Source organism: Schistocerca piceifrons, chromosome 1 (assembly GCF_021461385.2).
Source record: "Schistocerca piceifrons isolate TAMUIC-IGC-003096 chromosome 1, iqSchPice1.1, whole genome shotgun sequence".
Lineage (NCBI taxonomy): Eukaryota > Metazoa > Arthropoda > Insecta > Orthoptera > Acrididae > Schistocerca > Schistocerca piceifrons.
Window position 1 is genome coordinate 716,209,301 of NC_060138.1, and position 144,179 is coordinate 716,353,479.

A 144,179-nucleotide genomic window follows, 5' to 3' on the forward strand; every position below is an offset into this window, starting at 1 on the left:
GCATCTCATTACAACAGTGCGCATTCCAACTGCAAAGCAGAGGGTGTCCAGTGCGTGTTTTGAAGACGAGAAGGATGTGTATATTAAGGAGTGAATGATGAGTTGCCAATAAGTAACGGTAGACTGCAACAACGGTAGAAGGGTACCATATTGCATTTTTCTTAACTTGTGTACGACATGTGGTAATATCCATCAAACTCATTACCTAATATGTTTTTTTTTTTAAATTTACATTGCAATTTTAGTTGTTAAAACAAGTTAGGCCCTAAATCTGCTGTGAATGAAGACATCAGGCACTATAGATCAATCCGGTACCAGAATCAACATTTCACGTGGAAAGGGGGAGGTATACTACACTGTAAACCATTCCACAACAGAGACAAGAGTACTCTGTGTCTTGTCCATATGAGAAGCTTTTCAAGTGATGAACTTGCCCTTTCGGCTGAAGGGAAGCGACTGCGGCAGTCCTTAATGGAGGAAAATGCCAGAGATGGTTATGGGGAATCAACGGAAAGTACGGTTGAGAGACCCCACTGTTTCGGAATTGTTCCATAGAATGGCAGACTGCATCCCAGACTAAAACTGGTAACCAGTCAATATCTGTCAAATGTGTGTTGCAATGGTACGTACACTGATCTAGAGCTGGCCATCAAAGGGAAAAAAACCTATTATTTATTCAGAGAGTCTGCACTGGTTCAGTATTCACAAACTGTTGAAGTGCTGATGATAGCACAAGTGAAACCCGAAACGTTCTTGACAGAAGTCGCAAAAAAATTAACGCCACGTGGTATTTTCTGATACGCCACATATTTAACACATCGCTATTTAAAATTCCATATACTTTTATTCTTAGGATCCATTAGATGAACGTTTTTACTTACCATTGCAACAACTGGGCCAGAAGACATGTATTTTACCAGTCCAGCGAAGAAAGGTCTCCCAATGTGTTCAGCATAATGTTTCTTTAGCAGGTCTTCCGACGGCTACGAATGGAAATTTGATCAATGTAACATACGTATACGAGGAAAATGTTTTTAGTAACTATCATAGTAACTTACCAATACAAACTTCATCGCTACTAGTTTAAAACCTTTAGCTTCAAATCGTTTTATTATTTCACCAACAAGATTTCGTTGAACACCATCTGGTTTCACCATAATAAATGTACGTTCCTTGTTTGCTGCCATTGCTTTGGAAAATAGGGAGAAGATATACAGAACAGTACAAATAACCATACGACGTCCACGAGGAACTCAGGAGACAGAGAAGGAAGCCGGTAAAATGTACTAGGTTTTATGAGGTTCCGGTGGGAACTACTGTGCGGTCACAGATATTAGAAAATTTGGACTCGGGTGAATGGAGACATATCCAGTGCAATTTAGAAAGAAGGTCTTGAGTTGGTCACAAATCTTAGCGTAAGAGTGACAACTGTGGTAAGTTTGCCTTTATTTTCCTTTTCATACATAATCTCAAAATATTTTTGAAGTTGATGTCACTTTTTCCAACATTGGTATTGCAGTTTTGATAGTACAATCATCTTTGGATTCGTGTACATTTTTTGATATCAACTCTGGTACGGAGGTTGTCAGAGTCGTCGGGTGAGTGTAAAATGTTTGTTGTGAATTTTCACTAGTTGCGTATGTTCTGATTTAAGAGTGTTTATTTACATAAGAACAAATTAATATAATAATCGCTGACCATTAAATATGAATAGTTTTCGCTTGGCAGGAATATGAGTACTATTGGAATTATTCAGACTAGTGTTCCTAAAATTCATGATAAAATATTCAGGTTTTGTACCGACTGTTTGTAGGCGTTTTGGATAAAGAGCGTTTAGGTGTGTAACACTACTCGACACCGCCACTTAAAGCAATATTTTGTGCATGTATCTTTTGAGTGGAAGTGATTTCTTATCTGCATGAGTAAAAGTGTCCAGCCACATATCCAGAACGTTAGTATTCGATCCCAGTTTGTACCACGAATTTTCTGGTAATGTGGCGAACTGACGGTTAGACTGTGCACATATTGGATGGAAGCAAAAGCAGTAGGGTATCGTGGTTTTCAAACCAAACTTTTGTTAGAGCGTTGTTTCATTACGATGAGAATGTAATATAAAAGTGAGTGTTTGGAACTAAAGCCTCTGTCAGGCGTGTCGTGTAGTAAGGAAGTGAAAAGTGGGCGATAAACAATTCAGACAAGAAAAAAATGGAAGCTGTTGAAATGTCGCATAATTGCAGAAACTGAATTGATTTATTTGCTTCCAAACAGTTGTGGTGTGCTGGCTAAGGCATCATTAGTACATACATAACTATACATTGCTAATCTTGTACTCATCCTGCACTATCACAGCCTTATCCTATCCAATTTTGTCAATGCTTTTGTCAATGTGTGTGCATGTGCTCTCTCATGTCCGATGCTGTTGTACCAAATGGTCTATGGGCAAATAAATAATAAATCACATAATACGTTTTGTTGCGCATATTACACAGACTGCAAATAGAGTTGTATGCCATAAGTTACAATTTTATCTGTTCAGTCACATTTGTAATAAAACATTTTTTTTTATTATATATAAATGCAGTTCTGTTTAGGATGCTTTTACCCTTACTATATCATGCAATATACTGTTGAAAAATACTGTGACAGCTTGTAATATGTATGGCAGTAAATCATATTGTCCACACAAACTAAGTTAACGCTTGACTCTGTGGCATATGGGACCAACTGTAGAGGCATTTGCCATTTGTGGTTGCCTCAGTCAGCCACCATTCCAAGTGTCAACTTTGTTTACATGGACCATCCAAGTTTCGGTTTCCCATGGTGTTTCTAAATGGCTTAAGATGTATTTTAGTGGTTTCTTAAAAAAAAAAAAAAGCTACAGCTGATGTCATACCTACACCTTTCTGCATCATCCTTGATAATCTTAATCTACCCACTGCCTCTTCTTTCATTATCTTGCAATTGGAAACAATGTTCAGTGAGTAGACTTGTTGGGCGCATTATTGTACCCACTGCTGTTTGTTATTTTTATACATGTAAATAAATTTTGTGTGGCTCAGTAATACGATGGATAAGTGTCAGACTACAAATCCATAGGTCCTGGGACATTTTCGGTCACTTATTGCTTTTTTTCACCTTTGATACTGAATTGCGTATGTGCCCAATGCTGAGTGGCACCTTGGTTCCAGAACTGTTACCTAGTGAAGCACTTTGGCATCCAAAATTAAGTTTTGTCATGAAGACAGGCTTATCTTTTTTAGATGTTCCACCGTATTTTGTGAAAACAATGACTTTGCAGTTTTAGTGCTTAGAGGAAAAATGTATTTAATATGGAAAAGTGTGTTAAATTTGGTGTGAATGTAAACATTAGGTTACTTCACAGGTCAGTCTATTACCACAACCTTCATTTGACATTTAAATTCATTGACTCTGACTCACAACCAATTATTGCCTTCTAACCTATCCTAGACCTCAGGCTACACAACAGATCAGTCGGATTCCAAAACCAAGTTTTCAGGGGGTGCAACATCACAATTGAGCCCAGATATATTTTTTATGCTTGTATAATAGTTCCATCTACTATATATAACCTTTAAATTGGGTGGTAAATTATATTTTGAGGGTGTAAAATAATTTTAATTTTGTGTATATTTATTCATGTTTTAAGAAATTCAGATTCAAACAAGACAATTCAAGGATAATTTTTTCTTTTATTAGCACCAAAGTTGCAATGTCAGTAGTCCGTAAACTCATACCAATAATTGTATTCATTAGTTAGTGTTTCTTGAAAAACACTGTGCATTAGTAGCCTTCCCTTAGATGATTTTATATTATAAAGAAACTGTTGATTATTTCAGGTGACGTCTTTGTTCACTGATTCTACATACGTACATACATACATAAATACTCGGTGTGTGGCAGAGGGTACCATGTACACCACAGTCACACATGTCATTAATGTTCCACTTCACATACAATGCTGATAAAAATGCATGCAAATGGAACAAAGGAAAGGACTGTCTGTATGCCTCCTTACAAGCCCTAATTTCTGTAATCTATTCTTTGCAGTTGTTATGTGAGATGTTAGTTGGAGCCAGTAGAATCATTCTGCAGTCAACTGCAAATCCCTGTTTAAACTTTCTCAACATTGTGTTGCAAAAAGAATGCAATCTTCCCTCCAGGGATTCTCGTTTGAGTTCACGAAACATCTCCATAACACATATGTGTTGATCAGACCTGTCAGTAACAAATATAGCAGCAAACTTCTGAATTGCTTCAGTGCCTTCCTTTAACTGACACCTGATGGGGATCCCAAACATTCAAGACTTGGTCATTCCCAAAACTTTCCTAGTAAGCCGAAGTTAACCATTCACCTTTCCTGCTACTGTCCTTATATTGTCATTACTTTTCATACAACTTTGCAATGTTAAGCATAGATATTTAATCGGCATGACTGTGCACCCCACTGACACTGTATTCAAACATAGTAGGATTGTTTATGCTGTCCGTCTGCACTACCTTAACTTTTTCTACATTTATAGCAAGCACCCATAAAAAATCTTGACCAACTCATCCTGTAACCTTCTACGATCTTTACCTGCATACTATGGTGTTATCAGCACACACACACACACCAAGTGCTGCTGCCTCTATCCATCAGTATCAAGTATCACTTTGAATTTCATGTAATGTAATGATCTGTGCATCTGTTCAGTTAATGAATAATCAAACTTAACTTTTCTGAATTATTGGAACAGGGAGAGGGACATCAGAAAACCTACATGATTGGGGCTACTCACACATTGATCACACAGCAAATAATATGACTATTTTGAAGTTTATATTCTAGGACAATTGGGAGATCTGTATTTACAATTTCACTGGACATTAAACAACCATTGTGATACCGACTACTAATTACATTTCTATATATACCTTAATGACGATCCACTCACTGTAGTGGAGTCATATCAGTTCCTAGGACTGGTTTTCGACGCTCGATTGACTTGACTCCCTCATCTTCGTCAGCTTAAGCAGAAGTGCTGGCAGCACCTCAATGCCCTCAGTTGCCTGAGCTACACCAATAGGGGTGCAGATAGCTGTACGCTGCTGTAGCTCTACAAAGCTCTTGTCCAATCCCGAATTGACTATGGGAGTGTGGTTTATGGTTCAGCAGCACCTTCAACATTGCATTTACTCGACCCTGTGCACCACTGTGGGGTTCGATTAGTGACAGGAGCTTTTAGGACGAGTCCGGTGACCAGTGTACTGGAGGAGGCTGGTGTCCCTCCACTGCAGATCAGACGTGCGCAACTGCTCACCAGTTACACAGCACGCGTTCGTAGTTCCCCTGAGCATCCGAATTACCGTCTCCTTTTCCCGCCCGCGGCAGTCCATCTCACACATCGGCAGCACAGATTTGGGCTAACGATTGCTGTTCGCATGCGGTCCCTTCTCTCTGAGCTGGAGTCCTTCCCTTTACCATCTCTACTTGTGGTCCATTCATGTATGCCTCCATGGTGTACGCCTCGGCCACAGCTTTATCTGGACCTTTTGCATGGCGCCAAGGACTCCATTAATGCCGCCACACTCTGAAGTGGTTTACACCAAGGGTTCAATGGCTGATGGTCTCGTAGGCTTCACATATGTTCATGGAAGACTTGAGCAGCACTCCTTGCCAGTTGACTGCAGAGTTTTCACTGCAGAGCTGGTGGCCATATCACGTGCTCCCACAGGGTTTTCCGGTTTTGGGAGACAGAATGACATAACAGCACGCACAACAAACTGCATGTCATTAAGGAGATTATGAATGTGTGGAAGTCTTCCATGCACACATCCTGCATTGGACATTCATGGCTAATTCATGGTTACCTACTTTGTCTCGAGGACTCACCTCAGTGTCACTGTGGCTCCCAAATGACAGTCATCCACCTTTTGCCGGACTGCCCACTTTTAGCCGCTCTTCCTTTCTTTCCGTTTTATGTTATATGTTTCGTCCGTTTTATTCTCACACTTGTGGCATTGTTTTATTATGTGTAGATAACCTTTTCATTGTTTTGGTTTATTTGACTTGTTAATGTGTGTAACATTTGTGAATAGCAAGTTAAAATTACCTGCTTTTGGGACACTGGGAGGTACGCTGATGCCAGATCAAATCAGTGTTGCAGACTAACAATGGGACCAGTTTGCCAGCCAACCTGGCCATCATATCTAAGTAGTTTTCCGCATTCACTTCACTAATGATGTCACTTTTGACCTTGTGATATGCGCTAGATGTTGGCAGGTAAGGTACACGGATTCCTCCCCAGTGGTGAGCTTGGCAGCAGCTTTAAAATGCCTATGAGGGTGGTAACTCCATCAACGCGGACTTGGAGAAGTACTATACCATTCCCAACCTAGAATTCGCTGGATAAAGAGCACCGTAATGGGTAGCTGGAGTTGCAGAGGTTCGTGTGTTTTGTTTATATGTATTGTTTATTTTCTTTGGGTCGTGTCTTGCTCTCCATATGTATTGTGAAGATGCTGAGTATATTGAAGATCACAATCTTGTACAGAGAGTTGTTTTTATGGGGCAGCCGAAACTATGCAGGTCCATTTTGAAAAATCAAGAAACTGCAGAACTGTTGCTTAATCTACAGGTTTTTCTTGTGTACAAGACCAGTTCTGGAACACTTAAGTTCCATCGTCTGGTGTAAAAAGATAGTCACTTAATCATCTAATGTTACCTCACTCCAATGTTGTAATGGAACCAAATGTTCCATGTCAAAAGGCTGAAAGGGACAAAAATTCCGTAACAATTATTGGCCCATGCTGTGTAATGGGGAACATAAACAGAAAAACTCATTTCCCTTTGCTGCACGACCTGGAACACAAACTGAAAACTATGTTTGTGTTCTTGGTCATGCAGAACAGGGAAACGGTTGTCATGGAAATTTTTGTGCCTTTTTCCCTTTTGACACGGAACCTTTGATTCCATGACAACATTGGGTTGGTGATAACTTCAGGTGATCAAGTGATTTTGTTTTATTTATTTGTTGTTGTTGTGGTCTTCAGTCCTGAGACTGGTTTGATGCAGCTCTCCATGCTACTCTATCCTGTGCAAGCTTCTTCATCTCCCAGTACGTACTGCAGCCTACATCCTTATGAATCTGCTTAGTGTATTCATCTCTTGGTCTCCCTCTACGATTTTTACCCTCCACTCTGCCCTCCAATACTAAATTGTTGATCCCTTGATGCCTCAGAACATGTCCTACCAACCGATCCCCTCTTCTAGTCAAGTTGTGCCACAAACTCCTCTTCTCCTCCATTCTATTCAATACCTCCTCATTAGTTATGTGATCTATCCATCTAATCTTCTTTATTTATTTATTTTACTATAAATAATGGAACTTCAAGTGTTCAAAAACCGGTCATGTACAAAATAAAAGATTGTGGATTAAGCAACTGTTATACAGTTCCTTCATTTTTCAAAATCACCATATTGTCATTCTGCTTTGGCCAGACACATCACTCTTGGCATTGTTTGCATTAAATGGAAGTTGTGACAGACTGGACTGTTTTGTAGGTTAGGTTGTATGTGAAAGTTTGGCTTTAAATTGTTGAAATCAAAGAAATGAAGTGACAGTCTTTGTTGTAGGAAAGTTATTGTAGAATGTAATGGTTTTGGATTCTCTCTCTCTCTCTCTCTCTCTCTCTCTCTCTCTCTCTCTCTCTCTCTCTCTGGTGTCCTTACATGGTGCCAACTGGACAACCAGCCAGCATCATGTAAGAGCACAGGCAAGTATGTTTTCTGTGTGTATTTTTTACTCTCTTGCTTGTCAAAGGGTTATAATTTTTTTTTTATATATTGTTTTTTTGTCCGACAACTCAGCACTTATACTTTACTGAGAGTGGTCCCTTTTTAATCAAACATAGTGACAATCTTTTTTTTTATTATTATGATATCGATAATATTACTTTAGAACTATCTAATCACAACTGAATAAAAAAATTTTCTTGTCATACATGTTTCACCTGTTATTATTTCTAAGGCATCCTTGGTGTTTAAATTACTGTGCTTTACATTTTGGACATTTTATATTGAGGTTATTTATGCTTCTGCCACTTTTTGCTGGTGTGTGCTGTAGTGATAGTATAATTTCTACTTACAAATTTCATAGACGCTGGTCTGCTTGTGTTGTTTTTCTTCTTCTGCTTTCGGCCGTAAGAGATTTCTTTTTCACAGCACCAGGGAATGACCGTTTGTTTACTTGATATGTTTTGGATGGTGTTGCTAACTGTTGAATGTGTCTTAGTGACACCAGTGATCTGCGTGCCCTTTTTTTTATATTGGTGATCTATCCCTATGTCTGTGTGTGTGTGTGTGTGTGTGTGTGTGTGTGTGTGTGTGTGTGTGTGTGTGTGTGTTTCCATTTATCACATGGGATTTTTGTGCTGTGGCTTTCTGGATGTGATACTTTTTATAACATCAATATACAATGTCCAAAAGTAAAGCAAAATTGTTTAAACACACATATGTTCTGTACATAGATATAAATGTAGATATATGTCAGGCCACTGAAGATACCTTGCAATTAATAAAGACAAAATGTGTATGGCAAGAGAAAAATGTTTTGTCCAGTTGTGATTAGATGGTTGTAAAACAGTAATTATCAACATAATATTACATGCATTTGTGAATGACAGGACAAGAAATAATTAACAATGTTTGTTTTATTATTATTGCTTATATTGGGCATTAGACCAATGGCCTTGTCGCAGTGGTAACACCAGCTCCCGTCAGATCACCCACCACTGTTCGGCTTGGCTAGTACTTGGACGGGTCACTGTCTGGGTCTGCCGAGTGCTGTTGGCCAGCGGGGTGCACTCAGCCCTTGTGAGGCCAATTGAAGGGCTACTTGATTGAGAAGTGGTGGCACCGGTCATGAAAACTGACAACGGTCAGGAGAGTGGTGTGTTGACCACGTGCCCATTCACATCTGGTGGTGCCTAAGGGCATAGAATGACTTGGCATCCAGTCAGTACTGTTGGGCCTTCAAGGCCTGTTCGGACAGTGTTTGTTTGTTTTTATATTGGACATTAGTTATGGTATATTCATCCCTTTTATGAAAACTCCTGTCATCCTACTGTGGTCTGGTATTTCAAGTTTTTAATATTTTTGAAGGTATTAATGAAAAGGACATCTATGCCCAGAACCCCGTACTCACATGAAGGTACCATTAGTTCGTTGATTTTGGTTTAGCTAACTTTTTGTGTTGTCCATTGTTCGTTTCTTGAGGCTTGAATGTAAAACATGTTAATGACATCATAAGATTAATGGTGCAGTACCAAATTTTTTCACTAATGCCACTTTTCTTGAGTCTTGCTTCCCTATCTATTCCACTTCCAACATGGCAAAAATCACATACCTCTAAAAATATCTCTTGTCTGTGTTTAAAGTTTAAACGCCTCTGCAGTCCTCACCATTATTAAATTTTGTTTTTGTTCGTGTTCATATTATCGTCATTAGCTATCATACTTTCCATTTGATTAAGCACCTGTCTCAATTTTTGTTCACTTTCGAAGACTAATCCTGTTGTCAGCAGAACATATTATACAGTTCTTCTTTACTCCCTTCTCAAATGCCCCTCCTTTTTGTAAAAGCAAACTGATCCTTCCTATTCTACTTCAATTTCCTCTTCCATTCTCTTGATAATGTACTCTTGAGTGTTTTTGGCACATGCAGTACAAGTCTTTGCCTGATGCCCATCAGAGTTTTGCTGTATTTCATAAATACTTGGGCATTTGTTCCCTTCAAATTTGTACCCAAACATTTTGAAACACAGAAATTTCTGTTGTATCTCCTTATTTTTGGTTAGCCTAATTTCTTCTGTGAGCAGCTGTAAAGTTTGTCCAAGTACTGTTTCCATCTTCCCACTTTATTTTTTTTCCTCTAATACCTAGTAATCTTTTTCATCTCTGAGCACTGTGTTCCTTGTTCTACACTCCCTCTTAGGGATTATTTTTTCGACTGCATGCAGCATGTATGATACCACGTTTCAATTTTTTTAAATCTACAACCCAGTCATTCTTTCTAGGTTTTTCTACGTCCATGGACAATTTTGTTCTGAGTGGATGATGATGTAGTGTTTCACTTCCAACATTTTTGCCTTTTCTTTATTGCCACCAAGCAAGGTGCTGCAGTGGTTAGCACACTGGACTCGCATACAGAACGACAATGGTTCAAACCCATGATCAGCCATCCTGACTTCGATTTTCCATGATCTCCCTAAATCACTTCAGGTAAATGTGAGGACGGTTCCTTTGAAAGGGCACAGCCGTCTCTTGACCTGGTTGACACAGGCATTTACTATAAAAATCTCAATAACACTGCTTTTCATTGCTATATCCCACAAAATGAATTGTGGTAACCTCACAATACTATTATGCACAGTTACAGAAGTGGAAAAATTTTATAATTTACAACAATCTTAAGAGAACATTTAATGAGCGGAGGAGGATTCAGATGATCGAGGCCAACAGGGAAGCTGCTTAAAATAGTGAGAAGAATAGTGACACTAAAACTGCCTAACTGGTTTCTCATGGAAAAGCTTACAATAGTATCAGCCTCTGACATGTGTACCAAGTTACAACACCATATGTAGGATGGGAAGTCTTTGAGCATGTTAGAAACAGTTTGAATTTCTCTCAGTATAAGTTAAAGAGCAATACTGAATCAATTGCAATAATTTATATGTGAACTGGTATAACAAATAATGAGTCTTGGAGTGATTAAGATGCCTTGAAAAACTAGTAGCAAGTGTGTAGATGGCAATCTGTGGAACAAATACTGATGCAGGCTAGCTGTGTGGTGAGGTGTTCATAGCCACCTTCCTGATCTACATCTTTGTTCAGATAATTGTAAATTCATCTTTGCTGATGACACTACACTACTTGTTGATAATTTAGTAGAAAAACTTGAGGTTTCAGCTAGTAAGGTTGTAGGGGTATTGTGAACTGGTTTAACATAAATGATCTTTCTATTAATTACAGTAATAGCAAAATATACCCATTTTCACATAACCTTGGAAGATAAAGAAATGCGAGAAAAACTAGGTGATCTGCAGGTAACTTGGATGGGTAGTTCAAAAAACCTGGGTATACGTACTGATAGCAAACTAAACTGATCAAACCACATCTTGGATTTGTGTAAAAGACTGAATCCTGCAACTTAAATACATTGTCTGCTGTTATAGGAATATGACGCCATTATGGCATATGGAATCATATTTTGAGAAAGTCAGCCACTTTTTTGGAAAGTGCTATGCACACAGGAAAAAGCCATGGGAATCATGAGTGGAATCCACCCGAGCCACATGCAAAAATCTTTTTAAGAAACTCAAAATCTTCATGTCCACTCAACAGTGTATGTTCTCTCTGATGTGTTTCATAAAGGGAGATGTTTAGCAAACTCAAGTGGCAGACTCTGCAAGAGAGGCAGTCTGCATCGCGATGTAGCTTGCTGTCCAGGTTACAAGATGGTGCATTTCTGGATGAGGTATCGAGTATATTGCTTCCCCCTACTCATATCTCCCGAAGAGATCACAAATGTAAAATTAGAGAGATTCGAGCACGCACGGAGGCTTTCCGGCAGTCGTTCTTCCCGTGAACCATACGTGACTGGAACAAGAAAGGGAGGTAATGACAGTGGCACGTAAAGTGCCCTCCGCCGCACACCGTTTGGTGGCTTGCGGAGTATAAATGTAGGTGTAGATGGCAATACAGAAACATAAGAAAGAAACAAACAAATCACTAATCTAAGAACCGTTAATAATTGCAAACAAACATCACTAATATAACAAAGTTTAAGGATTACAAACAAACATTAAGCCTATTAATATAATCTATCGACACTGGAGTTGCGAGCAGGAAGTTGTTGGGGCTCCCATTATAGGCTCTTCTGGAGCACTCCTCAACAATGTGGCTGATGGTCTGATTTTCTCTGCAGTCACACTGAGGGGATGGTATTTTACCCCATTTATACAAGGAGTAAGCACATCTGCCATGACGAGTTCGAATTCTATTTAGAGTGGACCACATTTTGCATGGTAGGTCAAAACCAGATGGCTTTTGTGTGATGTAAGGCATGTTATGATTTTGCCATGCGTTACATTTTTCAGACCATGCGTTTGTGATACTGAAACCTTCTTGTACACAGGTCCTTGCTGTTCTTGTTGGCAGGTTCCTAGATCGAAGCCTATTAGTGTTTGCAGCCTCAGTGTCTTGGTGGATTGTTAGGCTTCGATTTCCCATGATGTTTTTGTATTCACGTACAAGGGCGTCAATACGTCGCAGGTGTGGCGGCAGGATGTGGCTTAATATTGGGTGCCATTTCGTTGGAGTGGATTTGATTACTCCAGAAATCATCCTTAGAGTTTTATGCAACTGGACATCCACCTTTTTTACATGTGGGCTGTTTAGTCGAATTGGAGCACAGTATTCGGCAGCCGAGAATACAATTGCTAAAGCAGAGGTGCGGAGAGTGGAGTCCGTTGCTCCTCAGGTAGTACCACAGACCTTTTGAATAATGTTGTTTGTTGTCTAATTTTTCAGCAGTCTTTTTTAGGTGATCTTTAAAAGATAGTATTCTGTCCAGGTCATGCCCAAGTACTTCGGAGTTTTATTGTGCCTGAGAATGGTGTTTTCAAATGAAATGTTGAGTTCCTTTTCAGTGAATTTGTTGTTGAGATGGAAGCAACTAACCTCTGTTTTGGAAGCATTTGGTTGAAGTCTCCACTTACGGAAATATTCGGGCATTGTCTTCAGTTCTTTCGTTAGGCTGTCCTCAGATGCTTCAATTGTGCTACATCTTGTAGCGAGGGCCCAATCATCAGCATACCCGAACTTTCTTGGTTGTGTTTCCGGCAGGTCTGCAATATAGAGGCTGAATAGCAATGGTGCGAACACTGATCCTTGTGGTAAGCCATTCTTTAGTTTTTTGATGGAGCTGTGGTCAGTGCTCATACTTATTTGGAACACCCTATCATTGAGCGTGCTGTCTATTGATCATGCTATAGATTTGCAAGGAATTACTCGGAGAATTTTGTACATGATGCCTTCTCTCCACAGAGTGTCGTAAGCTGCTGAGAGGTCAATGAAGGCCACTGATGTTATCAATTTTCTCTGGAATCCCGCCTCATTGTAAGTAGTAAGTGACAACACCTGGTCAGTACAACTTCTTCTTGGCCGAAAGCCTGCCTGTTCAACTCGGATAACCCTGAGCAATTCTGGGCTAATTCTGTTATATATAAGCCTCTCTAGTAATTTGTAAATTACAGACAGCAGGGCAATTGGTCTGTAGCTTTTTGGGTTGTCAGCTGGCTTCCCAGGCTTTAGAATAGCTATTACCTTAGAGCGTTTGAGTTCTTGTTTGCATATTGTCAGTTGGCATGATGTTTGTGAAAAATCAAGCCAGTCATACTTTTGTATACTTGCCACAGTTTACTATGAATTCAGGGTGAACGTTGTCGAAACCTGGTGCCTTTGTTGGTTTGACAACTTTCAGAGCTTTTTCTATTGTCTTCGCTAGAGAAAGGGTGAGAATGTTCAGTTTCTGTGGCTTCATTTTTTAAGATTTTGAGTTCTCACTTCACTTGGATTGCATGTGTTTTATCCTTTCGTGTCCTAGACGTGTTAACTAGATGTGCAGCTATGGCATTTGGTCTTACAGCTGCTTTTTGTCATTGTGCTGGTGAGCTGCTCCCTAGTTTTCTCAGCAGTAACCATGCTTGCCTGCTAGATGTTTGGAAATTGAGGCTTTCTACTGTTTCCATCCATTTTTGTCTTCTGGCAACATCCAAGCTGTGAAGCAGTTCATCTGCTATTTCCTGATCTCTGGATTCAAGGGAACTCTGGTATAGTTCCTCGCTGGTTTGGGACCATTCAGGGCTGTATTCTTTGCGGTACCCTCATGGTATGTGCGTCTTGGCCATGCTTATCATGGCACCAACAAATCTTTGGTAATTTTTCCTAGTAGATGGTATCCATCCCAAACATTTGTCCAGACCTGTGGAGAACCCAGTCGAATTGGCTTTTTTAAAATTCCATCGTGGGTGAGGAATAGAGGTAATTAGGGGAATTTGAGTTCTTAGCTCTATTATGATTGTACGGTGTTGACTGTGCGGAAAGTCAGGCAGGACTCCACGCGAGGCCATGAGAGGTTGGTCTCTGTTGTTGGACGAGACGAAACACAGGTCAGGGTTGTATTCCTGTCTCCGGGCAGCTGATCTAAATGTAAATCGATCCTAGCATCGAATACATGGTATAAGTATTTGTCTTCTGTCCATATTGCTAATGCTTCTCTGTTTGCATCATTGTCTTTATACTTCCATTGTTCATGATTATTGAAATCCCAATGTATACAGCAGGATGTGATCGAGTTTGAAGAACGCGGCCTGGCCAAGATGTAGCAGGTGGCTTATAAATATTGGAGACAGTAATGATTCCGATTTTTGTGACAACATTATGAATGTCTTTGTTGGTGGATGTAGAAATTAGGAAAGCGTTTTCAATATCTTGTTTGACATATGTGGCTACTCCATATTGACATATGTAGCTACTCCATAAGACCTGTGATAGGTCGCTCCCAACAGCTCATAGCCGGGTATTTTTCCCCTTTTATTTAGTTTTTGCACTGTATCACAATGGGTTTCCTGTACAGCAACCAAGTCAATGTTGTCATTTTTTTAATAGTTTTGATAGAAACTGTCACTTAGCATAGCTTATGTCTTCCATGTGTATGTGACAAATTTGAACTGCAGGTCCGAGTTTCCTGGTCAGAAGGACCTGAGAAGGGCCATTTGGTCTGTCTGGTGACATAAATTTTTCTGAAAGTGTCTTATAGTCAGGATATCCTCAGATTATCTGACTGCCAGTATGTGCTAGTTCATTTAGCATTACCCAAGCTGCGTGTGTAGTGTTATACTACAGATGCGAACTAACTTTACACCCCTTCATAAAGTGAAAAAGCCTCTTTTCAAACCTAATAATATGTATCAGTGTCATGATACTAGAAGAAAAAAACAATATTCAGTATGAGCATGAAAATTTGCATATGATACGGAAGGGGGTCCACTTAGTGGTTGTAAAATTTTTAGTGCACTCCTTTCACAGATCAAGAGTTTAGTAGATAACAAATTTTTAAGAAACGTCTTATCAGAGTTCCTATTGCAAGCACCATTTTACGCTACAGAAGAGTTCTGATCCACCATGAGTAGTACCGATGTACCTGTAACTCCCAGATACATTCCCAGACCTTCATGTGTGATCGTGTCTATTTACTATTGTAAATGTATTTCTGTGTGATATATTTTCTGTAAAATTTATTTTTATGTAATAGAACCTAAGTTGGATTCTTAACTATGAAAATAGTACTACTTGCATAATACCGTAACAGATTTGTAGAACTGATATGTTCCATATCCTATGATATGTTCACAACAAGGATCACCAGGACATGAAACTAAGAAATAAAATAAATAAATGCGCAACAGTCGGAAATATGTTCTCTGTGACTTAGAGCGTATGATAATGTCTGTTAATTTGGTACTTGATGTTCTGCATTGCATAAGGGGTAGTGACTTAAGAAAGAAGGAAAGAAATCCCCGCTACTCATGCCACATTAATTTTATTCTGCCTGTTGCACATGAATAGTATTGTTAGTTTTTGCATCGCCTGTTGGTATGCTAAAACTGTGCCAGTAGTTCAAAACAGCTAGCAGATACATTTTATAAAAATGAAAACAGCTATTTATGAGACAGTTCTAATAATAACAAAGAAAATATCACTGCATAAAATGCAGAGCTCTTTATAGAATAGGAGTCCTATTAGTGAATCTATATAATGTATGCATTAGAGAATATTTGTGTTGTAAAATACATTAACGTTTCTTACTGCATGTTCAGGAGTGGAGACCTTCCTTTTTTTGCCTGCTTTCAAACTTTTAATCGTCAGATTTTATCTTTGTTGTCTACGTGACGGATGTGTGGGGGTTCTCAAGAATATTCATGAACAGAACAGTAGTTCTGCAATAGTTCTGTGGATATTCATTGTGTTACATCTTTTGAAGCTGAGTAAGACCTCTTACCTTTTCTAATCACTGGAAATTGATATCTTCTCAGATAACGTGGGAAATGCACTGTGCCAGACTGCTGGGCTTTTCAGTACTATGGCTTTTGATATCTGTTTTACCAATTTTTGTAGTGGTTCAGCAATTGAGTGGTGAGAATGTACCTCAGTTAAGCTCTGTGAAGGAACTTTCAAATACAAAAATAAAAATGTGACCATTTGTCTTGCTAGTGTCTACTTGGTACTTGGTCCATGTGATTCTGATTAAGATTTTTTATTAGTCATTCAGCATTGGTACACACAGACTTTGGCAATACACATATTAATTTTACAGAATTATATTTTTACATTGTTATGCTCAACTTGGGCATTCCTAAAAATTATTTTAATGAATACAGTGAATTAGCTAACAAGAACTGTGCAACTTTTTCTTAAATGATTTGATTGGCATATCGTGCTTAGGCAGTTTTTTACACTGTATATTTGATTGCCATGTACACATAGTTGTTATTAGTTTTTGCTAATCTGGTTAATGATAACTATTATAACTATCGAGAATATAAAAATTGATTACTGTCAAAATCTTATACTTTATGAACAGAGATTTCCAATGAGTTTTACGATTACTCTTGCCATTACTTTGATTGCCATCTTCTGAATCGCAAGAACCTTTTTTTTTTTTCCTTCCTACCATACTTGTCCATAGTCTTCCTTAAAATAGGTTGAGAAAAAAAAGCAAAATAAGCTGTCACCACATATGCAGAAGTGACACAGGACATCAACCTCTGTAGCAAATATATTTCTCTTTTCAACCATTTGCATTAAACCATGATGGTGCAGTTTCTTTCACCAAATTTATACTGTTGACAGCATCTTCAAATACATGGTTTACAGTCAGAAAAGTGTCATCTGCATAGACAAACATCTTTACATCGTTATTTAGCAGTATATCGTTTACTTGTGCAAGGAATAGAAGAGGTCTTAATTTAGATCTGCCTGGCACTCTGTGTTGAAACTCTAGTGTGTTTGATAGCTGACTTCCTGAACTCACCACCTGCTTTCTTTTATCGAGGTGTAATTTCATTGGTTTTAAATCTTTTCCAAAAATTCCATATTACTCAAGTTTAGAGTGCAAAACAGTGGTCATCACAGTCGAACACTTTACTCAGACCACAGAAGGTTACTGTATGTGAAAAATGGTCCTCGAATGTTAATGAAATGTCTCTCACTAAGAGTTCTATGGGATACATGATCTTTCCTTTCTGTAACCAAACTCTGATATGCTATTGAACTGAATTGGATTTATTTGCCTGCAGACAACTATTGTGTTGTATAAGGCATTGCCATTTGCTAGATAATTATACAGTTGATTAAACAAATTATACAAAAGATAGATACATATTTCTACAGATGGTTATACAAATGATTATACAAAAGGTTAACATAGATACTGTTATATAAACATTGCGTATCTTGTACTCATCCATAATTAGTTACACCGTTTACACACACAAATTTTGTTGTATGTCATACGTTATAATTTTGTTGGATCACACTCACAACTTTGTTAGTTCACAATAATGTTCATTTTTCATTATACAAAAGAACATAATATTTTTCATTATACAAAAGAGTATCATATTTTTCATTGTATGTAAGAGCATCAGATTTTGTTGTTATGTCTGAATTCACTTGAACTATAGAATGCTTTCTCTTTCAGCCGTGTGTCTGCCACCATTTTAAATTTATTTTCATGCAACTCCCTGGTGCCATGTGATATAATGTTAAAAAAATGTTTTGCCAGCATATACAAAATTATTTTGGGCTTTACTCAAATGCCTCCAAAGAATGTCATAATTTCCTGTTTCTGGTTTCATATGAGTGCACATCTGACCTGCTTTGATACATGTGGGCATTCTGTTTGCCTTGCATAAATGCTTTGAGTATGTATAAACCGGGGATTGTAAGTTTCTGTGCTCAATAAAGCACTGTCTGCAAGAAGTTAATTTGCTCAAACCAAACATACATCTAATGGCTTTCTTCTATCAGAGGAATACATCTTTTTACCCAGCAGAGTTTCCCCAAAGAATTCCATAATGCTTACCGACCAAGGTGGCATGGTAGTTGGCACACTGGACTTCCATACCGGAGGATTTAAGTTTTCTGCGAGTCCCCAAAACTGTTCCATGCAGAGGGCATTACGAGCTACCTTCCCCATCCTTTTGTAATGCAAGCTTGTGCTACAGTTCTAATTACCTCGACGTCAGAGGTTCATTAAACTGTAACCTTCCTTCATTTTTTGTGAGAAACTTAATGTCTTACTGAATAGTAGGTATTCATACATTTGATGATGCATGATGCTTTCAAAGACTTTGGCTAATGCTGGGACTAGTGAAATTGATCCATAGTTTACAGAGCCAGATTTGTTACCTTTCTTAAATATTGGTCTCACATCCAAGTGTTTGAGGGGATTATGGCAAACACTTTCTGTGAGACGTGAGTTTATAGAATATGTCTGCAAGATTCTAGCCAACTAATATTTAATCCATTGATAATATCAAAATTATGTTCTTAGGATTTTCAGAGAGGCTTTGTGAAACAAGGATTTTCAGAGGTGTTCTGCAATACAATTTTGCTACTGAAGGCTTCATACATTGAATGTTTTGAAAAAGTCTACTTATCTGTGGATTTGTACTTTTACTGATTTTGTAGGTGGTGTAATTCCTTAACTCCTTTGTATAGTCCCATCTTTGATTGTATTTTTTGGACCTTGCTTAACTATTCTGGTGAAATTAAGCCACATTTGCTTCTTTTTGTAGCATTTTGTACTGTGGTGGTCATTGTTGTTACAGTTACATGAATGTCACTGATCTCCGTGTGTGTATTGGCATCCTTGAAGAGCTTGGATATAGGTTTTGCTGACAAATATATATTTTTATCATGGGTAGTTTTCTGAATTATCGGTTGTAGGTAATTTTGAGAGAGCTTTTAGAACAGGTTGAGGTGGAGTTTCGTCTAATCCCAGATTTATAAAAATGAAATTATTCACTGTTTTAGGAGATGCGGAAAAGATTCTCCTACTATTATGGCTTTACTAAGGGTCATAAATACTAGTGAAATGCAGTGTCCTCTAAATTTTTCAGTTACTTCTGCAACTTATGCTAGTGGTGAGTAAGCAGATTAAGCTATAACTTTCTACCTATCCTTGATAATGACCTTGCCTAAACAATTTTTCATCAAAACTCAGTGTGTAGTACCATTTATGAAGGATTCTTCATTAGTACTATAAATATGCCTCCTTCTGGCCCCATGCAGCATGTCTTCTCAGTGAACACTGCGATTTTCCCCAAAAATCTCATCACTATCGATTTTTGTTTTGAATCAACATTTAGTACTAAGTATTGTGTGAACCCAGTTACACTGTGAAGAGCTTCAAACTTTTGTGAATGCTTCTACATTTGATAACTACTTCATTAACAGTTGCATACCAATGCTGTATGTTGTACTGGCCAACGCCAATGGGAGGGGTCAGTGACTGACCCCACAACCATCACACATTCTCTATCTAGGATAAATCACATTACTTATGTATTTCCATAATTTTGGCAGATTAGAAATGTTGATTATTATTACTGGGAAAGGGTTTCTGGGACATTTTTAGTAAAAAATAAATAGTTTTTTTACATTTATTTGTATTAATTTCACAATACTTTACAATATGAACTACTTCTTCTTTCTTGGTGTGTGCAGAGCAGATATACTTCCTGCAAGAAGTGCAAGCCTTCCTGTACTTATGGTCTTTGATTCTGGCGCACAAGTAACAGCGTCATTCTTTTGGCAGATTATGCACAGGTGCACGTGTTACTTTCTGTCGCGGCTCCGTAACGTTGTTTCCTCTGCTCACAGTACCTTGATTTTGATTACACTCATACCCAGAAGTTTATAATGTCGTAGTGTATTTTGAGTGTAGGCCTACAGCATTTTGAGCGCGTCTTTTCGTGTTGAGGTCACAAAGTTCATGAACAAAATCTTTCAAGTACTTCTTTCTTCCAGAACTCTTTGTCGAGTAATTCTTTGTCCATTCCTTGTGTGTATCTTGAAATACAACATATGAATTGTATGCTGCAATGTCGCAACATATGAATTGTATGCTGCAATGTCAATCAAGTTGAAAAACACCGCCATTGGCCATCAACCCGTTGCTTGACGGCAGCTGTACGTTCTTACACACTTATCGAATGTATCCGCTCCTGACTTTGTACAATTGTAGAATAGGATTATGTCTGGCTTCTCTTACATCACATTCATATCATGATGTTGGGTTGACAGTACTGTAACAACCTTTCCTTTCTTAGGCACGTAACTGACTAAAGTCCGCCCCCGGTAGCTGAGTGGTCAGCGCGACAGATTGTCAATCCAAAGGACCCGGGTTTGATTCCCGGCTGGGTCGGAGATTTTCTCCGCTCAGGAACTGGGTGTTGTGTTGTCCTAATCATCATCATTTCATTCCCATCGACGCGCAAGTCGCCGAAGTGGCGTCAAATCGAAAGACTTACACTAGGCGAGCAGTCTACCCGACGGGAGGCCCTCGTCACACGACATATCATTTCATTTCAACTGACTAAAGTGGCATCATCACTAAAGGCAAATCGGATTGTTCCCGGTGTAGCTTTTTTTAGAGAAACGTCACTTTGAATAGTACCAACTGTAGTTATTTTCTCTTTAAAAAGATCAGAAGCGAGTGGAACGGTAGTGAACTTTCTGTCCATGGTAACATTTCATCCAGATTGTTTCAAGTTAGACATTTCAGTCAATCTTCTAACTATTTTAGGGCCACTGTTGTGGTTCATCTTATTAGCGTGCTTTCCAGCGTAGGGATCCGCAACAAAGCAGTATTTCATATCTGAATCACATAACAGGTTCACGTCTATTCCATATTTTCCTGGTTTTGTTGGAATATATAGCCTGAATGGGCATCGCCCATGGAAGGCCACAATTTCTTCATCCACTGTGACTGACTCACTAGGATTATAAAACTCAGGAAATTTACTATCATGTTTCATATATCCCTGATAGGAGCAAATTTGTCGGTCTGTTTTCTAGCTACTCGAGTTAGAGCATCATCAAAACGCAAGCACTTCAGTAAGAGCCTCAGTCTATACTCCGAAAATGAAGCTTGGTGCATCAGAAAGTTTTGTTTACTAAATATACGAGGGCTATCCACAAAGTACATTACGTTTTCGTTTGTGTCCGTTAGGGCCGGGGCTAGCGCGGCCATCTTGGTGTCATGGTATTCCGCTGCTCAGTCGGCATCCTGCCGTGCTAGTGAGAGGTTCGTGCTGTACTCCGTTGAGTTACTGTGAAAGTTTGAAATGTCGGCATTAATTGAAAATGCCGCGAAGTGTGAAGTGCCTGCTGTAATAAGGTTTCTGACTGCAAAAAACTGTACACCGATAGAAATCTATCGGCAGCTTTGTGAAGTGTATGGTGACAACATAATCACTGAAGGTGGAGTGCGTCAATGGGTCATAAAATTTAAAAATGGCCGGACTAACGTTCACGACGAAGAGCGAAGCGTAGTGACTGCCGAACTTGTCGAAAAAGTTGATGCCGCGGTCCGTGAAAACCATAATTTCACAATAACGGAACTCTCTGTGTGTTTTCCACAAATTTCACGAAGTTTGTTGCACAAAATCATTACCGAAAAGCTTGGTTACCACAAGTTTTGTGCAAGATGGATACCAAAAATCTTGACAGAGATTCACAAAAATCAGCGAATGGCTGCAGCGTTAACGTTTTTGGACGCTTACAAGAAAGGTGGCGACTCATTACTCGATCGCATCGTTACTGGTGACGAAACGTGGGTTAAGCATGTGAACTGCGAGACAAAATTGCAGTCAATGCAGTGGGGGCACACAAATTCCCCCCAAAATCCAAGAAATGCATGCAGACAATGTCGGCAAGGAAGGTGATGGCGACTGTCTTTTGGGACAGAAAAGGTGTGATTTTTGTGGATTTCCTGGAAAGAGGCACTACAATAAACTCTCAAAAGTATTGTCAAACTCTGCACAACCTCAGAAGAGCAATACAAAACAAGTGCAGGGGAAAGTTGGGCTCAAAGATCTTGCTGATTCACGACAATCCCCGGGCCCACACAGCAAATGCCACTCGTGAAGTTCTCGAATCTTTTAAGTGGGAGTTGTTTCCTCACCTGCCGTACAGTCCCGACCTGGCACTGAGCGACTTCCACTTATTCCCAGCAATGAAGAAGTGGTTGGCTATGCAGCGTTTTGATGACGACGCACAGCTTCAAGAAGAGGTAACCACGTGGTTGAAGGCGCAGGCGGCCAAATTTTACGACGAAGGGATTTTCAAGCTCATCCATCACTATGATAAGTGCCTTAATTTAAATGGCAACTATGTAGAAAAGTAGTATTTTAAGTGTGGCTTTCATCTGTATATAATAAAAAAAAAAATCCAATACTTTATTTATTTTTAATTCCAAAACGTAATGTACTTTGTGGATAGCCCTCGTATCACGTAAACTGTCCTTGTTCTGCCTATGGACTCCACAGTTCAATAGAATTCCAATTGCTGACACCATTTCTTCCCTTTCAAATGCTTTCGAATTTTTTATGAAAATATCTTCAGATGATTCCCTAAGATTTCCAAGCTTTTGATTGGTACACATCAAAATGTTATCCAGGATGTTATCATCTAAGTACATGAGAAAAGCTTTACCTGGTGTATCAGCTTTTATCCCTGGCTTCGTTCCCTTTGGGGTTCTCATTACGTTAGCAATGGCATTACTGGCCACCAGGTTCCACCATGACAGTTCTAGAATCATTCAAAGGGAATTTACACTCTGTATCGCAGAAGTACCCGGATCATGCTATATTAGTCGGAGGCGACTTCAACGTACCTAGTATAGACTGGGATGTCTATGGATTCATTACAGGTGGTACAGACAAGCTGTCGTGTGAATTACTTTTGAACACATTATCCGAAAACTGTCTTGAGCAGCTAAATCGACAGTCAACACGGAATGGAAATATTTTAGATCTGGTAGCCTCGAACAGAACACACTTCATCGACAGTGTCAGTGCTGAGACAGGGATTAGTGATCATGATGTTGTCATTACTACTATGGTTACAAAAGTTAAAAAGTCGGGTCAAGAAGGCTAGGAGAGTATTCTTACTAGGAAGAGCAGATAAGCAGTTGTTAGCATCTCACTTAGTAAATGAACCGACTTCATTTGCTTCTGGTACGATGGACGTGGAAGAATTATGGGCAAATTTTAAACACATTGTAAATCACGCATTGGAGAAGTATGTGCCAAAAGGGGGGTTTACGGATGGAAAAGACCCAGCGTGGTTTAACAGCGCAATTCGGAGAATGCTCAGGAAGCAAAGACAATTGCACTTGTGGTACAAGAAAGATCGGGAGAATGAGGACAGGCAAAAGTTAGTAGAGATTCGTGCTGGTGTAAAAAGAGCAATGCGTGAAGCATACAACCACTACCACCGTCATACCTTAGCAAAAGATCTTGCTGAAAACCCAAGGAAACTTGGTCTCACGTAAAATCGGTAAGCGGGTCGAAGGCTTCCATCCAGTCACTCACTGATCAGTCTGGCCTGGCAACGGAATACAGCAAAACGAAAGCTGAAATTTTAAATTTAGCATTTGAGAAATCTTTCATGCAGGAGGATCATACAAACATACCGCCGTTTGAGTCTCGTACAGATTCCCGTATGGAGGCCATAGTGATAGACATCCCTGGGGTTGTGAAGCAGCTGAATGGGTTGAAAATAAATAAATCGCCAGGTCCTGATGGGATTCCAATTAGGTTTTACAGAGAGTACTCTACTGCATTGGCTCCTTACTTAGCTTACATTTATCGCGAATCTCTTGCCCAATGTAAAATCCCGAGCGAATGGAAAAAAGCGCAGGTGACGCCTGTATATAAGAGGGATAGGACGGACGGATCCTCAAAATTACAGACCAATATCCTTAACATCGGTTCGTTGCAGGATTCTCGAACATATTCTCAGTTCGAATATAATGAATTTCCTTGAGACAGAGAAGTCGCTGTCCATGAATCAGCACGGCTTTAGAAAGCATCGCTCCTGTGAAACGCAACTCGCTCTTTTTTCACATGATATCTTGCGAACCATGGATGAAGGGTATCAGACAGATGCTATATTCCTTGACTTCCGGAAAGCGTTTGACTCGGTGCCCCCCTGCAGACTCCTAACTAAGGTACGAGCATATGGGATTGGTTCCCAAATACGTGAGTGGCTCGAAGACTTCTTAAGTAATAGAACCCAGTACATTGTCCTCGATGGTAAGTGTTCATCGGAGGTGAGGGTATCATCTGGAGTGCCCCAGGGAAGTGTGGTAGGTTGGCTGTTGTTTTCTATCTACATAAATGATCTTTTGGATAGGGTGGATAGCAATGTGTGGCTGTTTGCTGATGATGCTGTGGTGTACGGAAAGGTGTCATCGTTGAGTGACTGTAGGAGGATACAAGATGACTTGGAAAGGATTTTTGGTTGGTGTAAAGAATGGCAGCTAACTCTAAATGTAGATAAATATAAATTAATGCAGATGAATGTTTGAATACTCCATTAGTAGTGTAGCGCTTGACACAGTCACGTCGATTAAATATTTGGGCATAACATTGCAGAGCGATATGAAGTGGGACAAGCATGTAATGGCAGTTATGAGGAAGGCGGATAGTCGTCTTTGGTTCATTGGTAGAATTTTGGGAAGATGTGGTTCATCTGTAAAGGAGACCGCTTATAAAACACTAATACGAGCTATTCTTGAGTACTGCTTGAGCGTTTGGGATCCCCTATCAGGTCGGATTGAGGGAGGACATAGAAGCAATTCAGAGGCAGGCTGCTAGATTTGTTACTTGTAGGTTTGATCATCACACGAGTGTTATGGAACTGCTTCAGGAACTCGGGTGGGAGTCTCTGGAGGGAAGGAGGCATTCTTTTCGTGAATCGCTACTGAGGAAATTTAGAGAACCAGCATTTGAGCCTGACTGCAGTACAATTTTACTGCTGCCAACTTATATTCATGGAAAGTCCACAAAGATAAGATAAGAGAGATTACGGCTCGTACAGAGGCATATAGGCAGTCATTTTTCCCTCGTTCTGTTTGGGAGTTGAACAGGGAGAGAAGATGCTAGTTGTAATACGAGGTACCCTCCGCCACGCACCATATTGTGGATTGCGGAGTATGTATGTAGATGTAGATGTAGACCTCCTTCTTTGATTTACGTAAGGGCTTCTCTTCCATATCATACTTGACGGAGCCACCATGTCTTCTTCAGGTTGATCAATTTGTGCTTTCGGCCCGGGTCGTCTTCTTGTTGGTTGAATATCTATAAAAATTTGAAAATAGACCCGAACACTAACAAATTAAGCACTCTACTGAGACACACATCCTAATACACTCCAAAATATCTGTAAAAAGTAATCAAAATCAATACTTACCCTTTTCACTTTCATCCAACTCGCTGCTGTCAGAAAATACTTGATCTGGAATTTCCATGACTACATCTTCAGTTTGACTGCTTGAGCTTTCGGATAGTTCACCACTAAATTCATTGTCTGAACTCTCAAGCAAATTTCTAGTTTTGTCATCTGTCAGTTTCATCTTCTTGTACATTCTGTCAAATGCCACAAAGATATTACCTTCCACTCACCACACTGTTTACCGGTTGACTACGAGTGGTGATTGTTGACCTGCTACACCTTCAGTTATAACAATCACTATAACTCAACAATGAGTGTAAACCAAAAGCTGTTCTTATTGTCTATTGTAGCAGTTATAATTACGATAAATGTCATGTATTTATTAAATAAACTGCTGAACACAACAAGAGTTTTAGCCTAAAAACTTTGTTGGGGTCAGTTACTGATTCCCCCCCCCCCCCCCCCCCCCCCCCGCCAATTGGTATGCAACTGTTAATATTATCATCTGAAAGGTGGAATTTTTGTATTTGATTACATTTGCAAAATTGATTTTTTAATAATTATATGTAAAAGAATTGTAAACAAATAAAATATATCAATAAGTGTGTCAGATGATCATGATCCTAAAAACTGGCTATTTGAATATAATTTGCCATCATTTGTTGTATACTCTGAAACTCATTCATCCTTTTTAATTCCTTCATTAACTCATGTGTAGACAATTTCCAATGTATAGATGTGGCCAGGACATACACAATTTCAATTATAATACCCAGTACCAATCCAAGATTTTCTTAACATAAGCTGGATAAATTAAAAACATGTTTATATATATTTGACATTGTGTCATCTGTTGGGGGCAGTATAAATTACATATTATTCTGGGAAACGAGGTTCACCAGGATAACTTGTAAATCTTACTATTGACCAATTATTACAGATCTGTGCTGTCATCATCAGATCTTGTAACGTCTTTTTATAAAAAGATTTACCGATGATCTTGGTGAACATGGTTTTTAAAAATAATTGAACAATTCAGATTGCCCCCAACAGTTGATGCAATGACCAACTTACACAACATTACACCTAGTCAGGCCATTGGTGATTTCCACATGCTGTTGTTAAAAATGTTACAAGATCAAGATTCAATGACAAATGCACTGATCTGCAAAATCTGGTCAGTAAAAAGATTTACAAGCAATCTTGCCAAACCTGGTCTTTAAGAATAATATTAAACCTTGCTTACTCACACATTGATATCTGCATGAATTCACAAACTCAACTTCACATTTTCACAATTATTCACTCTCACCATTTCACTTTCACAATGTTACCACATACTAATATTTGCTGTCTTACACTCTGACAGCCTTACTTTGTAGTATCATGCCTGTCAAAGGTATCAGGATAAACAAAAAAAGAACAAGCAGCAGCATCATCCTTGTATAATGATAAGGTACATACATTGTATATTTATGATTACTGGTTTATAGTTATGTAACTGTCTTATTAATTTCATTTTTGAAGGGGGTCCTCTCAACTGTTTAGCTTCTAGTTATTCTTTTAGGCTATATAGAGAGGAAGAGACTAAATACCCTCAGAATTTATTTATAAATACAGATGTGTTTTCAATGCATTTGATTCTGAGGGGCAATTTGTTGTATAAAATGTGCCTGACACGGGATCTTTAAGGGTTAATTTATGCCACTTCTTGTGTAGATAATAATTGTCTGTTTTGCACATTGTAATCCTGTATGTCACTAGTTTACTGAGCAGCTCTATTTGCTTTCAAATGCGTAATTGTTGCAAATATACATAGTAAGAGACAATCTTCAACAGGCTGATATATCTATTCAGAGGAAAAAGAATGTTCAAATATGCTTTATTATAATTTTAGATGGTAGGGTGGTCACAGTGTTGAGTACAGTACAATTGTGGTGTAAATCATAATGTTACAGATAGTTTGGGCCTTTGAGCAACTATTGAAGTGTTGTACTCAGTATCTCTCCCATCTTGTTCTTGGCTGGACATCAAGACAAATTGCTGCATTCTGTTGGATTAGTGAAAGGGGGCTTCTGCACAATAGTATCTATTCTGTGGTTTTAGTCCTGACACTATTCAGTAAATGAACGAAAATTTTGATCCAAGTGGGATAAAGAATCACCATATGAACAGTGTACTTTCTGTGGAATGTATGTAGTTAGAACCCTCAGTGATACTGCAATTTGTAATTGAAATGACATTGTAACTTCAGAAAGGAAACCTTCCACAGGTGATTTACTTATGTTTTGATAATATTTTTGAGTTTGAGGTATAGATGTAAGACACTGAACAAACCTTGACTTTTCACTGTTTGTTTTATGAGACAGGAAGGAAAACCAACACCTCCTGACACAATTTATGCTTGTCGTGTAGTGTAAATATGCATGTCTGTTTCATTGTACATAATTAAGACAGCACCATCTTTTGTTTTTAAGGGAATAACAATGTTGCGAAATTCTCCAAGAATTAGAACACATCCAAAAAAGCGGAAGCATGAGGATGATGGTGAGAACAGGCGTGAAAGGAAAGTGAGAAGAGAAAAGAAACATTCAGAAAATGTGATACCCTTACAGTCACTGAAAGAAGAAGAACGAAGGTTGGTTATTTCATCAAATTAAGTAAAAGTGAAATAATCATTGTTACTCTTTTTCCTGTGTAAAGTGCTTTCATTGTCTCCAGAAATGTAATTAAATATATTTATTTTTCACTTGAGTTTACTGGAGTTTCTTCTGTTGAGAGAAAATCATTTATTTTGAAAATGTGGAGGAGGGGGGGGGGGGGGGGGGTGCCATCTGACCTATAATCTAACAGTAAAATAATTTTGAATGCCAATATCTACATACAAAATAAGTTGGTTTTTGTGTTAACATAGTGTCTAGTAGGCTTGCAGCAATATCTGTTATGCATAGATGTACATTTCTTGGAACAGAGCGGGACTAACATTTAAACTCACGAGCATTTGAGTTAAAGGTATCTCTGTTGGACAGAAACCTTCTTGCTATTTGCATATTGTGATCAAGTTAGCATGGTGCCCAATATCGACACATTTCATTGTGGCCAAATCCCAGATGCCAAATGTGTGGGAAACTTCATCTCCGAAGTTGTGCAGGCACTTTTAGAATCCAGCATGTCAAGGCTTTGAATACATGCCACCGCCATAGTCACCTGCTTTGGGCTATTATTTGTTGGTAACAGGATCACAATCAACTTTTGTCTGTTGTATCAGTGATAGACCAGCCACATTGCAGCAAATCTTGTCCAATTCAGTATAGTAATAACCAATGAGGACCTATACCTTCCGAACCACCTCATAGATATTGAGTACAGAAACCACCATTTCCTGAAGTTGGTATTCTCCCAGTGTGTTTCAGGGCACGGAGATAGCACGGATGCAGAAATATTGCCCCACCTTTGGATCTTAAAAGTTATTGCCTAGACTGGTGAGACAAGCTGTGTGGTTGTACATACAGTCTGTGGCGTAAAGTGCCTGTCCTGTGGCCATAGAGACTAAGTCTGAATTGACATGTTGAATAATTGGGGCTTCTGCGCTGGTTGTTCGTGTCATTTTCGCACGATATTTCGATGCCATGACTTGCTGTCTTCTTCAGATGCCCATGAGTCAAGTCTGAATTGTTCACTTAAGGTACCAACAAAGCTGTCTTCCCCTCAGAATCCTGAGACCAGCCATCTGCATGAACTGGCAACACAGTAGGAAGCTAAAGTCTGTACAGAAACTGTTGACTTCTATTCGAGCTGTTTTGGTGCTGAATTTGCTTGTTGTCTAATGATTAACAGCACACTCTGTAAACAAGAGGCTGAGAGTTTGAACCCCTCTTTCCTTAATTTTTTAACCGCATTTCATCTTTTTGCTACAAGTATTAGTCAGATAGAAGCTCAGAGATAATTTACATCATTGTCTAACTTGCCAATTACTGCAAAACTTCCAGAAATATTTCCACAAAAGAGCTTATGGCTGTCTGTCCAGATGAGAACAATTTTTGTGCAAGAGTTTCCTCTGGAGGGAGCAGACGCTAGCTGGCAGCCACCAGCTACCTGACACTACTCAGCATCCATCCAGGCGATAAAGACATTTTACACCTTTTGCCTACAATCTACAGTGCAACGTTACTGTACCCAATTATTGGCAAATGCAATGACTATGACCATTTAACTTTCATGCAAAATTTGCATTCGGTGGACAAGGTTTGCAAGTTGAACGTAGAGGTATTCCATAACCTAATTCACAGCAACAGAAATGAAAAGTGTGGCCAGATCTACGTTTTTACTTGAAAATCACTAGCTAAATAACTATGTTCTGTGATACGAAAATCATTGTGCTGAAGGATGTGAATGGGAAATATGCCCACCTGACTGGTTGTGATGGGACAACCGACTGCTTTCGACAACCAACTATTAAGAGTACTGTTTTTTCCTTCAGTTGGCTTTTTTCCATTGAATGAAACAACTAAATGAAACTGGTCTCTGCAGCCGTGTCAGCTATATGAATGTTTTCACTCACTCACTGGGTTTAAGTGGCTTCACTCAATGTGAGACAACTGATTAAAACAACTTTCCTTCGGCTGTGGCTGTTATATGAAAGTTTTCACTCACCATGTTTGAGTGGTTTCATTCAATGCAAGACAACCGACTGAGACAATTATGTTTCGGTTATATAAATGTTTGCACTCAGTCTTTGGGTTTGAGTGATTTCACTTCCATACTTTTTTGACATTTTCCATGGTGGTCATTGGGGGCAGGCACAAGGTGGTGCTGCCACTTATAGCCTTCTCCTGATACTGGTAGGGCCAAGGGTGCAGCCAGCGGTGGCTGGTGCGAGTACAGGTCCAACGAGTGCAGCACTACTAGGACCTGCACTAGTGGTGGCTGGCCACCTCCTCGCTCCGGCTGCTACCCTGGCCCTGATAGCAGCAGGACAGTGACGTGGAGTCTGTGGGACACTCAGATGCAACTAAAAAGACTGGTTGGTTTCTGGTTGGTTTCACTTGAAAAGAAAGAAAGAAAGAGAGGAGGAATGAATAACTCAGTCAGAACACTAAATACCACAGGATTGTGTCAACTATTTTCATTCAGTTGCTCCCAGTTACTGGTTTGACTCAAAAGAAATGAATGTATAATAATACAACTGGTACACATAAAGCTACAACTGCCTGATTTGTTTGTTTCCATTTGGTTGCTCCTGTAGACTGATTTCACTGAAAAGAACGAATGAATAATTCAAGCAATATATAAAGTTACAACCAAATGAGTCGATTGTTATCCAACAACTGATTGAATTGATTGTTATCCGTCAACTGATTGAATCGATTGTTTTCATTTGATTATTCCCTGCACTATTACAGGAACACATATTGCTAAAATAACTAACAATGACAGAACAGAACATAGCCCTTTGAATTTGTTGTGTTAGCAGAATGTATCCATAATGCTATTTTTAGATGGAACTTCATACAGGTGTCACAAGCAGTCACAGACTGGAAGATCAGGGCACCAGATTTACAAAGCTGTTTTTAACTAGCACACATAACAAAAATCGCCCTGGGCAGTAGTTTACTGCTGCATATGTTACTGTCCTCTGATCACGAATGAGAAGAGACCCAATAGTCAATAGTCAGTGTAGATGTTCAGCTAAATAGTGATGCTTTTCTCGACTGCAAAAAGCTACTCGGACTTTCAAATGAAATATATGAACCATTAGTGATCGTAAGCATTGCAGGTGGTCAAGGGCAACTTTGAATTACTTGTCATTACAAGTTTACACAACTTGTCTCTAAAGGAATGGGTACAGGAACTATCGAACCAGTCCAAAAGAGACAGCTTAGTGCCATTGTCGTTGACTTGTTTTTTGTTACGTTAAAGGAAATGCATTGGAAAAAGTTACTATTGAACTGCCCATAGGATCTGGCCTGACTGAGGAACAACATCTATGAGCATTAGCTGTTCTGTGCTAATTTTTATTGCTTTCAAATTCAGAGTGGAGAGAAGACAGATCAAACAGCTCATGGTAAGACACCATATCAGCACTGGGGACCATCCACCAATCAACCAGCTCTCATATAGGGTGTTGCCAACTGGACTGCAGGTAATTGGAGAGGAAGTGGAGAAGATGCTGGAAGATAATATCATTGAACCTCCACAGAGTTCTTGGTCCTCTCCTGTGGTCCTTGTCAAGGAGGAGGATGACACGGGTATTCTAGGGACAAACTGATTTGAACTTTAAATGGACGGCGTATCTTTCCTATCCAGATGATGGCGTTGTTATTTTGAAGACAATTTCAGAACAATTAGACCTCCTGACAAATGTGTTTAAGGTTGTTCAAGGCTGAAAGTCTCTGCATGGATCCAAAATAGTGGGTCTTCGCCACTCAGGAAATATAAATCATGGGGATCTAGTGAATTTTGATGGAGATCTCTATCCAGAGGTAAAAAAGAAATCACAGATTTTCAACCCCTCAGCACAGTCATGATGTGAGAAGATTTTTCAGAATGTACTCATAATTTTGGTGATTCATTAAGTACTTCTGTGCCAGGGCACATCCCATACAAGAACTGCAGGGAGCTGCCAATTTCCTTGGAACAATGTGCAAGAAAGATCTTTTTTTGTCCTTAAGGAAGTACCAAAATCTCAGCTTCAAGCCTTGTATGATAAGAATGCTGAGAGAGAACTTCGCACCAATGTTATTGAATATGGGATATATGCAGTTCTAGTACAAATTCATGCAGGTGCTGAAAAAGTGATAGCTTAAGCTTTCAGAGTACTCTCCAAGTTAGCGATGAACTACACTACAACCAAGAATTTGTGCCTTGCAGTTGCTTGGACCATCCATAAGTTCTAAGTTCCAGCTGTATTTGTACAACCATACTCTATGCTAGGTGACAAGCCTGAAGGATCCATCAGGTTGACTGTTGAGCTGAGCACTGAGCCTTCATGAGTAGAATGTCACCGCGGTATACAAAAGTGAATGCAAACACAAGAACACAGACTACCTTTCAAGGACTAGTTTGGCAAAACACAGCATTGTGGATGAAATCTCAGCCCTTACTGCATTGACTGATATTGCTGCTGAACAGAGGGAAAATACAGCATTGCCGAAAACCATAGAAGCCTTGAAGGAGGAGGAATTGCCAAAAGAAGCATTTCAATTAATAAAGTAGACATTGTACGAGGTTTGTAAATAAAGTAATGAAGCTGATAGCATAATGTTTGTTCTGGCAATGCTGCTGAAGCTGGACTTGGAGGGGAGTCAGGTGGACATGTGAGATGCCATCAGTGTGTAGTGGCATACTGGTTGTCTGTAGCAAATTTTTGCTGAAGAAGGCTTTGCTTGTGTGTTCCGACAATGAGTGATGTGAATTTCAAGCAACAGTGTTCAATTATATTTTGCTTTGGATTTGAACGCAGTGCAACAAAAATGGTCACAAAATTTCAGTGGGCCTACAGAGATAGTGTTTTGTCAAGGACCTAGGTATTTCGGTGGTTTAAGGCATTTGCAGATGAAGATGAACCCCACAGTGGAAGGATTTCAGTCTCGGTAGTGATGCAAATATCAACCAAGTCCGGGATCATGTTCATGCAGATCTTCATTTGACAGTCGGAAGGCTGGTGCAGAGTTGAATTTGTGTCCTGCTTCTCTTCATTAGAAACCAATCGTCAAAAAGAAGTGGATGTAGTATCACTACGATGCTCCGTGTCACACAGTGATATCAGTAAACCATTTTTTGGCCAGTAAAAGCATTCCTATGGCTCCTCAGGCTTCGTATTCTGTCCTTGTGACATTTTTCTCTTTCTGAGATTGAACATGCACTTCTGAGATCTTGCTTTGGGGCTCTAGACAACATTCAAATGGCTGTAACTGACCAGCTCGAGGTTATTTCAGGATCGGAGTTCCAGAATTGTTATGAGTAGTGGAAGAAAAGTCTCCAGTGCCATGTGACTTCTCAAGCAAAGTACTTTGAAGGGGGAAATGTTGAATTATAATGTTATTGGTATCATACGGGTGGGGGAAAAAATCACTCTCATTACATTATTTACACATACCATATGAGGGGAACTATGATCAAGTGTGGTGGAAATGGAGCTAGACAGAATAACACAAAGGCATCATTGGCCAGATCTCTGTTGATCAGTTAGACAGTATGTGAGCCACTGTAAGGAATACCAGCATAGGAAGCATATGTCATAATTACCTATGTGGCATCTAGTACCATATCCACCTTGTGTCATTCCACCAAATTGCAATCGACCTCTTGGGAAGGTTCTCAAAGTTGACAAACTACTTTACTTGCTTTGGCGGCACCAAAGCTGTGCCAACTACCAAAGCTCTGGAAATTGCAAGGTTATTTGTAAAAGACATTTTTTTTAATCAAGAGCAGGCTGTGTAGTGATTTCAGATCTTGGAAGTCTTACCCTCTCAAAACTAGTATCTCATAAGACATTGGGAGATACGCCCCCTTCGGTGTGCGCTGATGTTGAACAAAGGGATTGAGACACAGTACTGCCCATCTGACATTTGCGTACAACAAAGCGAAGCAAAATACTGCAAGCTTCGCCCTGTTTTTTCTGCTCCATAGTGAAATGTTATTCGGAAGTCTTGACTAGAATCTGTAAGCGCAATCATGTTACGTAAATTTAGCATAATAAAATCCGTAACTGGTAGAAATGCCAGAAGTTTCAAGGACTGCTTTAATTGAGTTATGCCAATCTTCTCAATACTGAATCTGCGTTGTTGAGTGTCCGATGATCATTTTTATTTCCATTCCGTTCTGTATAATAGGACTAAGTCTATTTGAAATAAAACCTGTGGCGATATAGTTCATTTTATAAGCTCATTTAGTCCACTAGTCCCTTGAGATTACGTTAGTTAATGTGATGCATTTCACATCAGGCGCCATAATTGCACGATACTTGAGCATCAACGAGTACTTCAAAAGCATGTCTGCCCAATATAGTGTCATAAAACTGAGTGCAAGTTGGTGTCTTGGCTTCCAATATGGCTGGCTGACAGTACCAATTGATAATTACATTTTAGCCTATTTACGCAGATTATAAATAGAGAATAATATATGTGATAAAAACAGATCAGATATTGATTATTTTCATGAACAAATTCTGTACTTATGTAGTGAGCATTATTTACGGAAATAGCATTTCTTGGTATCTGCGTTTACTAGTATGGGTAATTGGAACCTGATATTTGTTTTGAAACTTGGTCGACAAATATACATTTTAAAGCTCTAGTTTTCCTCAGAACATGACTTTTTAATTATTGTGTATTGAATTAAGAGTAAAAATCTGAACAGAATTCTGATTATGATTACAGATCAGGTGTGCTCTGAATTTCTGAATTACATCACAATTTAAATATTTCATATTCTGATAACAACAAGCTTGGCAAGAAATAAAATGCATTCTGGATACTCCTCCTCCTCCTCAGTTTCTTGATGAGCTATAAATTCCTAAAAAAGTAGTTAGGCCACTCCAAACCAAGTGGTCTAATCTCGGACAAGTTCCCAGTGACCATCGCGGGTTTTGATGAAATTTTATGTGAATGTTGACACATGTTTGCAATGAACATTGATAAAGTTCTACTTTCATCAGTTTAATACTTGCAGAGATACAGTCATTTGTTTGGCCTCATAGTGCAGCTTTGGGACATAATATCTCTAGGAATATTTTCTTGAAAGAAACAGAACTAGGCCATTTTGTAGAACGTTTTGCTCTCTCTTCCATAAACAATGAAAAAGGTTTCATGAGCAATTTTCATACCAATAATTTGAAACAGTCAACCAAAAACTGGTATCGTAAAGAAAAAAAGTGAAATTAAGCTTTTTATATCTCCAGAAATAATTTTGGGGTAAACCTGAAACTTTAACTGCAATAACATACCAACATAAGCTCTTAGAATATAAAGTTTCATTCTCATACTGCTTTCCATAGTTTATGTTGAGAGCCTATTATTATTATTATTATTATTATTATTATTATTATTTCAGACTTTTTAAAACCCTTTTCGTTAGAAAGACCATGTTCTAAATCACCTAAAAACAAGATTTGATTTAGCAATGTGAGCATATAAGGCTATAAAAGAAAGACGAGGTTATGGTGTGGTGAAAATGTGGCCATATTGTGCTGGTATTCACATTAAATGTGAGATATTTTTATTGTGTTTTGCATTTGTTTTCTAGAGCATGGGGAAAGTAAAATCAGATGTTTCGATAAACAGAAAATGAGCTTGAATCAGAAAAACTCGAAAAACTGCAAAAAACTAGTCTTTTGTTTCTCTTTAATATCCCGTGAATTCCACATATCTTAAAAAATACTTTTCATAAAAAATTAAAGGGCAGTAATAAGGATAGTTTTTGTTCGTCTAATAATGTGAAGTAATCACTTAAGCTTCTCAGTGCGGCAGTTTGCAGTGTGAAATTTCAAGAATATGTGCCACATCACTGTGAAAAGTGTCCTAGCCCAGAAGCTATAGCATCACAACATGATCCAAAGGAAATTATTGATATAAGCAATGGATCCATACCATTTAGAACATTCTGGACACGAAACAAATGACAGTGGAGGTATTTTTTGAAGAAATAGGAACAAAAGTTGAGTTATATAATAAAATGGGACACCTACAGCCATCCTTATGTCATCATTTACTATGTGGCTACCAGTTTCAGTGCTTGTGTGCACCATCTTCAGGCCTTAGCTCAAACCGAGCGAGGTGGCGCAGTGGTTAGACACTGGACTCGCATTCGGAAGGACGACAGTTCAATCCCGCGTCCGGCCATCCTGATTTAGGTTTTCCGTGATTTCCCTAAATCGCTCCAGGCAAATGCCGGGATGGTTCCTTTAAAAGGGCACGGCCGACTTCCTTCCCCGTCCTTCCCTAATCCGATGAGACCGATGACCTCGCTGTCTGGTCTCCTTCACCAAAGCAACCAACCTTAGCTCAAGCTAAGTGGGTTAACACCATCCGTTTGCTCAGTGTATCAGCGGCCAACATCTATAACTGGTTTTCACAGATTATCTGTGACAATGATGTTGTCTCTCCAACCATCAGCTATCAACTACTGATAGTTGAGAGTTGATGGTTGGAGAGACATCGCTGTTACAGCTAGTCTCTGAAAACCGGTTATAGATGTTGGCCACTGATAGATTGTGCATATGGATCCTCTCAGCATCAATTAAGGCCTGAAGGTGGTGCACTGAAGCACCAAAAATGGTAGCCAATACAATAAATGACATAATAGGATGGCTGTAGGTGTTACATTGTATTGTATAAGTGAATGGCTGAAGTACCTCCAAACACAAGAATGGATGTACAAAAATTGAGTTGGTCAAGCCATCACTACATCACCAGACATCTAAGTTTGTATCTTAATGTTGTTAAATTAGATCCAGAGAAAGATGAGCTTACTATCCTAATGCATTTTACTGAGAATTATTCATTTATTATTCAGGGTGCAGTGCAAGGTTTCCTTTGGGAAAATGGTTAGCCAACAATCCATCCATTTGTCATCTACTTTACTCAAAAACAGAAGATGGAATCTCTTGAGTTCTTGCGTTAACTTCAGCAAGACACAATTTTCTGCTCAACATTTTCATCAAGGAACTGATCAAATCTGTAAAAAGGAAGTTTGCTCAGATTTCCATATCCATTTTTCAGAGATGGCTCTGATATCCAGTACAAAACTTTCAAAAACTGTCTCAATTTGTGTACGGCCAGTTAATAGACAGATTCTAATACCAGTAGATGTGTTTTGCTTCTGTACTGAGAACATTAACAATATTAAATTGTCTTTCAGCAGCTAAGAATAAATTGAAAAAAATAAAGGGCCACAAGAAGATGGGTTTCGATATGGGCATACTTTAGCAGGAGCTAGAGAAAACTCTCAACTTTTACCAGCCGATGAAACAGTTCAGGTCATCAGAATTTAGAATGATGCATCATCTTTTGTGACAAAATTAAGTTAGAGTAGTGAACGAGAGTAACAGTATTATGAAAAGGATAGTTGCTACTCACCATACAGCAGAGATGCTGAATCCAGATAGGTACAACAAAAACACTTTTTTGTTGTTGTTGTGACTTCCTGTGTGTCAGCATCTCCGCTTTATGGTGAGTAGCAACTATCCTTTTCATAACATTGTTACGTTCTATCCTGGATGTTCCATTGGTAGTGAAGGAGATATAAACATCAGATCTCCAATCAGGACAATATACTAAATGCATTTATGAAAAAGAGTGGTGGTTTGGAATCCTTTGTTAGACTTCCTCAGCTGCTTTATGCATCCACGTGGCCCAGCAAATTCATTGTATTCGCCATAAGGAAGTGGCATGTGCTGAGTTCTAAAACAACCCAATATTGAAGTTATTCCAGCTCCATCAGTGATATCATCTTGCTTTCAGTATAGTTTTCCTTGTGATATTCAACAGCAGATCAATTAAATCTTTAAAGGATTCAAGCAGCTCGTAGTAAATATAAGCTTAAGATCCGAAAAGAAATATTTTTTAGCTTTTGCCTGGGGCACTGAAAGAACTGGCTCATCGGATTTGGGACCCTGTGGAAACAGACCCAATCAGGCATCATATTTTTTGGTATTGAAACCCACCCAAGGTACCTGTTGCATAGCTTAGGGCATGGACTGTATGGAGATGGGGGTGCTGGTTTTCTCTCTTTAAAAGAATTCAGTAGTGGTTAAGCCATGATCGACTATATCAACACATATATACAAACAAGTTTACAACAGTGTACTTATGTTCCACATAAACAGCAAACACAAAATATGCTATTTTGTAGACTGGAATTAAATTTGCACATCAGTGGCATCCCAAAAGAAAAACTCCCATTGAAAATTTTCATTAACGTGAATCCTATTAACTGCTGTGAAGTTCTCCAAACTTTACACAATGCTACAAGGATGTAAAAATTGAGGGCAGTTTGTAGAATACGTGTTGCAGCTGTTCGGCAACAATTTTATTACTGTGATCCCTAGTGCCTCAGTGATGCATGGTTAAATTTTGAAGTTTATAACTACTTATGACAGCAGAAAAACTGGCTGAAATATGTCATTACGAATCTTGACAAGGTGCCCTTCTTTTTTGTCTTTTTTCAAGTTGTTCTGGCTCAAGCTCACTTTCTGTTCATCAGGATTTTTGATATTACATTCCCCTGAGAGTATTAAACAACCGTAAAACAAAATAAAAATGTTAGATTTAATTTAAGTATCAGCAGAATATGGGCACAAACCTACTTGTTTAGATGGTTTGGAACATGATTTTTTAAATGAAAATTGTTTAAAAGAGTTGGCAGAATTTTTTTGTTAAACTGGGTTGAAAATACCCATTTTTTGTAAGTCATAACATGCAAAGTTTCAGATTTATCATTCACTTACTTTCAGAGCTAAAGACAACTAAACTTAGCATATTTTTTCAAACAGCCATTTTTCTGACCAACTTTGCTTCGAATTATCCACATGAAAATCCCTTATGAAATCTTTTTTTGTTTCTTCGGAGACAATAATGCCTGAGATAGTGTCTCAAGGTTTCTGAAAGTTATTGAAAGCTGCTTTACAGTGTCAGTTAAACGACTGTATCTCCACAAGTATTTTACTGGTATTTGTGAAACTTGTCCAGTGTTTATTGGGAAAGTGTGTGTATTCACACAGAATTTTGTTAAAATACATAATGGTCATGACCACTTGGCATGGAATTACCCAAGTAGTTTTTGTAATAGGCAAATTTGCAAGTCATGTATTTCATTAACATTATGTCATTAATATCCTGTAATAATTCAGGTCGATTTTTTAGTCTCTTATAACCACAATAGTGGCCAGTCACACACAACTAAGTGCTGTTGTTATTTAAATTGTTTTGCAATTTATAGTTTTCGACATTTGTTTGTTTAAAATGTGGCTGTAATTATGGCTTGTCAACAAACTTTGTTCTACTTACTAAATGCAAGAATATGGGTTGATTATTATGGTATTGTATAGGTATCACAGATGTTAATCGTATTTACCTGATTATAAGACAAAATTTTTTCCAAAATTCACTATTCAGAAAATACAGTGTTATCTTATATTCCCAGATTAAACTATTGCCGATGTTAACATTTTTACGTTATTTATATAGATTATATAGGGGTTGTCTTACATTTACAGATGAATCTTTGGCTATTGAGGTCACATGCAGATTTATTTTGAAGAATATGGAAGGGCAGGGATGGTCATACAATAATTGCATTCGGACTGGCTCGAGATTTCCTGAAACACCGGAATGCTTGATACAGTATTGATGTTCAAACAATTGTGTGAAATTTGAATCATGCGGCACTAGTGCAAGGGATGTATGAAAAACGATGAACTAGCCACTAGAACAGTCTCTTTCTCTGCTTAAAATGTGACAGTTTTGTGAAACACAGCAGAAAATAGCACAAAATCCTATCATCTTACAAACACTTGTTGCATTTGAACAGGTTTGCAATGAAAGTTCCATACATGTATTGATACTGTGTGCAGACATTAATGCTGTTTCATTTTTTTAAGTAAAGGTAACATTTAAAAGCAGAAATGTTGACTTTCAAGAAACGTTATTAGTTTCTGAACCCAGATCAACACTTTACTTGATTATGAGGGGCCGGCCGGGATGGCCGAGCGGTTCTAGGCACTACAGTGTGGAGCCGCGCGACTGCTACGGTTGCAGGTTCGAATCCTGCCTCGGGCATGGATGTGTGTGATGTCCTTAGTTAGGTTTAAGTAGTTCTAAGTCTAGGGGACTGATGACCTCAGATGTTAAGTCCCACAGTGCTCAGACCCATTTGAACCATTTTGTTTGATTATGAGGGACTGTAATGATTTACTAAGTGGGTTGCAAAGGAGAATTTTGGTCACTGTTCACATATTAGAATACTGAGTAAAAGCGTTACCAGATTTTAATCAGCTCTAAAACATGGTGGTGACATTATGAAGATACAAGAAGGAAAATTAATTCATAATGAAATAAATCATATTAAACTGACTATCATCGTTGTCACAAGAATAAATTACAGTTGCAAGACCTGTCGTGCCGATAATATAAACAGACATCAGTAGATCATGGAACGCGTGAAAGTTTGAAAATGGTCTGAATCGTGATTGCGATCTTTAATTTATGTATTAGTTGCTGTTGTTATATGTGACTTGCACTCTAAAAGATATTGCAGTCCATGTTTCAGATTTGCTCAAATACAGAACTACAGAAGGGTTGAAGGGGAACATAGATACCAGCTTGACCAAGACCTAGATGAGTGCGGGGAGAGGGGTAGTGAGCCGAAAGCAAATTATGTCATGTTGCCAACCATGGGAATCCATCCCGTGTACTTTGGCTTTTTAGGAACAACTACCATGTTTAAACTGCACTTTGCCAGAATCAGTTTGTAGTCGAATTGAATTAACTTTAAAAATTGGACAAGTAATCAACAGCAGCATTAATTTCTGCAGGAGGTGGTAAAAATCTAGACAGGGGCCAGTGGCATGTATAAGTGTTTCATGCTGCAAAGTTGTCGACACTCACAGCGACATATGATGGTAACGAAAGGCTCCTGGGCCTGTGCGGCCAATGAGAAGAGTGGCAGGTTTGAAAACAAGGGACACACTAACATCCCCACGTCAGCACAGAAGGGAAATCCGATGTGTAATCAATAAGAACGGCTGTGTTCTCAGGTCCCTTGGTAACCACAACCTCAGAACTCGCAACATATTTGGAAGAACGGCCAAATATTTGCCAAAATAAATTTGACAGCTACGCTCTTAGCATCATGATGATTAAAAATAGTGATAAAACAGATGTCAGGGTAGGTAAGTGAAAAATGTAGAAAAGAAAATGGTCCTCAAATTAATGTTAATCACTTCTTTTCATTTGGTTTATTTCTCCTTGTTTTATCAAAATTTAGGCAATCAATAAATTGCAGAAATTTACACTCCTGGAAATTGAAATAAGAACACCGTGAATTCATTGTCCCAGGAAGGGGAAACTTTATTGACACATTCCTGGGGTCAGATACATCACATGATCACAGGCACATAGACACAGGCAACAGAGCATGCACAATGTCGGCACTAGTACAGTGTATGTCCACCTTTCACAGCAATGCAGGCTGCTATTCTCCCATGGAGACGATCGTAGAGATGCTGGATGTAGTCCTGTGGAACGGCTTGCCATGCCATTTCCACCTGGCGCCTCAGTTGGACCAGCGTTCGTGCTGGACGTGCAGACCGCGTGAGACGACGCTTAATCCAGTCCCAAACATGCTCAATGGGGGACAGATCCGGAGATGTTGCTGGCCAGGGTAGTTGACTTACACCTTCTAGAGCACGTTGGGTGGCACGGGATACATGCGGACGTGCATTGTCCTGTTGGAACAGCAAGTTCCCTTGCCGGTCTAGGAATGGTAGAACGATGGGTTCGATGACGGTTTGGATGTACCGTGCACTATTCAGTGTCCCCTCGACGATCACCAGTGGTGTACGGCCAGTGTAGGAGATCGCTCCCCACACCATGATGCCGGGTGTTGGCCCTGTGTGCCTCGGTCGTATGCAGTCCTGATTGTGGCGCTCACCTGCACGGCGCCAAACACGCATACGACCATCATTGGCACCAAGGCAGAAGCGACTCTCATCGCTGAAGACGACACGTCTCCATTCGTCCCTCCATTCATGCCTGTCGCGACACCACTGGAGGCGGGCTGCACAATGTTGGGGCGTGAGCGGAAGACGGCCTAACGGTGTGCGGGACCGTAGCCCAGCTTCATGGAGACGGTTGCGAATGGTCCTCGCCGATACCCCAGGAGCAACAGTGTCCCTAATTTGCTGGGAAGTGGCGGTGCGGTCCCCTACGGCACTGCGTAGGATCCTACGGTCTTGGCGTGCATCCGTGCGTCGCTGCGGTCTGGTCCCACGTCGACGGGCACGTGCACCTTCCGCTGACCACTGGCGACAACATCGATGTACTGTGGAGACCTCACGCCCCACGTGTTGAGCATTTCGGCGGTACGTCCACCCGGCCTCCCGCATGCCCACTATACGCCCTCGCTCAAAGTCCGTCAACTGCACATACGGTTCACGTCCACGCTGTCGCGGCATGCTACCAGTGTTAAAGACTGCGATGGAGCTCCGTATGCCACGGCAAACTGGCTGACACTGACGGCGGCGGTGCACAAATGCTGCACAACTAGCGCCATTCGACGGCCAACACCGCGGTTCCTGGTGTGTCCGCTGTGCCGTGCGTGTGATCATTGCTTGTACAGCCCTCTCGCAGTGTCCGGAGCAAGTATGGTGGGTCTGACACACCGGTGTCAATGTGTTCTTTTTTCCATTTCCAGGAGTGTATTAACTGTGCTTTTATTGTCAATTCTTCAAAAACTCTTCAATACTGTAAAAACTATTGCTCAATAACATGTTTTGTAATTCTCTTTTAAATATGTGCAGTTTTGGTATTATTTTTAGTTCTTTGGGGAGAGCACTGTAGAAGATTTTGGGTTGGTATAGTACACTTTTGTGATAAATAGCTGTTTTATGAATTTCTCTGTGGAAATCATTCCTATTCCTTGTTTCGTAGTTGTGAAATTCTCTGTTAAAATTAAATTATTAGTCTTCTTGTATTTGAAATGAATTAGGGATCCAGCATTCATTACCAATATCTAAGTATCATGGAATGAGAAAAAGAGCATAACAACACAATTATTAAATTTTCATGGGTACTGATATCAATTTAGAAAAGCTCCTGTTGGTATTTGATCTTAATTTGTATTTTGTGTATTGTACCAGTGGTTGCATTTGTGTATAATTGTTTTCAGTTCACTAATATTCATTTTGCTTTGCCTAATATCAGAATAATAACTAACTTACTGAATAAGGAAAGTGTATTCAATTCGATTCCAGTTCCCATGTAAATGGAGTTATCAATATTGTGAGAAAATTTGGTTAGATTGCAGGACTTCTAATTGCCAACATAGTGGTCGCGTGTTGTTGCCGCTGACGCGCGCACATGTAAATAGAGGGTTGACAACTTTAATACATCATTCCTAAACCTGATGCTGTAAACATTAGACAATCTGACACACAACAATTTGGTTAGTTTGAGTAGGCCTCTCTCTTTCTACATTTTAAGAGTCTTATTGCATGACAGTTGGCAGCACAGAAAAGTCCAAGCTTTCCTGATTCACAAGAACTGTCTCATTCTTGCTATAAAAGTAAGAATAGTTATTGGAGTGGGAGGGTGGGTTCAAGGCAAGCATGAACGAATTCTCTTTCCTCCCAGCTACATTTCGTTACACGAAACCGCGTCTGTCAATTTTAATACCACTAAGAAAATTGCTAAACCCCCGAACTGGCACGAATATAAATTAAACTCATATTTATTCCCCCTAAATAATGTGTAATATTACACAATGTTCATCCTCTCTCTCAGCTTTGATCGGCCTTTTCCAGTGGAATATTAGCCTTGATAAAAGCTTGAGTTGTTGATAAAATGAATTCTTATTCGTCAGTTTTCACTTCTTTTGCTGCTGCATGGATGTGTGTGAGAGTAAGTTGTGTTTCAACACATGCTGTCATTAGAACATTCTCCTTGTCCACTTAAGGGAAGAACTGTTTGTTAATATGTTTTAGGCATAAGTCCTTTCTCTGACATTAATTTTGCTGAAAGTTTTCTTCTTGAGCAAAAACTGTCACTTTTCAGTTAAAACTTCTGGGCCCCTCCGCCCCAAAGTTTTAACTGAAGAAGATGTTGGCCTTGAAAGCGTGCATGGTATGAAAAAGTTGTCACTACCATACTAATAAAATGTAGCACAAAAACAAATCACAAAATGTAAGATTGAATGCACTGTTGATCAGCAACTATTTTCAACACATAATACACCTCCTGATAAAAGAATCAGCTGGATATTGTTGAATGTTTCACTTCCCTGTGTAAGAAAAGAAATTAACAATTTTCTATGTGATATGTCAGCATACATCAGAGTGGTGTAGAATTGATTGTCATCAGTGTTCGGATTTCATTGCCATAACTGAAATCAAATTTCTGCTGTTAACTTCAAAAGATGTGATTCCATACAAGTTTGCTGAGCAAAATTTCATAAAAATTTCATGATTTCCACCACTCTACATCCAGGAGTTCAGTTCTGTGTGACCGTAAAGGCATTTCCCATTTGCTGTCGCTCCCATGAGCCACCATGCCAAGTGTCAACTTAGTTTGTGTGAATGTTAATTAACACTAGTATCGCCTGTGGTCGAAACTCGACCAGTTGTGGCAGTGAATCTGATCTGTGATAGTAAACGTCGTGTATCTTAAAATATCCTGAAATTTTAGCTGCAGAACTGATCCATGGCAAAGATTGCATTGTAGGTACGTGTATTCTGAAATAATTCTGTGATTTCTCATTAATTGTTTGATCATATCAAGGGCCTCTTCGAAACATTGTGTTGAAAAATAAATTTTGTTAATGACGGCAAATTAACTTTTCCCTTATGACAACACAATGTGAATGGCATTGCATCACATAAAGCCACCTCAGACGTGAAATAATTTGCATTACAAAATTTGCACTGTAAATTCATCAAACCACAGTTGCAGTTCTCAAAATTATTTGAAATTATGTTCAGTGCACATTTAAATGTATCTTTCAGAATGACAATAGAATTATCGTTATCAACATCTGCACTATTCCTATTACTTTCTCGACATAAACATTCTCTCTCTCTAACCTTTTCTCTTTCAGTCTGACGTGTTAATGTTTTTCTTTGAGGCATAGCATAAAACAAGTGTAGTTTCCTTGTAATGAGGCGCATTGTAGCTACTAAAAATGATAATACTGAAAATTAGGAGCACACTAAATTTTTTTGGTGGCGGCAGCAAACAATCACAGAGTTGGTTCTGTTTACTCTTAGGCCAAAGTAAGTGAAAAAACGACACTAACAAACTGTTTGTTGTCCACGACGGCCTCGTTACCATCTTTCATTTCCCATTGTTGACAACATTGACGACATAGCAATTGTGGCAATGTACTTGTCCGGTATGTGTCTGTTACTGAACTTCACAAAGTGTTAATTTCGTGTGTCCTTTTCTGCCACAGCATTTAATGGTTACATGTGATGGTAGAAATTTCAGAGACAAAGGAAAACATTTCTCGTGTGTGGGTGGGTGCGCGCGCCACACACACACACACACACACACACACACACACACACACACACACACGAAATGTTTTCCTTTGTCTCTGACATTGCTACCATCTTCCTTTTCTCTCTCGTTATGGCTATTTATACATATGATTCTTTCTTTTGTGCACATTTATGGCAATGTTCCTTTCACCATTGGCCCCCATATATAATTAATTTTAAAAATCAGTACTTCCATTTTTGATGCTCACATATTAATATTATGATAATTAAAAGAAACAGATGTATTATCGTTATGGATGTCAATATTGCTATTACTTTCTCTATGCAAAAATTGTGTCTGTCTAGCTGTGTGTCTTTCACTCCAACCTGTTAACATTTTCCTTCTAGGAGTATCCTAAAACAAATAGTTTCTGCTTAGTAAGGGAAGATAGAAGATGTAGTTATTCAAAATGAAAAAAATTAAAAATTAGCAACTTACTTCAAATTTATGGTAATAGCAGGAAGTGACCACACAGTTATTTTTACAGAAAAGTAAGCAAAATAACGACACCAATATATGCTGTTCACAGACTTTGTTACTGTGATATGTTGACTGTCACTTTTGACACTCTCATTGACTTAATGTTGTCACATTGTAGCTTCCCGGTATAAATATTTTAACTGCAAATGAATCATGTAAACATGAAAACCCCTAGAATGCAATTTCACAAAATGTTGTTACTTTTGTGTGTTGTTTCTACCGTAGCACCTGATTGGTGCACAAGGCAGAGGCTGGTAGCTCTTAAATGTTTGATGTTCTGGTATTGGAGACTTGTGTTCAGATATTAATATTATGAGCTTTCAGTGCTGAGTGTTGTACTTCATTCATGACCCTGCTTTTGGATTTGGACTTAATTATGATTGACAAGGACTTAATTATGATTGACAATATTTATATACTTGCTGTGGAAAATGGCTGTACCAGCAATCTTGAATATTTGTAGTTTTTCTTTGTGACAGTGGCCTGAGAACTTATAATAAGATGAAACCTCGTCACATTTCACCATTTATCAGCAGGACACAGTTTAGCGATGATAACAAGTGCAGTTAGTCTACATATTTTTCAAGTATGTTATCCAGTTTGTTTATTATCTATGTATGGTTGGGCATTTTTTGAAAAAATAAAAAAAGAAACATGAAGTATTCTGTTAAAATTATAACGAATATTTTCATTGAGCATACACTATGAGTATTATGCGTGGAACTCTTGTTTTACCTCCAGAAGATGATGCAACTCCCAGTCCAATTGTGGGAAATTTGTGAAGTATTTTAATTGTTGTTTCCAATTATATCTTGATGTACATTCTGTGATCTACCCTTGCAAAATATTTGTGACTCACTTAAAGCCAAGAGGAAAATAAAAGAAAAAGAAAAAAAAGAAATTAGGTTTCTTCTGGGATAGTTTTCTTCAGCATTCTTGCTCTACGCTGATAATAAATGAAAGCATATTGTTAAACAGTGCCATAAAGAATGCATTGTTGGGTGTATTTTTTAGTTGCCAACAGATCTTTGTATACTGCAGCTTCTGTGAATAAAACTTGACAGTAAGTGTTATCCTGTATCACATTTCTTGTTGTCACTGAACCTACAGACAGTATCCACATGCTAGGAAGATGACAAAGCTATAGAAATGTTAGAAAATGGTGAATCTTCAGTAAAACTTTTTTAAGTTTGTGAGATGGGCATACAGACAGGGATAGACTTAAAAAAAATAAAGAAGAAAATGTTAAATTTTGCAAGCAAGGTTGATAACCAAGCCAGCATCAGCTTGCACAAAACTAAATCAGTTACTCAATCCACTTGTGGTTCTGGCAGAAGAGAGAGAAGGGGCATTCCTGTTCCCCGTCAGATGTTAATAAAGAAACGACGAGAGTTCGGTGAAACTCATGAGATTGAAGGAAAATATGATAGTTCATCAGGATGGCTGAGGTGATTTAAATGTTGTTAAGGGATTCAAGAAAGTGCTGTTCAGGGTGAGAAACTTAATGTCAACAAAGACAACAGCTGGTGCTTTTTGTAATGAATTCTTCAGTAACATCAAACAGCCATTTTTACCCGGAACCTAAAGGACACGCCTACACTAATTTCAACATCTCAACCTGAAGTGCATACTATTATTGGAGCATCCACGTTTTTTTCAGTTATCCGTTTTGGGTCCACATTAACCCAGGTAGTTAGGGGCTTCATGTATCTCTAATGGAGACTTAGTGAAGAGACTATGCAGCATCTTTAAGACACAAATGTATCACCATTTTTGAAGGCACTTTTCAATCTTACAACATGTCTTAAGAATAGAATTTATTGTATCTATTTGACTCTATGTGATATTTGGCGTCATCTTTTCCTTTCATCCAGAAATTGGCAGAGTTAGTACATTTATGGTACTTCTCCACTTCCCCTGTCTGTTCACAATTCTTCATCTGTAACTATTTTGTTTCGATCCAGATTCCTTCTTCTTAAACTGGTCTTTATTCTGTCAATCAAAATTTGCTCCAGGTCTCCCTCATGGTGTCAAACTTGGTCTCCGGCATTCGTTTTGGAATTCTTCCAGCTTTAATTCTGTTGACATGTCATAACCATTTTGATGTGTTCTTCTCAATTCTCTCATTCAGCTTATTAGTCCAATTTTGTTCCTTGCATGTTCATTTCCCTAATATACTTGTTAGGAATTTCATTTCACTCTCTTGAATTGTACTCTCCTCTCTTTTTGTCATTGTCATGGTCTGCAATGCGTATGTCGTTGTTGTAGTCTTCAGTCCTGAGACTGGTTTTATACAGCTCTCCATGCTGCTCTATCCTGTGCAAGCTTCTTCATCTCCCAGTACTTACTGCAGCCTACAACCTTCTGAATCTGCTTAGTGTATTCATCTCTTGGTCTCCCTCTACGATTTTTACCCTCCACACTGCTCTCCAGTACTAAATTGGTGATCCCTTGATGCCTCAGAACATGTACTATTAACCAATCCCTTCTAGCCAATTTGCCACAAACTCCTCTTCTCCCCAATTCTATTCACTACCTCCTCATTGTCAGTTACTGTATTTATCATGCTTTCAGCATGCTGGATCCACCTAGCTTCAGATGGTAGCACTCTGTATGGGCCCCTTGCCAGGGTAACAATTGAAGACAGTCAACAATTTTAAAAGTGGAAGAGAATACAATAGGCGCAACAGTGGAAAAAGTGAAAGAACTGTCTTCATATTACATTACCAATAGTGCCTGTACTCCAGAGGAGTGGCAACAAAAGGCATATGTTCTCCACATTAGGAACAGCCTAAACCTATGCTGGCAGTGGATCAAAAACTGCCTTTGCTAGTGGCAGTGTCATTGTAATAATAGCGTATAAAATTAATGTACTTCAAAACAATCCTTGGAAAAGTTCAGGGTGTATGTACCTTACGTAATTGTGTGACTAATAACTGCAGGGAGGAATTCTAAGACAGCCATCCATATCCAACTTAAAATTGTTCTCTGGGACGTCTAAAGATAACTTAAAAAAGAATCTGTTTTAAACCTGTTCATGATTCTTTAAGTCTGTGATGTATGTTATAGTCAGTGGAACAAAATCATTAAACATCAAATCTTGCTATTTTGACATATCTGAAATGAAATCTTTCATACATGTAAAATTGCAAAGATGATTAATGGCTGAACGGTACTTGCCCTCTTGAGGTGACATTCCAGAACTGCCAGTTGAAACATTTAAAAGTGAGAAAGCTATTCCTACTTTCTTAAACGGCAGTTCCCTTAACCTGTTGGAGAGTGGTCCATCTCATCGTGGGTTCTGAGTGACCAGCCTTTCCCTTGAAGCCTTTCCCAACCAATCCCTCTTTCCTTTGTGAGGAAGGAACTAATAGCTCTAAAGGCTAGGAAGAGTTTCTTCACTTTCAGATGTGTTAAATGTGTACTGGTAGTGCTGGAACTTTGCCACTAGAAGATAACTGGCCCACTTCTTCTTCTTCTTCTGCCTTTACGGCCTCATTGGACCACTTCAGTCAATCATTTCTGGTCCTCTTCTTTGGTATTTTCCCCTTCCGAGTGGCCCAGTATCTCTTCATTCGTTCTGATGCTTTTCGTCGTTCCTTATCTGTAAATAACCTTTTCATTGTATGTCGTTTGTCAATTTTTGGTTTAAATCTTATTTCTGTGTCCCTCAACTTCTTTAAATTTGGCGTTTTGTTCTGCAGATCATCCAGAGTTATTTCCAGTTCTTCCATATCCTCCTTTATTTCCTTAAGCCATCCTCCTTGTTGTTTCAAATTCCAGAGTTTCTCAATAATTTTCCTTGATAAACTGGTTTCTGGTGTCCTCAGAATGTGACCACAAAAAGAGATCCTTTTCTTTCGTATAGTATCAGTGATGGGCTCCAGTTCTCTGTATACCACTTCATTTGGAACTATCCGCCATTGCCCAGCATTTTGATATTTCTTATTTATGCATGTTCTAGCAATTCTTCTCTCTGCTTTTAAAATTTTTTGTCAATTCTGTTTTTCTGGGTGACTTTAAAAAGAGTTTCACTTCCGTATGTAACCTCTGGTTGAACCACCGTCTTGTAATGTTTTAATTTTGTTTTAATTGATAGACATTTTTTATTGTACGTAGACCATACTGTCTCTTTGTACTTTTTTCCAAATGAATTTTCCTTTTGATACAGTTACTTTTTTTTTTCATGTATGTGAGCACCCTCTTGTCTCCCACCTTCCTCTTCTCCCCTCAACTTCCTCTCTTTCTGTACCCACCCCTTCTTCCTGGCTATCTTTATCTCTCAGCATTAAGCCAAATATGACTTTCATTTTCCTGTCTTTCTTGGGGAGTTGAACTGCACTTAATTTCACAACCTCTCTTTCAAACTTTCTTCCAGGCTGGAGAGACTTGTATTTGGAGACCCATCTGAAGTGATTGAGAATGTCAACCGATGGGAATCTGATGATGTATCTCGTGTATTAGAACAGGGTTCTGATCCTGAAGACTCTGGTGTTGATGAAGGGGATGATAGCCCAGACTCTGACAGCTCTCCAGCATCTGATACTCTCGCCTCACCTGAGAGACAACCTGCCTGGAATGATGATGAGGATAATGAGATATGGTAAGTACTACCATCAAATGACACAGAAATGTATTCTGCTAAACCAGTGACCATCAGTGCACTTTGTGCTGTTCAGTTCATGTTGTTGTTATGTAAGTGGATTGTTAGAGCATCTGTTTGGAATAATTTCATGTTTCTTGTAACAGAGAAATATTCTGAATCAAGTTAACTCTACACATTCAGTTTATTTATTGACCTTGAATCATTTCTGCTTACTTTGTATAAATTACACTGTCTTCTTACATATATTTTATTTGTTTCATTTCCATACACATTTGTATGGAAGTAGCTTTTAAGTCTTACTGAATGACGCAATGACCTTCTTTGTACATCATCGTGTGTCTTTTTCTTATAGTGTCAAAGAAGCATTGGCAAGCCAAGGACGAAGGTTGGCAATACCAAGCACATCCTCAGATGAGTACACCCATGCTCTCAAACGAAAATTTGAATCAGTTATGGGTGTTCCTAAGTGGGCAGAACTGGGGAGATCAAATAAAATAAATGATACAGATGATGAATCAGATAACGAATTACTGCAGGTATTAAAATTATTGAATCTTTTAAAAAATATTATCTTTCAGTCCATACATACAACCATCTGACCATCTGTCTCTTGTTATTTCTTATTCCTCCCATTCTCCCTTTATCCTTGTTTTTTTCTTGGACTTTGTGGAATTTTTCCTTTTTTAATGCAAATAAATTTACTTCATTTTCATTGCAGCATTGTGGGAACTTCCTTGCCAAAAAGTCATCTATATTACACCGGGGAACAATAGAACTGAAGCGACTGAAAGACCTAAATAGAGACACTTACAGTGAGGGGCCTGTAATTAAATCTGTACAGTTCCATCCGTCGGCAACTGTAGCTTTAGTTGCTGGTCTGTCTGGCGTTGCATCCCTTTTCCAGGTATGCCCATTTGTAGGTATGCTTGAAGAGTGGTTTTAAGAGATCAAGCACACAACTTCATTATTTAAGAGCATTAATAAGACAGTTTAATGTTTATTTCCAATTGATTTACTGCCAACATTGATATTTGCCGAGTGTCTGTTAATGCAACGTGGTAGCACTGAAAATGAAATAGATGCTAGTTGATTTGAACATTTCTCAAATATTCTGAATAAATACAAAACCTTACAAAAATGTCATCAGACATATGAGAATATAGTAAAATTACACTGACCTTTACATGTTAAGGAATAAACACGAATTGGAAAATAGAATGAAATAACTAATTATGGTACAACTATATGCACATATGTGAATCTGCATGGGTTATATGCTGTGGTACAATGAAACAAATTTCAGTGAAAGTATTGTTTTATTAATTTTAATTCCAAAACAAAAAAAATAAAAAAGGTTGTGAAGAACCTACCAGAAGAATTTGTCCACCAAATCTGTGAAATGGTAGAAATGATGTACATACATATCCTTCTTGTGATGTTTCATTATTTGCTGTGTGGGACTGCTAAATACAACCTGCAGGCTATTAGGTTGTGTAGTATCCCATTGTGGGTAATGCATGCACAAGCAGAGAGAAGTGCCAAGGCAGCCAAGAACAATAAAACTTTATTACTACACTACTGGTCATTAAAATTCTTCACCACAAAAATGACGTGCTACAAACATGAAATTTAACCGACTGGAAGAAGATGCTGTGATATGCAAATAATTAGCTTTTCAGAGCATTCACACAAGGTTGGCGCCGGTGGCGACACATACAACGTGCTGACATGAGGAAAGTTTCCAACCGATTTCTCATACACAAACAGCAGTTGACCGGCGTCGCCTGGTGAAACATTGTTGTGATTTCTTGTGTAAGTAGGAGAAACGCACACCATCACGTTTCTGACTTTGATAAAGGTCGGATTGTAGCCTATCGCGATTGCAGTTTATTGTATCGCGGCATTGCTGCTTGCGTTGGTCGAGATCCAATGACTGTTAGCAGAATATGGAATCGGTGGGTTCAGGAGGGTAATACGGAATGCCATGCTGGATCCCAATGGCCTCGTATCACTTGCAGTTGAGATGACAGGCATCTTATCCACTTGGCTGTAACAGATCGTACAGCCACGTCTCCATCCCTGAGTCAACAGATGGGGACGTTTGCAAGACAACAACCATCTGCACGAACAGTTAGATGACATTTGCAACAGCATGGACTATCAGCTCGAAGACCGTGGCTGCGGTTACCTTTGACGCTGCATCACAGACGAACCTGGGTGCATGAATGACAAAACGTCACTTTTTCAAATGCATCCAGGTTCTGTTTACAGCATCATGATGGTCGCATCCATGTTTGGGGACATCGCGGTGAACACACATTGGAAGTGTGTATTCGTCATCGCCATACTGCCGTATCACCCGACGTGATGATATGAGGTGCCATTGGTTACATGTCTCAGTCACCTCTTGTTCGCATTGACGGTACTTTAAAAAGTGGACATTACATTTCAGATGTGTTAAGACCCGTGGCTCTACCCTTCATTCGATCCCTGCGAAACCCTACATTTCAGCATGATAATGCATGTTGCAGGTCCTGTATGGGCCTTTCTGGATACAGAAAATGTTCGACTGCTGCCCTGGCCAGCACATCCTCCAGATCTCTCACCAATTGAAAACGTCTGGTCAATGGTGGCCGAGCAACTGGCTCATCACAATATGCCAGTCACTATTCTTGATGAACTGTTGAAGCTGCATGGGCAGCTGTACCTGTACACGCCATCCAAGCTCTGTTTGACTCAATGCCCAGGCGTATCAAGGCCGTTATTACGGCCAGAGGTGGGTGTTCTGGGTACTGATTTCTCAGGATCTGTGCACGCAAATTGCGTGAAAATGTTATCACGTCAGTTCTAGTGTAATATATTTGTCCAATGAATAGCTGTTTATCATCTGCATTTCTTCTTGGTTTAGCAATTTTATTGGCCAGTAGTGTATATAGAAAGCACACAATAATGGTAGCAACTGAAACACCTTCAGAGTCAAAGCAACGTACAGATTTTCCCGATCTGATGAAGATTTGTCACAAACACTGCAACAGTTTTTAAATTTACAGGGGACATTGTCAGTCTTTACTGAGAAATAGTGCCATAGGAAGGGTCTTTATACACGGCACTGGTGAAGTCCCTAGTTTTACTGATGAGCACTGTGCTCTGATGAATAGATTGGCTGCACTTCCGATGTTGAGTTGAGACATTGAGGTATGACAGTTGGGCTGTTGGGCAGCTTGCTATAAAGGGCCGCCCAGGCGGAGCAATATTGGGAAGTTGTCTGGTGTCGCGTAGCTCACAGACACAAGTTGGTGCTGGCTGTACCTAGTGGATTTGGTACGCTCATAGTGCAGCGGGTGTCTCAAGCAAGATGAGCTGCATCAACTTGCAGATATCTTGACTGGGTATCGATCCACAGCGCTCTGTTGTGTAGCATGTGACTGATCATAAGGCACCAGCTCGGTGCTACATTCCTCTTTTGGAGAAAATGGCAGAGACATCTTGCTGCGTAGACAGTGGCTGTGCCATAGTCTACAGCCGCGGATATGGGAGATTGTCCCCTATCCAGCAGTTAAAAATGTTCTCATTATTCCACATTTTAAGCAGAATAAAATACTGAAATGCGAGTAATTATTTTTATGACGAGTTGAAGAAGAAAAATATTTTCAACGGTGGAAAGTACTGTGATAGTTGGGGAACTATAATGATATGAAGCTTTTGATGAAACATTTTTAAATAGCTTTTTAAGTGAATAAGAATGTTTAATGTAATTTAGTTGTCTTGAAATTGCAGATACTTAACGATTTGTTACCATTGAAACTTGCTTTTAATTTTGGTTCAGGTTGATGGCCATAACAATACAAAACTACAGTCAGTTCAGTTTGAGCGGTTTCCAATCCGCTGTTCTCATTTTACAATGGATGGAGAAAAATTTATCGTTGGTTCTCAGCATCATAGTCATTATTACAAGTATGACATGATAGCTGGAAAGAGTATGTGTGTCAACTTGTCGCAAGGAGGTGATATTACAAATATGAAGGTAAATTTTTAATTTAACTTGAGCATAGTAATTATGATTGTAGTAAAGTTATCCAAAAGGTTATTAAATATGAAAAGAAATTAATTTAATACTTATATGAAACTCTGAATTAGCTATTGTGTTGGTATGATGTGGTAGAGCTTTCTGTAGTAAATGTTGCTTAAGAGATGAATTGGGATAAATTCTAGGATACAGGGAGACTGTAAAAAGGGTCTATGATAGTAGTACAACAATAACAGAATGTGGATCTGGGACATTTAATTTCATACAATGACTTGGGGCAATGTTTTTTTTATGCTGCAGTTGATAAGAAATACTGAGTGCTTCATGGGTCACTGTTATCTTTCAACCCTCTACTAATAATTTGTGGAGAATTTGTCAAATTATGAAATATTTGCCAACTTTCATGAAGCACTGTTTAATTTTCTGCTGATGTATTGTGAAATTTGATTCCTAAGAGACATCTGAAATAGGCTATATTTTGGCAGCTTTGCTGTCAGTATTCTGCTGTACTTCACAATGGTTTTACTGAATTGATGCAAAATCTATCATATCAAATTTTAGACAGTCAGTATCTTCCAAAAATTTGTCAAGTAAGTGAATTGGATTGGATGTGCTCAGTAGTGCATGAAGAGTTGTTAGGAAAATTTGTACAGTGTGTGCCTTTAACATTTTTAATCACACCAACTTTATAGCAATTTTAGTCAGGAAGATTGAGTCAAGTATGGGTGAAAGTGATGTGTATTAAATTTAAATTGTTTTCTTTTTCACAAATGTCTTGGTTGACTGATACTGATCTAGATTTTAGAAACAAAATTTTCTTGTTATCTTTACATTAGCGGAAATTAAAGCACCTGACTTGGATTTAATCATAAGCAACATTACAGCGTATAGTACTTCATGCTAACTACCTGACTATAGGAATGTTACAGTACTCCTACTGCAGCTGATTTAATAGTCAAGCTTTGCCCAGTAAAAATCACAAAATTATATAAAAATCACAAAATCTTATCTTATGTAACCAGCTCTATATACAAAGCTATATTTTTTATTGTTCAGCTTAAGCAACCAAATTGAATTGTCTGTGGGGTCTTTAGTGTAACAGTTAGTTGCTGGAGAAAGGTAGGATAGGTGCACAAATTCCTGCATGCTTGCCACAAATTTTCTGTGTGCAGCTCCACAATAGTGTGTTTCCAACCTATTGTTTATCTGTTGAGTTTTACGTGATTCAGTGTTGTCCAACCTGCAATGACATTGATACAAAGTTTCTTCTGCGCCATGTGTATCCAACAATCCCACATTGATGGCCTAAATCTGTGCTAAAGAAAAAGTGATTTACAATTGATAAGACGTGGGGTGCATTCATGTTGTGTAAAGTGGCCTAGAGGCAGACCGAATAAAAGACTACATGTCTGTCTGTTCATCAGGTTATATTTCAAGCATACCACCCATTAGCTTTCTGATTATTCATTGTCTCTTTGATTTGCAGTATAGGTTTAAAACAATAAAATAAAATTATTCAGTAGCTGTGAACTTGTTCCCTCTTTGCTTCACAACACATGAGCTGCGTAGTTCTATAACTATTGAAATAAATCTGTTTTTTATGACAGTCAGAAAGTTATTTTGTGCATGTGGGAAAGAAAAGGGTGGTCTTGGAATACGAAGCAGTGTGGAGTTTTACCAAAAACTGATGGAATGAAAATTTTATCACGTCGAAACCACAATCAAGTCTAAATCTGTAGGCAGTGAAATACAGTACTTAGTTCTGGAAGCACATACATTATTGGCACCAATGTACAACCAGAACAGAACAGAACTGAACTCTTGGACGGAGAGTACTGCTATTTTACAAACATAGGCTATTCCAGAATATTTGTATTTATACAGATCAAATATTTCAGAATACACAAAGAAAAGATGTACAAGAACCTTCCAGACATCATAAACTAAGTAACAAATAATCTCTGGTGGCCGGGTTTGAACTGGCAACCTGCAGCACACTAGACAGTGACTCTAATCACTATATTGCAGTGAATACATCACAGCTCACAGAAATACCAAACCACAAGAAGTGCTCCCAGTACATGTGAATATTGTTAGCAATCAACCTTAGACATATTCAGAGTTTGACACAATTGTTGAAAGCTGTGTGTCTAATTATACATGCTACCAGGAGCTGGATGAAACGAGGACCAGAAAGCATTGAAATCATCAGGTCTGGTCTTACTGTTTCCTCAAAAGACAGACTGATTGGGATTCACATTGTATTGGAAGTGGCAGACATGCATCTTTAATCGATTGAATTAGGAGTTGAATCAACATGTAAACAGTTTAGGCTAGTATAGTTACCATAGTCAGGATAAAAATTATTGTTGGGTTAGTCATAGTAGATTTATCTGGGGCCTCAGTTCATTTCTTGTAAAACTTATACTCATGACTGCCGCAGCCACCTGCCTGAACATTGCCCTAGTGACAGAAGGGATGGATTACCTTATGTACTTCCGATAATCTCATACGCTACAACACTTACGTAAAGTATGTGTGAGCCGTCAGAGTAGCTGAACTTCTCCCATGTATTGAATGCCAAACAATTATTTTCTTACATCCACTCTAATTTCTGTGCTCTGATATGCAGTGAGCTGATGTATTCCAGTGCAGTGGTTACTTTTGAATCTCATAGCAAGGTCATTGTACAGCATTGGACAAGTATTTGTTCTGTGTTAACTTTATATCCTCAAATAACACCAGATAGACTAGAGCAGTGGTCAAGCTGCAGCCAGTGGATCACATGCATCCCCAATCAAGTGTTCGTGTGGCTCACAGTTCTCGGCCCTATTTTATGGTACTGTCAAACCTCTATAAAACAATGTTCGTGGGACCATGAAAATGATATTGTTATAGCAGGGTTACTGTTACAACATGGTTTTTATTTTTTTATTTTAATAGTGACTACTACAGTACTGTACCTCAAAGGACAGTGTGTACAGTACTTTAGTGCTTTTTTTCGTGAGAAATAACTTTAAAAGACAAATAATGAACTTGTAAATATTGTCTTTATCACTTTCAGCACAATTGTTCCACTGGAATGTGGGGATTGAAGATGCTGTTTGCTGAATAGTTTCCAATTATCCTATTGGCCCCATCAGAGGAGAAGGGCGTGCACATATCACATGATTGTCATTCTTACAATCTTCAACACATAAATTACCCTTTAATTCTAAGACAGTAGATTTTTTGGTGTATTCTTCAAACACGAGTGCCTCATCTTCCACTGACACATATTCAACTACTATGGTTTCACCAGTTACTTCTGAATACATCCCAAGATCGCATTGATCATCATCCTGCATTTTTTCATCCACCACAACATCAACATCTACACTTTCAGAAATCTTTGCTTTTCACCGGCAGCTCGCAATCACATTTGACTCTGCTCTGTTCCAGGAGCTAGCAATCATGTCACAAGCCTGCTACACATAGAGACTGTAGAAATTGTGATTTTTTTTTTTTTTCGTCCCAAGTTTTCAGTCACATGTTGGATTAGTTGTGAACAGTACTTTGTTGGTAAGTTTTTAAGTATCCCTTTGTCATGTGGCTGAAAGATCAAAGTACAGTTTGGGGAGGAAGCAGCATAATTCTGCATCCTTCAGTGCTGGCATATTGTTATACTCACTGCAGTTATCCACCAGCAACACAATTTTATTTTTCCAGGCTTTGCTAATTGTATTGTAATTGGCTGCAATAAAAGAAATCATATTTAGAACAATGGAAAAAAATACAAAATTAAAGTACTGTACGGTATGTACTCTTCATGCATGCTCATAACCGTACAGCTGAAGATGCTGAATCAACTTATAAAGTAAAGGAAGGTAAAATAAAATGTCTGTAATCTTACCTGGTAAGCTTCTTACCTTTTTTAAACCTCGGGGATTTGTTGATCATCTGATCACCAGTGTTTAAACTGATGTGTTGCTGCAGAAAGGATCATTTTGTGTACCTCAGATTGTATCCTGCCTTTACATTTTTGTCTCTAAAGGCCGTCATCTTCTGATAAAACAGTCCCATGTAATCTGCATTGTACATGTTTTCAGGACTGTATTTTCCCACCATTTAACATGTGGGATTTTTCCGCCAACATTTTGAATCACCTTTAGATGTTTTAGAATTTAAAGAATGTAGCTAACATTGATTGTGCAAGTCCTCGGCGTGTTTATCTGTTTCGTTCCATTATCTATGTCTTTTAAAACCTCCATTTTTGTCTCTAATCTTATCCTTTCCTGAGTTCAAACTATTGTCCAAATATTGTTAACTATGTCCAAAGAGTATTTGCATCAACTTAAAACCACTGACAGATTGCAAAAATAATGTAAATAAACTGTGTATGAGCCCAACAAAACACTTCTGACTACAAGCTCAACAACGTACAGGTTAAAACTGCTAACTCTGGTTCAAATACAGGAGCTCTATGACATTTTTCTATTTTCTGCTCAGCACAGCTCACCTGCAGCTATAGGCTATTTGCTACTTGCTTACCATCAGCACAGAGTATGTAGCAAATCTTCTGAAAGTACAGTGTAGAACATCAAGAGTCTTAACAAACAATACGTACCATTATGATCAGATTCTTAGAAGCAAAAAAATAGTAATAGCCCCAAAACGTTACCTTCATTATAACGAGGTGATGAAGTAATTTTAGCATCATTGTAATGAGGGATAATTAACACAGTACATATAGGCAATCAGTCAGGATCATCTAAAATTACCTCTGTATCTGGGTTTACATTGTATGGAGGTTTTACTGTAATATGTATCTACCAACTAACAACTGAATCGAGAAATGTCATTCAGTGTTAAGAACATTTTAAGTTTGCAGTTTCACTGCTCAGAAACAAATAAAAATACTTACAGAAGCAGTAATATGTTAAGATATGTTTAATTTTAATTGATGTTGGAGAATGTGTCAATAAGCAAAGTAAAGTTGGCTGTACACATCAGGGGCAGAAGGATAAGTAATGTGGCCACTGTGGAATTAGAGGATGTGAGAGCAAGAGTGTTGTATTGTCTTCATGTACTGACAACTCACGAGCATGTGCGACTTGAACCAATCAGATGCTGTGGTATAAATTTGTACATGAAAGTTACCCGATTTCATGGATGACCATCACAGAGGCTGTCATCTGTAAATGTTGTAGTTATTTGTAGCAAAGGACATTAAATTAATAAAGGCTGTGAGTAGGAAAAACTGGCATTTAAATCATTTATCAATTTTTTTTTCGTGCCTTATATTCAGTAGTGCATTTAAAGTTAAGTACAAATACTATTACTAATCAAAGTCGTTCGCACTTGCAGTAAAACCAACAACATTTCACTGTGCAACTATAGTGCCAGAACTGTTAGATACTTGAGGAGGGGACCACAGTCAGCACACAGTGTTCCGAATGGTTCCTATCAGTATCAGGCGGCCAGTGGCCAATTTATTGCTCCCTTACTATTAACTAGACTATTGAGACCTCCCAACTCACTAATGTATGTAGGTTACTAATTAAGATAGTGGTCATAACATATACAACCTTAGGTGCCACTCCAAAATCTCAATATTGGATCTTGAGCAAAAAAGTGTGATGACCATTGATCTAGAGCAGCTGTTGGCAAGTGATCTCAGGTAGGGTGCGAAAACTTTCGAAATTTTTTATCAGTGTTAAACAAAAATAACACATTGATTTTAATTTTCACTTGCAAAATAATACAAAATACAATAGATAGGCATAATTATATTCAGTGGAAGAAATCACATTTGTAATCTTGAGCCAGTTTTTTTTATACTTATTTTCATGCGGGAAGCAGCTTTTATGAAGAATTCTTCAAGGTGAGCATCTGTTAATCTTGAGCGATATTGGTTCTTCAGTAAATTAATTTTTGAAAATGAAGTTTCACAAAAATATATGGAGCCAAATGTAGTAGCCAGATAAATGACAAATTTTTAGCAATTTCCATATTTGTCTGGGACATGTGTATCGTCCGCGCAGAGTGCCGTGGCCAGTAGATGAACAGACGACAGGGCACACATGGGGAGAATGGTAGTGGTGGGGGTTATGGGCAGGCATTGTAGGGGAAATGCAAAGCGCTGGAAGGGAAGTGCCATTCTAAACTGAAACCTATGCTCACATTTTCTGTAAATGTTAAGTGTAGTCCCTTCACGCCCACACGTGCATGGTGACCGTTCGAAAAGATCTACCGTCACCTCTGCTTTTGTTAGTATCTAAAAATAATTCCACGGAAAATGCAGCTATTTATTTTCGCCTGGCTTGTTAGCCATTTGTACCTTTCAGAGAAGCGTCAAATGACGAATTTTGAGTAAAACCTCACATTCCTCTGGATGACATGTCCAAATTTGCTTATGTTGCCAAAACACAGCAGAGTCTATACTGTCTCACCTCACTACCATGTTGTGTGGGCACAAATGCGAGAGAATTCTGAAAAGGTGATTTATTAATTTTATTAAGTGAGGAACTGAGGAAAAGGAAAGTCGGTAGCTTATGAAATAGCAATGTTGTCACATTTGTTGTTCCAAAACCCATAGCATTCCTCGTTTCACTGGCTATCGATGGCCATTAAAAATTATGCTCTTTCACCAAAAAAGTGAGTCCGCAGCTTGTAGTGTAGTGGCTAGCGTTGCTGCCTCTGGATCATGGCATCCCAGGTTCTATTCCCGGCTGGGTTGGGGATTTTCTCTGCCTGGGAACTGGGTGTTTCCGTTGTCCTCATCATTTCATCATCATCATTCGTGACAGTGGTTAGACTAGACAGCAAAAAAAAAAAAAAATAAATAAATAAATAAATAAAATTGGGCCGTATAAATATTGGGAATTTGTACGGGCACTGATGACAATGCAGTTGAGTGCCCTCCAAACCAATCATCATCATTGTCATCACCGAAAAAGTGTGTAATTACTCCAATAACATGGTAGGTAATGAAGTTCTACGTAGTAATAATATGGTAAAATACTCTCCTCTTTGCGTGCTATCATGAACCAAAATCTCATTTCGATATCTGAAACTGTTTATAAAATATGAGGAATATTGTTATATTTCACTATGGCTTTATTGCTGGTGCTGTGTGATCGCAAATGAGGGTGCTACATCAGATCAGTTTTCATGAGATTGGTGACAGATAGGTACACCTACCCAAGTGTAATGAAAAATTCAATATCTTAGCCAAATTTCGTATGCAACAACATATTATGTAATATGCACCAAACGCAGAGTCATAGCAACCTCTATTTTTCACTGCACACTTTTATGAATTTCTCACATTGTGTTACTTTCACAGAAATATCACAAAACTATAACCATTAATGAAATAATGGGCACATTATTATGAACCTGATATACAAAGCTGTAAGTAAAGCAAAATGAAATTCTTTTACCAAATAATTTCTGTAAAATCATTTGAGAAAGATTGCAGGGCGCACACCTCAATTCTGACATCTCTCACCGGCCGAAAGGTGGTAAACATTTATCGGCCGCCTCTTTTGAACAAACAAATGAACTCACCCAGTGCATTGGATGAAAACTGGTCACTGTGCATCGGCCACTGTATTCTGTATGAGCTATACACCATAATTCTGCAGTGGACACAGTTTTAAATGTTTGTGAGGGAAAGTGTTTCTTTTGAGTCCATTATCTCCATTTGGAGTAAAGGCTTTAAAATGCAAAACTCAGTACATTATGCCACTGGAGAAACTTCAAAAGGCGATATTAAAAATCACGCCATCTGCTCTCTGTATGTGAAGTCTTGGAATCTTGCTGAAAATCCTTTCCAAAGATCTGACATAAAATTTGAAAATACTACAATGTCCATTTCAAAATTATTTTTATATTAAAGAATTGTTGAAAAGTGAATAAATTCTTGACTTGCAATGTGTTTTTCAAAGATGTCCAGTTTTTTTTATTCCTTTTTTTCCTGAACTTTTTTAATTTTCTTCTTCCATCAAACAATTGACATATTTCTTCTGCTACTCAAAGTTGTTCACATTTACCTACTTCTTGCCTATATTTGTCTGTTCCACTGATGTGATTACCCTTTTTAGGGATGTTCATTCCTACTGAACTCCACTACCTACCATGGTTACCATTATCATAAAATCTGTAGCCTCAGAGAACTTAGAATGCAAACAATTATTCCGCAGTACTTTAAAAGCCCATTTCTTTGTACATTGACTCTTTCTGATTATTTTCTTAAACTTCAGCTTGTTTCTCATCATTGATAAATCATGATCTTAGTGTATACCTGCTCCTGGATGTGCCTTGCAAACCAGTATCTGATTGCAGAATTAGTGTCTCATGGCGATGTAACTGCAAAAAGTGATCTCTTCATTGGCACAAATTCCTTTTTAGTTCTCTGTTCAGATCCCTTAGAAGAGATTGACATGAAGGAGATGAACACTAGAACAGGATTGAAAAATCAATGCAAGTGTCAAAAGTGTGGGCTGTCATAAGTCTGATTGAGACAGAGAAGAAAGAAAATCTGAAAAGAGAGATGACATCATCCAATCTCAATAATGCTGAAAGGCTTATGTGATAAGCTTTCAGGTGGAATCCAGAATGAGTTACCACATGAAATGATACTTCATTTAAAGAAATGCATTATGGTAATGTCATCTACGACTCCATTATCTGCAAACAAGGTCTTACATTTACAATCATGATAAATAAGTGAGAAATCCTGTGGTGAAGAGAGAATGTTTTCCAGGTGCCACAGTGAAGGGAGTAGTTCAGTTTGTCATGAGACTGGAGTGTCATCAAACCTTGTACTGGCCTCATACTGGCCACTTTTATAAATGGTGTTAGTACCGCATACTTCAGGATCATGTTAAGATTTTGGGAACCCAACACTGGAGAAACTCCATCTAGATGGTTGTGCAAACACTGGATTTTCGCATGATGCAGTGACATGAGTGTAAGAGGACTGTTCAAAAAGTATTCAACTTCATTTTTTGTTGTCGAGAGCGACAGTGGTTTCAGAAGGCTTGTGTTCTTTATATTTGTAAGCATATGTAGTGCGCATGCCTGACTTTTCTCACGACTGCCATTTGATGGCATGCCGTTGACATGTGAACACGTGTAAGTGGTAATCATTGGATTTTGCTTAGTGTGCAAAATGACAGCAAAAATGGAACAACATTATTGCATCAAATATTATTTTAAGCTTGGCGAATCTCAAGTTGACACAGTCAACAAGTTTTGGCAAGTGTTTGGAGATGAAGCAATAGGTACAGCACAGATAAGAAAGAGGAACAACTACTTCAAATATGGCTGCTCATCAGTGAACAGTGAAGCATGTTCAGGAAGGCCTCAGCATCTGCAAATGTAGACCAATCACAATCAGAGAACTTGCAGATGAGGTTAGAATTAGTGTTTGATACATTCATTCCATTGTACAGAACATTTCGACCTCAGGAGGATCTCAGCACAATTTGTGCCAAAGCTGCTAGCAACTGAGCAGAAGCAGCTTCATTCAGAGATTGTAAAGTACATGCTGCATACTATGAACAGTAATCTCAACTTTAACATGGTGATCACTGGTGTGATGAATCCTGGGTTTATGGGTACGAACTAGAAACAAAGTTTGAGTCATTGCAATGAAAGCGTCCGTTGTCCTCGATCAGTGTGGCAGGCCCACAACAATTTGAAAGTCATGCTGACTGCCTATTTTGACTCCAGTGGTGTAGTTCATAACAAGTATGTTACTAATTTCAATAAGAAGTACTACCACCTTTGTGAAGCAGTAAGATGCAAATGGTCAGGCTTGTGGGCTGCAGGCAGTTGTGCCTTCACCACGATAACACACACACACTTGTCGTTCTCAACTAATGTAGAGTTTTTTGACCGAACACAACATGGCTGTGATTTGTCAGCCTCCCTATTCCCTTGACCTAGCACCAAGTGACTTCTGTCTTTTCCCTAAACTAAAAGAGATCTGAAAGGGACCAGATTTCAGAACAGGAAGGCATTATGCAGAATTCCACAGAGCAGCTGCACACCATACCAAAAGAGGCTTTCCAGCTATGCATCCAGCACCCACTGCAGTATTGGGAGAGGTGTTTAGAAGCTGATGGGGAGTTCTTTGAAGGTGACTAGCGTCAAACAACTGTGTGTGAATGAAGACTGATTTTACAAATAGAAGTCAGATACTTTTTGAACAGTTTCTTACGACAGGGGTCACTATCAACTGTCACAAAGTTAAGAACAGATAGTATGTCTGAAATCACTTGGACAGAAAGGAATCACACCATCATTCACAAAGGGGTACAAAAGCATCTACATGTGTGGCTATGCTAAATAATGAGAAAAGGTTGTGAACTTAGGAATTGCAGCACATGGCAAATGATACAGGAACCTACTGTCCCATCATGAGTATCTGCTTGCACTTGTATAGCAACATGTGGGTGACCTGTACCTCCAACCAGCCAATGCACTGGTTTGTTGTTTCTGTATAGTAATACTTGACACAAATGAGGGTGCTTCTGTGGCATCTCACATATCCTGGACACTACCAAACAAAAAGTGCATGATTTGGACCTGCTCTGACCATTTTCCATTGAGTTGTGGGCTGCAGTTGAGTGATCATAGATCAGGATAGGTCTCTGAAGCTCATGTCACAACGTTTTACAATCATCAGGAAACTTTTTACTTACAATCTCCTAGAGACAGGGTGTCTACGACCCGGGACATCCGGGAAAAACGTGGGATTTTTTTCATCCGGGAGAAAACCGGGAAAAACCCGGGATATTTTTAGAATTCCGGGAATTTTTCATTGTTTTAGTTTTCAGTTAAATTTTTATAATCTTGACTGGTAAGAACCGACACACTAACAAAGGATATTACTGTATCCTGCTACTGCAGAATAATACTTCAACAATAAAACATAAACGAGAGAAAAAAACGAAAATAACTTAAATTGCAAAGGAAATGCGCCATATACGACGACGACACAAGTGCTCATGCAAGCGTCTGCCAATTGAAAATGTGTCAAAGGCTTTAGGAAGACTATGCAGTGCTTCATAACAACAAATTGCCTCCAATGAGCGTGAAGTCGCAACTGTTTACATTAGCGCGCGGGCTCATGCGCATGCGCAGTAGAGTCACGTTTGAGTAGTAGATTCTCCCGCTTCTGTCAACAGGAATGTGGCTGTTGGCTGTGCAAGCAGTCGCAGCAAGCAGCTAGATACTACCGGGAAAAGGGGGCGCCAAATTCATATTCTTGAGGGGAAAAAAACTTGTTTCACAAAGCACCTAGCATCCAGCACAAATTTGCCTATCAATTAGTCATATGATTTTGAAACGCTTCCCTGTTGGTTTTTGAACATTTTTGAACACATTTTAAGTTGATTTCTGAATGAATCATAAGCTGACTTTTGAATGCATGCATAGTGTACGTGATGTCTGTGTCAGGAGAATCCTCGTCGCATCTAGAAATAAACTTTCCACAGACAAAAGGGGACGGGGCTATACGAGCTGAGTGGAGTAAAGCCGAATGGTTGAATGGCAATCGCTGTCTGATTATGTGGTTGATTGGGTGTGCGAATGATCAGCGTTGTTATGATTACTAGCGAAATCCATAGATTCATACTATCAGAATAGAAATAAACGACTGACAGGAATAACAGGTGAGAAATATTATGTATTATCTTCTCGGTGTGTCCAAGAAAATGAAGTTTTGACAGAAAATGTTTGGCCAGATCGCTACACTAGTAAGGACCAGTAGTACAGTCCCCAGCTACCAGCCGCTTAAGTTCTATTATGGAAGTAACGCAGAAAACGTGTTGTACGAACACGTAACAACGCCTAGCCGGAGAATAATTGCGGGAGAACTAAACCTGTGATTCTGGCAGGGTTAGTGAAGTTAATCGGCGAACAAATTTTGACAGTGGCAGCAATAGCTACAGAATTGGTGATGACAGGATTGTTTGTTAGAACGAGGACGGAGAAGAAACGGGGACATCACACAAATTATGGAAGAATAAGACGATTCCAAATTTATATAAAAATTTCGTAATACTAGTTTTCGATCTCATGCTAGAGAAGCTGGTGCATATGAATGAAACGTGAAACTATTTCCTAACATAAAGCTTTTTGCTTGTAGTAGGCCTAATAGGCATTTGATATTGATACTTATTGGATTATATTCTGTCGTGTTATAAAAATGACCATTTGTGCCAAAAAAGTCTCGTTTATTTGGTGTGTTACAAAATTGCTGCCGTATTAGAAAGGCCTATTTTGGTTTATCTAGCAGACAGTGACAAAATAGACGTAATCAGATCGAGAAACCACACCAGTCTTGGGTATTATTTGTATTAACAGCTTTTTCAGTATTAGTTAACTACATTTCGATTTTCCATGTAGCAAAACGTTTGACAAACTTTGATGAGGTAAAAGATTCTTTCACAGAAAGGAAAACACGCCATGTAAAGCTGTAGCAAGATTAGAGAGAAAAAAATGCTAGGAGCTAAGGTTTGAAGAAATGTGTAGTTTCTTGCTTATCTCTTGTCAGTACTGGTTTTATACACTCCTGGAAATTGAAATAAGAACACCGTGAATTCATTGTCCCAGGAAGGGGAAACTTTATTGACACATTCCTGGGGTCAGATACATCACATGATCACACTGACAGAACCACAGGCACATAGACACGGGCAACAGAGCATGCACAATGTTGGCACTAGTACAGTGTATATCCACCTTTCGCAGCAATGCAGGCTGCTATTCTCCCATGGAGACGATCGTAGAGATGCTGGATGTAGTCCTGTGGAACGGCTTGCCATGCCATTTCCACCTGGCGCCTCAGTTGGACCAGCGTTCGTGCTGGACGTGCAGACCGCGTGAGACGACGCTTCATCCAGTCCCAAACATGCTCAATGGGGGACAGATCCGGAGATCTTGCTGGCCAGGGTAGTTGACTTACACCTTCTAGAGCACGTTGGGTGGCACGGGATACATGCGGACGTGCATTGTCCTGTTGGAACAGCAAGTTCCCTTACCGGTCTAGGAATGGTAGAACGATGGGTTCGATGACGGTTTGGATGTACCGTGCACTATTCAGTGTCCCCTCGACGATCACCAGTGGTGTACGGCCAGTGTAGGAGATCGCTCCCCACACCATGATGCCGGGTGTTGGGCCTGTGTGCCTCGGTCGTATGCAGTCCTGATTGTGGCGCTCACCTGCACGGCGCCAAACACGCATACGACCATCATTGGCACCAAGGCAGAAGCGACTCTCATCGCTGAAGACGACACGTCTCCATTCGTCCCTCCATTCACGCCTGTCGCGACACCACTGGAGGCGGGCTGCACGATGTTGGGGCGTGAGCGGAAGACGGCCTAACGGTGTGTGGGACCATAGCCCAGCTTCATGGAGACGGTTGCGAATGGTCCTCGCCGATACCCCAGGAGCAACAGTGTCCCTAATTTGCTGGGAAGTGGCGGTGCGGTCCGCTACGGCACTGCGTAGGATCCTACGGTCTTGGCGTGCATCCGTGCGTCGCTGCGGTCCGGTCCCAGGTCGACGGGCACGTGCACCTTCCGCCGACCACTGGCGACAACATCGATGTACTGTGGAGACCTCACGCCCCACGTGTTGAGCAATTCGGCGGTACGTCCACCCGGCCTCCCGCATGCCCACTATACGCCCTCGCTCAAAGTCTGTCAACTGCACATACGGTTCACGTCCACGCTGTCGCGGCATGCTACCAGTGTTAAAAACTGCGATGGAGCTCCGTATGCCACGGCAAACTGGCTGACACTGACGGCGGCGGTGCACAAATGCTGCGCAGCTAGGGCCATTCGACGGCCAACACCGCGGTTCCTGGTGTGTCCGCTGTGCTGTGCGTGTGATCATTGCTTGTACAGCCCTCTCGCAGTGTCTGGAGCAAGTATGGTGGGTCTGACACACCGGTGTCAATGTGTTCTTTTTTCCATTTCCAGAAGTGTATATCCTATATTTAATTTTATGTCACACTAAACAGCCAAGTTATTAACTAATGGGCAATGAAGAGTTCAGATTTTCTGAAGAGTTCTTGTTCTCTCGATTACAAATAATCCCATCCGCTATTAATTGCGAGATTTTTTTTTAAAGAGAGGCAGGCTGTCAAACCGGCCGACTGGGAGCAGGAGAGGCACCACAGGACATTTCAATTTCCACTCTCCAGAATATAGTTTGGACGTGCGGTAGAAAAATGCTTTATGAAGTGGCATGGCACTGCACTTTGGCATACTTAAGACCAAATAAAATGTCTTACATTTCCTCGAATACATACGTTTTATGTTTCAGACTTTTCGGAAAGATGTGCGCTACAAGATGAACATATTTTGAAAATTCGATTTTTTTTTAGTATTGACCCGGCTCGCAAATGTCGTAGATCCGGGGCTGATGCGCAGAGCAATCTGAGCTATAGTGGGTAGTCTCCACGTGACCCGTGTTTACGTTCAGTGATTTTGCTGTTTCCTCTTCGTTTACTCTCGCGCCAAATGAAAACAAAACGGATATCCGTGGCCGGGAGCTATCAAGTGAATTAAAACACATTCACATAATTACTGAAGGCTGAAATACGTAATTGGTTTCAGATTTTATTTTATTTCCACCTTTCTGACAATCAAGCATTAATCGCCTTGCGGAACAATGAAGTTATTTTTGTCTGTTTGCTAAAGAAATTTGACTTTTGCTAATCTTTTCCGCAGAGGCAGTCAATGTATTTGAAACGAAATGTTTAATTCCACAGTACGGGGTAGTTTAAACTGTTCACTGCATTTCAAGTGCACGTTTTCATTTTCTAGCTCGTATGGCATTATGCCGTAATAATGAACCAAACATGACATATTACACTACTGGTGCTCCAAGAAAGTTTACATCCTGAAAACCACACTTAAAAGCTTAATATCAGGTCGGGGTCTACGGTACTTCATTGGGAATCTGGACATACGAGTGTGCCTTTAAGTATGCACTTTAAATGTGCACATTTTAATATGGTTCACGAAATTCCGATGCTCTTGCAGTATCATCTTTCATTGATGATCTTTTACACGTACGTACATACGGGCTTCCTACGTCATGATATCTACCCAAGCGCGGTGTCGCCTGTTACCTGAGCTCCCTGGCGACTGCTGAAACGAACCTATTTGTAACAGGTCGCGGGCAAATATTATGATTAGTGGTTTGAAAAGCGTTACTTTAAAAATTAAATATCCTTTTACGTAAGTTGAACTACGTACAAGAATGGACCGTGAATTTATTAAATCAAAAAGCGTTTGACTCTCATTTAAAAATCAGCTGATGACGACCCATTTAGAAGCATTTCGAACCCTCGAACCCTGAAGATCAGACATTTATGTCATTATTAAAAATTTTACAGGCACATTTGTATGATATCTCTTAAAGTGTAACACGCGCAAAAAAGATCAACAGTATATGCGAAAACTTAGCTTCTCTTGCAGCTTGAGACCAATATTTTATGTGAAAGCTTTGCTTTTCTTGTAACAACACTATTATATTAATTTAAACTATTAACTTTCCCGTTTGGCGCGCTACTTAACACTGATGTTGCTATTGGCTGACTACATCACGTGTCCTACGTTCTGAATATCCGCTGTCATCGGCTGGCGAGATCACGTGGCATGAGTTACGAACGGCTTACAAAAGCGCATCGAAATCTCGATTTCAATGGTTCGGAAAGTAACATGCGGTGTTTGGTGGAATTCCAATGTATGTTTTCGTAATACGAAAATACGCAGCGTACATGCTGCTGCACATCAAAGATATTTCCAAAACTTGTCTTTTTCTCTGAGTTTCGTTTTCTAAAGTGCCAGGAAATTGTACGCCCGTGTTCAAAACCATAACCATTCAAAGAAGTGATAGGGGAAAATATACTGTCACCCGGGAGAAAGTGTGTTTTTAACCGGGAAATCCGGGGAAAATCCGGGAATTTTTTTTCTTTGTCCACGTAGACACCCTGAGAGAACTACGTAATATTTAAATAAGATTATATGTGCAGAATTACATAGTTCCAGTGCCACAGGAACAAACAAATCAAAGAACTTGTACATCTCTCCTACATCTGCTGGGCGAAAGGGTGACAGTAACGTACTATACGTGTATTAATTATATTTCTAATGCACTAACAAATGTTGCAGCAATGGCCAATGTTGTCCACATGAAATGTACAGTATTCACTTGGCATTCCACAGAATCAATCCTCTCCTACAGATAGTCTACATACTGTTCCACTAAAGCTATTGACACTGAGCCTGGTTGCAGTTATAACAATTACCACGTTCTTTCTTTCACCCAACAGACACACTGTTATGAGACATTCATTTTAAAAAGCCTGTATAGTACTGAACATGGTCTATTTCATTTGTTCTGTCATTAGAATATGCCACGTGAAGTAACGTATCTGAACTCCTTGCACTATATCGAGCATCTCACAAATTTCACCAAATTTTCATGATCATTTGAAACATGTAATTTATGGTAGAGAATGAAGGAACTGGGTGAGCATGACACAAATTAAGTTAGATTCGGTGGGGCTACACTGTTGTGGTGTGCCGCAGCGATCCTGAGAATCATGCTGCAGCTATCTTTAGAATTAAGCCAGAGTGAACTAATAGAATGTATATGGCTCAATAGAAACAAATATCAGAAAATAAAATATATTCAATTATTAACATTGTTGTAATCAAGCAGTTGGTCTGATTGCTTTGGTTTTAAAATATCAGCAAGCAGAGAAAAATAACTTCATAGAGACAAAAGTTCTGGGAACAGATAAGACAGACTTCTTCTTTCTTCTTCTTCTTCTTCTTCTTCTTCTTCTTCTTCCTGTTTTTACATTAATGATTGTAAATGGGAGTGAAGTATGCAATAAAATCAAAAGGTCACTGAAAACAAATCACCATTCAGCCATTTCATTTAGAGATTTCAAGAACTGTAAATTAAAAATCGTTGATCTTCTCAAGTTATAGAAATGGCTCCCTGTGAGGTGCACGACAGTCTTCTTGCTAGTCTTCTTCCCTCAGATTTTCAAGTCGAAATTTAGAATTTGTTTACAGATGTGTATGTGATTCAATTGAAGTTGATATTTTACATTATCATGTTTTTATTTTTTAGTTACTGCCATTTCTTAGTGTGTGTGTGTGTTTTTAATTTTAGAAATAACAAAAGGTCACTTTTCCTTCAACATCACACAAATTCCACAGCTCACATTACGAGCATCACTAGGAAGAAGAACGAACAACAAATTCAACCATTAATGTCCTTTAGCACAGTTGACAGCTTTAATCTAAACTTATATGAGGCTTGAGTGTCAGCTAAAGCTCCCTGGAACCTGCTAAAGAACATACTTTTAAGGGCTTCCTGGAAAATATCAGCAGCCACAGTATACCAAATGAGTAGACATAGTGCAGAAATGATTTGAAACACATTGCTGATATTAAAACAGCCTTTGGTGGCAACTGTATTTGGCTTTCAGTCGATGAAACTGCTGGCAGCTATGGCAGATTTATAGCTAATGTAGTGGGGAAATTATATTCTGTGGCACCAGGGAAACCCCCACCTGCTCCAGTATAGAAGCTGAAGCCTAGTACTGTAGTCCTCACTGTCATGAATGCCCTTTGCCTCCTATGGCCAGGAGAAGATAGGGATGAGAAATTATTGCTGTTGGTGACAGACTGTGCTGCCTGTATGTTAAAGGTGGGAGCAACGGTGAAAAAATTCTATCCCAGTAGAATTCTTTCTGTATGATCAATTGGGCATGGCTAACACTCTGGATTTGCTCATTCGAGCTTGTTTGGATGAGGTGGTGATGCAATGTGCCATTTGTAACTTTGCCGCTTTATTTCTGGGTTGGGTAACGTGCTTTCATCCTTCAACACTTGGCGAATCATCGCCGTCTCCATACCAGATTTCCCTAATCCAATACAAAATTTGGTGATGTACCGCTGTTCAATTGTTCCCTGCATTTTGCACTTGTACTGTGTCTCTGTGTCTTTCAACTGAGCTACACTAAAAACACGATCTCACCTGAAAAAATGTTAACAGGCAAGTGGCAAACGTGGCATGTCTTGAAGGTCACGTCCTCCACATCGAACAAGCATGGTTCGAAGTACCGTCAGATAAGGAAAAAATTGTTCCCGATACTTGGTATACAGGCTCTGTATTGTGTCAAACACTACTAAAAAAAAACAAAGAGGCAGTAGACACGTTAGACTCTAGTGAATCAGCTTTTATTGAGAAAGCAAAGATAGCCCTTAAGAATAACAAGAATGTTGCATCCTTGGCATTTTTAAGAGCTCGCTTCCAACATCTCCTTGTTGCAGTTCCAACACCTAGTGGCCACACATCTACCACTGAAAAATACTGTAAATGTGAGCTCCGAGCTGCAGATATATGTTGGAGAAATGCCTGGTTCAGAGGTGTCACTAAATATTCTTCTGAGGAATCTGTGATATGAGTAAATGGAAAGTGTTCACCATTATTCAGGGGAAAAGTTCAAAGGTGGATTGTATTAGGGGCCATGAGCAATTGTTTCATTGAAATATGCACCATTAACCTCTTGTACAAAAATGCACTGAGACACAATGGAAATAAGTTCCACTTTACAAGACTGTGGTTAATGGTATACTGCAATACCAAAATGTAATACAAAATTTCATGGTAGTTGTAGCGTTAGGAAACGGGTCGTGCTGATATATGGAAGAGTTAATTTTTTTATTTTCAACAAAGAACTAGAATAACTCAGTTAAAATTACAATAAAATTTTGTATGTCAGTATCTGTTCATTTCTTTTCTTTTTCATTGATGGTCTCCAGAAAGACTAAAATAGTTTGTTTAAACGTAAAAGGGGATATTCTGAAAAAATAAATAACTAAAATCTATTTTGTAAAAAATGTAAAAATCTGGGTCCTAGTTATGAGCAAAATGGGCAGTACCTGTAAAGCTGATTTGATGCACATTTATTTCATAAAACCCTTAATAATTTCTCTGAGTTAAGCAACAGCCAAAAAGCTTTAGTTATGTTAATATTAAGTTTGTATCAGTATTCACATTGGTTTTTGCAGTATGCCTGAATTATAAAAATTTTTGAATTGCAACATTTTTTTATTTTTCAGAACTTTGAAATGTCACCAGATGGACATCTTATAGCTGTCAGTGGGAAATTTGGCAATATCCATTTCCTTTCTGCCCACACAGATGAATATCTTTTCACATTGAAAATGAATGGAGAAGTCACGTCAATCGCATTTAGTGCAGATGGGTCACGGTTGTTTTCTCATGGCGGTATGATTCAGTTTGTGTGACATTATTGTTACTACTGTCCTGTTGTAATATTTAGTAATTATAAAAGCAAGAGCTCATGATACTTGTTTATGACTCAATTAGTAATCTTAACATTATGTTGATGAATATGTTGCAAAATGTTACTAAAAATTTCACACTTTTTGAGTTATACACTGCCTTATCTTTGTTATATTGGCAGCTTTAAACTTTGTGTGATCAAATTTGTTTCTTTTTAGCTAGTAATTTTGGAGACAGTGCATGGGAACAGTGTGTGTGATGCTGAGAAGATATTACAAATGTGAGAGATGTTATGAGAAGAATCTTTTATTGATGCATTATTGCAAAGAAATGTACTGTCCAGTAACAAAGAAGTTTGAATACAGTGTCAATTGTGAAAATAAATCTTCTATCAGTGTATTTGCTTTCATAAGTCTGGTGGGGAAAGGAGGGGCCCAAAGAAATTTATCCACTAATATTTAAAAGCTGGAGAAGCATCATACACGAAGTTGTAAAATTTTATGTACAGATGCATTCCTATAAGATTCAATTGATTAAAGGATCCAACTAAATAGCCTCTTGAAGTAGGTAGAATGTATCATTAAAAAATGGAAAATCCAGGTTGGATCAACAACAGTGTGGAAAGACCGATCACTGCTCATCATATAGAGTAGGCTGCTGTTGTAGAGTTCAGAAAGTAAGAAAGTACAAACCAATCACTTTAGTAGTGTTTATTTATGTGATTACAGCAACAAGGCAGTTAACAGTATTATACAAACAGGTACAAAAATAAAATACTCAGGACAACGATGTACAATGCCGCTGACTTTCCATATCATCCCCACCCTGGGCAATTTCCGCAGCAATGACCCTGGTAACATTTCCATCAAGGGTAACTGGTATGACAGTTTGAGGTAATCCATCATGACCTCTTTGTAGTGCTTTCACTCTTGCTGTCTTCCGCATGTGGCAGGGAAGTACGTCCTCTTGAAGAAGTACAATGTCTCCAACCTGGATCTTCAGTGTCGTGCCAATGTTCTTAACTTGATGGTAGGTGCGAAGGAGCAATAAGTACTCTTTGCTCCACCACTTCCAAAAGTCATCAGATATCTTCTGCAGCAGCTTAAATTGTCTTATCAATTCTGTTGTTTTTGGTGACTCAGGGTCTGTGGGGAGAAAATGAACTGGGGTAAGCATTTTGTACTCAATTTGTGTGATGGATCTTGAATTGAGGGTGGCTTATATGTCCGCAACTATAGTTTGTAGCCCGTCCTCATCCGTGCTGCAGTGACCCAGTACCTTGTGAAGGCATCATTTAATTGAGCAAACCAACTGCTCCCACCATCTTCCCCATCAAGGCACTCGTGGCAGTATTAACTTCCATGTGATACCCTGTTGTGCGACAAACTGGTGTGTCTTGTCAGGAGGGATAACAGCCCCACTCAGTTAGCTGCATGGAAAGTTTTGGCTTTATTAACCTAGATGTGGAATACCATGCCAACCTATAAACCTTTGGAAGGCTAATAGGAAGAGGTCCGTTGTCAAGTTGGTTATTAGTTCTAAATATAGCACTGTGCTGGATGGATTAATAGGATGTAACACTTATTCATAGTGATGCCTGATTTTGAGTATAGGGGCTCAGCAGAATCAATTAAAGAAATTGCAAATGGCTTTTGAAGTTTCACTCATGTCAGCTGATAGTGGTGTTTCTATCTGCAGGCCGGCAATCTTATGTGCAATTTTACAGGGAAGACAACTACATAGGACCATTCTGATCACACGACAAGAGTATAGTATCCAGAAGGATTCTCCTAGTTGTAAAAGAACCACTCAAACTCAAAGATGGTGTAAATTGATATGCATGTACATGATCAGAAGTTTAGTGAAGTGGTGGTTTCATTCTAGAATAATGGGATGACGATCTTCAATAGACACCTTGGCATGTCGCAGGAGACCTCCTAAACCTAATAAATCACCATCTAAATATAGGTTGAAGCATTTTGTGTTGGATATGCTAGGACATGGGAGACCTTTGCTTATAGTGATGATTTCTGAGGAGACACATTCTTGCTGCACAGTTTTAATCCAAGAAAGATGAGCTACTGCTCTCTCTCCTGCAGTGAATTCTTTGCATGTGTCCATATTCTGAAAGTGTTTCCTTTTGAAATGGAGAACGTAAGTTGTGATTCGTAATAATTTCCATTAAGAGCTGGATCTGTTTACATGGAATGATTATGAAGCCTAAATGAGTAAAGTCTGAGGAAGTTTCTCCAACTTCCTAGCTCCCAATAAAATTTTAGGTGCAATAGGTACATGATGATTGCTCGGCAATAAAGAAACTAAATCTGCTGGGTTGTCTTTGCGTGGACAGTGTCTCCACTGAGATGGTATGGATTGTGTTTGTATCTCTGTCACTTAGTTGCATACAAGTGTTTTACGAGTGGTGAGATCCATCCATGGGTTACAATGGAGTCAGTCCAAAGTATCACTCTATTAAGGTCAAAGGTTCTGACCTTGCAATAGTAGTGTAGTAGTCTGGCTCATGTCAGTGCTGCTTGCAGTTAAAGCCAAGGAAGTACTGCTTTTTTCACAGGCCTTAATCTACTTTCAATGCACATTAGTTTGGCAATGTTACCACTAGAAGTGATATATAAGACAATGCCATATTCTCTCAGATGCATCATGGAAAATATTAATGTAGGTACTGTCATTCTCTGACAGTTGGCTCCACCTTGGAATATTAATATTAGGTAGCTCTGGGAGGTTTGGTATCCAGGTGAGCCATCTAACTGATATGTTGTGGGGCAAGTATTTGTCCCAACCTAGTCAGAGCAGCCAAGTGTCTTGAAACAGAATTTTTAGTGTGATGGATATCAAAGTTATTAATCCCACAGGATCATAAAGACCTGCTGTTGCTTGTAGTAAATTTCTTTTTGTTGCAATTGTCTCTGAAAATTTTTTGGTGACTTGTTGCTGATTTGCTGACATTGTGCCTCATTCTGAGTTCAATGTCATCCCTAGAATTGTGACTTCTGTTTCGGTATATCTTCCTTCCACCTTCCAAATAGTGGATAATTGTAGTGAATTAGTCACCCATTTTGACCACATCTGTTGTATTTTCTTCATAAATTAACTCGTGCTATAGCAAGAGGCTGCTTTCCAATTCATTTCCTGCAGCAAAGTCATCCATGAACATGTTCTAATACAGTAAAGCAGCTATTCAGGGAACTGGGACTGACAAGTGTCTGCTAATTCATGAATGGTTGCTGAAAGCAGAAATGGGCTGGATGTGAGGTCGAAAGGTAGACATGAGAATCAGTAAATTGCTCTTTGCCTTGCATTAATGTAATCTTCAACCTTCTTATTGCTGGGCTTGGACCTGAAGAATCTAGTACGATCTCTACCATCAGGGTGTAGAAACCTGCAGAAAAGCTTGAACAGTGTCGGCAGTGACTATGAGGTGTCATAGATAGAATCTTAAAACTACCTCAATCACATCAGGCAACAAAGTGGGCATGATTTCTAAAGAGTCATAACCCATTAACTGCCAGATTATTTTTCCTCAACCTATATTTATTTTTGGGTTACCTGAGTGACATATAGACTTTCCCTGTCTTTCTCACTTGCCCAGTTGATGAGGCAAATAAAATGAATTAATAGATTCGTCTGAAGGAACCAACTCTGTGGTTGTTTTTAACGTATTCTCACACTAAATTGTCATAAGTGCATCTTTTCTGCATTTCTGCATAGCCTTTTCTGTAAGGCAGCAAAACACCTCTCAACATTGTGAAAGTTATTAGGTAGTACAACAGTGGATATTCGAGGGAAGCTAACTACTCATCGTTGATCCGCAAGCACGTGTGTTGCCCAAAACTTTTTCAGTACTATTGCCTCTTTCTCCCTCATTAATTGTTCTTGATTGGTACTCATTCCAATAGTGTCTAAGTCCCAAAAGCTGTGTGTAGTGTCATTCAGTTCTTCAACAGTTAAATTAATGAGATTAGTGGTTGTGTGTTCAGCTGAAACATCTAGGCAAAATCCACTGAGGATCCACCCAAGTTTAGAGAGAAACTGTGCTAGAGATGGAGAAATTCATATCAGCACTGCCTCCTCCAATATTTCCAGTTAGTGATCAGCTCCAATAAGTAATTCTATAGGAATATCAGCTTTCCCTTCAGTGGGATCCACCAGTTGTAAGTGTAGGAAATTTTTATTTATTGCAACATCTTTGGGCACACTTGGATGTTTCATGTTGTTATGTATACTCTCGAAATCATTGAGCCTAACATGAGCATTGCTTAACTTGAATCGCACAAATCTGCAAGGCATGGATGTCAACGAAGGTTCAAATGCATCTGCTGACAGAGGCCGAATATTGATATCTGTAGGTTTATATTATCAACTAGATTTTAGCAAATGAACATTGGTTTGCTGCCTGCTTCGAAAATACGTGTGAGTAAGCTTTCCTCCTGACCCTAATACAGATACGCTTGCTGTCTGAAGATGTGTGAAACTTGTGGATCCCATTATGGCATTGCCCACTGACCTATTAACTGGGATGATGAGTGAATCAGATTGTTTGTGGGGTAGCTTTGGATAGTTTGAATCATCACAAATTGTTCGGTGATGACTCCCTTTGCAGTTAGAGCAGACAGCTCTTTCTTTCTTCGAAAAGTCTTTGACAGTGTGGCCTTGATTAAGACCAGATCTATTAATCATAGTTTTTTTGAGGCACTCTGGAATGTCCTTTATTGTCTTGCAGTCTTTTTCTCAATTATCTCTATGTTTGCAATGTACACAGTAAAGCTTCACGATATGTCTTTGTGTTTCAAACAACCTTGCTTCAAGTTAACATTGAGAGTGGATGTGGCAGTGTGTAGCATGTCTCCTTTGAATAGCTTCTCTCATTTGATTTTAACTATCCAATGCCGATAAATGTCTGTAGGAAAAGTGCGCAAAGTTTTTGGCACAAGAACCTTGCCATATGCATTTACTTACTTATCTAAGTATTCCCGAGCCTGGATGTGTTTAATGCATTCTGTGAGTGTCGTATTAAGAGTTTCAGAAGATTCAGCTCGAGTGGATCACGATTCTTGTAAATATTCTGAGTGGGTCCTGAGTGGGCCAGTTGGGTGCTGTGCCACCACCCACTTGTTAGGGCTAACCTGTGGGATATCATTATTCAGGAACACACATTTCCAATAACTTGCCAGCAGCTATAAAAAGCTTAACAACCAGTGAAATTCAGTTTAAGAGAAGCCTAAAGAATTTATTGGTGGCCAGCTCCTCCTACTCCATTGATGAGTTTCTCAGTAGAACTAATTGATGTTTGTGTGTGTGTGTGTGTGTGTGTGTGTGTGTGTGTGTGTGTGTGTGTGTGTTTTTGTGTTTGTGTGTGTGTGTGGGGAGGGGGGGGCTAACTTATGCACCATTTCAGTGCAGTAATGTGTTCATTGTAAATAAGTATTTTAGTAATTCTATTATATTATTATTATCTTACAAATAAAAAAACCTTTTTTTTTTTAAATTTTAGATTTAGTGCGATCTTAGTAAATGAGTGTTGTAAAATGATCCTTTCATGTAGTGGGAAAAAAAACTGTCAGTCATTACACTTGGGACCTGTGGAAGGTACATTAGTTTATTCATTTCAGTTGTAAATATTTGTCATGTATTATTGTTTTTCTGGCATGTTCTACATCCTGGAGGACCACCTCACTACAGATCAGTTGGAATGAAAGTAAATCTAATCTAATGTAATCTAATAGTGTGCAAAATTAGATTACATTAGATTAGATTTACTTTCATTCCAACTGATCTGTAGTGAGGTGGTCCTCCAGGATGTAGAACATGCCAGAAAAACAATAATACATGACAAATATTTACAACTGAAATGAATAAACTAATGTACCTTCCACAGGTCCCAAGTGTAATGACTGACAGTTTTTTTTACCACTACATGAAAGGATCATTTTACAACACTCATTTACTAAGATCGCACTAAATCTAAAATTAAAAAAAAAAAGGTTTTTTTTATTTATAAGATAATAATAATATAATAGAATTACTAAAATACTTATTTACAATGAACACATTACTGCACTGAAATGGTGCATAAGTTAGCCCCCCCCCCTCCCCACACACACACACACAAACACAAAAACACACACACACACACACACACACACAAAAATCAATTAGTTCTACTGAGAAACTCATCAATGGAGTAGGAGGAGCTGGCCACCAATAAATTCTTTAGGCTTCTCTTAAACTGAATTTCACTGGTTGTTAAGCTTTTTATAGCTGCTGGCAAGTTATTGGAAATGTGTGTTCCTGAATAATGATATCCCACAGGTTAGCCCTAACAAGTGGGTGGTGGCACAGCACCCAACTGGCCCACTCAGGACCCACTCAGAATATTTACAAGAATCGTGATCCACTCGAGCTGAATCTTCTGAAACTCTTAATACGACACTCACAGAATGCATTAAACACATCCAGGCTCAGGAATACTTAGATAAGTAAGTAAATGCATATGGCAAGGTTCTTGTGCCAAAAACTTTGCGCACTATTTAAGAATAGTAGACATAGAAGCATTCCTGTTGATACAGCTTTTAAACAGTTCCCAAAATCTGGGCCAGGTCTCAGTGTATCCAGAGAATGGTTCAAACTTAATACATGGCAACTTAATTGGCATAGGGATCCGAACCACTAACGAGATTGCATCAGTCGCACATGATGTCACTGTAGAAGTAGACAAGTTTTTTTATAATACCTTTTTGGGCCTTGTAAATTGAATGTTTCAGCTTGTCAGAATACCCGTAGCAAAGAATTAAGTCCTTGTTGTACTCCTCATCCGCGATAAGATGGTGTAAAATGTCATCAAGCTGTGAGAGAAGTAACAGCTCTTATTCCAAGCATTTCTTGCGATATTTAATATCCTCTTGCAGTGTGTCATATGAACATTATTCAAGTTTGGAGACTAGACACATGACAAGACCTCTCTTGATGAGATTGTGTTCTTTCCAAACCTTGTAACTCTTAAAGGGACATTGTTGTTCTTAGCACTTAAAATAAATGCTGTGCATGCTGTCAAAATATTTCACTGTTTCAAGTAAGCCAAGACTGACTAAATGAAGCAATTCACTGGTCAGAGATGCTAGTGCCTACCACGCACCAATTGACAAGTAATTTTTAAATTAAATATGTACAATGATATGATCTTTTTTGGGTTAGACAAGACACTTCCTAGTATTTTTCTAATGGCAGCAGCGGGCTATGTGGGCCCTGGTTATTCTCTTCTCAGCCACAAGAGCAGTGGTCAGCATCAGTAATCTTCTGTGTAGTGTGCCTACTCTACAGCACACACTTGTGGAACCTTTTTAATATTGTAGCAGCTGTGTCCTCCATCAGTGGCAAGAAGGTGGCAGTGTATTGCCCAATGACATCCCTCAAGCTCCCTGTTCACAAGTTTTAGCACCACAAAATTCCGTCAAGTTCAGAAAGTAAGGAAATACAAGCCAGTCACTTTAACAGAGTGTTTATTTACATAACTACAACAGCAAGGCAGTCAATCAATGATGTACAACATTGAAGACCTTCCACAATGGCAATTAATGATCAATGGGCACAATGGAAATGAATGCTAGATGCATTCAGCTATTGGACTACGTCCTTCATAGACAAAAATAACCCACCCCACCTTGCCCAGAAAAGGATGTTTTGTGTCATGTCTGTCCTGTCATCTACTGTACCCCCATATACCCACTGTCCAGCCAGACTAGTATGCCTCTTGTGACTCAGTACCACCCAGGATTGGAGCAGCTGAACTGCATTATCCGCCATGGCTTTGATTGCCTCTCATCATGCCTTGAAATGAGAAATATCCTTCCTGCCCCTTGCTCAGTGATGTTATGCAGCCCAACAGTGTACCTAGCAGCTCAGTTCTGTCCCCACCATGTCCCTGTTCACACCTATACCTCTTCTGTATTTCCACCTGCCACACAAACAAAGATTGCTGTTTACCTCAGACTGTCACAGTAGTGTGTGTGTGTGTGTGTGTGTGTGTGTGTGTGTGTGTGTGTGTGTATGAGAGAGAGAGAGAGAGAGACTACCTCAGGGTTATTTGCAATAAATTCTAAATAAAAACTTTTTTATGTGGAACTGAGAGTGGTTAATTTCCTTTCTTTTAGATTGTGGTGAAGTTTATGTTTGGGATATGGGAAGCAGGACGTGTTTGCATAGATTTGTTGATGATGGCTGCATTGTTGGTTCAAGCCTTGCATTGTCTCCTAATGGACAGTACTTGGCCTGTGGGTCACGTTCGGGAGTCGTAAATATATATGAATCAGCAAGCCTTACATTAAGTTCTGCTCCTCGACCTGCCAAGATCTTACTTAATCTCACTACTGCAGTTACTTCATTGCAGTTTAACTCATCATCTGAGATTCTTGCCATGGCTTCTGATGATAAGAAGAACGCTTTAAAACTGGTAAGTTATTATGTTGCTAGATACTTACTGTGAAACAGTGTTGTATTGCCAGAAGGCAGTTGGTATCAGATCGTATACATCACAAATATGTGTATTCAAACGTGAATAATTACTTTTTATTTTAGTTTGTTTGTTAATTTATTTGTTTTATAAATTTTGATTTTGCATGCTAATAATATTGTGTGGAGTGCACATTAAACCACTTTGAATATGTTTATGCAGAATTTTAGGTATCTTACAATATATTATTTACTGAACATTGTTAACATTCCGTTATTCTACTCAAACTTATTCTTTGACTAATGTAATTCAGTTATCTTGTTTATTTGGAAGGGTTTGGAACATTAGGATATACTTCCTGAAAGCACTGCACATGGCTTCAGAAAATTGTATTTTGTTCAGGTGAAAAATGTTAATTACCTTCAGTTACTGAAGCATTATGCATATTGTAAAACACCTTCATTCCCCAGCAAGATGACAGTTTGATGAAGTTTCATAGGATTGTGTCTTTATGAGCAGTCTCTCCTTGTTTTTGTGTCATGTGTCCCTAAGTTTTGGGGTTTTGTTGACAATTGATTGGATGGTCATGATGCTTATTGTGCTCCCTTTGAATTTGTATGAATAATTTTCGCTTTTGCTCATTCACAAGTAATGTTCTCAGCTTATTTCATCTAGGAAACTGCTCAGTACAGGTTTCTCTTAACTGCTTTTCATGTATTGCAAATTTCTAACTTAAACGTCACTATTTATCCAACCTGATTTTTTACACTTGTTTTACTAGGTCGGTTAGAATAGGCCCGAGGTATTCCTGTCTGTTGTAAGAGGTGACTAAAAGGAGTCTCACATGATTCAGTCTTAATGTGATGGTCCCCTGTCAGGTTTGACCTCCATCTTTCTAAATTTTCCCGCAAAGCAAGCCAGTTGGGGAAGGGCGCCCTACATGGTGCATCATGTCCATCGTGCATTGAGATCTTTAGCCCACTTTCTTGTCGTCGCATTGCAGTCCCAATTCTCCATCTCTTGGGCGAGGACACCTTCCTTTTCCACCATGCACTATGCAGTGTCGCTTTTTGTGCCGATGATGACCATGAACTTTTTAGCCCCTCATATCCAGCATGGTAGCCAGTCTGTTGTGGTGGGGACGCTATGTACCCTGTTGGTTGTAGCCCCCTGACAACACAGGGATTCCTCTGCTGACGCCTGAGCCGTTAACTCTCCATATATGCCATGGAGTAGATGCCCATCTTCCTGGGGTATCGGGACTCCCAGCAATGGCCATCCTGCCAGGTGGCCATTGCTGAGGCTGGGCGGTGCCCATGGGGAGGGCCCCTGGTCGGAGTGGGTGGCATCAGGGTGGATGACACACTATGAAGCGTAGTACATCATCTCTTGCTGGTGGTGCGCCGCCTGCAGTTTCTAAATGGCAAAGTCTAACCTCAGTGGTAATAAATATGACTCCAAATCATTCCCGTCCCTGGCCAGGCCACACCATGAGAGGAACGCCAGGCTAAGGATGACAGTGAAGCTTATTCACCCTGGTACCTCGTATGTACAAGAGTTGATGGGGAATGTTTCATGTCCACGAAGCCTCAGTTTTTTGCGGAGCATTATGACGACAAGTTTGGGGAGGTGGAGGGGTTGTCCAAAATGCGCTCTGGGTCAGTCTTGATAAAAACAGTATACTCATCCCAGTCATGGGCATTACTCACTTGTGACAAGTTGGGGGATGTTTATGTTGCCATCAAGCCCCATAAGAGCTTAAATATGGTCCAGGGTATTATATTCTACAGGGACCTTCTTTTGCAGTCCGACGATGAGCTGCACACCAATTTAGAGTGGCAAGGTGTTCATTTCATCCAGCACATCCATCAGGGTCTGAGGGATAATCAGGTTGCCATGGTTCCTTCATCTTGGCCTTTGAGGGTGACACATTGCCCGAGAAGGTCGAGGTGATGGTCAACCGCTGTGACATCAAGCCATATATCTCCCCTCCCCCCGATGCGGTGCTTTTAAAAGTGCTGTAAGTTCGGCCTTATGTCTTCCTGCTGTACTTCAAGCCTCACATGTCAAGATTGCGGATGCCCATCACATCTCAATACTCCCTGTGCCCAGCCTCCCATCTGTGTCAACTGTGGAGAGCATCATTCACCTTGCTCGCCAAACTGCAGGCTTTTACAAAACATGAGGAAAATCATGGAATATGACACTCTGGACCGACTGTCCTACACTGAGGCTAAGAGGAAATTTGAGCGACTACATCCTGTGGCTAGACCACCTCTTCTGCCGCCGCTGCAAGAACAGTTCTCGCCCCATCAGTTCCTCACATTCCTGTCGCCTCTCAGAACCAGAAGACTACACCTGCCCCATTGATGGTGGGGGGCACTTCCCTCCCTGTTGCTCCCTCACCACCTACTTCTGGAGCAACAAACCCCCAAACATCAGGGATATCAGTCCGCACTTCTGAGATGAAGTAGTGTAAGTCTTCTTCGGCTCCTCTCGCTAGAAAGGGGTCCCTGGGGTCACTCCCTTCCCAGGTTTCTGCTAATGGGAAAGATGACACCTGCCAGTGGCTGAAGAGCCCAAAAGCTGCTGGTTGTAGGGCTTCACACTCATCCACGGTCCAGGAGACTGAATCAGTGAGGTCCTCCCAGCCAGGGAATCCCAAGGAACAGTGAGAGAAGTCCAAAAAGATCATCCCCAAGACCAAGGGAATTGTGGTGGCACCCACATCACTGCTATCTACAAGCTATGTGTCTGAGGATAAGGTCGAGGTTCTGGTGTCTGCTGAGGACCTAGATCTTGCTGGATCCTCAGACGCAATGCTAAGGCAATAAGTAGGTCAGCAGGTGACCTTGAGGTGTAACCTCCCTCATTGAATGTTCCATGCCTTCCCAGTCTCACAATGGCGTCATCCTCCAGTGGAATTGCAGCAGTTTTTTCCATTGTCTGGCTGAGCTACAGCAACTGTTAATCTTTACACTTGCTTTCTGCATTACCCTCCAGGAAACCTGGTTCCTGGCAATGCGGACCCCAGCCCTCCGCGGCTGTAAAAAATATTACAGGAACCATAGTGACTATAATAGAGTGTCAACTGGAGTTTTCATTTATGTCCTAAACTCAGTCTGTAGTGAAACTGTGCCCCTTCAAACCCCTCTTGAAGCTGTGACTGTCAGATTAAGGACGACACAAGATATAACTGTCTGCAATGTATATCTTTCTCCAGATAGTGCAGTACCCCTGAATGTAATTGCTGCACTGATTGATCAACTCCCTAAACCTTTTCTACTTTTGGGAGATTTTGACGCCCATAACCCCTTGTGGGGTGGCACTGTGCTTACTGGCCAAGGCAGAGATGTCAAAACTTTACTGTCTCAGTTCGACCTTTGCCTTTTGCCTCTTAAATACTGGGGCCGCCACACAATTCGGTGTGGCTCATGGTAGTTACTCAGCCATTGATTTATCAATTTGCAGCCGAGGACTTCTCCCATCTATCCACTGGAGAGCACTTGACAACCTGTGTGGTAGTGACCACTTCCCCATCTTCCTGTCACTGCCCTGGTGTCAGGCCCACGGACGCCTGCCCAGATGGGCTTTAAACAAGGCAGACTGGGAAACTTTCACCTCTGCTGTCACTGTTGAGTCTCCCCCACATGGTAATATCAATGTGATTGCTTAGCAGGTGACTAAAACAATCGCTTCTGCATCAGAAAACGCGATCCTTTGCACTCATGATGCCCCTGGCAAAAGGCAGTCCCTTGGTGGTCGCCGGAAGTCGCTGAAGCAATTAAGGAGCGTCGGTGAGCTCTACAGCGGCATAAGTGGTACCCTTCCCTGGAGCATCTCATAGCCTATAAACGGCTCCATGCCCATGTTCGCCAAATTATCAAATGGTGGAAGCAGGAGTGTTGGAAGAGAGAAGTCTCAACCATTGAGTGCCATATGTCACCTTCCCAAGTCTGGGCAAAGATCAAACGTGTTTTCGGGTACCAGACAGGTGTTAACATAAATGGCGTGTTATCTACCGACGCAAAATGGTGTGTTATCTACCAACACAAACACGATTGCTGAGCACTATGCTCGAGCCTCTGCGTCACAGAATTACCCCCCAGCCTTTCGCACTCTCAAACGGCTGCTGGAAGGGAAAGTCCTCTTGTTCACTACACACCACAGTGAATCCTATAACGCCCCATTTACAGAGTGTGAGCTCCTCAGTGCCCTTGCACATTGCTGCGACACAGGTCCTGGGCCAGATCAGATCCACAGTCAGATGATTAAACATCTCTCATCTGACAACAAGCGACATCTCCTCGTCACCTTCAATCGGATCTGGTGCAATGGCGTCTTTCCATCACAATGGCGGGAGAGCACCATCATTCCAGTGCTGAAACCCAGTAAAAACGCAATTGATGTTGATAGCTATCGGCTCCTCAGTCTCACCAACGTTCTTTGTAAGCTGCTGGAACATATGGTGTGACCGAGCGAGGTGGCGCAGTGGTTAGCACACTGGACTCGCATTCGGGAGGACGATGGTTCAATCCCATCTCCAGCCATCCTGATTTAGGTTTTCTGTGATTTCCCTAAAATTGTTTCAGGCAAATGCCGGGATGGTTCCTTTGAAAGGTCACGGCCGATTTCCTTCCCAATCCTTCTCTAACCCGAGCTTGCGCTCCGTCTCTAATGACCTCGTTGTCGATGGGACGTTAAACACTAACCACCACCACCACCACCACCACCACCACCACCACCATCATATGGCGTGTCGGCGGTTAGGTTGTGTCCAGGAGTCATGTGGCCTACTGGCTGCATGTCAGGGCGGCTTCCGCCAGGCTCGCTTTACCACAGATAATCTTGTGTCCCTCGAGTCCGCCATCCAAACAGCCTTTTCCAGATGCCAGCACCTGGTTGCCATCTTTTTTGATTTACGAAAAGCTTACGACACCACCCGGTGACATCATGTCATTGCCACATTATACGAGTGGAGTCTCAGACGCCCCCTCCTGATTTTTATCCAAAATTTCCTGTCTGTTCGTAGTTTCCATGTCCAAGTTGGTGCCTCCTGTAGTTCCCCCCATATCCAGGAGAATGGGGCCCTGGAGGGCTCTGTATTGAGTGTATATCTGTTTTTAGTGGCCATTAATGGTCCAGCAGCAACTGTAGGGCCATCCGTCTCACCTTCTCTGTATGCTGACGACTTCCGGATTTCGTACTGCTCCAACAGTACTGGTGTTGCTGAGCAGCACCTACAGGGAGCCATCCACAAGGTGCAGTCATGGGCTGTAGCCCACAGTTTCCAGTTTTCAGCTGCAAAGTCATATGTTATGCACTTCTGTTGGCATTGTACCGTTCATCTGGAACCAGAACTGTACCTTAATGATGATCCACTCACTTTAGTGGAGACATATCGATTCTTAGGACTGGTTTTCGATGCGCAATTGACTTGGCTTTCTCACCTTCGTCAGCTTAAGCAGAAGTGCTGGCAGCACCTCAATGCCCTCCGCTGCAACACAAACTGGGGTGCAGATCGCTCTATGCTGCTGCAGCTCTACAGAGCCCTTGTTCAATCCCACCTTTACTATGGGAGTCTGGTTTATGGTTTGGCGGTGCCCTCAGCATTGCATTTACTCGACCCAGTGTAACACTGTGGCATTCGTCTAGTAACAGAAGCATTTACGACGAGTCTGGTGACCAGCGTCCTTGTGGAGGCCGGAATCCCTCCATTGCAGGTTAGGCATGCACGACTGCTGGCCAGTTACGTTGCCCATGTACTTAGTTCTCCTGCGCATCCGAATTACCGTCTCCTTTTCCCACCCACGGTGGTTCATCTCCCGCATGATGGGGGGGAGGTCGGCTGGCTTGCAGATGACTGTGTTTAGGTCATCTCCTTTATGTTCATCTGTCTATATGCCCTGTCTCTTTCAGTTTGATGGTAGTCTCTATGTTACAGCCATCATCTCTCTTTTTCATTTATTTGCCATCTTCCGTTGGTTTGTTACAGTCATTGCTAATCATCATTCTTAATTTGCAGCAATTCTCTCATCAAGCTTTATTAAATTCCATGCTTATTCCTGTTTAACTGCAAATTAATGATTTACAGACATCTCCTTTGAAAACAGAATACATTTTTTGTTAAATCTGGCTACCTCTCCTAACTCCATTTTCAGGTCTGAGTTGTCCACTATCTTGATGCAGTGTAATTGAAGCTCTAGCTTTGCTTTGCTCTCAGTGAATTGAACTGTGTTTCGCTTGTGGTGGCAAAATAAATTTTCTCACTTTACATTTTACAAATCTACTGGAAGTAAAATATATTTTACTCAGTTAAATGTTTCTGATTTTATTGTAGAAGTTGCTGATTACTTTCAATCCAGGAAAGTATAAGTTTAAGGTTGTAATTTGGCATAATAATAGAAACACATTTGATACAGAACTCACTGTTTTCAGGTCCCACCCCTTACAGATTAAATTAGGAAATTGAAACAGTTTGACTTAATAGCTATTTATTTAACGTGCCAATTTTCTCGCAAATGACAGCACATGCAGATTTAAACTGTTTGATACATGTTTCTCTTTTGTATCTTCTAGGGACAATGTTTGGCAATTATTTCTTGGCACGCTTTCCAGGAAAAATTATGACGATTTAATATTAAAATTTTCGACCAATCTGTGGCTTTCATGGTTGTGTGTTTCAGGTTCACTTCCCATCGATGACTGTCTTTAGCAATTTTCCAGCATTTGAGTCAAAAATTTCCAGGCCACAGTGCCTGAACTTCTCTAGAAACAGTGGTTATTTGTCTGTGGGAAATAACAAAAGTACTGCTCTTCTGTACAGGTTTGTATTTGCTTTATATATATTTTTTCTTCAGTGTTAAAATGGAAAATATTCGTATAATTGTGGGACCCATTATTCTGTTTACAGGCTGAAACACTACGGGAACTACTAAGGAAGAAAAGTGTTATTTTAATGAAGTCAACATTTATGGGATAATTGACTACAGAATTGCCATAATTACGCTTTTCCTGCATTTGTGTATATCAGTAACTCATGTTTGTCAAATGTGAAATGATCTAAGACAAAATAATAGTGAATATACTGATAATTACAGAACTTATTACTGTTGTCACTTATGTGTAATTCGTTACAGTTTTTTTTTCTATCCTTCCTTTTATCCAATACTTGATTACAGTTATTAATGTTTATTTCAGAACAAAATTATGTTCACTCCAAGAGAAAAGTCTGTTTGCAGTGCCTACCAGCACCAGAGGACATTCTATAAGAATTAGCAGTCATTGTCAAATATTTTACTGTCAATAAATAAATTAAGCCATTGTTGACTAGTTGATGAGTCCTTTAATGACAATAGCTGTTTCTGCCAACAGCCATTTTGCTCTGTCCCATCAGCATTAATGTTGATGCCCTGAAACTGTTATGTTGGCCCTTCCTTTGCTGCTTCTCCATCTGGCACATCTCTCAGCATACAAGCATCTAATCTCAACTTGGCTTTACAGTGTTCACCGTTTCTTGTTGTCAGTGTCTTTTTCCCCTATGCAGTTTTTCTTTTGCACACCCTCCCAGCTGTGTCTTGTTGATTTAGATCCTGTAACCTTATCCCATGTTAATGGCCTTGCTCTTGCCGCCTTTCGTTTCAGTAGAGTCTGTTGCCTTTTCATCCCTCTATTTAATTCCATTACTGCCCCCTTCCAATAGACAAATTAATATGAAGCAATTATTTTTGTTCTTGCTCTCTTTTTGTACATAACAACTCAGTTGTAGGTGATTTAGGTCTTCTCGCTTTTTATTTGATAAAAGAGATGTTAGTTTGGAAACTAAGAGACCCTCAGCTTATTTTCGTCATTTGCAACCTTTTGCTTAAGACAGTGCTGGATCATTCTTAACATTCTGTATATAGAACATTACAGTAGTTCAAGAGATAAAGAGAACCCTTTAATAAGAGCCAACGAATTCTCAATAATGGTTGTAATGCAGATTTATAACTTAAGTTTTCTAATGAAGATACATAGAGAAATCATAATGTATTGGTAACATTACTTGTAACATCTTTTGCATCTATACACAGTGTGACAGAGGGTAGTTTCTATTCTACTATGTGTTAAGGTCATGTGTCATATCTGCCAAGAAATTTCCAGTTCATTTACAAACCTGGTTAGATAAATAACATGATTTTTTTCCCTCTCAATACAAGACATCATTGTAGTATTCTAGCAAAGCTTTTCAAATTTCTAAGAATACAAAATCAATAAGTCATTGGCAATGATTTTAATTTCTAGTTAGAAAAGGAAAAAACAAAACATCATTTGTCCATTTGTTAGTTTGTATTTAAGGATTAAGTATTTCCCCAGCTGTAAAACTATGAACCAGTAGATATTGATGTGATATATGCTTTTTGACTAAACATTCTCTGTCAAGTGTGGGACAAAAAGACACAAATATATTTAAAAATGTTTCTGTTGAAAGTAATTATGGCAGTGAAAAACCCATTCTTCATATAGGTATTTGAAATTAAAAATTGTTTAACTTTTTTTAAGTATCGTTTTTTGACTTTGACAAATGGGCTAGCATCATCTGAAAAGAAGATAACTTTCTTCTCATTCCACGTGATTATTAATACAACTGTTTGTCTAAGTCTGATCGATCAGTGCAATAACAAACATAAGCTATTTTTTTAATATTTTTACAGATATGTGAAAGTATCAACTGTAGACTCACCCATGTAACAAAGGTAAAAATAATCAGAGCAATACAGATGCAGTTATTTGTGCTAACCAATGTGTCACCATAACCAAATTATCAGAACAGTTGTTCTTTGTGTTAGAGCAACGCACAAGAAGGTTCACTAGGCCCTAAGCTCCATGAACATTTCCTCAAGCTGGATCTTGCCCCATTTGATACACAGGATGTTCAAATTTTGTACTTAAACTTTAGCTTCAGTTGCACATTAATCTATTGCTATGACTGATTGTGATTGGTAACTAATTTCCTTAAAATTGAGCTACCAAGCGATCTACAGGCATGTAAACAGGATTGGAATTGTAGCTAACAAGGAGAGGTCCCCAGTAGTGGGACTGACTTTTTGAAACCACCTGTACAGTACAGTGATGAAGATTGGGTCCTGGGTATTACACCCTGCAGCCATTCACCAGGGTGGGCCCTCATTTGCAAGTAAGTGACCAAAAAAAAAAGGGAATTTTGTCTTATTCATAGATCCTTAAAAATGATAATGCTATACAGGGCAGTGGTGTAGAATAGTGGTTAAGATACAGAAGGTCATGGGTTTAATTCTTATCAGGTTCCATGTTTTTTATTTTCAAAATCTGTATTGAAATGACTTAACTTGGTTAAATGCAATGTTCTAAATTTCTAATGATTTGTCACGTCATTTCAATCACCATACTTCATGCCCATATTTTGTCTTCCAGCCATTCTTTCGTCATTTGGGATCTTTGTGCATGTGATTTTATGTATTTTCATGAATTAACTTTGATTTAATTTCTTATATTGTATCATTTTATATGTTTCTCCATGTTGTTGCATATTTATTACTTCTCTTCCCCTTTTTGCATGAATTTTGTTTTATTTACAAGCCCTTATTTTGCTTAAATATTCTGCTGCATTACTTTGTCCATAGTTCAAGAAGAATTTGTGTTACAAATGTTTGTATGAGAATTACCATCCAAAAACGTACATCCTGTAATAAAAAAATGCATTTTTTGACATCATTGCACAGCCAATATAAAGAGATTACTTTGTCTCCCATTTTTAATCAATAGATCAGCATTTTTAAATATTTAATGTTACAATAGATAAATAAAAGATAATTAAAATAAAATGCACAAAGTTTCCAATCGATTTATTTTCAAGAGAAATAACGGGAAATGAATAATTAGTACAATGATTAAAATGATGTGACAAAGGATTAGAAATTTTAAAAATATGCTTAAATCAATTAATTGATCAAAAATAATGATCAAAATCATTTTGATAAAGATTTGAAAATAAATTTGTAAGCACTTGACAAGATTCGAACAAACAGCTGTTCTGTGTACTATTATTATTTTTAGGGCTCTGGGATGTCACACCTAATTAAGAACATTTTTTCATCAAATGGCTGCAGGGTAAGATACAGATCCCGTACTCAGCCTACTTTACACGCTGCCCTCCGTTTTCCCCACCTTCCTGCCTCAAAACCTGATGCTGCACCTGTTGGCTTTCTAGCTCACGCACATCCCATCAGACAGCCCACTTCCCTTGCCTCACCTGTACAGAAGTTATCCCTTCCCCACCCTTTGCTGCTGCCATCCCACGTGATAGTTACAGTGGGGCCTGAGCTGCTGGATGTGGTGGCCAGATGTGCGTGAGGTGTGCTTGCTTGTGTGAATAAATGGTGTATGTTTGTCTTTTTCTGTCAAAGGCTGTGCCGAAAATGTACTTGTGTCTTTTAATTGTGCCTGTCTGCAGCTTAGCATTTTATCTTTACAGTAAGTAGCACTCCGTCTTTTTCTTTGTTGTTGTTATTCCTACCTAGAGTTTTCATTGTTTAAAGTAGGTAAAGGTGATTCTCACTAAAGGTTGAATGTATCACATATTTTCTTATATTTGACATTGCTGCTCACCATATAGCAGGGATGTAGAGTCACAGCTAGGCACAACAAAGAGACTGTCAAACAAGTAAACTTTTGGCCAAAAAGGCCTTAGTCCAAATTAGTGCATGCGCACGCGCCCACACACACACACACACACACCCACACACACACACACACACACACAGAGAGAGAGAGAGAGAGAGAGAGAGAGAGAGAGAGAACTGTCTCTGGCTGCCGAGGCCAGTTTAGGAGACAAAAGATTATTTTCCAGCTGTCGCTTTACATTCTAGTATTGTATATTTCATAAACCCAGTTAAAATTTCTTCCTGTCTGGAAGGTACTGTATTCTTTTGATCCATGACATCATAGATTTAGCATGGGTTTAATATTACATAGTCCAGTAACGGGGAAATTTTTGCTTGCAAAAAACGAGGTAGAAGATTTTATTTTTTGTCTTGTGTATATAGTTGAGAGTATGCTGAATCCAAGTTTTCAACCTCCAAAAATTGCGGAACAACTTTTTGTGACCAAAAAACAAAGAAATTTTGGCACCTTTTATAGATTTTTGCCTATACTTGGAAACTGCATCCTACTGAAAATGTTACTGTTACCAAAATGAAAAACGTTAAATTTTGTACCGAATCATCTATTTAAATGTGAAAATTGGTGCAGCTCTTCATCCGCAATCAGTTGTCGAAGTTCACTTATTTTTACTAGTTTGGCTAAAAAGTCGGCTCCAACAAATGTATCTCAAAAGTCAAGTTACCAAAGCTGTAGTGCATGAAATTTCATGTTGCAAAAGCATCTAGTTTCTCAGTTTAAAGCACTATTAAGTGTTTATATAAGCCAAAGCAAGTCCATTTTGTTGTTTTACTTTTATGTCAAAATTATTCAATGAAATGAAATTTCTATTGTGAAGAGTGCTCTCTAATGAGCACACATGTGTTCTCTATGTATATGTTTTTAATTTTCTTCATTCATGTGTATTTTTATCCTTGCCTTAATTGGTAAGAGTGGGTTGCCAAAATTAAACCCAAGTAAATAGTAATGGTCATTATTATTTACCTATGAGTAACAAAAAAAATTTAGAAAAAAAAGAAAGGGTGTGATAATATTTAAAAAAAAAATTAACTATCAGATATTAACATTTTATCAAATTTCAATTCCATCCAGGTCATTTGGGAGACTACAGCAGCTCCAGCATCCAATCTTCAGGATCCATTGCATGCCTTCAGCAACTCCCTCATCTTGGACCATGCCTTTGATCTCTTCCTCATCCTTGTTGAGCCCAATTTCTGGAGTGTTCTCGCAAGATAAGCCACAACAGTGTTTGCATGTTGAGGAGCAGTTCAGTCCAGAATTGCAACACCCACATACTGCTGTGCATCCTGTTTTGTATGTGCAGGAAACCATCTTCAGTAGTGCGTGTTGTTAAGCATCTTTCGTCATGCTTATGGGAAACAAGGCTAAGTTTTTCTTCCAGCCCCACTGGCATGGATCAGTTTTCTTCCCCAGCCAAAATTGCATCTGATGGTAGGATTGCAATGAGTGCATTGTTCGTGCTATTAAGTCTTGAGAGACTGAGGGTTTAACAAATTCAGCAGCTTGCATCTTGAGGTGTGGCTGTTGCTCCATAAGGTATAGTAATTTCCCTTTTCCTTGATCAAAAAACAGATAACGTGGTATCCTGTGAAGGCATGACTGAAAAGGGGCTCTGAGTGCTATGGGACTTAACATCTATGGTCATCAGTCCCCTAGAACTTAGAACTACTTAAACCTAACTAACCTAAGGACAGCACACAACACCCAGTCATCATGAGGCAGAGAAAATCCCTGACCCCGCCAGGGGCTGAAAAGGGCAAATGTAGGATCAAAATTGAAAGAATTACTGAAATACCACACTCCTGCTTATTTTCTTCTTCCTGGTTTATGGAAGTACAAGTTGTTTTTGTTGTTGTTCTTGTTGCTGCTGCTGCTGCTGTTTCCTCGACCCGTTATGAGAACAAGCACGCCAATGTACTCACATAAGATTGCCACACTGCTAGACTCGGCAACTTAGGAAATAGCCAACGTCGCTTCATGCTTCCAGCTCATGTGACTGTTAAGCAGCTTCACACATAAATCAGGTGGCAATATCCATTTTACATATTTTAACACACATGTAACAATGGGCTGTGGACAATCTTCTTGTTTTTATGGAAAATGTGTCACACATTTTACCCCAAAATAAATGTCATGATGCTTAACTGTGAATATTTCAGATGTACATATTTGTCACTTGGTGTTAAGGCGATATTAAATTGATGGAGTATACGTACTTTGTAAATCTTCTGACTGATGGAAAGTGAACGATAGGCATCCAGTTCAGTCAGTGTCTACACATATGTTTTAGGCCACAGTAAATGAACTGGTTTCAATTAATTTAAAATTAGCCAACTTATATTTAAATGGATCGTAACAATGTCTTGCTACCATGCATAGACATAAGAAGAATTTACATATTCTGCTGATGCTACCATGATATCCCTTAGGCTATTTGACATGTATATGTTTTGTTTTTCTCCCCCCATTTGAAAATGGCTTGCAGTCAAAATTCGTTGTTGTCAATAAATGCTGTGAAGGTATTTTTCTTCCATCAGCAGACCATTTAAAAATGCCTACGTTACAAGAAATGACGAAGATTCATAAACGACAGTACTTCTCCAATGTTATGTTTAATTTTCCTGTACGATATGTCATTTTTCTTACAGTCATACCTCTCTCAGTATCTTTCTATGATCCTCTCATACATTCTGATTTAACCTGTTTGCGTTTCCTGTTAATTTCATTTCTAAATATACTATACTACTATCTTCCTATGTCAGTTTTAAAACAGTGGCATAAAGCTGCATGCAGTCCAAAAGTTGGTCTGGACACCACTTTGCTTCACTAGCCATGATCCTATTGGAGGTGATACCTATATGCCTTCCTTTGACCTTTGAACTGATTTATCCACCCACTTGAAGGGAGACGTACAATCCAATATGGACACTAAATGACAGTTCGATGTGGCACTTTTTACATTAACAAGTTATTGCTAGAGGTGAAAATGCTGGTAACTGACAGAAAATATCATTTCATGAACTGGAGATCAAACCTCATGCCTTTGGATCCCCATACCTCAGTTAAATATTCCACCCATAAACTCAAGTATTTCATGATTAGTCCATAGCTTCTCAACCCCTGCTTTTGCTACACTCCATGTTCGTTCCTACCTTAATTTTTTCCTTCTACTCATCTTCTATTGGACTACTCTTTATACTTTTACCTAGGCCATTGGTCACTGTGTAAGAGAATTTCCACTTTGTCTCATTCTGACCTAAATTTTTGGTAGTCCCTCGTGCTTAACCATACTGTTTTTCACAAATGCCTTGGATGAATTGAATAAAAAATCTGCGTCAGGTGCCGATGTCATTGAAAACAAACTTTGGTAGTAGTGAGAAGCACGTTTTATGGGTAACGTGAATGCCACTTACCATTTACCATGCATTTAAAAAATCTGTCTGATTTCTGTTTGACAGATAATTTCATTTGTTTGCCATTGTGATTAACTACAGTTAACAATAACACACAGAGTACAATTATCAGTATTCTACTGTTGCTTCCCATTTGATGTTATCAGGGAATCCAAGAATTAAAATCAAAGACACATCATCAGGTTTCATATTTAACTGTTCCATATGTCAATATAATAGAAGTAAAGAGCTATATAAAGAAAAGCAACTTAAAATTATGGAAAGGGAAAAGCGAGTGGGTAAAGATCAGATCGGGGTTGCAATAGTGAAAGAAGAATTTGACAGACCACTGAAAGAAATAAGTTAAAACAAGGCACCTGGAGTAGACAACATACCTTCATAATTATTAAGGCCCTTCAGAGACCCAACCACAATAAAATTGTTCCATCTGAAATGTGCGATATATGTGACGGAAAAAATACCTCCAGCTTTCAAGAATGTAATAATCCTTGTACAAAAATAAAGGTAGGTGCTGATAGACGTGTTACCAAACCATCAGTTTAGTAAGTCACTAACATTAAGAATGAAAATACTGGTGAAATCAACTTGGGGGAAGATCATCTTGGATTCCCGAGACAGGTAGGAACATACAAAACAGTACTGTCCCTATCTATTATCTTAGAAGGTGGGTTTAAGAAAGGCATTTGTAGGTATAGAAAACATGTTTAACTGGTATAAACTCTTTGAAATTATGAAGTTACCACGTAAAAAAGAATCTGCAGTTATAAAAGTCAGAGGAAATAAAAATAAGGCACTAATTGAGAAGATTGTATAACAGACTAACCACCCTGTTGTCCAATATTTTCATTTAGCTTACAGTAAAAGAAACCAAAGAGCAGTTTGCAAAGAGAATTGAAATTCAGGAAGAAGAAACAAATATTCTGAGGATTGCTGATGATGATGTAATCCTGCCCAAGATGGCCAAGAACTTGGAAAATCCATTGAGTGGGATGGTTAGTATCTTGAAAAGAAGTTTTAACCAACTACAGATTACCTCTGACCAATAAAGACATTCACGGAAGTAGTCAGACGATGACATTTTATTTTTAAGCTCAAACACCATGCTAAAAAAAATTGAAGTAAATGCAGAGAATAGTAATAAAAATCAAAGAGTAAAGAAGATTGTCTGTGCGCTCATTGCCACAGAATACTGCTGAGTTTCATTGTGCATTCACAGGTGTTCTGGCAACTCCTACACAGCCCACCCCTCCCCCTGTAATGGGACATCCTCCTCTAACATTACTTTCCATCAACAGTAGCTGTCAACATCAGTATTATTTTTCTAATTTTGGACAGGTCAGTATTATCTTTTTGCTTTTCTGAAAACTTCCATATCATTTTATACACAGTATGTATATTTCAAGCTAAAATTTATGAAAACGAATTACTTTATAAAATCTTTTTGTTATAATCGATAAGTACTAGTTCTGAATGTACAGTTAAAATTATTTTTTTCGAAACATTTGAAATTATGAATTATTTGCACACTTAAAATTTCTATTATTAATTACACAGACCTGCACTGTTTACTTTGTTTATTTCTGGATTGATTTATGAAATAATAATGTAATGAAAACAAGTAGGAATTCATGTGTGCAGAAAAATTGTAAGCCCTTTGCAGTATTGTGATTTCCACAGAGTGTGGAGTCATAAGCTCGTCTCTGATGTTATTGGACGTATTTTTGTATAATGAGTGCGAACAATGTAATTTCGGCTTTGGTTATGTGAAAAATCACCCCCTCCCTCCCCCCTGCGGGTTCCGGTTTAAGAATAGGCCCACGGGTTTCCTGCCTGTCATAAGAGGCGACTAAAAGGAGTCCTGCATGTTTTAGCTTTTATGTGATGGTCCCCTGTAGGGTTTGACCTCCATATTTCAAAATTCTTCTGAAGAGCAAGCCAATTGGGGAAGGGCGTGTTACATAGTGCATTGTGTCCACCGTGCATTGAGACCTTTAGCCATCTTTCTCGTTGTCGCATTGCAGTCCCGCTCATCCTCCATCTCTTGGGCGACGATACATTCCTGGGTGCGATTTCCACCATTCACTGTGCAGTGTTGCGTTCTGCGGTGACAATGACCATGAACATCCTTGCACCTAATATCCAGCACGGTATCCAGTCTGTTGTGGTAGGGCCGCCATATACCCTGTTGGTTGGTTGTAGCCCCCTGACAACACAGGGATTGCTCTGCCGATGCCTGTGCCGTTAACTCCCCACATATGTCAAGGAGTAGATGCCCATCTCCCTCGGGCATCGGGACTCCCCAGCAATGGCCATCCTGCCAGGTGGCCCTTGCTGAGGCTGGGTGGCGCCTGTGGGGAGGCCCCTTAGTCGGAGTGGGTGGTATCAGGGCGGATGACCCGCAATGAAGAGTGGTAAATCATCTCTAGCTGGTGGCCAGCTGCCAGCAGTCTCTAAGCATTCGAGGGCTCAATTTCATGCAAACGTGTATGACCCAAATCGTTCCCCTCCGTGGCCACACCATGGGAGGAACGAAAGTCTAAGGATGGCAGTGTAGCTTATTCACCCCGCTACCTATTATGTACGAGAGCTGATGGGGAATCCTTTGCGCCCATGTAGCCTTAGTTCTTTGTAGAGCATTTAGAGGACAAGTTTGGGGAGGTGGAGGGCTTGTCCAAAATGAGCTCTGGTTCAGTTCTGATAAAAACAGCATCATCTTCCCAGTCATGAAGGTTACTCGCTTGTGACAAGTTGGGGGATGTTTCAGTTACCATCATGCCCCATGGCTAGAGGACAAATGTAAGGATGTAGAGGCTTATCTCACTAGGGGTAAGATAGATACAGCCTACAGGAAAATTAAAGAGACCTTTGGAGAAAAGAGAGCCACTTGTATGAATATCAAGAGCTCAGATGGAAACCCAGTTCTAAGCAAAGAAGGGAAAGCAGAAAGGTGGAAGGAGTATATAGAGGGTCTATACAAGGACGATGTACTTGAGGACAATATTATGGAAATGGAAGAGGATGTAGATGAAGATGAAATGAGAGATACGATACTGCATGAAGAGGTTTGACAGAGCACTGAAAGACCTGAGTCGAAACGGCCCCGGGAGTAGGCAAAATTCCATTAGAACTACTGACGGCCTTGGGAGAGCCAGTCCTGACAAAAGTCTACCATCTGGTGAGCAAGATGTATGAGACAGCCGAAATACCCTTAGACTTCATGAAGAATATAATAATTCCAGTCCCAAAGAAAGCAGGTGTTGACAGATGTGAAAATTACCGAACTATCAGTTTAATAAGTCACAGCTGCAAAATACTAACGCGAATTATTTACAGACGAATGGAAAAACTGGTAGAAGCCAACCTCAGGGAAGATCAGTTTGGATTCCGTGGAAATGTTGGAACACGTGAGGCAATACTGACCTTACGACTTATCTTAGAAGATAGATTAAGTAAAGGCAAACCTACGTTTCTACCATTTGTAGACTTAGAGAAAGCTTTTGACAATGTTGACTGGAGTACTCTCTTTCAAATTCTAAAGGTGGCAGGGGTAAAATACAGGGAGCGAAAGGCTATTTACAATTTGTACAGAAACCAGATGGCAGTTATAAGAGTCGACGGACATGAAAAGGGAGTAGTGGTTGGGAAGGGAGTGATACAGGGTTGTAGCCTCTCCCCAATGTTGTTCAATCTGTATATTGAGCAAGCAGTAAAGGAAACAAAAGAAACATTCGGAGTAGGTATTAAAATCCATGGAGAAGAAATAAAAACTTTGAGGTTCGACGATGACATTGTAATTCTGTCAGAGACAGTAAAGGACTTGGAAGAGCAGTTGAATGGAATGGACAGTGTCTTGAAAGAAGGATATAAGATGGACATCAACAAAAGCAAAACGAGGATAATGGAATGTAGTCGAATTAAGTCAGGTGATGCTGAGGGAATTAGATTAGGAAATGAGACACTTAAAGTAGTAAAGGAGTTTTGCTATTTGGGGATCAAAATAACTGATGATGGTCAAAGTAGAGAGGATATAAAATGTAGACTGGCAATGGCAAGCAAAGCGTTTCTGAAGAAGAGAAATTTGTTAACATCGAGTATTGATTTCAGTGTCAGGAAGTCATTTCTGAAAGTATTTGTATGGAGTGTAGCCATTTATGGAAGTGAAACATGGACGATAAATAGTTCGTATAAGAAGAGAATAGAAGCTTTCGATATGTGGTGCTACAGAAGAATGTTGAAGATTAGGTGGGTAGATCACATAACTAATGAGGAGGTATTGAATGGAATTGGGGAGAAGAGGAGTTTGTGGCACAACTTGACAAGAAGAAGGGACCGGTTGGTAGGACATGTTCTGAGGCATCAAGGGCTCACAAATTTAGCATTGGAGGGCAGTGTGGAGGGTAAAAATCGTAGAGGGAGACCAAGAGATGAATACACTAAGCAGATTCAGAAGGATGTAGGTTGCAGTAAGTACTGGGAGATGAAGAAGCTTGCACAGGATAGAGTAGCATGGAGAGCTGCATCAAACCAGTCTCAGGACTGAAGACCACAACAACAACAACAACAACCCTTTTTTTCCAGGAGCTCTTATCGAACAAGATACACTAATCAGCCCCAACATTATGACCACCTACGTATTAGCCAGTATGTTCACGGCTGTCACGGATAGCAGTGGCAGCATGACCTGGCACGGAAGCAGTGAAGCCTTGGTAGGTTGCTGGAGAGAGTGGGCACTACACCTGCACGCACAAATCACCTAATTCCCATAAATTCTGCAGAGGGGGACGATGTGCTCTAACGCCACATTCAGTCAGGTCCCAGATGTGTTTGATTGGGTTCAGATCTGGCAAGTTGGAGGCCAGCACATCAACTGGAACTTGATACTCTGTTCCTTGAACCACTCTATAACTCTCCTGACCTTATGACATAGCACATTATTTTGTTGAAGAGCGCCACTGCGGTTAGGAAGCATGATCATTGAGAAGGGGTGTGCATGTTCTGCAACCAATGTATGATATTTCTTGCCATCATGGTTCCTTGCACGGGCTCCACTTGAACCATGGACACCCATGTGACTGTTCCGCAGAGTATAATGGAACTGCGCCTATCTTGTCTCCATCCCGCAGTACAGGTGTCAAGGAGCCGTTCCTCTGGAAGACGAAGGATTCATGCCCTCCCGTTGGTATGACAAAGAAGGTATCAGGATTCATCAGCCCACACAATGCTCTGCCACTGTGCCAATGTCCAGTGCCAACGGTCACATGCCCATTTCCGTCGTAGTTACTGATGATGTGATGTTAACATTAGCCCATGCATGGATCCTTGACTGCGGAGGCCCATCGTTAGCAGTGTTCAGTGCCCAGCTTTAAAAGTTTGATGTTAGCTCCGCCACAGTTCGCTGCCTGTCCTGTTTTACCAATTTGGCCAGCCTACGATGTCCAGCATATGTAATGAGGGGTGACTGCCCAACCCCATGATGTCTGGATGTGGTTTCACATTGGTTTTGCCATGTGTTGAAGACAATCACCACAGCACTTGTCGAACACCCGACAAGTTGTGCAGTTTCCGAAATGTTCGTGCTGAGCCTTTGGGCCATAACAATCTGCCCTTGGTCAAACTCATATATATCACACGCCCTCCCCATTCACACAGAGACAGCACACTCACTGGTACTACATGCACTGAGCGTGTCTCTGACTGCCAATCAATCCTTGCCAGGTGACAATGCTATCGCCTAGACAGGTTTGTATCAGATAGTAGGTCAGTGGTTATAATGTTCTGGCTGATCAGATGGATATTGGGTACTAAAAGTAGATATCAGTGAAACTTATCACAAAAATTCATTGGGGCCCAGCTGGATATAAAGTTAAAATGAAGATAACATATTAATAATGTACTGAAGCAGTTCTATTTAGCAATATTTTCACTTTGCAATATCTCTGTGCTGTCCTAAAGGACAAGAATGGTGGCAAATATGACACGTTATCACAACCTGTTGTTTAAAAAAAAAAAAAAAAAAATGCTTCTGTAGTACAAGGTGTGTCCAGAAATTAAGTACCTTCTCATTGTATCATCATCACAACTCTAGTGTCATAGTTCTGCACATTTGCACTCATCTTTCTGGCTCATTGTCTTTCTACTGACGTGTTTACAGTTGGATTCTGTTGTGTTTTGAGATAAACTCTGAGCCCGCTGACTGTGGAGTGTGTACTGTAATACAGTTGCAGAAACAAGTTGGTCTAACCGAGGTTAAGAGCCTGTAGTGAGACGGCAGTATTCTTAGGTATTTTTGGAAAAAAAAAACAGTGAATGAATTAAAATTAGCAGGCGTGGAAGTGACAGTAAATGCATGGCAAAACTATATATTAAGAACTTTGGCGTAATCTTTGAGCTATATCGGGACTTGGCCGATGTTTTGAAATAAGATGATCAAACAGTTGAATCAATTCAAACTTAATAACTTCAAATGATGGGTTTAAAAGTAAGGATGGAAGCGAAGGTGTAAAATCGAAAGTATTTCATACTGAAAAGGAAACCAGTATGAACTACCAGTAGAAATTGTGTTACAGATGTAGAAAACCAGGCCATTTCAAAAGGGACTGTTACCAGTTGCGAACAAGCAGATATCTGTGGATACTTGGTGCACACCATCAAGGAGGTGGTCATGGAATCTGGCAACATGGGCAAAACGATCAGCATAACAGTAATGACCGGTCACGTGGCCGAGGTGAGCAATATGGTTCAAGAAGTGGTCGGTATTGAGGACACCAAGGCTAGCAATAGACCGGAACTGGTATAAGCAGCTTTGTAACAGACATATAACCGATGATGACATGCAATAACATTGAGTCAGGTAACAATGTACAGATTGGTTGGTTATTGGATAGGGGTTGCACAGTTCATGTTACTGATACTGAAAATTATTTTTCTGAATGCATAACTTTAATAAAAGACCCCATAAATGCAAACATTGTGGACAGCAAAGTTTTAGAACCTACAATATAGCAAACAGAATAAGTTATTTTTTAGTTTATGACGAATGATCCCAACTGAAATAAAAAATGGTAGAAATTTGATTATTTGTGCTGGAATAGCAGCCGTATGCAACATCTGAAAAGTTTTTGATAAGGACAGTAACTTAATTTTATTTGCTTTGAAAGAAGATAGGCTGTATAAAATGCAATATGGGATTTGCAGTGGAGGATCAAGGGGGGACCTGCTTCTGTCTGCATCAAACCACCCCATCCTCTGATTTAAAATTACCCATCCTAACTGGGGCTGTTTATTTGTCACTCAATGGGTATATATATAAAACTTAATATTTAATTTAAATTTGTGGAGCCATGCCCAGAAAGTATTAATACAATATTACTGTTTCAACATTAACATGTTTATTCATTAATTTTGGAAGAAGCCTTGTGTATTTAAACAGTTCACATGGAATCGTCAATCTCATTCTGTCATTGTTGCTTTATCTAAGCTCCAACATGTGATACTTGTGAGCTTGCAAGGCAAGGAGCGTTTTAAGTGAGTAGAGTGCACGCAGGCCTCGCAAGTTACACAGAGTACGCGAAAGAACTTGCCCCCCTTCTAACAGCCGTGTACCGCAAGTCTCTAGAGGAACGGAGGGTTCCAAATGATTGGAAAAGAGCACAGATAGTCCCAGTCTTCAAGAAGGGTCATCGAGCAGATGCGCAAAACTATAGACCTATATCTCTGACGTCGATCTGTTGTAGAATTTTAGAACATGTTTTTTGCTCGAGTATCATGTCGTTTTTGGAAACCCAGAATCTACTATGTAGGAATCAACATGGATTCCGGAAACAGCGATCGTGTGAGACCCAACTCGCTTTATTTGTTCATGAGACCCAGAAAATATTAGATACAGGCTCCCAGGTAGATGCTATTTTTCTTGACTTCCGGAAAGCGTTCGATACAGTTCCGCACTGTCGCCTGATAAACAAAGTAAGAGCCTACGGAATATCAGACCAGCTGTGTGGCTGGATTGAAGACTTTTTAGCAAACAGAACACAGCATGTTGTTATCAATGGAGAGACGTCTACAGACGTTAAAGTAACCTCTGGCGTGCCACAGGGGAGTGTTATGGGACCATTGCTTTCACAATATATATAAATGACCTAGTAGCTAGTGTCGGAAGTTCCATGCGGCTTTTCGCGGATGATGCTGTAGTATACAGAGAAGTTGCAGCATTAGAAAATTGTAGCGAAATGCAGGAAGATCTGCAGCAGATAGGCACTTGGTGCAGGGAGTGGCAACTGACCCTTAACATAGACAAATGTAATGTATTGCGAATACATAGAAAGAAGGATCCTTTATTGTATGATTATATGATAGCGGGACAAACAGTGGTAGCAGTTACTTCTGTAAAATATCTGGGAGTATGCATGCGGAACGATTTGAAGTGGAATGATCATATAAAATTAATTGTTGGTAAGGCGGGTACCAGGTTGAGATTCATTGGGAGAGTGCTTAGAAAATGTAGTCCATCAACAAAGGAGGTGGCTTACAAAACACTTGTTCGACCTATACTTGAGTATTGCTCATCAGTGTGGGATCCGTACCAGATCGGTCTGACGGAGGAGATAGAGAAGATCCAAAGAAGAGTGGCGCGTTTCGTCACAGGGTTATTTGGTAACCGTGATAGCGTTACGGAGATGTTTAATAAACTCAAGTGGCAGACTCTGCAAGAGAGGCGCTCTGCATCGCGGTGTAGCTTGCTTGCCAGGTTTCGAGAGGGTGTGTTTCTGGATGACGTATCGAATATATTGCTTCCCCCTACTTATACCTCCCGAGGAGATCACGAATGTAAAATTAGAGAGATTAGAGCACGCACAGAGGCTTTCAGACAGTCGTTCTTCCCGCGAACCATACGCGACTGGAACAGGAAAGGGAGGTAATGACAGTGGCACGTAAAGTGCCCTCTGCCACACACCGTTGGGTGGCTTGCGGAGTATAAATGTAGATGTAGATGTAGAGTTTCAGCATGTCTTACAAAGTAAAATTTCATCATCCTGTAAGAGCAGTGCACTACTGCAGACTTGTACAAACATTGACAGTTGAGATACCAACTGTGGTGCTAAAAGCTTTAAAATAGATGGTGAATCTAAAAGGCAAAATGTTAATGATGTTACTAACAAAGATAAAGTAGTGAATCTTCAGGGACTGCAAATAAAGAGAAGTCTCAGGCCAGGAACGGGAGTAACACTAGGCTTGAAAGTACAGAAGGTAACTGCACCATCGCTTTATCACATAGTAAAAGACTAAGCCTTGGCTGATGTAAGTGATGGAAACTTGGTAATATGCACAGTGTGTTTAGAAGTTTGTGAACTTAAAGTACACAGCAAGGAACATGTACATACCGATAACGCATTTGTAGCTCGTCTTTCTGCTGATAGCGTTAAAAACCTAAATGACAAAATCGATAATCAAATAAAGTGGAAATCACATGCGAAATATCTAGAAATCATATACAGCAAGGAGAAGCAAAGTACAGAGAAATGCGTAAGTGAAAGTGAAAAGTTGTGCGAAAGCTACATATTGTCCAGATCTGCATATGTAATAGGTAAACAGAAATTATCATTCAACTCACATACTGCAGTAATCAAACCAGAAAAGTTAAGAGGATTATTAGTTGGGGATATGCATAATACTGACCGTTCATGTTGAAATATTACGTTTATAGAAGAAGAAATAAAAAATAATCTTGCTCTCTCATTATAAAATAGAGTATGAATTTTAGTACCATGATGGACAAAAGTACAACAATTTCCAGTAAAACCTGTCTAATAATAAATGTACGTTTGTCCTTTAAGGGAGCTGCTTGAAAATATTTTTTCGATATTGTTGAGTTAGAAAGTGGGACAAGAGATGGTATTTTCAGTACATTGTTACCAACTCTTGAAACGTACAATATTAAATAAGATCTACTAAAAAACCATGTTGCTACATCAACAATGCTTGCACCTTACAAAGGTGTAGATGTTCAATTACATATTAATTTACATAAGGACATTGTGTCCACTGTATGATCCACAAAATGGAACTATAGTCGAAACATCGTAAAAAGTTTGCTGAGAGCTGCAATGGGCTGGATATAGCAGCTCTGCATGGCTACTGTAACCAGTCACTTTATGTGGTTTTGTAAACGTCTCTACGGAAAGTGTCAGTGTTGCCAGAGCTGTATAGACAGCTATTGTTTCCCCCTGCAGCCAAGCACTTTGTAGTTGAAAGCTGGCAACAGAATTGCCAGCTGTCGGGGATCAACTTACATCGACTCAACTATAACTGTCGATGATATTATGAATGATGTGGCAGATGTGTGATGTGTACCATATACAGGCTTTTTAGATTCCTTATATTATCTGTTTTCTAAATCTTAAAAATCAGAATTGCTGCACGGTGTTTCTCAAGAGTTATCTTCTCAGCTGTTAAAAGTAGGTTGTGTTTCTCAAGTTTCTCATTGCTTCATTGTTTATTGCTGTTTGAGTTTTTCTTGGAAGTCTTTTTGGAAAAACAGAGTCATGACAGTTCTCGATGAATTCACGAGAGCATTGAAATTGAAGGACTGTTAAAAAAGGCTGCTAAAATATTTCACAAAGTAGTTGCTTGTAGTAGAATTAGTCGTGCTTTACTAGGCACTGGAAGTTCTGCAAGTATTGTCATTCTTTATGCAAAACAAGAAACTGACATGGTTATAAAAACTTGTGAAGCACTGAAATAAATGACTTGTCACGAACTAAGAGGACAGTAGAAGAGTTGAAGGAAAAGTACATACTCATTTGAGTCATGATTAAAGAACCACCTAACATTGAATATGACAAATTTCAAACATTTTGGAAGAATTTTTTTCAGTCTTTGGTAGACAATATAAAAAACTCCTTGAAAACATGCACATCTTTTGACGTGGAGTCATACTAAATTCATACACGAGGCTTTCAGGCTAATATGAATTGAGATTTTATGGTGGCATATCAATTCCTTGTTTATGTATGAAAGTGCATTTTAAATTAAGTGAAAGCACATGTGCATCACTAGTTAGACCTTCGAATCTATAAAGAAAATCCTCAACTCATTCCCACTCATGAGAAAGAACTTGTGAAAGCAATCAAAATTATATCTGTATCTACAGCTGAACGAAAATGCAGATTTAGTGCCATGAATCTAACACTGACTGATCAGAAAAATCATTTACGAATTCGAACACTTTCGAATCTACGAAGGGATGCTGAAAAGTAATGCCTCCGAATTATGTGAAAATCTCTAAGCTTTTTAAATAAAACAAATATTATTAACATTCTTCATGTTTATTTATTTTTCAACATAGTCACCCTGGAGACATACACTTTCCTCCCAATGAGAGGCAAGTTTGTAGGTACCATCACCTTAAAATGTTTTACTTTGTTGATGGAGCCCCAATCTTACCTCTGCTTGCACAAATTCGTCACTATCACAGTGGAGTCCACAAAGGTGTTTGTTAAGTTTTGGGAACAGATGAAAATCGGGGCCAGGTCAGAACTGTATGGGTGATGATCCAGAATACTGAAAACAAGGCATCGGATTATTCCAGATGTCACAGTGCTTGTGGGTGGTCTGTAATTGTCCTACTGAGGGAGAGGGTGCCTCCATGTGTGAACAAACTCTTTGAATTCAAGACTCAATGATAGCAGGAAAGTCTACTCAGTAATGTGCATGACCTGTAATACCTCAACCATTATCAGGAACAGATTTAAAAATTTGGAGGCATCACTTTTCAGCACACCCTCATACTTATTCCAATAAATGGACTTCCACTACATTGCTTTGACACAAAAAATTCTGCAGCAGGATAGATCAAGTCTCAGCACCATAGTACCCTTGGCAAACCAACTGGCAAACGTTTGAACCTCCAGGAGCAGTCTCATTCATCTCATCTCTTCAGTTGAACTCTCTAAGTTAAAATGGTAGGTACATAATGTAGTATGACTTTACAAATAAGCTTGATCTACAGTTTACTTTTTAGATACATCAAGAATGTAACTGTGTAATATAAGGCATTGTACACAAGAAACGTGTGTGTTAAATAGGTATTATACTAAAACTGTGTGCCCGACCGAGACTCGAACTCGGGACCTTTGCCTTTCGCGGGCAAGTGCTCTACCATCTGAGCTACCGAAGCACGACTCACTCCCGGTACTCACAGCTTCACTTCTGCCAGTATCTCGTCTCCTACCTTCCAAACTTTACAGAAGCTCTCCTGCGAACCTTGCAGAACTAGCACTCCTGAAAGAAAGGATATAGCGGAGACATGGCTTGGCCACAGCCTGGGGGATGTTTCATTCTGGAAACATCCCCCAGGCTGTGGCCAAGCCATGTCTCCGCTATATCCTTTTTTTCAGGAGTGCTAGTTCTGCAAGGTTCGCAGGAGAGCTTCTGTAAGGTTTGGAAGGTAGGAGACGAGATACTGGCAGAAGTAAAGCTGTGAGTACCGGGCGTGAGTCGTGCTTCGGTAGCTCAGATGGTAGAGCACTTGCCCGCGAAAGGCAAAGGTCCCGAGTTCGAGTCTCGGTCGGGCACACAGTTTTAATCTGCCAGGAAGTTTCATATCAGCGCACACTCCGCTGCAGAGTGAAAATCTCATTCTGGAAACATCCCCCAGGCTGTGGCCAAGCCATGTCTCCGCTATATCCTTTCTTTCAGGAGTGCTAGTTCTGCAAGGTTCGCGGGAGAGCTTCTGTAAAGTTTGGAAGGTAGGAGACGAGATACTGGCAGAAGTGAAGCTGTGAGTACCGGGAGTGAGTCGTGCTTCGGTAGCTCAGATGGTAGAGCACTTGCCCGCGAAAGGCAAAGGTCCCGAGTTCGAGTCTCGGTCGGGCACACAGTTTTAATCTGCCAGGAAGTTTCATATCAGCGCACACTCCGCTGCAGAGTGAAAATCTCATTCAGGTATTATACTAACCCCCTAGGACATCCCTCTCCAGTGGTGAAAGCACTTATCACGCACTGATAAAATGATAAGTAGAATTTGTAATAAAGAAATTGATGTAAATAGTAGGAGTAGTAAGGACAGTATGACAGTAAAGGAAAAAATGACACCATAAAATTGGACATGTAAATTTTAATGAATATAATAAGTTGCATAATGATAAGTTAGCAGATGGATTACCAGCAAATTTAGGATCATTTGTGAAATGTAAAGTTTGTATTGAAAATAAAATGTACAATTTACCTTTTGAAAAAGAAACATTACAGAGGATTCCTGATTTAAATGGGTCTCACTCGACTCACAGTTTGCATGGGGAAATATATTTTCTTACATTTATTGATGATTATATTAAAACAGCTAGAGACTATACTATCAGATATAAAAATCTAATTTGTGATTGTTACATTGAATATGTTTTATGAAATTGAAAATTCAATCAATAACATTATTAAGAAATCAAGGTGTGACAACATGAAAGAAAATTTAAATTCTGACCATTATCAATTTATAGAAGAGAAAGGAATCATTTTAAATACACATCCTCCTTATGTACATGAATTAAATGGTACTGCTGAATGATACAACAGGTCAATTATGTATGTGTCTCAACACTTGTTAGCTGAAACAAGAGTAGGAAGGAGATTTTAGCCTAAAGTCGCTTGTGCAGCTCTGCAACATAGAAACAGAACTCCAGTTAGTACCATAGGAAGGAAAATTTCTTATGAGATCTTGACTGGGAAGAAACATAATGTTAAACATTTAATATTATGTGAAAGTATGGTTTTTCTACCTGTCTTGGGAAAGACAGTATGGGATTATAAAGAACATTTATGGATTTTAATAGGCTACAGTCAAACTGGAAACAGAATATTGATTAACGATAAAATTATAATTTCCAGAAATGTTGATATTGTGATAGAGGACATCAGGTGTGTTGATCTAAAGATCTCTGATTCAGGGAGAGATTCCGAGTATAATAGCATCAACCACAAACCCTTAAATGAGCAAAGAGAAGAAAAGGGTATCAAAGGGGCTCAAGCAATGATTAACAAGAACACAAGTTGAGTGGGGGGTCAACTAGAGAATGTAGAGTGCCTGATAGATTTAATGATTAAGTAATGAGGAACTTCATTTATTTAAACTTACATAGTGTTGATAGGCCAGCAAATTCTGGAGAGGTGGTGATGATTAGTGAGTCAAAAATTAGGAAACAAGCAATACATAAGGAAACTGAATGTTTAAATAAAAATAAAATCTGGAAACTAGCAATTAAACCAGTGAATTTAAATGTTCTTGGTGTAAAGTACGTCTATACAAGAAGATCAGATAACACTTGCAAAGCAAGATTAATGTAAGGGGCTTTCAACAATAATAGACTGTAGATGCTATTTATTCTCCAGTTGCTATAATGGAAATATTGAAACTTTGGCTGTCATACTATTGTCACAATGGTTTAACTGTAGAACAAATGAATGTTCAGACTATGTTTCTAAAAGGTATAAGTTTAAAAGAAGTAAATATGAGTGCTGGCTGTATGTAGCTATGACTGTAAATTATGCAATCTATATAATCATACCTGTGAACGATTTGTTAGTTTGTTGTCAAAGTAAAGGGATAATACAAGAAATTAAGCATCTGTTATCCAAACAATTTCTGATCAAAGACTTGGGCGAAGTAAAGAATTATCTTGGGATAAAAATTAGTTATAATTATGCAAAGAATGCAATTACTCTTAGTCAGGAAAGCTATACTGAATGTCTACCTAAGAAATATCAGATTTAACATTCAAAACTGCATAGTACACCAATGGAAATTAGAACCAGCACAAGTTGTAACTCAAGATACGAGGGCAGTTCAATAAGTAATGCAACACATTTTTTTTCTCGGCCAATTTTGGTTGAAAAAACCGGAAATTTCTTGTGGAATATTTTCAAACATTCCCGCTTCGTCTCGTATAGTTTCATTGACTTCCGACAGGTGGCAGCGCTGTATGGAGCTGTTAAAATGGCGTCTGTAACGGATGTGCGTTGCAAACAACGGGCAGTGATCGAGTTTCTTTTGGCGGAAAACCAGGGCATCTCAGATATTCATAGGTGCTTGCAGAATGTCTACGGTGATCTGGCAGTGGACAAAAGCACGGTGAGTCGTTGGGCAAAGCGTGTGTCATCATCGCCGCAAGGTCAGGCAAGACTGTCTGATCTCCCGCGTGCGGGCCAGCCGTGCACAGCTGTGACCCCTGCAATGGCAGAGCGTGCAAACACACTTGTTCAAGATGATCGACGGATCACCATCAAACAACTCAGTGCTCAACTTGACATCTCTGTTGGTAGTGCTGTCACAATTGTTCACCAGTTGGGATATTCAAAGGTTTGTTCCCGCTGGGTCCCTCGTTGTCTAACCGAACACCATAAAGAGCAAAGGAGAACCATCTGTGCAGAATTGCTTGCTCGTCATGTGGCTGAGGGTGACAATTTCTTGTCAAAGATTGTTACAGGCGATGAAACATGGGTTCATCACTTCGAACCTGAAACAAAACGGCAATCAATGGAGTGGCGCCACACCCACTCCCCTACCAAGAAAAAGCTTAAAGCCATACCCTCAGCCGGTAAAGTCATGGTTACAGTCTTCTGGGACGCTGAAGGGGTTATTCTTTTCGATGTCCTTCCCCATGGTCAAACGATCAACTCTGAAGTGTATTGTGCTACTCTTCAGAAATTGAAGAAACGACTTCAGCGTGTTCGTAGGCACAAAAATCTGAACGAACTTCTCCTTCTTCATGACAACGCAAGACCTCACACAAGTCTTCGCACCCGAGAGGAGCTCACAAAACTTCAGTGGACTGTTCTTCCTCATGCACCCTACAGCCCCCATCTCACACCGTCGGATTTCCATATGTTTGGCCCAATGAAGGACGCAATCCGTGGGAGGCACTAAGCGGATGATGAAGAAGTTATTGATGCAGTACGACGTTGGCTCCGACATCGACCAGTGGAATGGTAACCGAACAGGCATACAGGCCCTCATTTCAAGGTGGCGTAAGGCCGTAGCATTGAATGGAGATTACGTTGAAAAATAGTGTTGTGTAGCTAAAAGATTGGGGAATAACCTGGTGTATTTCAATGCTGAATAAAACCACCCCTGTTTCAGAAAAAAATGTGTTGCATTACTTATTGAACTGCCCTCGTATTAAGTACAGGAACCCTCCTGTACATTAGTTCTGGAACATAGCATTTTATAAGTTACAGTGTAAAATACACTCCTGGAAATTGAAATAAGAACACCGTGAATTCATTGTCCCAGGAAGGGGAAACTTTATTGACACATTCCTGGGGTCAGATACATCACATGATCACACTGACAGAACCACAGGCACATAGACACAGGCAACAGAGCATGCACAATGTCGGCACTAGTACAGTGTATATCCACCTTTCGCAGCAATGCAGGCTGCTATTCTCCCATGGAGACGATCGTAGAGATGCTGGATGTAGTCCTGTGGAACGGCTTGCCATGCCATTTCCACCTGGCGCCTCAGTTGGACCAGCGTTCGTGCTGGACGTGCAGATCGCGTGAGACGACGCTTCATCCAGTCCCAAACATGCTCAATGGGGGACAGATCCGGAGATTTTGCTGGCCAGGGTAGTTGACTTACACCTTCTAGAGCACGTTGGGTGGCACGGGATACATGCGGACGTGCATTGTCCTGTTGGAACAGCAAGTTCCCTTGCCGGTCTAGGAATGGTAGAACGATGGGTTCGATGACGGTTTGGATGTACCGTGCACTATTCAGTGTCCCCTCGACGATCACCAGTGGTGTACGGCCAGTGTAGGAGATCGCTCCCCACACCATGATGCCGGGTGTTGGCCCTGTGTGCCTCGGTCGTATGCAGTCCTGATTGTGGCGCTCACCTGCACGGCGCCAAACACGCATACGACCATCATTGGCACCAAGGCAGAAGCGACTCTCATCGCTGAAGACGACACGTCTCCATTCGTCCCTCCATTCACGCCTGTCGCGACACCACTGGAGGCGGGCTGCACGATGTTGGGGCGTGAGCGGAAGACGGCCTAACGGTGTGCGGGACCGTAGCCCAGCTTCATGAAGACGGTTGCGAATGGTCCTCGCCGATACCCCAGGAGCAACAGTGTCCCTAATTTGCTGGGAAGTGGCGGTGCGGTCCCCTACGGCACTGCGTAGGATCCTACGGTCTTGGCGTGCATCCGTGCGTCGCTGCGGAACGGTCCCAGGTCGACGGGCACGTGCACCTTCCGCCGACCACTGGCGACAACATCGATGTACTGTGGAGACCTCACGCCCAACGTGTTGAGCAATTCGGCGGTACGTCCACCCGGCCTCCCGCATGCCCACTATACGCCCTCGCTCAAAGTCCGTCAATTGCACATACGGTTCACGTCCACGCTGTCGCGGCATGCTACCAGTGTTAAAGACTGCGATGGAGCTCCGTATGCCACGGCAAACTGGCTGACACTGACGGCGGCGGTGCACAAATGCTGCGCAGCTAGCGCCATTCGACGGCCAACACCGCGGTTCCTGGTGTGTCCGCTGTGCCGTGCGTGTGATCATTGCTTGTACAGCCCTCTCGCAGTGTCCGGAGCAAGTATGGTGGGTCTGACACACCGGTGTCAATGTGTTCTTTTTTCCATTTCCAGGAGTGTATTTAAGCAGATTTCAAAATTGCTGCAATGCTATTCACTAAGTATACTTTTCAATTGCTGAAACACTTGGGTCTAACAAATTGTTTGAAGTTAACTGATGAAATGATTAAAAATATTGATTTCTTAGATTTTTTCCTAAATGCATATTGGGTAGACGATTGTGTAGATTGTAAGACTTCATCAAGTGATGTAATTAGATTATCTGAAAGTGTAATATTTTGGAAATTTGCTACTTTTGTTGAGTATGTAGCACTGTCAGAAGCTGTAACTGAGATTTAGTTAATTCTAGATATTTTGAATATTTTTGATGCAAAGTGTAATGAGGCTGTTGAAGCACATAAAAGCAACTCAAGGCAGTCAATATTGCTAGATATGGTAACTTTACTAAAAATTCGAAGTATTTTGCAACACACAACTATTTCGTGAATGAATGTTATATGAATGGAATTACATATATTTGTAAAGTACATTCAGAAAACAATGTACCAGACATATTTACCAAATCTTTTAGCAAGTTAAATTTGTAAAACTTTGATAAATGTTTTGTGTAATTAATTAAGTTTTGTTGTCATAATTTGATTGCAATTTAAATGTAATAAGATGTGTCGGAATGTAGCACATCTATGTTGAGAGTATCAACAGTGTTGAGAAAGTTCTTACCAAGGTACCCAACCTCAGTTAGCAAAATCTTTCACGAAACTTGAAATGTTATAAGAGAGCAGAACAATGATAGCAGCCAGAAGGTGAGCTATTGACAAACATTTCAGTTCTGCCAGTCCATGGCACCCCTAAAATACAGGTGTCAAAGTAAATACATGCTTCATCTGACACACAACACAAATTTTCACTGGCATATATGTTTAATCAACATAGAGCTCTTCCACAGTGCAGTTACTTTCAGAGTAATTTGATTTTGGAAATCAGTTGTCCAGGTTATCAAGGTTTGTTCGGGCAGTTTGTGTTGTAAGGGTACTAATTTTGTAAATATGGTAATTATAGAAAAATTGGAATACTACATACAAATTATACATTTTCCTACAAAATCTCCATGCCAAGTGATATGCGTAATTGTTCATATAGACGTTGTTCCATGAGTTGAGTGTGTCACTAGAGTGAAGTGGTTACCAGATTTTTCCCCTGATGGAAGGAACACTTGGAGCCTTCCAGTACTTTGATGGAATGCCTTGTTCATTTTGAAGGTTAATAAATATTTTTAAATGTGGAAATCTAGATTTTTAGTAATTACTTCAATTTTAAATCGAACCTATAACTACAGAAATCATAAATCACAAAAAATAAAGAGTCGTCAAAATATCGAAAAACACTGTGTTAGTAATAGATTTTTGCAGAGTACTTTTCGGCTTCCTGTGGAACATCAGTGTTCTTCAGAAAAAAGCTTGGGAAACGATGCCACGGTGTCTTGAAACACAAGTTTCCCACTAGAGAGACCTCACCTGACGATCTGCTATTCTCTGGACTGTGTTAACGTCGAATTCTTTTTCTCGTACTGCAGGGATTTCGAATGCTGATTGAGATCGATTGATAAAAAACGTGCATACTACAGAGCAGTAGCAGAGAGCTAAAAGAAAAGCAGATATGTTCTCGTAAACACATGGAAATAAGCGGAAGTCTTGATTGAAATACATGGTAACAAGTCCACAACTTCAGACTACAAAGACGATGCGCAAGCCTGTTGTGGGTCATGCCATAAGTACATGAAAAGACATAAAATGCAAAGATAATGATAACTATTCCAGTCCATTAAGAGAATTTTGGTGCTGTTTAATCTACATCTACATCCATACTCCGCAAGCCACCTGACAGTGTGTGGCGGAGGGTACTTTGAGTACATCTATCGGTTCTCCCTTCTATTCCAGTCTCGTATTGTTCGTGGAAAGACAAACTGTCGGTATGCCTCTGTGTGGGCTCTAATCTCTCTGATTTTATCCTCATGGTCTATTCGCGAGATATACGTAGGAGGGAGCAGTATACTGCTTGACTCCTCGGTGAAGGTATGTTCTCGAAACTTCAACAAAAGCCCGTACCGAGCTACTGAGCGTCTCTCCTGCAGAGTCTTCCACTGGAGTTTATCTATCATCTCCGTAACGCTTTTGCGATTACTAAATGATCCTGTAACGAAGTGCGCTGCTCTCTGTTGGATCTTCTCTATCTCTTCTATCAACCCTATCTGGTACGGATCCCACACTGCTGAGCAGTATTCAAGCAGTGGGCGAACAAGCGTACTGTAACCTACTTCCTTTGTTTTCGGATTGCATTTCCTTAGGATTCTTCCAATGAATCTCAGTCTGGCATCTGCTTTACCGACGATCAACTTTATATGATCATTCCATTTTAAATCACTCCTAATGCGTACTCCCAGATAATTTATGTAATTAACTGCTTCCAATTGCTGACCTGCTGTTTTGTAGCTAAATGATAAGGGATCTTTCTTTCTATGTATTCGCAGCACATTACACTTGTCTACATGGAGATTCAATTGCCATTCCCTGCACCATGCGTCAATTCGCTGCAGATCCTCCTCCATTTCAGTACAATTTTCCATTGTTACAACCTTTCGATGTACCACAGCATCATCCGCAAAAAGCCTCAGTGAACTTCCTATGTTATCCACAAGGTCATTTATGTATATTGTGAATAGCAACTGTCCTACGACACTCCCCTGCGGCACACTTGAAATCACTCTTACTTCGGAAGACTTCTCTCCATAACATGCTGTGTTCCGTTATCTAGGAACTCTTCAATCCAATCACACAATTGGTCTGATAGTCCATATGCTCTTACTTTGTGTTTTGGTAACAAAGGCGAACTCCAGCATCTGAATCACAAATTAGGTAAAGAGCCATGAGCAAAGACACGTTGCGAGCACATGGATAAAAATGACCAATTTAATGTTGATAAAGCCATGACACTGATCATTCATGGTGCAAACCGAATATTTGTATCTTAGACATGGTCGGCTTTGCTATGATCGTTCTACCGCTTATGACGTGAAAAAACAGAGTAATTGTGCATTGCTGCCGGTTGCGGCCTGTTATCATGCGCTAATGTGCTACAGCACGCCGTATGTATTTCACTAAAATAGGTCATTTCTCTTCGAATGTGAGTCTGAAATTCCTTTAAAATTACGCCATTTCTCCTTGAATACATGCTGGTACCCAAATAAAATGGGCGAAAGCATATTTTCTAGGGCTCTCTCTACAGCACCAGGTCAATATTTTTCTTTGAAAATGCGTGGAGCGTATTGCACAAGGTTACACTATAAGTGGTTTTTGAGGAGTGATCGCAGTAATGACTCGATGGGCGTCGGCACGGTAGCTCAGCGTATTCAGTCGGAGGGCTGGGTACCCTCTGTAATATAAAAGCTGAGTAAAGGAATCAAAGGAGTGAACTCGAACAGGTGTCCTGTGACGTCCACGAAGACGAAATTCAACGAAAAATAACGAACAAAATTAAAAAAAGGGCGAGTGGTTAGCTGCACTGGCAGGTAATTTGTTGGTCGAGGTTCGATTCCTGCTGCTATCAAATCTTTTCGTTTTATTTTATTCTTCGCAATGTTACACAGTTAATTACAAAATTTAAATACAGTTAAGAGTCGATTATCTAGATCTCAGCTACATAGATTCGCGATTATCCAGACAGAGAGTAAATATCCTTGTAGTCTATCCCGGCCGGGCACGAACATGTCGCGCTGGCACTATCCGCACAATGACCGTGTTTCACTTTTGTTTGAGTTCGACAGTTGTTAGCTGCTACGCCACTGTGCCGTGTCGCGAATATGCTTAGAATTGTCAAAGCATGAGAGAGTGGACTTATCGCTTGAAGATAAAGTGATATGAAAGAGTGGCTCAGTTGTGACGGTAATGATCTAAGGTTTTTAGATCATGCTGTAGTAAATGTATTGCAGACAAACCAATAACAGGAAATGTAAGGGGATGAAACAGAAGAGCACATAGAAGCAGAAAATTATGCAGGACCATCTCATTTGGAAACATTTCAAGCCTTGAAAATCAATGGATCAAAAACAAACAGAGTGTGAGTTTACTACAATTAAAACGAATTCGTGATGTAGCAACAATGAAGAGAAAAAATGACACGAAATATTTTAAACAAAATTAAATTACGGTGACTGTCCTATGTGACTTTTGTTAGCTATTTCATGATTAAGATTGTATTATTTTAGTAATTTAAAGAAAATATTTAAGTATATACGAAAATGTGTCTCTGATCTCTTAATAAACATTGCTTTTTGCTAATTTTAATAAGTTTAATTTGTTTCTGTTGTTTTGAATGAACAACTGACGTTATGTATTATTTCTAGAAAGACAATACGATGACATCATACCTAAAAGATTATCATACACAAGAGACATAAGTGATCATTCTAGGGTTAATGATAAAAAATCGCTTTTCTTCAGATGTTCTTTTATCAGGATTTTCGACTATCCGAATTATTTACGACAAAAATTAGTCCGGTTGGTCGAGTCTCCCCTGTTTATGCAGGTAAAATTAATATATTTAATTTAGTTATGATTACTACCATTGCACGGTCATATAAAAAACGAGCATATGAGCAAATTTTGTACGAAAGTTTTCTTTTCACTGACGGTACCACAGCAATAAATTTATTGAAAGCTGGTGGTATTTTCCACTTTTGTTGTATTAATTTTATTTCTTCACCACTAGTTTCAACCTTCGAGCCCATTCTAAAGTGATTATGTGGTTCCGCAACAGAAAACTGTGCCTTACATATTGAAATTTCAAATGTCAGCATCTTTAAATTTGTGTTGGCTATTCGTTGTGGTTCACAAATGCTGTCTTGTTGATTTGAGTTTCAACCTTTCAAAACCAACTAGATAGCCTTTGTAAAGATGAAGCTGTCAGACTATCAAGGCAGCATTTGAGAACCAAAAAGAATAGAAAACACAAATTTAGAGATGCTGACATTTCAATATGTGAGGCATAGTTTTCTCTTGCAGAACCGCAAAATCACATGAGAATGACGAAGGCTGAAACTAGCTGTGTACAAATAAAAGCAAACGTGGAAAATGCCACATTATTTTAATATGAAAGTGTTTCCTGTAGATAATCTACTTAAGAGACTCTTTTCTACCACATCTTGTAAGTAGAAAGTGAGATTTCTAGAGTCAGGTAGAGCTTCCCCAAATGTAAATCTAACAACAGTAGGGTGTGGAGCAATACTCAGCGATTTGACTGAAACCTTGTAAATAGAACCTGTCAAGTTACTTGGGGTATTTCGCCGGAGTGTGCCATAGAGAAAAGTAAAACGTTCTCTAGACATTAATGATTAGAGTACGCTGAAATTTTGTGCGAGAGGTCTCGGAATGGTGTGTTAGTCAAGTGGTTAAGAGTGGGGAGTCGCAAACTGGTGAGTGGGTTTCGATTCCCTCCAGTTCCATCATTTCCTTTTTTAATTTATTAATTTATTCCTCCAAAAGATAAATGATTAATTATAAAATTGAAATATAATTAAACACTTCAGTTTGTACAGGGTGGTCCATTGATCGTGACCGGGCTAAATATCTCACGAAATAAGCGTCAAACGAAAAAACTACAAAGAACGAAACTGGTCTAGCTTGAAAGGGGAACCAGATGGCGCTGTGGTTGGCCCGCTAGATGGCGCTGTCATAGGTCAAACGGATATCAACTGCGTTTTTTAAAGTAGGAACCCACATTCTTTATTACATATTCGTGTAGTACGTAAAGAAATATGAATGTTTTGGTTGGACCACTTTTTTCGCTTTGTGATAGATGGCGCTGTAATAGTCACAAACATACGGTTCACAATTTTAGACGAACAGTTAGTAACAGGTAGGGTTTTTAAATTAAAATGCAGAACGTAGGTACGTTTGAACATTTTATTTCGGTTGTTCCAATGTGATACATGTACCTTTGTGAACATATCATTTCTGAGAACACATGCTGTTGCAGCGTGATTACCTGTAAATACCACATTAATGCAATAAATGCTCAAAATGATGTCCGTCAACTTCAGTGCATTTGGCAATACGTGTAACGACATTCCTCTCAACAGCGAGTAGTTCGCTTTCCGTAATGCTCGCACATGCATTGACAATGTGCTGACGCATGTTGTCGTTGGATCACGATAGCAAATGTTCTTCAACTTTCCCCACAGAAAGAAATCCGGGGACGTCAGATCCGGTGAACGTGCGGGCCATGGTACGGTGCTTCGACGACCAATCCACCTCCCGTGAAATATGCTATTCAATATCGCTTCAACCGCACGCGAGCTATGTACCGGACATCCATCACGTTGGAAGTACATCGTCATTCTGTCATGCAGTGAAACATCTTGTTGTAACATCGGTAGAACATTACGTAGGAAATCAGCATACATTGCACCATTTAGATTGTCATCGATAAAATGGGGGCCAATTATCCTTCCTCCCATAATGCCGCACCATACATTAACACGCCAAGGTCGCTGATGTTCCACTTGTCGCAACCATCGTGGATCTTCCATTGCCCAATAGTGCATATTATGGCGGTTTACGTTACCGTTGTTGGTGAATCACACTTCGTCGCTAAATAGAACGCGTGCGGAAAATCTGTCATCGTCCCATAATTTCTCTTGTGCCCAGCGGCAGAACTGTACTCGACGTTCAAAGTCGTCGCCATGCAATTCCTGGTGCATAGAAATATGGTACGGGTGCAATCGATGTTGATGTAGCATTCTCAACACCGACGTTTTTGAGAGTCCCGATTCTCGCGCAATTTGTCTGCTACTGATGTGCGGATTAGTCGTGACAGCAGCTAAAACACCTACTTGGGCATCATCATTTGTTGCAGGTCGTGGCTGACGTTTCACATGTGGCTGAACGCTTCATGTTTCCTTAAATAACGGAACTATCCGGCGAACGGTCCGCACACTTGGATGATGTCGTCCAGGATACCAAGCAGCAGACATAACACACGCCCGTTGGGCATTTTGATCACAATAGCGATACATCAACACGATATCGGCCTTTTCCGCGATTGGTAAACGGTCCATTTTTAACACGGGTAATGTATCACGAAGCAAATACCGTCCGTACTGGCGGTATGTTACGTGATAACACGTACTTATACGTTTGAGACTATAGCAGTGTCATCTATCACAAAGCGAAAAAAGTGGTCCAACTAAAACATTAATATTTCTTTACGTGCTACACGAATATGTAATAAAAATGGGGGTTCCTATTTTAAAAAAAACCGCAGTTGATATCCGTTTGACCTATGACAGCGTCATCTAGCGGGCCAACCATAGCGCCATCTGGTTTCCCCCTTGAAGCTAGACAAGTTTCGTTCTTTGTAGTTTTTCGTTTGACGCTTATTTCGTGAGATATTGGCCCGGTCACTATCAATGGGCCACCCTGTATATGTAAAATTAATATATCCATTTTATTTACGATTACTACCCTTATAAGTCAAAAGACTATAGGCTACCAAATTTTAACACATTGGTAAAATTTTCCATGAGCCGCCACTGGTTGCTTCTATGGTAACTGAAGCGAACATTTGAATCGAAAAATGGCGGTTACAACCGTGCGACTGCTACCAAGTACTGCCACAAACTGAGACCGAGAGAGCGTCTCAGGAATTTTGTATCCTCGAGTCCTAGAACACCATATGCTTACTGTGAGAGCAAAAGCCCCCGCAGCCAACACGAGTGGGCCGGGAACACCGACGACGGCCGACGAATTTCAGCTGAGGGCCATCGGGCCCACCTACTCGCAAACTGATGTTCCTGGGATAGCGTCAGGCGTCTGGCCACCGGGTAGGCCGGTGTCCCTCTGTGCTGCCGTCGCCTTGGCTAGGACTGGTGTACCAACGGCCACTGGAACTTCGTCAGTTTTATGCCATTTTGAGGAATTTCTGAATAAATTATATGGTGATCTCAGAAATTTCTCTGTCCCCATCACTTGATGTTGTTGTTGTGGTCTTCAGTCCAGAGACTGGTTTGATGCAGCTCTCCATGCTACTCTATCCTGTGCAAGCTTCTTCATCTCCCAGTACCTACTGCAACCTACATCCTTCTGAATCTGTTTAGTGCATTCGTATCTTGGTCTCCCTCTACGATTTTTACCCTCCACACTGCCCTCCAGTACTAAATTGGTGATCCCTTGATGCCTCAGAACATATCCTACCAACCGATCTCTTCTTCTAGTCAAGTTGTGCCACAATCTCCTCTTCTCCCCAATTCTAGTCAATACCTCCTCATTAGTTATGTGATCTACCCACCTAATCTTCAGCATTCTTCTGTAGCACCACATTTCGAAAGCTTCTATTCTCTTCCTGTCCAAACTATTTATCGTCCACGTTTCACTTCCATACATAACTACACTCCATACAAATACTTTCAGAAACGACTTCCTGACACTTAAATTTATACTCCACATTAAAAAATTTCTCTTCTTCGGAAACGCTTTCCTTGCCATTGCCAGTGTACATTTTATATCCTCTCTACTTCGACCATCAACAGTTATCAACACTCCATTATCCTCGTTTTGCTTTTGTTGATATTCAGCTTATATCCTCCATTCAGGACACTGTCCATTCCGTTCAGCTGCTCTTTCAGGTCCTTAGCTGTCTCTGACAGAATTACAATGTCATCGGCGAACCTCAAAGTTTTAATTTCTTCTCCATGGATTTTAATTCCTACTCCAAATTTACCTTTTGTTTCCTTTACTGCTTGCTCAATGTACAGATTGAATAACATCGAGGATTGGCTACAACCCTGTCTCACTCCCTTCCCAACCACTGCTTCCCTTTCATGCCCCTCGACTCTTATAACTGCCATCTGGTTTCTGTACAAATTGTAAATAGCCTTTCGCTCCCTGTATTTTACCCCTGCCACTCTCAGAATTTGAAAGAGAGTATTCCAGTCAACATTGTCAAAAAATTTCTCTACGTAAAAATGCTAGAAACTTAGGTTTGCCTTTCCTTAATCTATTTTCTAAGATTAGTCGTAGGGTCAGTATTGCCTAACGTGTTACAACATTTCTACGGAATCCATACTTGATAGTCCTCTGCATAGGAAACCTATTTGTTGGCTGAGGATGGCTGCAGGAAATTACTGCACATCTAAGCAAATTAAATTCATCGTCTTTTTTAATAAGAAGGCGCACTTCCCCGTACCTACTACCACAGAACTCGTAGCTGTAAAAGCAACTCAAATCTGTGATTGGAACAGCAGTTTTAATTTTACTTTACTTTCTCTTTTTGTAGTGAGACTGCGCTGGGCAGCTACAGAGACTTAAAAACTAGGTCTGAACGTCTGTGCAAAATCTGTGTTTTACAGTAATTTGTAGCAGTGTCACTTGTGCATGACTTATTCTCCCCTGAGCTGACACAATTATTAATTGTGCTATCTGAGAAGACTCTCGGGACTGTGGCTGAGAGGCGTAGCTGCTTCGACACACTTGTTTACGACTGCTACTAAATTTTTAATATTGTGTGTAGAGAGCATCTTCGCCGACCGCTATGGCCGAGCAGTTCTAGGCGCTTTAGTCCGGAACCGTGCTGCTGCTACGGTCGCAGGTTCGAATCCTACCTCGGGCATGGACTTGTTTGATCTCCTTAGATTAGTTAGGTGTTAGTAGTTCTAAGTCTAGGGGACTGATGACCTCAGATGTTAAGTCCCGTAGTGCTTAGAGCCATTTGAACCATTTGAGAGCATCTTCGGTGAATGTATCTTCAAATTTAAACCATACCAATTTCAATCACATACAACATTTATGTGACCTTTAACACCACGTGTTACGTCTTCTTTCGGTTATGAGTACACAGACGCACTGAACACAGCATTGTCTGTCAGTTAAAGGTGTGTAAATGAGTCGCATATTTTTACGTCAGAATGGTTTCCAATACCAACCTTGGTTACTTTATTACAGGGTGAAATTTCACTGGACTGATCGAGTTTACTACTTTTTCTATTTAAAATTTCCCTTTTTTCTTTCCTCAGATGGCAAGGGCTCCAGGACAATCCCCTAGTTGACCCAGCCTAGTTACGCCCTGATTGTCAGCCGGGGTGTTTAACGTAGCTTGTAATTTATGGAAGTCTATGCCATTTTCGAGGCTCTTAGTTGTCATTATTCTCCGAACGTTAACTATGAAATCTGGAAATTATGTGTGTCAATGAAATCTGGAAATTATGTGTGTCTTTTTTTCAGTGACGAGGTGGTGAGGTCTTGACACCCCCCCCCCCTCCCCCCCCCCGCCTCCTCATGAGAGAGCCGTATCTGGGCCTACCATAAATGTGCTTTGGCAACGCTAAAAATGGACTTCAAGTCCGTATTGCTGGCACATCTACCCTGTCCACCAGATTTTTTACCTTCTAACATGTACCTGTGCCCACAGCTAAGGACACTGATAGGTAGAAAACTGAGGAGGCCAGTGAGGTGATTATGGTCGCTGTAGATTGGTATCACACTTCACAGAACTCCTAGAATTGCACTTCAGAAGGTCGTACAAAGGGGCTCATCTAAAAGAAGACTAAATCAAAAAATTAAAAGTGTATATTGACCTAATAGAATATTAGATATACACAGCACATACTTACTGGAAAAAATGGTTCAAAGTAGATTCACCTAAAAGCAGATTATATCAAAAATTAAAATATTTTATTGGCCTAAGAACATTTCACTGACAAACTGAGAAATTTCCAGCTCATCCTTGTTACTAGCAATAGGGTTGGCAACTGTCCCTTATAGAAAGAGGTTTCACACATTTTGAGAACCTGTGTGATGCCAAAATTCCGCATTTAATACATTTCCGCTAATTTACCTTACCTTTGATACTCGTTTGTCAACAAAACATCAGTGTTAAATCTGTATGTCGCTGATCAATATACTGAAGTGTGAACTGGTCTTATACCACATCTGCCAGAGTCACGATACGGTACAACACCCTACTTATTTATTAATAAACGATGTATTTAAGCTTCCCCTGTCTTATTTAATCTGTAGCATAAGCCAATTGTCAAAGTAATAATACTAAGACGCATATCGCCGGGTACAATGGACAGCTGTTAATGGTCGCTTCTTTGGCGTTTTCAGTCAGTTCCTAGGCTGCAAACGCACACAGTCTACTGCAATGGGCATTGCCTACTGGTGTTGGACCCTGAATGCATTTGCACCCTCATGACTGATAAATAACGCCAGAGACTGGCCATTAACAGCTGTCCACTGCAGAGAAATCATGCACCACAGGGTTAAATAAAACAGCCGACGTATTTCTAGAAAATACATTGATGTTTGAAAAGTTGTGAAAACCATGAATGATGCTTGAACCAGTACTAACTGCAGCTTCGAACTAACGGGAATTACTGGTAGACAACGGGCGACAAGCGACAACAGTCGACATTCGACACTGTTGTACAAATGCTATTAGTATCGAAGTTATAGTGTCTATTTCACTTCCTGAGTGAGTTAAAGGCTATGTATTTATCTAGAGCGATGAGAATAAGGAACATCCATGGCTAGCACGCGTCAAAAACAATTCGTTCAACGCGAAATGCGTAAGATGTAAGCTAACAGTTATCAGGAATTCTTTGTGATTATAAAGACTGACAAGGAACTGTTTACTAAAGCAAATGAAATAGGTAAATTCGATTTTGTTTTTCCTAAAACATGTCACTACCGGCACAGTACACAAGGCAATTATGAGAATCTCTTCTGAGGCAGTAGGAAATGATGGAGTGAGCATTGGCATGATTAAGAACGTCGTAGACACTATTACTCCAGTTATCACAGACATCTTCAACCTGTCTCTTGTCAGTAGTACATATCCTACTGAGTGGAAGCAAAGTTTAATTCAACCTATACCCAAGATTGACAACCCTAAGTCGCCAGGTGACTACAGGCCGATCAGCATACTACCTGCAATATCTAAAGCCCTAGAATACATCGTCCATGAACAGCTGATGGATTACCTCAAAACCCATAACATCCACGACAAATATCAGTCAGGCTTTCGAAAGCACCATAGTACAGCAACTGCATTAATCAAAGTAACTGATGACATTAAACATGCTATGGACAGATGTGAAGCTACCATCCTAACATTGCTTGACTTTAGCAAGGCTTTTGATACAGTTGACTTTGATATATTACTAATTAAAATGAAGCAACTGAATTTCTCAAACAGCGCAATACACTGGTTCGACAGCTGCCTCCAAAACAGAAGTCAACAAGTCATTTGTGGGTCGGAAAAGTCATCATGGAAAAACGTGCGCTCTGGAGTTCCCCAAGGCTCTGTCCTTGGTCCATTACCCTTCTCACTGTACATTAATGATATTTCTTCAGTGATTCACTCCTGCAACTACCATCTATATGCCGAAGACATCCAACTGTACATAAGTGCAAGTCCCAAGAACATTGCTGACGCAGTAGCGAGTATGAACGCAGATCTTTGCTCTGTTTCTCAATGGGCACAGAACCTAGGTCTGAAACTGAACCCCAAGAAATCCTAGGTCATACTTATATCTCATCCAAAGTTAATCAGTCGGTACTTTCGCGAAACAGTCCCTCAATTACTCCTCAATGGTACCCAACTAACATACCAAAAAACAGTAAAAGACCTTGGAATAATCTTGGATGAACACCTAAACTGGGAAGAACAAACAGTCACAGCTTGCCGGAAATCGCTTTCCTCCCTACATGCAATTCAAAAATTTAGAAAAATATTTCCAACCCATGTTAAACAATAATTAGTCCAAACACTAGTCTTGCCTAATCTTTACTACTGTGATGTAGTTCAACACGGCACAAATAGTGAAAATTCGAGATGCCTCGAGCTAGTGATGAATGCTTGCGTTAGATACATATGCAATATACGGTTGTATGATCATATCAGTCCTTCATATTCCCAGCTAGGTTGGATACGCCCACATAAGGCACGCGATCTCCACACGATGTGCTTACCTCATCGATTTCTTAGCCACTGGTGCCCCCAATACTTATCTTCTCACATTAAACACCTATCATCATTCCACAACCGCAATACCAGATTGGATACGTCTAGCATCTTGGCTGTACCTTTACATAACACGAAATCTTTCTCCGTGTCATTCTCCATCTCAGCCATACGACTATGGAATGCGCTCCCCTGTGATCTGCGTCTTATCCAGAACCACTCAACATTCAAGAGGGAGCTCAAGACTTACATATTAGGGACGGTATATCCACCATTGTTGTGCCCCTCTCATCTTTTTCTTTCTCCTCTCCATCATAGCTTCGAATTTTACCATTCTATTTCTCTTCCTCTAACCTATCTACCTCTTCTATATCTCTTTCACCCCATTCTATCGTCTTATGTCTCTGCTTGATGAGAATAACTCACAAGCTGCAAGAATATAACGAGTAAATTCCCAACTAGCAACAGGACTGACATTCATAAAAGAAAAATATGTTTACTTTCATATACATAGTCATTACTATTATTATTATTATTCTTGATTGTTATAATTATTTTTTGATTGTTATAATTATCATTGTACTACTTTTATAATCTCTATTTTTTTCTTTAACATTAATACTGTATAACATGTTATATGTCCTTAATGTTCTGTAGAAACTGAAATTTGTTGAATCTGAGTATGCCTAGTTAGGTGTAAGAGAGGGCCTGAAGGCCCTAATCTTGCCAGGTAAAATAAATGCATAAATAAATAAATAAATAAATAAATTTGTTAGGAATTAGCCTCATGAAGGAATGATATATGCAAATGTTTAATGTGTTTAAACATGGCCTGTAGTTACATTCAAAGTTATTACATTATTACATTCAAAGTTATTAATACAGTATTTTAGACCAAACTTAACGTAAGTTTTCTGGAGTCTACATTATATATATCCTATTCTCAATATAATAACAGCTGACCAGCGTTAAAAGTTGGCAAACTGTTGGCAGTGGTATATATTTGAGCAATTGCCAACACATCTTTAATGGCAAACCAGCAGTCAACAAATGCGAGAGTTATTGAAAGTTTCAGCTCCTGGACTTAAATGACAGCTGAAAATTGCTTGAAATTAAATGAAAAGCTTTGACCCCTCTTTTTAGTACAGTAATATTCTTTTTGTGAGGTAATAGCGCAAATTGACACCTCAATGTTGAAAATTGCGGCTTATGCACTAGCGACCACTTTTCAGATGTAACACAAATATCACATTTACTTGAATGGGTTTCTACATCATATTCTGTCTCTCCTTTTGTTTCATTTTAATTTTGTGTATTACGTCACGTTGCGTCTTGTGGGGTAAATAATAATTTCAGATGTGTATCACTGAGACAATTTTCAACAATGTAGCAATACAAGTTTGACTTTAAATCATACTCTGTAATACTGCCTAAGGAGAGATGAATAATAACATGAAGTTAATCCTGTGGTGGGATTTTCTATCAGTGCGAATTATACAGCATTTATTATTTGCATTCTCTGGTCTGACTACATAAAGAAATGGTAAATTAATTTGTAACTGTTCACTATTCTTTGCTATATCACTTGATTTTAATTATTAAAACATTTGTAACTTGCCCTTGATTCGGGTATATGTATAAAACACAATTAAATTTTATTGCCGTAGCCTCAGCGAACAATTAACTGGCTGTGATAGTGTCTTTCTCTGCCGCCCGGTGCGATCACTTTTACATTTTTGCCTTTACCTTTCACAAAGAAATAAAAAATGTAGATGAAGTTAAGTACAATTTATCATGAATTCATATATTGTTTATCCAGGAGACATTATAGACTGAATGGTCGTTCTTCAGATTCATCTTGTCTATGGGATTTTATTCCTTTTTACGCGGCTCAATTGTCAAATATGAAAAGAGAAACAAATATTAACTTGTTTATAAAGACTCGAAAACCGGTAAATATCCATTTTTGGAAAAGTAATTAATTCTCAAAAAATGTACGTTAGTTTTGCTTAAACTGCAGTATTGAAGTGTACTAAATTTTACGCTTGTTAAAAGGAAATTCTTGTGAATTTGTTAAAAGTATGAGCAAATTTTCTCATAGTCACTGCGATTAACCTCATGAGTTAACTTCTTATGTCACCAATAATGAAGTGGTAGATAATGTTATTAGAAAAGGAGCGACATGTCACTTCAGGAGGGAAGGGAAGGGCTGTGGCATATTGAAGGGACCATCTTGAGTTTCTTTTGAAGTGACACGGGGAAAACACAGGAAACATAATTCAAGATGGACACCCACTTGAACTTCACTCGTCCCAAATGTGTGATGTAACTAATGAACTATCTAACACGAGAGAGAGGTGTTGTTTGTTATTACCGAATGTATATGCGGTGTGGTCTTGAAATTTTGTCGTTGTGGCTTTTTCAAGACTGTTTATTTAGGGTTCAAAGCAGGGGCGGTGGCAAGGGGAGGGGGGAGGGCTATGCGGCCTATAGCCCTCCCCTCATGGAGTATCATATTACACTGGGTAAAATGACATCAGAAATCAGCGAATATATTACTCCAACAGATTGAATCTTTTTTTATAATTATGTAGCAATATAGGTTGAAATGTATTCCAAACACATTTTAACAGTAGAATAAGAGCGGCAAATAGCTTGCTAACTAAACCTATAAATATCATTTAACTTAAAATAGGCATCTTATTACTTATTAAGGGGGGTAGGACGTCAAACCGACCGACTTGGAGCAGGAGAGGCACCACAGGACATTTTATTTTCTACTGTTTATACAAATAAATTCAAAACACTTAGTCAGCATAACCAGGAAGGATTCAGGATTCACACTCATAGCAGTGGAAGTGCAAAAACATAACATAACAAAATAAACTTTTTTTAGATATGAAATTTCATCATTTTTTCACTTACTGTAGGCTGCATTTGTTGCTATAGGTACATTTTTCTTCACAAGTAAGAGAGATTCTTTGATGAATTTTGCACAGCGTGCAAACCGTACTTGCAAGTGTATGAAAATCTAGAATTTTTCAAATCTATTAAAAACTGTGGTAAAATTTGATATAATTAACTACAAAATTTGATTTTTTTCTAAACATAAAGTTAAAACGTAACAGCTCATTAATTTTTTCATAAATTAAATAGATTGTAGAGTTTCAGACACCTGTAAGTATGGATTGTATGCTGTGCAAAATTCATCGAACAGTCTCTCTTACTTATGAAGAAAAGTGTACCTATAGCAACAGCCGGCCGGAGTGGCCAAGCGGTTCTAGGCGCTAAAGCTTGGAACCGTGCTACCGCTACGGTCACAGGTTCGAATCCTGCCTTGGGTATGGATGTGGGTGATGTCCTTAGGTTAGTTAGGCTTAAGTAGTTGTAAGTTCTATGGGACTGATGACCTCAGATGTTGAGTCCCATAGTGCTCAGAGCCATATAGCAACAAATGCAGCCAATAGTAAGTGAAAAAATGATGAAATTTCACATGTAAAAAAAATTATTTTGCTATGTTTTTGAACTTCCACTGCTACGAGTGTGAATCCTGAATCCTTCCTGGTCATGCTGACAAAGTTTTATGAATTTATTTGTAAAAGTATAGGCAGTGGAAATTAAAATGTCCTGTGGTGCCTCTCCTGCTCCAAGTCGGCCCATTTGACGTCCAACCCCCTTAATAAACATTTTTTGCCCTGAACTCCAAAACAGTTACCAAAAACTGCTTTAAACAACGCCAAATTTTACCAATTTGTCGGCAGAGGACCCCAACTCTCTTTTTGTTAAGCCATATTCCATTCCCCCAAACCCCCTCCCTCCACCCTCCCAGATAGCCCCCCCCCTCCCCGCCCTCTTGACCGATTTCTAGAATCGCCCCTGGTTCAAAGTAAACTCCAAGACAAATAAAACGACGCACAACGAAGGAATTATCCGAATGGGACGGCAGTCGGTAGATGTGACATACACATACAGTCTGACAAATGATTAAAATTTCAGAAAAACTGGATGATTCATTCAAGGAAAAGAGCTTCACAATTTGAGCAAGTCACTAACGCGTTGGTCCACCTCTGACCCTATGCAAGCAGTTACTCGGCTTGGCACTAACTGATACAGTTGTTGGATGTTCTCCTACATCTACATACATCTACATCTACATTTATACTCCGCAAGCCACCCAACGGTGTGTGTCTCCTAAGGGATATCGTGCCAAATTCTTTCCAATTGGAGTGTTAGATCGTCAAAATCCCGAACTGACAGGAGGACCCTACCCATAATGCTCCAAACATTCTCGATTGGAGAGAGATCTGATGACCTTGCTGGCCAACCAAGGATTTGTCGAGCATATAGACAAACACTAGAAACTCTCGCCATGTGCGGGCAGAAATTATCTTGCTGAAATGTACGCCCAGGATGGGTTGCCATGAAAGGTAACAAAACGGGGCGTAAAATATCGTTGCCGTACTGTTGCGCTCTAAAGATACCGCGGATGACGGCCAGTTGGGTTCTGCTATGGAATGAAACGGTGCCCCCAGCCTATCACTCCTGGTTGACGGGCCGTATGGCGACTAACAGTCAGCTTGGTATCCCATCATCATCCGGAGTGTCTCCAGGAACGTCTTCGTCGGTCACTGGGGCCAGGAATCTCATTTACTGGAGTAGAACTGTCTTCAGTGATGAGTCCCGATTTGAATTAAGCCCCGCTGACCCGCGAAGACGTGTCTGGAGACGCCCCAGGCACTGGCTGTATACCAATCTATCGCCTGCCGTACAACCAGGAGTGATGGTCTGGGACGCCATTTCATTCCACAAAAGGGCTCCTTCGGTTGTCAACCGCTGCACCCTTATAGCACAGCGGTACGTCGACTACATTCTACGCCCCGTTTTGTTGCTGTTCAACAAGTCATCCTGGGCTTACCTTTCAACAAGACAATATCCTTCCACACACGGCGAGAGTTCCTGCTGTTTGTCTTCCTGATTGCCAAATACTACCTTGGCAAACACAAGGTCGCCAGATCTCTCCACAATCGAGAACTTTTGGAGCATTATGGGCAGGGCCCTATAATCAGTTGGATCATTATGGGAAAGGCCCTCTAATCAGTTCGGGATTTAATGATCTGACGCACCATTTGAACAGAATTTGGCATGATATCCCTAACGAGGACATCTAACAACTCTGTCAGTCATTGCCAAGCCGAATAACTGCTTGCATAAGGGCCAGAGGTAGACCAACGCATTATTAATTTCATCAGTCTGTGAAGCTCTTTCTCTTGAATAAATCGCACAATTTTTCTGAAATTTTAATTATTCGTTTTTCTGTACAAGTAGGTCACATCTATCAATCAATCTACCCATATCTGTCCTATTCGGAAAATTCCTTCGTGATTCGTCGTTTCTTTCCTCTCTCTCTCTTTCCTTCTTTCTTTCTTTTTTTCCTTAGAGTGTTTTCATTCCACGCATTGGCAAGCACTGGAACAAATCGCTCTGTTTGGCTGGAAGAGCGCAACTAAAACGAACATGTTTTTCTATATAATTCTCTGATAAAATGATAATAACGTTTCAATGCGAGATTCCTAAAGCTATAACTGTCATAATTTGAGTCTGGAAGATACGATAGAACGAATAGTTCCCTAGGTTTCAATAAAGTTCCGAATCACTTTATTAATATCACACAATCGTCCCTGGCTTTCTCTGCAATTTTAAAATATTGTACGCAATCCTAGGTTCGAGTTCCGATCCAGCAGTCAATTTTAAACTGCCAGGAAGTTTCTACTGTACACCACTGTTTACGCTACTACACCCCATATTAAATTAAACAGTGGAGCAGAACACACGACCACATCTGGCGGTCAGCACTGCTGATGTAATCTGCACCAAATTTTCTGTACACGTGCTCCGAGGCCAATAAATTCCGGTTCCAGCGACTCCGAGAATCTGCATTCCACACTGGCGCACAAAATTTGAATCATACAAAGAAGGAACTGCTACATTATACTACAGAAGGTAACTGAAAGATTTACGGAATGAGACGAACAGGAATGATACTTTTATTCAAAAATATTAAGTACACTGAAGTCATAGTGATGTACGATGGCCTCCTTGACGTTAATAATAGCGGTACATGGTTCTTAATATAGTGTGTCATCACCATGAACAACTATGCATGTCCTACAACGTGCTTCCACGCTACTGCAAGGTTGATAAGGAGTTCTTGTGGCAGAGGGTTCCATTCCTCCGTCAGCGCCGTTGACAACTGGTGGATGGTCTTTGATACATGGGGACGTGCTGCGATACTTGTCCCTAACGCATCCCACACGTGCTCGGTGGGACTTCAGTTGGGGCAACGGGCAGGCTGAATATCCTCTCGTTCCAAGAGCTCCTATACCTGCACTATTCAACGTGATCGCGCATTGTCATACATACGAGGGTGTGTCTAATGGAAACCATAAATTTGTAATAACAAATCGAAATTTCGCGCCGTTGTCCTGTAAGTTGGTAAGCGTGTTACAAACAGCGTGCAGAATGATCTGTAGGTGGCAGCATAGTGCAGATGCACACATACCGTCGCAGTATCAGTATAAAGATAGCCACACAACTTGCGACTTGCACCAGGGAAGAACAGCGTTCTTTTATTCGGTTTTTGTGTAGTGAAGGTGTGAAACCTATTGAAATTCATCGAAGAATGAAGGTTCAGTACAGTGATGCACGTTTGTCACAGCAGCGAGTCTACGAATGGAGTAAGAAGTTCGCAAATGTTGTGACTTCAGTGGAAGATGCTCCTCGTCCAGGTCAGGCACAACGAGTAGTTGCAGCAGTTGAAGCCATAGTGAAGGAAAACCGCCGAGTGACACTGAATGACATTGCAGCATGCTTACAGATTAGTCATAGGTCAGCACACCACATTGTGCATGACGTGGTTGGTTCAAATGGCTCTGAGCACTATGCGACTTAACTTCTGAGGTCGTCAGTCGCCTAGAACTTAGAACTAATTAAACCTAACTAACCTAAGGACATCACACACATCCATGCCCGAGGCAGGATTCGAACCTGCGACTGTAGCGGTCACGTAGTTCCAGACTGAAGCGCCTTTAACCGCACGGCCACACCGGCCGGCGTGCATGATGTGCTCCAGATTCACAAAGTGTCTGCAAGATGAATGTCACAGCAGGTGACTCCTGAAATGAGAGAACGACGTGTAATTGCTTGTGAAGAACTTCTTCGGTGCTTTGATCGAGAAGGTGATGGCTTCCTTGCAAGAGTCGTTACTGGGGATGGAACCTGGGTTCACTTCCACCAACCGGAAACGAAGAGAGCGAGCAAGGAATGGCGCCATTCCTCATCACCAAAACCAAAGATGTTTGTAACAGAACCATCAGCAGGAAAGGTTATGTTGATTCTCTTTTGGGACGAGAAAGGCGTCATTTTGAGACATTACATGCCTAGCGGTTTTTTCTTTTTGTGGTTTTAGGGCGCACAGCTACAATGGTCATTAGCGCCCAGACTAAGTTAGGAATGCACAGCGAGGCACAAGGTTAAAACAGCAACTAAAAGGGACAACACCATAAAAGACATTAACAGGCAAGGGATTAAAAGAAAACAGCATAATCAAATGTCCTTAGACAGGTTTTTCAAGTGGATAAAACGAAGAAAGCGAGCAGCTGCTCCTGGGTCATCCGCTAGAATGGCATCCAGAGAACATGGCAGGCCAAGATCAACGAGCAGTGTATTAAAATTCGGACAGGACGTAAAAATGTGGTGTACTGTCAGCAATTGCCCACATGGGCAGAACGGCGCCGGCGCAGCCGTCAGCAGATGGCGATGGCTGAACCGGCAGTGTCCAATTCGTAACTGGACCAAAACGACCTCCTCCCGCCGAGAAGGGCGTGAAGAGGTCGTCCAAGCCATGGGAAGAGGTTTCAAGGCCCGAAGCTTGTTGTCCGTAAGTGTAGCCCAATCAGCATGCCACAGCGATAAAATGCGCTGACAAATGACCCTGCTAAAATCGGAAGAAGGCATACAACAAGAAGCTGTCCGAGGCTGGAGGACCGCAGCCTTGGCCGTGGCATCTGCAGCTTCATTCCCAGGTATACCGACATGGCCAGAAACCCACATAAAGGTAACCGGAGAACCGTCGTCCGCCAGCTGCTGAAGAGAGCGTTGGATCCGGTGCACAAAAGGGTGAACTGGATACGGATCACTGAGGCTATGGATGGCGCTCAGGGAATCAGAGCAGATGACATAAGCAGAATGTCGTGGCGGCGGATGTAAGGAACAGCCTGGTAGAGGGCAAATAGCTCAGCTGTGATGACCGAACAATGGCCATGGAGCCGGTATTTGAAACTGTGTGCCCCGACAATAAAAGAACACCCGACACTGTCATTGGTCTTAGAGCCATCTGTATAAATGAAGATCATATTAATGAACTTCGAACGAAGTTCGACAAACCGGGAGCGGTATACCGAAGCTGGGGTAACCTCCTTTGGGAAAGAGCTGAGGTCAAGGTGAACGCGAACCTGAGCCTGGAGCCAAGGTGGCGTTTGGCTCTCGCCCACTCGAAAGGTTGCAGGGAGTGAAAAATCAAGGTGCTGAAGGAGGCGACGAAAGCGAACTCCATGGGGTAGCAGGGCAGATACATACAACCCGTACTGACGGTCGAGACAGTCGTCAAAAAAGAAACGATAAGACGGGTGGTCGGGCATTGACAATAGCCGACAGGCATACCGACAAAGCAGTATATCGGGACGGTAGGTTAGTGGCAATTCACCTGATTCAGCATGAAAACTCTCGACGGGACTAGTATAAAACGCTCCGATCGCAAGACGTAACCCCCGATGTTGTATAGAGTTGGGGCGGCGTAAGATGGACGACCGTGCAGAGGAGTATACGATGCTCCCATAATCCAGCTTTGAGCAGACGATCGGCCGATAGAGGCGACGTAGGACGGTTCGATCCGCTCCCCACGACGTACCGCTAAGAACACGGAGGACATTTAGAGAACGGGTACAATGGGCAGCCAAATATGACAAATGTGGAGACCAGCTAAGTTTCCTGTCAAATGACCACAAATATAAGTCTTGGAACCGTCTGTCTCCGGACTCAGGCGCAAACTACCCCCTTGAGGGGGAGGGACTCCTTTTAGTCGCCTCTTACGACAGGCAGGAATACCTCAGGCCTGTTCTTACCCTGGACCCGCAGGGGGGATGCCTAGCGAGACCACTGTCACCAGTGCATCATACACAGATCTCCTAAAAAATCATCTGCGCCTGCAATCAAATCAAAGCGACGTGGGTTGCTGTCAGCAGGTGTTCTTTTACAACATGACAATGCCAGGCCCCACACTGCCCGTACAACAGTTGCAACAATCACAGACCTGCATTTTGAGTGTCTTCCTCATCCACCATACTCACCAGACCTTGCCCCAAGTGATTTCCATGTGTTTGGACCACTCGAAGACGCAATGGGAGGAAAGAAGTTCCGTTCTGATGAAGAAGTACGCCACGCGGTGCATGAGTGGTTGCACGGACTACCAAAAGAATTTTTTTCTGAAGGAATTTATGTACTTTGTAAGCGCTGGAGGACTTGCATGAGCGTGGGGGAGATTATGTTGAAAAGTGATACAGCTTTGTACCACTTCTGCACAATAAATAATATTTTAAAAAATATTTAAGGTTTTCATTTGACTCACCCTCGTAAAATGAAGTCAGGGGCGAATGCATCCCTGAAAAGAAGAGCCTTAGGAGGAGTACGAGGTCACAATAACGTTTACTGGTCAGTTACTGTGTTCAAAGATTTAGAGGTCAGCATGCACATGCAGCGTTATGCCTCCCCACACCATAACACTTGAACCACAGAACGATATCTTCGACAGTGTTCCTAGGTGTGTTACTCGTCCCCACCTGTCTCCATGTGCAAGTCCACAATCACTTCCCAGGCAGAGCCTGCCGTCATCCGAGACGAACACGCTGATCCAGACCCTCTGCACTTAGTACCATTGCAAATGGTGTCGCCGATGAGAGTGCGTCAATGGAAGGGGTTGTCGGACAGAGAGACCATCGCCACGTAGTCGCTGTGCCACTATGGAGCGTGAAGTTGCATGCCTTGCAGTTCTATTAAGTGTGGTTGCAATTGCACCCGCTGTTTAATGTGGGTCCTTTCTTGCCTGTTTTGAAATGTAGCGGTCATTTGTGCTGTAGTTGACCATGGATGACCACCTCCTTTCCTCTGGGCAGCAGTGGTGGTTCCGAAATGCATGTGAACCAATACTGTGAGCAGTATCAAACACTTCGACTGTACTCGTCATACCAGTTCTTTTTCCAGTTTCTCGGCGATTCTTCTCGGCGTGAAGGCATCAAAATATTGTCGCCGGGCCATGGTGTAATGAAGAACAGGAAAACAGTGCTCTTGGACTGCTCGCTGATTGACCGACGCTGTCTTTCTTCCTACATCCATTTTTAAACTGGATGAAAGTGAGACAGCCGGCATAATTTTTATTAAAAATGAAATTTCCCCCAGCTGTACTTAAGATTGACTAGTTACTGCCCGCGATCCATGTAGAGCACGTGTTGATTTTACCGCGGACTTCTAGACTGAACCACGCACAACTGATTTCAGCAAAGTGTACTGGCCTGAATATGGCGTTGACGCAACGCCAAAACTAGTAGCGATGTAAATAAAAAAATCTTAAGTACAGCTGGAGGAATTTAATTTTTAATAAAAAATTATAAAAAGACGCTCTTTTTTCCCGTTCCCTCTACTGCCTCGTGTTGCACTATAGTCACTCTGATCTCACGCCATATGATGTTCATGTTCTATACACGATTGGGCGACCTCTGGCAACATGTTCCGGTACTTTCATTTCTTTCCACCGAGTTGTCGGTGCAACTTTTGGATAATAGTGTATGTTCATTCTACATTCTCTCCTCACACAACCAGCTCGACTGTCAATACAATATATTAACGCAATGTCACTGTAGAGCTCGTTTCATGATACCGAGTGACTTGGTGCAGTGGTTAAAGCGGTGGTCGCTATTTCTGAGGACTGAGGTTCAAATCTCTGTCTGGTAATCTCAAGTTGTGTTTCCACTTAAGTGAACCGAACAGACAAAAAACCTGGTACACTTGCCTAATATTGTGCAGGGCCCCCACTAGCACGCAGAAGTGTCCCAACAAGACATGACAATGTCTGAAATAGTGCCGGAGGCAGCTGACTCCATGAACCTTGCAGGGCTGTCCATAAATCCGTAAGAGTACGAGAGAGTGGAGATCTCTTCTGAACAGCACGTTGCAAAGCATCTCAGATATGCTCAATAATGTTCATGTCTGGGGAGTTTGCTGGCCAACAGAAGTGTTTAAACTCGGAAGAGTGTTCCTGCAGCCACGCTGTAGCAATTCTGGACCTGGGGGGTGTCGTATTGTTCTCATGGAATTGCCCAAGTCCGTCGGAATGGACAATGGACATGGATGGATGCAGGTGATCAGACGGGATGCTTACATACGTGTCACCTGTCAGAGCTATATCTAGACGTATCAGGGCTCCCGTATCACACCAACTGCACACGCCCCACACCATTACAGAGCCTCCACCAGCTTCAACAGTCCTCTGCTGACATGCAGGGTCCATGGATTCATGACGTTGTCTCCATACCTGTACACGCCCATCCGCTCGATACAATTTCAAACGAGACTCGTCCGACCAGGCAACATGTTTCTGTCGGTGTTGACGGGCCAAGACGAGGCATAAACTTTTGTGTCGTGCAGTCATCAAGGTTACACGAGTGGGCCTTCGGCCCATATCGATGATGTTTCGTTGAACTGTTCGCACTCTGACACTTGTAGATGGTCCAGCACCGAAATCCACAGCAATCTGCGGAGCTGTTACACTTCTGTCACGTTGAACGATTCTCTTCAATCGTCTTTGGTCCTGTTCTTGCAGGATCTTTTTCCGGCTGCAGCGTTGTCGGAGATTTGATGTTTTACCAGATTCCTGGTATTCATGGTACACTCGTGAATGATCGTACGGGAAAATCCCCACTTCATCGCTACCTCGGAGATGCTGTGTCCCATCACTCGTGTGCCGAGTGTAACACCACGTTCAAATTCACTTAAATCTTGATAACCTTCCTTTGTAGTAGCAGTATCCGATCTAACAACTGCGCCAGACACTTATTGTTTATAATAGGCGATGACGACTGCAGCGCCGTATTGTGCCTGTTTACATGTCTCTGTATTCGAATAAGCATACCTATAGCAGTTTCTTTGGCGCTTCGGTGTAGTTCAGCTGAAAGACGAGCTGGTCCCTCAGCAACAATGTATTTCCGTCTATCCTCGTCCGTTCCGAAATTGTGCTCCTTTTTTTTTCATACAATTCGTAGATGTATGGAATAATTATTGAGTGTTTTCAGTGACACCTTCCTAACAGATATGACGTCGAAGTACAAAGTGTTTACTCCACTTACGCTACAGTGAACTGCAAAGATAGCGTTCCCATCCCATATTTCCTTAGTATTTTCAAATACAGTGAAAGTATCTGTACAATGATTTCTACGACTGATTTGGAAAGAAATTTAGAAATCTGTCATCTTACGACCCTTATACGCAAAATATATTTGTTGGTGTACGGGTATGGGGACAACTTCATGAATCCATGGACCCTGCATGTCAGCAGGGGACTGTTCAAGCTGGTGTAGGGTCTGTAATGCTATGGGTCGTGTGCAGTTGGAGCGACGTGGGACCCCCGATACGTCTAGAATACGTCTCTGACTGGTGAAACATACGTAAACATCCTTGCGAGGTGCCAGGGCTAGCAATGTATTTAACACTAAATTCTTCTAGAATCTACATATGTAAATGATGCTCTAAGCTCCCCCCCTAATCTAACTCCGACTTTTGCTGTTGCACATGGATTAAAAAGAAACGCAAACTGACTGTAATCGATCCTGCAAGTGGAGTAGAAAAGAGTTTGGCACCTGCAATAATTTAATTTGATAAATAAGTTAAATAAAGGAAAGGTTCATTAACGTAGTGAGAAATGAAAGGGATGCTCTACCAATTAACAGAATGAAAGTTCTGTCCAAAATAACAATATGATTTATTGTGACTAAACTCAAAATAATAAACAAAACACATGAAACATTTACAATACATCAAATTGACTCAAATTGGATACTCAAATAAATGGTGTGAAGGTGAAATTGTCCCTAAACTAGATTGTGACATTTATGACGAAGTGGTATGTGGAGCCAATTCCTTGCAACTCAAATCTTAAGAGAAACACACTGCCAACGCAACATTAATTGCTGCTACAGTAGTGAGAACTCAGACAATGAACACCCAAGACAGAACAAAGTTAGAAAAAAGACGAACAGGCGCGCTCTGCTGAGCTCTGATTATCACCTAGGAAAATCCCTAATCTGCCGGTGCTGCAGACATACATTACCAAGCTGTCTTCTTAACTGAAAGGACATGATCTAGCGTACTGGAGGCGATGGCTGGTTGCTTCGACGTCCCGTCGTGGTGATGATAAAGTCGTGAGTATAGCCCGAAACAAATTATCATGGTCTGGTTGTTCCAGACTAAAAACTTCCTTGCAATACAAATGTGCCTCTGAGGGAGACGAAGAAGGCTCGCCACACAATCACTCACGGTACAGTGATTGATTTTAACAAGTGAAGTCACACAGTAACTCCGATAACTTTAGCCAAAACCGCTCAAGACAGACAACATAGGTCGCTTGTACGCAGAACGCTCAATTGCCAACTGTACTCGGAAAGTTTCACTAAAGTTGAAACTTCAGCAACTTCGTCCATCAGTTACAATTAAATAAAAGTATATTAGACAGCCAACGGAAGGCAGGCAGTCCAGAGCAGCGAGAGCTAAGTCTTGTAACCTACTCCGACCGAAAGGCGAGAGCCGACCCCTTCAAGAGCACCCGTACAAACCGAACACAGAACATTGCCACACCCACGACAGTGGCCGTGGTTAAACGTTCCAATCAGCAACTCGAAAACCGGCGGTAAACTCCACTCTATTGCCGAAGCACTACCATTCCACCAATGGAGATTCTTGGCGCCAATTTCTGCGCCGATTTTGCTACGACACGGAGCTATGGCCTGAGCAAGCCAATCACAGTTACGATTTTGCAGAAAACGCGGGAATTTGCCCACCAAGACTGCCTGGGAACACAAGTCATTCCCACGCCACGCTGGTAGCCCGCCAGAAGGTGTTTTCATTAAGTTTCTGCGAAGTAACGGAATCTCTAGCCCAGCCACTCCTTCAGGCCCCTGCGGGCGTGTCGCCGCCGCTCTTATGACAATGTCGGCGTCTGGAAAGCATCCACTTGACTCCCTCACACCCGTTGGCTTAACCCTTTCAAGTTCAGCAGAATTCGCCTGTCACCGGACCACCCGGGTGACGAGAGATTCTGCGTGGGAAATCCGCGTGTGAAGGAATAGCAACTTTTCACCGCCTGCAGTTAGAGAGGAAAATCGAATTGCTCAGAATAAGATAGAAATATGAGAGGGTGCTCCTGCCACCTCTCATAGCCCCTACGCCATTTTAGATTGTAATTGGTGAGTGGTTGGCTCACTTAGGAGCAAGGTAGTGAGTCAATCGCCCAAGAACAATCTTACAAACTGACTCCACATACTGCACTCTATAAAAAATATCACTGCAGCAGCAAAATGCAGCTCATAGAGGGAGGATTGTTTATAATGTATCCAACTTCACCTTCTTCATATGGAAATCTAACACTCACATCACACATCCATACCCAGGGAGCCCCTTCCAAACACCGATTCACACAGACATTCATGCTCTAAATATGGCCCGGGCATGTGAGCCAAATGTGGCGCAGTTTATTCTTTACAATCAGAGTTGAAGTGCTCTGCAATTAAATGCCCAAGATGTTACAACAATTTCAATCATTAAACTAACCTGAACTGAATCACACATGATACTATTTAAGTTAACAATCTCTTTGTGAGTTTTTATAATCTAATTACAACATCCGATTCATTCTGTCTCCCTGCAGCAAGAATAACCTTTACAAAATGTTCCCTGAACTGATGGTCTATTCACAATGACAGTGGTGGTATCTGCTTCAGTTTATGGGGACTTCAGGCACACTGTTTGCATACACACAACAATAAATACAGAATACAAAAAAAAACAGGGTGTAGAGAACTATACAGTAATTTGTAATTTGTGTGGCCTACTCTATCATTTACATAAGAATTACAGTGCATAACACAAACACATACAAGGTATGACATACATTACAAAAACAACACTAGAGAAAGAAATTTAAAGAAAAAAAACAAGGTTCATGGAGTGTGAAGTTGTGCTTGCACATTGCACAATGTTCACGACTGTGCTGAGAATGAGGCACTAAATCACATTGTTAGAAACATTCGAAGCACTTCACAAATTCGTTAGTTTCTCTGAGGGGGTTGGAATGTTGAGTCATATGCATTGATGCATGTGGTTCCATGTCTTGAGCATTGGAGGGGGGCTTTTGGGATGGGGCCACAGGACTGACATCACATAGGGCTAAACGTCGGGTGTTGTTGCTAAGTTGTTGCAACAGCAATAGGGTGTGCTGGAGCATCTTCAGCACGCTGTTGAGATTGCAGCAAGACCCACGCATATGATCACGGCAGTACGGTAGGAAGACATAGTGACAGGCTCTCCTGATGTCGATTAAATGTCTCTGAGGTCTACTAGTTGGGATGCATCACTAGTCCAGATCTCTTGTCTCCCTGGACAGTACATTACGTTTCCCAATATTGAAGTTTGACGAGGGATGATGGCACATGGAGTGACTCCACAAGTGTGTGAGGTCATCCATACAGGATCAAAATAGGAGCGACGATTGCTACAACTGCTCTCTAATAGAGTGGAGAAGTTAGAAATGAGACAATTCATTTGTTAGAGTTTGTGGCACGATACTGCTTTGTGTATGCAGATTGGCTAATGCTACTGAGTTGTAAAAACCCAAACAGGTGAGTATATAGCGTCCCTTTCTCTCCTGAGGCACATGAGGCGCAGGTTCTGACACCATACGTGATCTTCTTCGTGTACTCACGACAACGTGGTCTGCCGCAGGGAATCCCTCCAAACGGCTGCCGTGTCCGGAGAGCTAGCTGGCTGTTGTGTGTGGGTCGCATGTCAGTGTCAACGGCCAGCTTCACTTTCGCTTGTGGCCTGGCGAGGATCCCGCCTAATCCCTCAGGTATACGGCCCGGCGACTGTCAGCTTGTAGGACCGGACGCTCCCGCGCCCTTCTCGTTAGGTGGCGAAATGACGCTCTCCTTCTTGCCGGTAGGCGAAGACCTCTTGTTTTTGCTCCGGCTGGCCTCTGCATTGCCACGATACCTGTCATCTGCACACTTCTGACAAAAATCTTATGCCTAACTTTTTCCCATGACCTTCTATGTTATAATAAATTTACATAATGATACATTGATGGTCTGTCATTTCAGACACTCTTATTTTAATTTTATAGTTATTAATCTATGGCTATCATTATAACAAAATCTTGGTGTATCTAATTTAGACATAGAAATAATTTATCTTGATATTTGTGTAAAGAACGATCTCACTACTGTACATGATGTGTGACAACTGATGCTTTGTATTGGATGAACAACAAAATGTGTGGGCCCGCACTAATATTACTATTACTTATATAGATCGACAGT

At 40.1% G+C, this 144,179-nt stretch overlaps 2 protein-coding genes across 2 annotated transcripts in view; one reads left to right on the forward strand and one right to left on the reverse strand.

Moving 5' to 3' along the window:
• Positions 1-1,313, reverse strand: part of LOC124710953 (nucleoside diphosphate kinase A) — a 3,692-nt gene extending 2,379 nt beyond the window's left edge. The window contains exons 1-2 of the mRNA XM_047240965.1: positions 1,059-1,313; positions 882-983 (exon numbers count right to left, since the gene is read on the reverse strand). Of these exons, the coding sequence (XP_047096921.1) occupies positions 882-983; positions 1,059-1,235 (279 nt within the window). The 5' untranslated portion in view covers positions 1,236-1,313. The remainder of the gene's footprint in view (positions 1-881; positions 984-1,058) is intronic.
• A 17,934-nt stretch (positions 1,314-19,247) lies between these two features.
• Positions 19,248-89,870, forward strand: LOC124710937 (U3 small nucleolar RNA-associated protein 18 homolog). The gene is made up of 10 exons (XM_047240964.1): positions 19,248-19,271; positions 28,068-28,228; positions 50,701-50,925; positions 51,281-51,464; positions 51,647-51,832; positions 54,755-54,952; positions 74,111-74,279; positions 82,466-82,764; positions 89,451-89,590; positions 89,678-89,870. Exons 1-10 carry the CDS (start codon positions 19,263-19,265, stop codon positions 89,700-89,702), a joined length of 1,596 nt encoding a protein of 531 aa, XP_047096920.1. The 5' UTR covers positions 19,248-19,262; the 3' UTR covers positions 89,703-89,870.
• The last annotated feature ends 54,309 nt before the right edge of the window (positions 89,871-144,179 follow it).

What these genes read in the sequence shown, in the direction of transcription:
- LOC124710937 (XM_047240964.1), top strand. An exon ending in GATGAGGATAATGAGATATG is followed by an intron (nt 50,926 to 51,280) that starts GTAAGTACTACC and finishes TTTTTCTTATAG; the next exon opens with TGTCAAAGAAGCATTGGCAA. An exon ending in CAGATAACGAATTACTGCAG is followed by an intron (nt 51,465 to 51,646) that starts GTATTAAAATTA and finishes TTTTCATTGCAG; the next exon opens with CATTGTGGGAACTTCCTTGC.